We start from the raw sequence: 144,179 nt of genomic DNA on the forward strand, positions 1-144,179 counted from the left end.
TGTCCCAAAAGTCAGAGATTTTGTTCATTTTTTAAATTGTCAATTGACATGTAATAATTCATGGAGTACAACACAAAGTTGTGATCCATCTTTACGTTGTATAATGATCTAGTAGCATATCCATCACCTCAAACACTGATCATTCTTTGTGGTGAAATATCCAAAACATGTCTTCTGGTTTAAAATACACATTTTAGTCACTATACTGTGTGATAAAACTTCAGAACTACTTCTTCCTATTTAGCTGTAACTGTTTGTTTGTTCATTTATTTTACTCTTTCTCTACTTCATTTGGGATTATTTTTATTGCTTGGTCTTTAGCCTCTTTCCTTCTGCAGTGTCTAAGCTGCTGTTAATCTTATTCACCCTGTTTTTCTTTGTGGGTGTTGTATTATTCATTTCTCAATGTTTTATTCACTTCTTTAGCATGCCTGCCATTTTTCTCCATATCATATTCATGCTTTTGCTTTTATATCCTTGGAATTATTTAATAGTCATTTTAAAATCCTTGTGCCCTAATTCTTTCATCTCTGTCATTTTGGGTTCTTTTATACTGATGAACTTTCATCCTGGTTTTGTGGATAAATTTTGCTGCTTATTGGCAAGCAGAGGAATTTTTATGATTTATTGGACATCAGGAATGTTTATTGAGTGTTGAATTTTGCAATTTACTTTCATGAGCATTTGACTTTCTATGGCACTCTTAACTTGCACATCATATTGACCTCTTCGAAGTTTGCTGTTGAGGTTTATTAGAGTGAGTTCACAGTAGACTTTACCCTAGGGCTAATTTAGTAGTAAGAGAGGTGTCACCCATCTTAGAACTCTACAGCACAAGGGTTTGTTCCTGTGGCCTAGCCAGAATTGAACAATTTCCACTCTTACACAAGATCTTCGAATTGTTGGGCCCAGAGCTTTCTGGTGACTCATTCACTGGTTTATGACCCCTGAATGAACTGATGAGTTTTTAGCCAAAGATTCAAAGGGAATCATCTGTAAATCTCTGAAGCTCTTTGTCTGTGCAGTTCCCTTTCTGTCCTTTATCTCTGGTACTCTGCCCACAAACTGTGCCTTCTCATACCTCCCCAAACGACAATCTCTATCTTCTCCAGTCACCAAACAGCCAGCTCCACTTGGGTTCCCCTTCCCTGCACCACAGCCTGGAAACTGTCCCTCAGCAATACTGGGGCCCATTCTGTTGTTTTCTTCTCTCATGGATCACAGTCCAGTTTTCCAGGTTTTATAGGAAGAAAGCAACGCCCAAAGCATTTCATCTTTCATGGGTAAAAGTAGGAGTCCTGCAATGTCTATTTTTTTAAACATTTCCTTAGTAATTAATAGCGCAAATACCATCTATGTTTAAACCTACCTAAAAAACATACACTTCTAAGTATTTATTTCCAAGATATAATAATGGCCATAAATGATTTTTTCCATCTAGCAAAGCCTCTCTGTAAGAGAGATTATAAGTATCATGCATATTATTTTGTAAATGTGTTCTTGGAAAAGATTATGCCTGAATTTTTTCATGCATCCAACCACTGCCTACCTAAATAGCACTAATTTTTGTGTCTGAAACTTCAGTCAATACATTTGCTACTTGTTAGAGTTCTGAAGGAAAAAGAAGCTAATAGAAAGGAAGGTGATATTTGATACTGGTGAAATTCAAGAACCCTGTGGGTTCATATCTGTATAGTAATAGCTAACCACTGATAGGGATATGGGGATGCTGACCCATGGTCACACAGCTAAGATGCCATTTTGACTCTAATTACAAACTCCCACAAGCCATGATGCTGTCTACACAGACTACCTTGTTCATTGACTTAACGGCACTTAACAACCTGCATAGAAAAGCCAAGTATTTATTTTCACCCCTTCAGCTCCTGACTTGCTCTGTTCCTTGTAGTTACTCAAAGAGGCACCGAACTCAGGGCAGCTGACGGGCATTCCAATACCATCTTGCCACTTGTTAAACCAATGTGGACTCATGCAAGCCTTAGTTTCTTCTTCACCAGATTTTAAGTAGTGTGGTGAAATCTAAAAGTTATGTGTATGTATAAATGCAAATACCTTATCTATTTGAGTCTAGGAATTTTTAATCTCATCAAATTCTATAACAAAACCTGTGAGTATCCAATGCTTCCTCTCTCCTCCCTACCCTGTCACTTACCTCTATTACCCCTTTTGCTCCTTCAAATATCTGCTTAATTACCTGGCTACCATCATAAAATATTCAATGATGAGGTCTGACACTTGATGGAATGAATGTGCATAGTGTGCTGCGGATGGCCTGCTGCCCCCATTTAGGAAATAATTAGGAAATCTTATCTGTGATGGTCTGGGTGGTCAGGGGTTAAAGATTAGCCATTTCTGTTTCCAATGACAATACATTACTTGTCACTTCTTGAATCTGAGTCATTCATATCAGCCTGATAGTTGGCATTTTAAAGAATAGATCTTTCTCTGTGATTCTTTTCCCCCATCAGATATATTTTTGCTATTTCTGAGGAAAGTGCCACAGGAAAGCAATATGTGTGTACATCCTCTGAGTCACTGGGCTGGTTAAGGTGTTAATGGAATAGGATGTTGGCTGAGGAGACCTGTAGGGAAGGGCAGAAGGCAGGGTTAGGGTAATTGAAGGAAATAAGGAGAAAGAGACTTTGAACTCTTGGCAAAACAAAACAATATCATCAAGGCTAAAAAAAAAAAATTGAAGACAGTGTTTGCAAAAAGTTAACCCTATGATGGGAAGAATTTTCAAGTTCTAACATTGTATCATAATCTTCCCTGTAATACAAAATTTTTAAATCTATAAAAGTTTGAAGTGTTGTCATATGTAAAAGATTATGATCACTTTGTATGGAAGCAACAATCTAAATTACCATCAAGTAGGCAATAAACAAATTGTAGCCATAAGATATGATATTGCATGTATAAATATAAAAAAAAGTTGTATAAAGAAACAAGATAAATGATAATTAGATAATAATAAATGAGTAAATAAAAAAATGCATATGCATTTAAATGAACTGTAAAGTGGTACAACATTTTCAGATTTCCCTCTGAAGAATGGATTAGGGGATCCAACTGGTAATGGTAGGAAAAATAGTTCCCTTTATTAGCAAACAGGGTAAGCAAATACAATATTTTATTTTACAGTTAATTCTTGGTGGTGGGGAAATTAGGGTTTATAGCTTTTCATTATTATTGCTATTTTAACTTTCTAAAATTTTAAACTTATAAAATTTATTTAAATATGATAAATTTTTATAGATTTAAAATCTAAAACTTACTAAATGAAGATAAAATAAAAATATGCTCAAAGAAGGAGCTTAGCATCTACTTTTAGTAGTTTGGACTGGTGGTAGCCCTGGGACTTGGATCATGATCAGATTCAAGCGGAGTGAATGTGACCTCATGTGACCTATGTCTGGAGCTGGGGTCAGGAGGGATTTCAATGCATTTCATAGCCTGGAGTCTCTGGAGTGGACACTGTTATGAATCTAGATGTAGGTATAACAGAACTGACATACTGAAGTGTACCTTGTGAATCCCCAAGGAGAATCTCAGATGAGAGGATTAAAAACTATCTTGAAAGGATATTTTAGTGGCACAGTATGGAAGCACTCACAACTTACAAACTTGAACTTGACTCTTGGAAAGAAAGTCAAGGGAAAAAAAATAAGGTCCAATATTTTTTTTTTTCAGTTTACTATTCAGTATTAACCAATGAAGACTTTGGACGTAGAATCTTATACAGAGAGACAAAAAAAGTGGGAAGGAAAAAGGAAGAGGAAGCAAAGTCTTAGAAAGAGGTCAAAATAATAAGAGCAAAATAATAGGGAAAAATATTTTTGAATATTCATAATTTTTTTGAGATCTCCCTTTGAAGTTTAAGCAAATCCAACAAATCACACGACATAACTTATACATTTTCATCCAGTGATTGAAATAACTACACAAAGCTCTTTTGAATGAGGCGATATTTCTAAATGAGCTGATTTAATTGTTAATTCAGTATTATATTTTTATATTAAAAATAGTAGCATACAAGGCATATATATGACTTAGAGGCAATTTTTTAAAGTATCTCTGATAGCAGAGCCCTCTTAAGATAATTGTGTGGACTCCCACCCCCTTCCCATCAGATTATATAAACAGTATCCTAGACAGAACATTTTTTCACTTTTTATTGGTTCATATTTGTTTTACATGATAATAGGGTTCATTCTGAAGTGATTGTAAAGGCACAGAATATAATTTGCTCTAATTCAGTCCCCTACTATTACTGATCTTTCTGCTATTAACTTATATATATTTTTAATTAATGCTTGTAGATATGCATATGGTGAGATTCACTGTGGTGTATTTTACATGTACATAGGAAAGTCAGGTCAGATTCACTCCACTGTTTTTCCTTTATCCTATCCGTCCTCCACCCCCTCAAAACCCTTTCTCTATTCCACTGATCTTTATTCTATTTTGATCAAATCTCTCTCATCTCCATTTCTTTTTTCTCTCTCTCTTTTTTTATTTTGGACTAGCTTCTGCATATCAGTGAAAACATTCACCCTTTGGCTTTCTGGATCTGGCTTATTTCACTTAACACGATAGTCTCCAATTTCATCCATTTTCTGGCAAATGACATAATTTCATTCTTCTTTATGGCTGAGTAATACTCCATTGTGTATATATGCCACCTTTTCTTTATCCATTCATTTGTTTAAGGGTACCTAGGTTGGTTTCATGGCTTGGCTATTATGAATTGTGCTGCTATAAACATAAATGTGGCCATGTCACTGTATTATGCTGATTTTAAATCTTGTATATATACTGAGGAGTGGGAAAGCTGAATCTATGGTGGTTCCGAACATTCCTAGTTTTTGGAGGAATCTCCTTAATGCTTTCCAGAGTGGTTGCACTAATTTACAGTCCTCCCCAACAATGTATGAATGTACCTTCTTCTTTTAGTCCTCCCAATACTTATTATTATTTTTATTTTTGAAAATTGCCATTTTGACAGGAATGAGATAAAACTCAATGAAACTCAATTATGCTCATTTACCTAATTGCTAGAGATGTTGAACTTTTTTTTCATATATTTGTTGGCCATTTTTATTTCTTCTTTTGAGAAGTGTGTGTTCAGTACTTTTTGCCCATTTATCAATTATTTGGGGGGTTTAAGTTTTTGAGTTCTTTATATATTTTGGATATTAATACCCTATCCAAGGAGCAGATGGCAAAGATCTTCTCCCATTCTGTAGGTTCTAAAGAGACTTTGACTTTGGATGTGAGATGATTAGAAGGAAGAAGAAAAGAGTAATTACTGAAATTCGCCGCATAAGTTTAAGAACTCTTTTATAGGCCTTGAGAATGGATCACAAAAGCTTCTTTTCCACATGCCAAATGACAGAGCTGGGACTGTAATCAATATCATTGATTCCAAAGCTTACATCCTTCCCCTAAACATACTAGATTGCTTTTTGCAAACTGTATTAGGTACCCAATGCTAGAATGAGCAAAACACAATTAAAGTCAAACTCAACACAGGACCTAAGATGAAGTCTTAAACTTTCAGTAACTCACTTGATGTATTTTTGTGAAAGAAGGTTATTTTTCATCGTTCCAAGCAAGATTCTTCCTGGTAATATGAGGGTGAGTGTACAGGTATATACACACACACACACACACACACACACACACACACACAGTCATGTCTCTGTATCCAGAAGGAATTAGTTCCAGTATCCTTCTCAGATACCCAAATCTAAGGATATTCAAAATCCTATATAAAATGGTATAGTATTTGCATATAACCTATAACACTCTCCTGTACATTTTAAATAATCTTATAATACCTAATATAATGTAAATGTCATGTAAATAGTTGTTATATTGTTTAGGGAATACTGACAAGAAAAAGGTGTGTACATGTTCAATTAATATCCTCACTCTGCAGTTGTTGAATACAGAGGGCACACACACACACACACACACACACACACACACACACACATATTCTCATGGTGTCAAATTTAATGAAAAGAACGATCAGGGCATATGTGGTTCAAATATACATTTATGTAACTGAAGAAAGGAAATCAATTAACCTGGCTCTTAACCTTTTAGTGTTTCCTACCAGGAACATAAGCAGCTAAGTAAAGAAATTGGCATTCTTATTCATATTTCTCAGACACTAAAGACTGACCCAAAATCCACTCTGAGTGTTTTTTGGTTAGGGTCTTGCATTTGTATTGAAATGTAAGCACAATGGGAGCGGAAATCCATTTGGTATATTCACAACCGTATCTCCAGCACCTAATATACAGACTCACATTTATTTGTTGAATGAATGGATACTGGTGGCTATAAAGGTTCCATTTATTTCTTGTTAGTGTAACTTTCCAGTTAGTATAATTTACATGGAATAATGATCCCTTAAAGAAAACCAAGATTCATCTTAAGAAATAATAACCTCCCTAGATCATGAAAGACCTTAAACAGAATGCTCAAGTTCACATTTCTCACCTCAATCCAATGGGGCCATACCCCATCCTTCACCCATGCCCAATGATGCACACCACAGATAACATATATTTCCCTTTCACCTACACTCTCAATCATCACAACATCTTTTTAACCTAAAAAGCTATTATAATTCCAATTTTACCACTTAAAAGGTAAGTCAGATTTTTAAAAAATACTTTACAAAACATTTATTTCTAAAGCATTCTTTCCAGGACTTGAACTAGTCTAAACAAAACAAAACAACAAAAGGCAAAAGAGAAAAAAATGTTTGAACCCACATAACTAAATGTCCAAAGCTGAATCTAGGTTAGTTCAGACCCAGTGATTGGAAACTTGTTTTCAGAGCGCTCATGTGGGCTTTTTTCTCTCTAGCCCTGTGAGTTTCCCTCTCTGTGAGTTGAAATTTATTCTTATAAGTGTGTATCTGAAAATTCTGAATTAATGATATCCTTATAATTTATGATCCTGGAGAAGAGTTCACTATCTCATTTTTCTAGGAAGCTCCAGAAAATTTCCCAGATGAGCCTAATTTGAACCAAGTGTCCCACCTCAAACTAATCACTGTGGCCATTTCAGTCAAATATTTGGATTGCTCAGCCTGAGTCACATTATGGAGGAAGTAACATATTGACAGTCTTGTTAGGTAGGAGGGAAGTTGTTCCTAAAAGAAATTGGTGGGCAGACTTAATGTGGGAGATGTCCGCAATACCAAAGTTCAGAAAAACTCATTCTGTATACAAAATTTCATAAACAGAAGACTGAGTACTTGAAAGTATAGCATATGAATTGTGCTGACTCAATAAACTTGAGCCTGTGCTTTAAATCCCCCAAACCCATATCCTTCCTACGATATGCATATAGCTTCCATATTTTTTTGAGCAAAATGCTGAACTACCAAAATTCTCCAAGTGAATGGGATTAACCATTGTAGACGGACATAGAAGTCTGAAACACAAAATTGAAATTCTTGCTCTATGGTCCACTGCTTTCTCTTACTGTTGGTGGTAAGGATTTGGTAATTGATCTTGCTAATACTTTGAAAATAAAACATCTTCAGTGCACTCAGTAACCAACATCAGAGGCAGTTGAGCTCAATAATAATGATGGAATATGCTTCACAGGGACAGGACCATTATGCGGTTACTCTATCTTATCTTTCATCTATTCTGTTTCATCTCCTCTCCTTTTCTCAGGTCCTACCCTATAAGGACTCTTGATTTGAATTAGTGAGGAAATGAGTGGCTTGTGAATGTATTTTTTTTTAAATCCGTTTTATCTTTTAAAAATCAAAAGGATTTTTTACTTTCTTTTCAAAGTGAAAGACAAATCTGAAAAGTATCAAGGATAGATGGAAGCATTTCCATTTATGTTACGAGGAGGCTAAGATATTCTTCTAGTGTCAACAAATGGAGAGCTTTAGTTTAAATGTTGCCAGATTCTGCCTAGGCTGCATTATTCCATTCTGCTCCACTACAAAAAAAGGAAAGAAAGCTAGATCTTTATTTATAATCTAGGATTCCTGGGGGAAAGGTAAGGCATCCTTTCTGACTCTGAGATAAATGTGTGACTTTCATTAACATTAATAGGAGTGCTTCACACTGAAAGAACCGGACTCCATGTTTTTAAATGCTTGAGTGATGATTCACACAAAGATGGAAAAAGCTATGCCCACTGCTGCAGTTCTGGGATTACGAATCACAGTAGGCTGTGCTTTTAAGACAGTCCATCCATCTGAGTCACTTCAGAACACTTGTGCAGAAAAAGATGTCACAGAAAAGCAGTACCTTGCACCAGGCACGGTTTATCACTCCAACATGAAGGGAGGAAATTTTCCCGCAACTCTCTGGTTGGAAGCTTTCTTGTAAAAAGAAAGATCTAGCTAATTGAAAAACTACTTGAGGCTCTATCTTTTCTCAGGTAGGTTCAAAGTAAAAGAAAAAAAATAATAGTACTGCTCTTGTATTTGCAGAGACTAAAGAAAAACCACTGAAATATGTGGACACAACAAAGTAATCCTGATATCTCTTTTCCTCCTGTATTTAACATATAAAGAAACACTTTTTTCATGTTAAATTCTAAATGAGAAAAAAATATATAACTTCATAATGTTTAATGATTATGGAACAGGAAAAAAAATAGTGTTTTTAAGATCCAAGGACTCCTAAAAACTAGTCTTTCAAAGTCATGTTTGTGTGAATTACTAAAGATAAAGGGAGAATAAATGACTGAAATTAGTTCTGAAGACAAATCCCCGTCAAAAGAAGAAACAGCATTAGCTTACATTAAAAGAAAGATCACTCGTGATGCCCTGAAACAGAATGAATCAATGTTTTAAAGAAATGCAAATAGTCCAAAAAGGTGTTGCTTAAAAAATAAAAGGAAAAGAGCAATGGAAGACACTCTGAGGTGGTGGGTAATGCCGTTTGTGGACACGCATGGTCTAGCCCTGGTCTGCAAGAGTAGGTAACCCTCCATCAGAGGGTGGAGCCCTATTTCTGGGGATCCCTGCAATTAGCTGTCATCCCTGCTATGCAAGCATGGGCAGAGGAGCACCAGGCACCCACTACCTGGGCTTTGCCTTATAGAGACTCGTTTACCCGTTTAGACAATCTAAATGTCTTTAGATTTGCTTGACACTATCTGGATAAGCCTGTGCAGTCCTGAAGACAATGGAGATCTACAAGTTATAAGGGATGTTCAGGAAGAGCTGAGGAGAGCACTGGGTGTGTTCCAGTTGACCCTTGCATCCTCCTGGAGAACACTTTTAGAACCAGAAACAAGACCAGAAGCCGATAAGAAAACCACACATCCTTTAGCTTCTACCAAGAAGACACTCCCATCCTGAGTGTATGACCCAGAACAACTGTGCTATCCTCAGGCTAAAAATGGTGATGTCGTTTTAGGATAACATCGAAGGCCAAGAACCTGTTGGATAATTTCCAGATTTTAAAATATTCTTACTATGAAATGATGGATTCAGCAATGATTGTCCAGAAAAGGTGGAGGGAACACACACACATCATGTTTTACAGTTCCAGAAGATAAATACGTTTGTATTTAGTTGTTACTGGGATTTGTTTGTGTCTTGTCATAGTTCAAAATATTTTATCTCATTAGAAAATCTGCCAGACAACAAAGGTGTATGGAGAAACAAGATGCTGTGAGAACTGTCAGAGATGGAAAACTAATTCTTAGCTACCCTGAGGAGTTTAAATGTCACCTGGGAAGATCAGACATGGACACAAAGTTTTCTGAAGGATAATTTACAATCAAGATCCAGGGTGGCAGGGCTGGGGTTGTGGCTTAGCGGTAGAGCGCTTTCCTAGCACGTGTGAGGCCCTGGGTTCAATCCCCAGCACCACGTAAAAATATATAAAATAAAGGTATTGTGTCAAACTACAACTAAACAATAAATTTAAAAAAAAAATAAAAAGATCCAGAGTGGCGTAGGAGACAGAGCAAAAGAGAAAATTTCTGAAATATATTTCTTACAGCCTGAGAGATTTTTAAAAAAATATTTCTTAGTCTCAGAAACATTAACAAATTATCAGAATTATCAGAATTAACAAATAATTCTCCCTAAAAGGTAAGCTGAGAGTGAGCAGCTTCCTTACTTCTGGACTTATTTAAATGCCTGATGAGTCCTTTATGAAGAGGAGAAAAGCATGGAAGGAAGAGAAGGAGGAGCCTTGGACACTGGCTTGGGTCAGGAGGCAGAGCAGGCACCTTTTCCATTTGCTTCTTGGCCCTGATCTCTCTCTACTGCCCACACCTCTGGGAGACACAACTGCCCACCCTCAGTTTTTCTCCATTCTAGTCCACCATGAATGATGTGTGCAGCCCATCTCTGGAAAACATCTACCCCACTTTCAAACCTCTTCCAGGCCTTGTTGCTATCTCTATTTGGAGGAAGTCCTATTTATCTTCCAATATCTTCAGTGTCTGTTACTGGGTCTGCTACTTAAATGCTCATTAACTTGCAAAGTGTGTTCATTATCTCCTGTAAATAGATAAAGTTTCAATTAAAAAAAATGTAACTCTCAAAGTTACATTTCACCTGGCCATTTATTCTAACCTTTCTCCATTCTATTGCATATATTTAGATTCAGCTAACGTGGTCCATTTACTGACTCTGTACCAGGCCTCCTCACACCTCACACCTTTCCTCACACTGGTATGCACACTTTTTTTTTCTTTTCTCCACACCTGCTTTTTCAGCTACCCTCTTTAATCCTCAAGTTTTGTGTCACCTCTTCCATGAAGCCTTCCCTGATCACCTCAAGATGATTTTCTTCTTTTTCTTAAACACATAATTTATGCCACTAACATGGTTTTTAGAATATACTCTGTATTATAACCAGGTGTGTTTAGGACATGTATTGAATTTTCCAACACAGTGATTGACACACAGTAAGAAGTCAGTAAGAATTTTCTGGAAGAGAGTGAGACAGTGAGAAAACTTATCAATTGTAATACTATAATGGAGTTTTGTGGTATAAATTTATAAAGGAACATAAAATAAGGCAGTAATACAAAAGGGTGTGATAAATTAGGATTGCTGGGGAAAAGAATTAAAGGAACTATTGTTAATTCACACTTATATTCTAAATCACTCCCACAAACCAATATCCTGTCCAAGGACAGACTTGTCCATTGTGTAACTGAATGAGATTTTTAGTCCCTAAGTGACCCTTAAGTCTCCTTGTCACTTAATTCTGTACTCAATGTGCTGCTGCAATGAGCCCTGCCCATTTCCTCACTGTGAATTCAATCATTTAGTAATTGTCAATTTTTATTTTTAAGAAGTGAAAGCACTTTATCTAAAATCCGGTTGAAACAATACTATTAAAATCTTAATGTGCTGGAACTAGCTTGAATACAGTAGCCTACAGTTCATATCATTAAAAGACCATCTATCTTATTTTGCTAGAGTGTTAACAGGTGAAAACTTGGGGAAGTTGTGTTAATGTTGTATATTTGTGTGACAACTAAGAAGTAGCCAAAAAGTCTGTCTCTGTGGGGGTTTCAGAGGTTTTCTGCACACTCCAAGATGAGGCAAAGACTCCATGCACTGCATTCATTTGCCTTTGAAGCTCCATCATGAAAACGTGATCCCTAGCGCAGGTGAGCAGTAGAAGATCTTTCTGTTGTCCACTCATTTGGCCCTAGGAGATGCCTAATGAATGTGGGCAATGAAGAGACAACATAAGGTTAAACACTGACTATTGAAGCAAAAGACAGCCAGGCATGGCAGTGGACACTTGTAATCCCAGTGGCTCTGGAGGCTGAGGCAGAAGGATCGCCAAGTTTAAAGCCGGCATCAGCAACTTAGTGAGCCCCTGAGCAACTTGGCTAGACCCCGTCTCTAAATAAAACATACAAAGGAGTAGAGATGTGGCTCAGTGGTTAAGCACCCCTGGGTTCAATCCCTGGTATAATATATAAAGTTATATATATATATTACATATATTATATATAATATATATTAGAATATATATATTAGAATATATATATTAGAATATATATTTTGCTTCTGATATATATATATATATATATATATATATATATATATGTATATTAGAAGCAAAATACATGAGTGTTGATACAGGAAGTCCACAGTAGGAGTTCACTTATCTTCAAAATGATTTCATTTTTTCTTATCTAAATGTCTCTTGAAAAAAAATTATATTTCCACTTGTGAAAAGAAATCGTAGGAATTTTTATCCTAAAAAATTATATAGCATACACAAAGCTGGGAATTAATTGGTTAAAATATAATGCCCACATCACCCAGGTTCTAGGTTACTACCTAAGAAGTTTGGTGGGTTGTAAGGGAATGAGGGAGATTATTCCAATTGGATCTCAGCAGAAAATGACTCTTTCTAATCAGATAAGTGATTCACGTGCCATCTGTCATTACGCTGTGAAGAAGGTCAGCATCACAAGAGAAAAGAAGCTACCACAGAGAACACAGGTGCAGTCAACAGGACAGAGAGCAGCAGAGAGACGAGGCCTCCTGCTGCCATTTTCATTCAGAAGTCCCTGAGTCACCATCATGTCACAGAACATTATAAAGGAAACACAAAAGAGAGAAAAAAAACAATCTACTGAAATGGGGAGATGTCTATTGAAAAAGACTAAAATCTGCACTTGAGCAATTCCTCTAGCAAGAAACGAAGAATGGTCTGAGGGGAAAATTATCATGAGGAAAAACACAGAATCCCCAAACAGTTGGTATAGAAGAAAACAACATGAAAAAAAAAAGGAAGGAATCGAGAGAGAACCACATGACTGCTTGGCCACATTGCTTAAGGGCTAGTGACACTTCCTCAGTGAGGAAGGATTGGGGAATTGTAACCCAGTCCACTGTATCTTCTTTAGAGTTTGTTGTAAATAATAGGTATGACTTTCTTTACCAGATTGGGCATCAAAAACGGTGACAGGGCTCTTATTTTAATGAAGGACTTGTACCTCTGTTAGTTAGATAGAAGCAGAGGGTCAGGAGTTTAAGAAAATACTTAGGAGCAAATTAGTTCATCAACAGACCTGACTCAGTGGCCCTTCAAGGTCTAAAAAGAGCTATTTCAGGACCATTGTCTGATCTCAGCCCTATAAACTATTCCACTTATAACAGAAGAAAGATAGATAAAATTAGGGGGTGGGAACCAAAGGGCAAGGATATATGTGCTCAAAGGGGCATAATTGCTAAGAAATCTTAAGCAAGATCCTGCACAATCAACACAGACCAGAGATTCCCAGGCCAAGGGAAGTGGGATGATTAAGACTAGAACCAACCAGTCACAAATTCTGTAAAACCAATTCCAGTTAGGACCCGTCAGCCAGGCCAAGATGATCAAGATCTGCCCCTAGGTTGTTAGATAATGTAGGACGTCAATCCAGAACTGAGAGGTGACTCTTGGGTGGGACCTTCTAGTCGTCTTCCTCCTACCCCAGTAAAAGCTGGGATAAAGGAAATGAGTTGTCACTTTCCTTTGTGAGGGGTCCCACTTTCTCCTTTGAAAGTATCTTTTTTGCCTTTCTTCTTTTCCTTCTAGTAAACTTTGCTATAATTCTACCAAGTCTCACGTCTTGCTTGACATCTCTTCGTACAGGAATATAAGAGCTAAGAGCACAACACAATTTCTGGTATCACTTCAACATAAACTTATTTATAGGAAATCTAAGCACTTTGCCAGGAAGGCTATTCCAAGTCTCTCTCTCTTCCTCCCCACCACCCTGCCCAACCCTGTCTGTCTCTCTCTCTCCTCTTGACTCTCTCTCCCACTCACTCCCCCTGAAGCTGTCCAATCATCCAGAGTTTAGTTCAGAGGGAGCCAGGCCCTGAGAGTTACTCATATTCAGCATAGTTATCCATATTTGTCCCCCCTAGTTATTCAGGGGGGACAAACAGACCCTGATAAGATTCCATCCTCAGCCCCCCCAATTGCTGGATCAGTCCTAACCAACAGCTCTTAGATTTTAGCATCCATCAGGAGCCAACAGGTGTGCCAGGTCCTCCGTGGGGGTATATTGCTTTCTCAGCAGCAAACTCTTATGGCTTCCCTTTAAATTTTAAAACTTGGTTAAGACTCTTAGTTCCCTCCCTCCCAGAAGAATTATAGTCCCTTGTGCAAATAGCTTCGACCCCTCAACCAAAGCTATTTTTGCCAGAGGATAGGTAGCCTTGATCAAGACAACAAAAGTTCCTGCTGCACCCTTTTCCCAAGCAACAACAGCCTAGTTGCTTACTTTTGCATCTTTACAAGGAGTCCCTCCAAAGAAGGAGAGAAAATTGTACTTTTAAGTTAGTCCCTCTGCCTAACTGTAGAAGAATCGGGCATGGTTAACTCTTTTAATTGTCTGACTCAATAAACAATAGCATACAAAATACAGTCAATTGTATTTACTTCTCATTTCACAGTTTCCCCCATCCTGGATGAATTATTTCATCATCTTCCTTCAAGAATGTCTTTATTCAGTCACCTGTTCTAGGTTGAACCTTCATGAGGAATTCAATTGCTTTTTTAAATTTATTTTTTATTTATATATGACAGCGGAATGCATTACAATTCTTATTACACATATAGAGAACATTTTTTCATATCTCTGGTTGTATACACAGTATATTCACACCAATTCGTATTTTCATACCTGTACTTTGGATAATAATGATCATCACATTCCACCATCATTAATAACCCCATGCCCCCTCACTTCCCCTCCAACCCCTCTGCCCTATCTAGAATTCATCTATTCTTCCCATGCTCCCACTCCCTATCCCACTATGAATCAGCCTCCCTATATAGAAGAAAACATTTGGCATTTAGTTTTTTGGGATTGGCTAACTTCACTTAGCATTATCTTCTCTAACTCCATCCATTTACCTGCAAATGCCATGATTTTATTCTCTTTTATTGTTGAATAATATTCCATTGTGTATATATGCCACACCTTTCTTATCCATTCATCTATTGAAGGGCATCTAGGTTGGTTCCACAGTTTAGCTATTGTGAATTGTGCTGCTATAAACATTGATGTGGTTGTGTCCCTGTAGTATGCTTTTTTAAGTCCTTTGGGTATAGACCGAGGAGATGGATAGCTGGGTCAAATGGTGGTTCCATTCCCAATTTTCCAAGAAATCTCCATAGTGCTTTCCATATTGGCTGTGCCAATTTTCAGTCCCACCAGCAATATATGAGTATACCTTTCTCCCCACATCCTCTCCAACACTTATAATAGCTGCCATTCTGACTGAAGTGAGATGAAATCTTAGAGTGGTTTTGTCTGGGAAGGAAAAGAGGTGAGAAGCAGCTCAGGTGAGGCTGCCTTGGGGAGTGGGGTTCCTGAGAGAGGAATGAGCATATTCTAACAGAACATAAACTCCAAAGAGGTCCATGACGGTCTGTGCTGAAGTCCCTTGGTGGAATAGATTGGCCCTGGAATGTTTCTCCTGGTAAAAAGAAACAAGTGAGTGAGAAAGAAGAGAAACAAGTTATGGCTGTCCTTGGGACCTTGGGCACCTATTCCAACAGCCCAGGGCTCTGCATCACTGGTGTGCATGACAGCATTTCCCTTATCAGTGAAGATGTGGACATGCCAGCCATCACCGGGCATAGAACCACACAGCTCTATGCTTATTAGAGGATTAATACAAGCCACGCAAGGGATGCAGTCAAAGCACTGAGCAGTTCTTTAGTCTTCTTATCTTAGTCTATGGCATGAGAGTTTTCATGTTTGCTATTTCAACATACTGATATTACCAGTTAGAGAAAACCCCCATTTCTAGGAATGAAAACCTGAGGTCATCCTTGTCCATCAACTTGGATCAGAAATGAGATCTGGGAAGATAAAAAATTCAAAAAATAGGCTATTTTTGGCACTGGAGCCTGGGGTGCTGAGAAGATGACTACAGGATAATGTATACTACAGTTTGCAGAAAGAGTAGGGAGTAGGTTGGCTAGCTGAGGTTGCCCAGGCAGCCTACCCACTTAATGTCTCTCAACTCTGCAAGGGTCAGGCTTGTGCTCTTGTCTTGCATTGCTATACTATGAATACATAAATAAAAGAAAGGGATCAGCAAACTCCTATCAGGACTGGTGAACATGGGTTATGGGTCAGCAGTCATGCCCTCCTGGATCCCAAAGTCTCATGATGTGGTTAGTTCTAACCTTTAAACTTTAGCTTATTCTGGGCAACTAAAACTTGAGCTTTTTGTCCAGTAGGCATCCATTCTCACTTTACTTGAAATAAACTTTGTTCTCGTACTCAATGTGCCTCAACTTGCCTTTTAGGTTGACAATTACTAACACAGCGCCTGAAACTTTTATGTGTTCAATAGACACTTGTAGAATGAGCGAATGAGCTCTTTTGTAAGTCATTAAAACAGAACTGTGGAAAAGAGGCTTCTCTCACGTTTTGGATATTCCTATGAGTGATGGAAGAATAACGGTATATACTTAGACATGCCCATGAGTTCTAAAATTAAAACAAACATCTCAAGATTCCTGTCTTGAAGGAATCTTGAAGGTGAAGAAATTGAGACCCAATGAAATTAAGGCCATGTATCACGGGTTGGACTGTGAGCCAGACCTCAAATCGAGTCTGGCTCCAGTCTATGCCTTGAACCTCTTTATCACTTACCATACAACCCATATGGCAGGATGTAACCACGTGACCATATTACCAGGAATTTGTCACAAGCCGGTATCCCGACCGAGCACAGTGTTTTTACCAACACTACCCTGATTCTTCTAAGGCATTGAACTGTGTCTTCCACATGCCTTGCTCCACTGGGAATCTGGCTGCAGTGAAATTGTCTACTTCTTTTGTGATCTCTCCATGTCTTCCTTCACTTCTCATCTACACCAAGAGTACACTTGTGTACATCACCTTCTGCTTGGAGCAGCTCTTTGCCCTTCATAGATCATGCTAAGGCACCACTTCCACACCTCAGCTGGAGATGGATGGCTCTCTGTTACTTCTTTTCTTGCCTCACAAGGGGATGGTGGGAACTAATGGTGCTGGACAACTTCTATTTTGTTAACAGTACAACCCAGAGGAAAGATCCTAAAGTAATTCAAAATATAAACAGTTCTATGAATACATTCATACTTGGCACATTTTTCTTTCTGCTCACTTGTTACTTGTATCCCACAGCAGTGCCACTTAGTACATTTGCTCACATTTATATAAGTAAAAAAAATCATTTCCTTGTGTTCTACAAGTATGAATTCCTCTTCTTGGGGATATCAGTTTATCCACAATATGACCCCTGTTCAGGAACTGTGGACTCAGAAAATAAAAATCTGTAAAATTAGACTTTTCTTAATATCTTTTTGTTTTCTCCCAAACAACTGCCTGTTTCTGGACATGCATGAGGTTGGCCTTCATGCCTAGGAAGCATGAGAATGGAAGCAGTTTCCTTTCTTTAAAATCATCCAAAGAGATTTCACTGGACTTGACTGTGAATTTTTTAGAGGAGTTCCAAATATGTTTCTTTAATATTTGTGACTATTTCATATAAAGATAATTTCTATAATTAAGTAGGAAAAAAAAGGAAAAAGAAATCATGTACATTATAAGGCGGGGGTTATGAAGACTATTTCATTCAAATGAAATTTGTTCAAAAACATATTTGCAAGTAAATTTATTTAATGTGACTGAAATGGCAAGGGGTTGATTTTCATCCCAGTCTTGTGTTGTAATAATAGCATAAATTTTCTGTATGCCAGAAAGAAGCATCTTCCTGGTATCAAAGAAAAAAAAATTTTCCTATAATGTATAAAGAGTTCCATCTGCATTTTGAAAAAAAATCCCTTTTGACCAGATTCTAATATAAGTTCACAGAAAAATTCCTATTGAGGCTGACTGAATTCCAATATAATTTGAAAGCAATTAAACTTTATCAAAGGAATTATGCGATAGAGTTATCCTGGAAATAAATTAGGCCCAAAGGAAGTAAAACTAAGACTTTGGAGCAGCTCGAAGACTTTTGAATTCTATTGATTCACTAAAACTCCAGTAGTGGGTAACACATTATGAAGATTCATTCAGCCTTTTGAAATGGAAAAGTTTCTTCAAACTCAATTGTACATTCTTAAAGGATCTTTCTTGTATAACCTGAGGTTTAAAACCTCTGTATACTGTATTAAAACAAAATCTGATTCAGCACAAGGTTTACCATTTAAAACACTTTCTTCTGTGTTCCTTTTGTCTTTCTGAAAAACCTTGAAAGAGTCAGCTTCAACTCTCCACCTGACCATTGCTGTGAGTGTCAGGTGTACTCTCATACAAAAGCACCACCAGAAATAACTCTAGACAAAGGAAGGGAACACAGAAAAAGAGACAAAACATCATTCTTTGTGCATATCCTTAGGGCCACATTACATCATTGCTGTGAAATGCTTTATCTTTATCATAATACTCTATACTTTGACCCAAGGCAATGCACTGCATTTAACCAGCAAAGGATGCCTTTTATCATCTCAATATTTGCTTATATTAATATACTAATAGAAGGACATGAATAGCATTCTAAGGAAAGTGAGGTTTCCCGTGGATGTGTAAGCAATGTGATTCTGCAATCTGTACACGTGATAAAAATGGGAGTTCATAACCCACTTGAATAAAATGTATGAAATACGATATGTCAAGAGCATTGTAATGTTTTGAACAAACAATTAAAAAAAAGAAAGAAAGAAAGTGAGGTTTCCTGGGTGTCTCTCTATTCATGTGCCATCTTGTAGTTGGTTGTGGAGTTACGACTCAAACATCATTTACCATCATGTACTAATTAATCACTTTTAGTTAATTAGGTAAAATGGAAACAAAATGGAAAAACATAATTTCAGAGTAATTAATGCAATAAGTTAATGACTGATACGGTTATGTTGACTTCATTGTTATTTTAAGAAACATTCCCTTTTAGACTTTAAATGATGAAAAATGTGTGAACCCACCTTCAACTGTAATGATGACGTTTGACACAAATTTTTAAAATATACACTTATTCAGGTGAAAATTTCAAAAAGGAACCAGTAGTCTGACATTATAAGTAACATACCATCTTAAATGTCCCAGAATTACATCCAGGATGGCAAGATGGGCAATGTGAGGAACTCTGCAGACTGCTCCCTAGTGAATCCACCACAACTGGTAGGAATTACTAAATGTGTGTGCATGTGAGTACAAGCAAGTGCACGTGTGCATGTGTGTGTGTGTGTGTGTGTGTGTGTGTGTGTGTGTGTTGTCTGGAAAATATCCTAAGGGCATGCAACAAATGGAGAAATATTTATCCTAGAAAATCTGCTAAATCTCAGTAATAAGAGTGAAGGTGTTTGATTTGAAATTTGATCCACAAACCCACTCCTTTCTTTCCCTACCACAATTCAGTGCAATTAAACCTCTTTGCAGGGGTGAGGGGTGGGGGAGTCGGGGTGGAGTATGACCAATCTATACAGCAGGTTGAAAATAACTGGGGCCTGGAATACCCTGACCCTGACTCATATGGTGGAGATTCCACATGGGAACAGCAAGTCACAAAGTCCTGAGGCTACTATCCCCACCCCACTCCCTGTTTGCTGGGAAGAATGCCATTCCATGAAAAGCAAGCCACCATTCCCAACCACAGCTCTGGAGCTGTGGCTCAAAAGATTTTTCACTGGGCAAGAGACAGTAGATAAGAACATGGAGCACGACAGCTCTATGCAAAAGCCTGACTTTATTAGTAAAAATGTGTGATAAATTCAAGCCCAAAGATGCACTGAGAAACAATGAAGATTTCTGTGGCAATTAATTAGGTGGAAGCTGTTAGCTATACTAGAGCAACAAGGTAAGCTCTAGATCAGCTAATTTATCAAGAGAAAGCCAGGAAAAGACCATTAAGAAGAACCCTTGAATGTAACTAGAAATGCATCCTTCCTCTTGTCTGCCATCTTGTCAAACGATGAAATCAGCCTAAGTGTCCATCAATAAAAAACAGATAAAGATAATGTGGTATACATACATGATGGAGTTTTATTTAGCCATAAGAAGAATAAAATTTATGTCATTTTCAGGAAAATGGATGGAACTTGAGACCATCAGGTTAAGCAAAGTAAGTCAAACTCAGAAGGTCAAGAGTCATGTTTTCTCTCCTATGTGGAAGCTAGAGAGGATAAAGGAAAAGAAGTGGGCAGGGGATCTCATGAAAATCAAAAGGAAATCAGTAAAGGAGAGGAACCAGGAGGTGGGAAGGAGAGGGAAAGTGCTAGGGAGTGATACTGACCAAATCACATTGTGTGCATGTACAAACACGTAACAACAGATACAAACAAGACTATAATGCAGCAAAGGAAGGGAGGAAGGAAGGAAGGGCAGGGAAGGGGAGGGGAGGGAAAAAGAAGAGGAGACAGAAAAGGAGAAAGAAGGAGGAAGGAGGAAGTAGCAATGAGGAGGAGGAAGATGAGAAAAAAAGAACAACAACAGTAACAACTACCACTACCACCCTGCTCAGGTGGCTAGAACAAACCTTAAAGACAGGCCTCAAAGCTACCCCTGAAAAGGGGCTCAGATTGCATTGAATCAGATATAGAGCAAGTTATGTCTCAAGGCACTGCCAAAACAATACAGCAGCCAGCCAGCCAATGGCAGAATCTAACAGGTACTTTCGATAACCAAGGAAAAATACACATTAAAATACCATCAACTCAGAGTGACTGTGAACATGTCTAGGAATATGGTCTCTGAGGAACCACATCATAGGCTTCACATTGCAGGAGTAGTAGACTTGATAAAAAAATAGTCTATCTAAGTCACTAAGAAAATAAACAGGCAAACAACAACAGAAACAACCCCCAGGAGGTGAAGAAGGGAAGGATCAGAAAGAATGCAGAAGTTCAGAGAAATATGGGAGTCCTTTAAGTGCATTAATATTAATGTGAGTTGAAGAGAGAGAGATGTAGAAGAAAGTTATTCCAAGAAACAATGGCCCAAACTCATCAAATTTGATGAAAAATATTAGCATACACATCTAAGAAGTTCAGAAAACCCCAAATACTATAAAGAGATTCACACACCAACCTACTATAGTAAGAATGCTGGGGGAAAAGGAAAATTCTGATGGAGGCAAAAGAAAAATGATTTGTTATGTGGAAGGGAGCTCCACTGAGTTTAGAAGATGATATCTGAGCAGACACAATGGAGGCCAGAAGGCAGCGGGATGTCCTGTCAGAAACCAAAGGTTGTTAATCAAGAATCTTACATCCAGCAAAACCAAGTTCCACAAATAAAGGTAAAATGGAGCCATTCCATGTGAACAGAAACTAAGAGGGCCTCTTGCTAGCAGTCTTGTCCTTTAAGAAATACAAAAGAAAGACTTTGGCCTGAAGCCAAGTGATCCCAGACACTAATCTAAGTTCTCAATAACAACAACAACAACAAAGTAAATCTAATTAGGTAATTATAAAAGAGTGAATTCGCATTTGTTACTTCTTATTTTTTAAAAAAACAGTTGTTTAAAGCAATATGATATAATTATACCATTAGGCCTAGAACATATACAGATGTATTTAACAATAGCAGCATAAAGAAGGTAGCTGAGAGCAAAGCAGTACTGGAGCAAGAAAACAACTACAGAGGGTTACCTAAATGCCCAGGACCAAATGAAAACCAGAAGCAATAAACAAGAAGGCTAATACAAGAAGCTCTATACACATATACCTACTCTACTTTCTTTGTGTAACTTATTTAATATGCATATAATTATGTACAGTAATGATCATAAAATGCATTATTGAATTTGATATGCATACACACATACATATATATGTAAATATGTATATACAACAATATAGCACAAAAAAGGAAGAAACGATAGAACTATTTAAGAGGTAACTAAGTAGCTCACTGTAACCAAGTTTATATAAATTGGAAGTAGATTCTGATAAATTAGTACGTCTATGAAAAGCCCTAGAGCAACCACTAAGAAAATAAACTCAAAAAGTGAAAAATGTCATAAAAGTAATTGAATCCTTATGCTTGAAAAATATTCATTTAATGTAAAAAATCAGTAGAGGAGGAACAGAGGAACGATAACAAAAAAAAAGACATGTTAAAAACAAAAGGCAAAATGATAGACATAAATCCAACTATCAAAGAAATTAACATTAAATGTAAATGGGTTAAATAAACCAAAAAGCAGAGACACTGTAAGACTGAAATTTTTAAAAATGATCCAACCATAAACTGACTACATGGACACAATTTAGATTCAAAAATATAAATAAATTGAATTTTAAAAATGTATCCTGTGAACAGCAACTCTAAGAAAGGAAGTGGCTATAATATTATATTACAAAGTCTATATTAAAGTGAAAATGTTACTAGAGAAAAGATGGATAATAGGGGATAGGAAAGGTAGCAGAATACAACAATTACTAATAGGGCATTATGTAAAATTGTGGATGTGTAACCAATGTGATTCTGCAATCTGCATTTGGGGTAAAATTGGAAGTTCATAACCCACTTCAATCTAATGTATGAAATACGATATGTCAAGAGCTTTGTAATGTTGTGAACAACCAATAAAAAAAAGAAAAAAAAAGAAAAGATGGATATTTTATAATAATGATAAAAGATAATTCCATCAAAAATATGTAACAGTTGCACACACACACACACACACACACACACACACACTCCCAAAACAGAGACCCCAAACCCAAAATACATGAAGGAAAAAAAATGACAGAACTGAAGGGAGGAGGAACAGATGACTCATCAATAATAGAGACTTTAATTCCCTACATTCAATATTAAACAGAAATAGGGAGAAGATTAACAAGGAAATAGAAGGCTCAAACAACACTATCAAACAGCTAGATCTAACAGACATCTATAGAACACATGATCCCACAACAGTAGAATATACAGTTTTCATAAGTGCACACTTAGTGTTCTCTAGGACAAACCACATGCTCGGCCACAAGAGAAGCTTTAATAAATTTAACAAAATCAAGATTATATGAAGTATGTTCTCTGACCACTGAGACAGGGGCAAAGGACAGGTAGCTGGTTATCAAAGAAAAAGAAAGGGGTAGACAGCATTTCCCCACTGACCAGTTGCTAACACCTCCAGGGGAGGGGAAGGATCACACTTTCCAACACCTAGGATTGTTCCCTAGGGCAACTTTCTTTCCTGCCTGTGGTCATGTAGGCAAGATAAGAGGAGGAGGGGTCATGAGAAGAAAGGAAACCTAAAATCTATGAAGGGGCAAGATACCACCATTACCATTCCCAGGGTCACCAGCTCTGGGTCCAGGCTCCTCTCAGGAGCTTTGTTCTCTCTCTCTCCCTGTCTCCTCCCCACTCTGTCTTCTATTCTTAAATAAAATTTGCTTTCTACTCTTGAATTGGCACTTGGATGCAGACAAAGCAATGCTTAAGGAAAATGTATAACTATAAACACCTTGATTAATCAATAATCTAATCTTCCCCCTCAAGATACTGGAAAAACACATAAAATCCAAGGCAAACATTAAGTAAGAAAATGAAAAAATAAAGATTAGAGCCAAGATTAAGAAAACAGAGAATAGACATGCAATAGATTAAACCAACCAAATCAAATTTTGGTTCTTTGGAAAAGTCAACAAAATTGGTAAGCCTTTAGGTAGGCTGATCAACAACAAAAATAAGATGACTCAAATTATCTTACCTGACAAAACTTCTGAGAACAATATTACTTGACACATGCAGATGCAGGTGATATCTGAAAGCTATATGCAAAGCTTTTGCTGTTTTTGTAAACAAAACCCACCCTAAGTCAAATTTCAAGATGTGTGAAATTTGTCAATTATCCCCAGCTAATTACCTCCCCTTTTGCTCTGAGAAGTTCCCTCTCAAGTCCCATTGCATAGCTTTTAGTTTTCTTTGCCCACCTAGGATCAAAACAAAAGAGAAATCAGTATCTGCGGTTTTGTTGATAGACAAATTGCCCTTTCAAAGCCCTTCCTACAAACACTGGTGTTCTGAGTCTGAGGTATGCAATTGAGATGTAACAGGTTTTCCATATTAAACAATACTAACCGTCCACACAATCTCACCATCTGAATCAAATAGTGCATTTCAGAAATTCACAGAAAATAAATTTGATTGCTTCCCCCCGCCAAAATAAAAAAGAGAAAAAGACAGAAAGAAAGACAGAAAGAAAGACAGAAAGAAAGAAAGAAAGGAAGGAAGGAAGGAAGGAAGGAAGGAAGGAAGGAAGGAAGGAAGGAAGGAAGGAAGGAAGGAAGGAAGGAAAGAAGGAAGGAAGGAAGGAAAGAAAAACATCTTGGAGAATGAAATATGGGAAACTAGATATCACCATGGAAGTCATTTATATTAGTTTTTATTGTTATGTTTGTCTATATTGTAAATTTCAAAGAGAGATGGCAGGAGGCTGTAGAAAGCCTGAGAAGTAAAGTCCAAGCACAGACCCTGGCTGTTTAGGAACAGAAGAGACCAGTATCTCTGCACTGTTTTCTCCCAGGTCTTGAAGAAGGTCTACCAAAGGAGAAAAAGTAGCACCACATGACTAGTCATACAAGTAGGGCTTCAGATCTAGTCTTCGGAAGTTAATTACACAGGAGGCTACCTTCTGCAGCCCACGTTTGCACATATGTGGTAATAGTACTTGGCTGTAAGATGTATATAGAACAATTTTTTTTTCAAAAATGCTTGTTTAACTCCTCATTTGTGAATATCAAGAATTACAAAAAGCAAGTATCCAGGACTGGGGCTGTAGCTCAGTGCTAGAGTGCTTTTCTTGCATGTGTGAGGCACTGAGTTCAATCCTCAACACCACACAAAAATAAATAAAGTGAGATATTCTGTCCATCTACACATGCTCTCCTACTGCTGCCCTACTGTGGTCAAGGGCTACAGAGATATCCCAGCCCTTTGCAAGTTCTGCTCTCCTCATTGCTGTGGCTCTAGTCCTTTCTGCTCCTGACCAGTACTCCATGATGAATCTTTCTTGCTTCCATTCTCAGTGAAATCTGGTTTTATTTGTTCGTTTTGTACCAGGGATTGAACACTGGGCTGCTTAATCACACTGAACCAGATACCCAGCCCTTTTTTTTTTTTTTTTTTTTTTGAGACAGGGTCTCACTAGGTTGCTCAGGGCCTGGATAGGTTGCTGAGGCTGACTTTGAACTTCTGATCAGTGTACCTCAGCCTCCTGAGCCACTGGGATTACAGGCATTCACCATGGTACCCAGCTGGTATGATTTTTATTTGTATTAATGCTCCTATTAATACCACCTCTACCCAACACATCTAAAACCTCTGAACTCATAGTTATTCTATACCTTTCTAACTTAGACATTTTATATCACAAAGTGCCTTCAAGTTGGAGCTGTTATTTAAGTCATTTGTTTTACAACAATTATAACAACAACAGATATTTATTGAGTACTTGCTTTTTATCAGGCACTCTACTTCTTTACATAAATTATCTAATTCTATCACATTTAACTGCAACTAAGTATATACTTCAATTTACCAGTAGTACTTAAAATGAATTAAAATAAGAATATTGCTGCTCAAGTTTGAAAGAAATGTTTTTAACATAACAAAGAGGTGAAATCCATAGAACAAAACACTCTGAAGTTTTACAAAGTGTAAAGCACTAAATTAATACTGGATACTATTAAATTTGTATTTCTGTTTGTGGAAAATAAAGCTATCCCTAGTACACTGTACCCACCTTTTTAAAATCATGTTTCTTATACTTTTCTCAAATTATTAGAAACCACAGCTTCAGATATGTCAAATAAATATGACTGCATTCACATGTTCAATTAAATCCTTTAAGAATGTAATGTATAAGGTATGATGCTGAACTAATTCCCAAAATATTTTCCATGACAACCAGTCTGACATTGTGGTATGAGTATTGGAAAATAATATGAGACATGATTTGTACTAATTTTTTACAATGCATTTTGAAGCTCTAGGCTGTTCTTGATCAAAACTCTTATTTTATTACCAAGAATTATACTCATCTTTGGATGAGTGAATTTTCTGTTGGAGACAGGAAATGAATGACTGCTAACGCTGGTAATGTATTTTTCCTGTCTCAATATTAATACATAATATATATTCATATCAATAACAACTCTGAAAACTAGTTTCATTCCTTCTACACATTAGCAATAAACAGTATGTGCAAAAATATGAATACTAGCAGCAGTGATGTGGATATAATATGGGATTTCTTTTGAATGTACAGCCATTTCTAATATTTCATTACAGCATTGTACAGGAAACTGTCATAGATGTCCATCAAAACTGGATTAGAGGAAGACAAACAATGCAGGCTTTGAGGATAAATTGAAGCTGCAGCTCAAAAGTTTCCATTTCTCATCCAAGGACACCATAGGACCATTGTCTTCCTCCTGTAGGCAAAAAGAATGAATCAATTATGTTACGGTCATTCCTCTACAACAGACTGAAAAGTCTTTCCACAGTTCAATCACAGAGAGGAAAAGCTAGCAAATCTATAAGAAATTTAGAAAGATCTTGATGTACAAGTTCATTATCTCTGCATTTTTTTCCACAAAGTCCACCATGATTTTATTTCTATGACAGATAATGGGTACAAAATTTCACAGAAACTAATATTTTCTACCAAAATAAATAAATTAATGTTTGAACTGTTTTATAAACAAAAAAATTGCTTTTCATATTTATGAAGTAAAAATAAGGTTTTAAATCACTGCCATTAAATTCATGTATACGAATCACAGATAAATGGTAATCCAAGAGCACAAAGAACACTTCTTTGTCCACAAACTTTAAAATTCAATTAAATACATGGACAAATAATAAGTACTGCTTAACATATGAGACAACAGCACTTTTTGAGATGATGAAAAACATGCTTTCTACTTATGGAAAGGACATTGGCTAATATTTTAGTTCAACAACATTCTACTTGCAACACCAGCAAAGAGAGTGGGAACATGACACTTCTACATTTACAGATGCCTCATGTAACCTGGTCCAATCTTTTAGACAATAAGCACCTACTGAAATTCCAAACGCATATACTTTTTCACCTGGGATTATACGCCTGGCAAGTTATAATACAGATAAAATCATCCAAACATACAAAGATTTTATGTGAAGATATTCACAATAGAGAAGTGGAAAAAAATGGCTTCCTTCCTTAATAAATCACAATACAGTGAAGTACTTTAGGATGTGTATCTGTGGATTTGCTTGATCACATGTACATAAGTGTATGTGTATATGTATAATTTCTGAAATAATCTCCCAGAAAATATTTATAATCTTGGGTATATATTTCCAAACCGCATTTCAAATAGGATAGCAAATCCTGATGAAATCTTTTAAGAAATTTTAAGAATTTATTTTTAATTAAAAGGTAAAATTGTATATATTTATCATATACAACATTTTGAAATATATATGTATGAACATGTTTGTGCACATAATGGAATGGGTAAATGAACCAAATTAATGTATTACCTCACATAGTTGTCATTTTGTGGTGAGAACACTTAAAATCTATTCTCTCAGCATTTTTCAAGAATACAATATTGTCTCCTCCTAAATGAAAGTTTGCAAACTTTGACCAACCTCTTCCCAACTTTGTCTCCTGGAATCAGATCTGTAAGATTGAGCCTCAAAGAGAGGTTTTCAAAGGTAAAGGAGGACATTGTGTATATATTTTTACAAGTCCACAAATTATAAAATGATATAAAAATGATAATCAAATTGTAAAATCACTGCATTTCAGAGGTAAATGGAGCCTGAAAGTCACACTATATGAATTTTCTGCAAAAAGTAAATAGTCCTGAGCCCAGTATTTCCCAAAATGTGTTCCATATAACACAAGAAGTTGATTGAAAAAAATGAATCCATGTACCACGGAGTCACCAGGTGCAATAGCATGCACCTGTGATCCCAGCAGCTCAGGAAGCTCAGGAGGCTGAAGCAAGAAGATTGCGTGTTCAAAACCCACCTCAGCAAAAGGGAGGTGCTAAGCACTCAGTGAGACCCTGCCTCTAAATAAAATACAAAATAGGGCTAGGGATGTGGCTAGGTGGTCGAGTGCCCCTGAGTTCAATCCCTGATAACCTCCGTCCTCCCCCCCCCAAAAAAAATAAACCCTAGAGACTCTGGTAACGTAGAGTTAATTCAAAACCACTACAATCTGTAATCTGCTACTGTGCACTGTAAATATCCACAGGGAGGATATTCTATCTGGAAGTCTGCAGACACACGTGGACAGTCCCTCCTGATTTAACCCATAACCCTGGTGGGCCAGTGGAGAGCTCACCTGGGAATGACTGGTGTAGAGGTATATTTTCTAAGTTACGAAACATAATTTCATTTTAAGACTATATCCAAACTTTCAAAACTTAAGCTACCAGGGTCCAAAATATCAGTGAAGAGATGGGTGGGCAAATGTGCAGTTACTCTAACCACCAGATCATGTCTTCCCAAAGAGGCAACATTTTAACAATTAGCTCACCCCTACAGGTCAAAAGATACACATGCCCACTTATGTCCTTTTCATTTTCGAAGCTCAAGGACATGATTCAGGGGATTCCCAGGGTGTGCTGAAGGAATTCTAATTTACCTGGGTATATAATCTGCTGGTGAATTTGGTTACTTGCTCGCCTAAAATTTCTCTCACAGAGAAAACTAAAAATAATACACTATGATGTTGAGTTTTCACACTCTAATATTATTTAAACAGAGAAAATGACACTCCCCAATGCCAAGACTTTCTGAGAATGATCTTTATATTAGTTCTCCTTCCAAATGCACACTTGATGTCATTTACTTCAGGTATAGGTTATCTGGAAATACACTTCAATCGATCACATTCTAGGGTATGGATTTGGAACCAAGGAAACCCATGTTCAACTTTCAGATCCTCCACCAAATTACTGTAAAATTTTAGGCAATGCCACGACCCTTTGGATCCCCGAATAACAATAACTACTACCTAGGGAGTGTGTGAGAATATGACAATAGGTATAATATGCTGAGTATAATATGTGAAGATTCCCATGTCATTTGTCTGAAATTTACTTCCCACAGTCAGTTTCCATGTGATAGAAATATGTGTGGTCTCATCTGCGTTGTTAAGACCCAGCACAACATCTTATCCAAAGAAAACATCCCAAGAAAATGTGTGTGTGTGTGTGTGTGTGTGTAGAAAAGTGGAGAAAACAGTAGCAAGTACTCCTGCTTGAACTTTTGCTTTTTTGTGTGTCAAAATTATACATAGTTTAAAGGTTTAAATAGTTCCAACATGTTTGCTATAAAAACTATCTTTTCCCTATCCCATGTGTCAACCAATTTCATATTCCTCTACTCTTTTCTCTGATTATTTTATTGATACTCTAGAGCCAAATGGCACGGTTGTTGACTACCATTCAATTTGTTTTCATATTATATACCGACTTTCCCTGTGGAGGTTGAAGATCTGCCCTCCTTCCCTCCTGTCAGCTACCCTTACCATGTGTGCATTCACCTATACACACACTCCACTCCAGACACACATAAATCCTTCCTGTCACCCCATCCTCCAAATAGTTATGCAGTAATTTTTGTTGAGACTTGTTATGTTTATAAATAAGTCTAGTTTGCAATCTTGTTTACCTAATCCTTATCTGAGAATTATGTGACAAATGAACACATGAAATAAATATGGTTGTTTTTGTTTTGAAAGAAAATATTTAGTTTCTATTATTGTAATAATATAAATATTATTAGAACTGAATTACATGTCTTCATTCAAATTCCCTTCCACGAACGATGTTTTGTTTATGTCAGAATGAATAAGTATCTTGAGTTTTTATATCTAGTTTTCTGATTCAAACCAAAACTACTTACCAAGTGCCTGACTCTCCTCTCAAGTTAAAAGAAACCCAGCATCATATCATGGGAGAAAGCTCTTCTAGAGCCTTCTCCCTAGTTCACACCTTAATGCCCTCCATGCCGATGGATTGCTCCACCATCATCTTGGACATTCCCCCTGGCCTTTCTGCTTTGCTGGATTTCCTGTTTTCTGGATATCACATTTTTTTTCTTGGCTCATTTCTTCACTTTGGTGAGACACATCTAGTAGCTTCTTGAGAAATAAATTTTTGATGACCTTGATATCTGAAAATGACTATGCTATTTACACCCTTGATGGGGAGTTTCGGTAAGAAATTCCTTAGGTGCTTTAGACTTTTCTGCAGATTTCTGTGGGTCATGATCACTGACTTTTTCCTTTAGCTTTTCTGCTCACAAGTCAAATTCTAGTTCCTTGATATTTACCTATTTTCCCCCTAATTTCTCTCTCTGTGTTCTGAAATATCACAATGATGGTGCCTTGATGGGAGTATATTTTGATATACTGTGCTAGAAAGCCTTTGGGTCTATTTTATCTATAAATTTACGTCCCCAAGTTCTGAAAAAAAATGTTTTGATTGATTCTGTTGCTGTGTTCCTCTCCTTCATTTTGTGTTTTCTTTCTAGTTTCCCTATTAATAATAAATCACATTGATTAATCCTCTACTTCTCCTTATTCTCTACTATGTTCCATCATTTAGCCTTCCCTGTATACTAAGACATTACAAATTTTTTAAGATTCTGTAGTAAAGTGCTTAAATATGCTGCCATATTTTCAATTTCTGAAAGCTTTTTGATTCATGAATATTTTTTTAAATCATCTTGCCAGACACAGAGGTTCATGCCTGTAATCCCAGCAACTCAGAAGGATCACAAGTTTGAGGCCAGCCTCAGCAACTTAGTGAGGCCCTAAGCAACTCAGTGAGACTTCATCTCAAAGAAAAAGAAAGGTTGGGGATGTGGCTCAGTGGTTAAGCACCTCTGGGTCCAATCTCTGTTACCTCCCTCTTCCCCGCAAAAAAACATCCTATTCTTTCTATATGTTTGCTATTTCTTTCCTCACCTCTCTGAAAATAGGACATTTTGAAGTCTTTTGCTTCCTGTTAAGTATTTATTTCTTTAAACTTGCCTTTTTTTCTAATTTGGGTATTTCATAGTACAGACACTCTGCAAACAATCCTTAACTACTCATATCTTAGAGAGAAGAACAACTGCGACAATCAAGGGCACTGGGAAGGCCTGTGTGTCATGAGCTCACCACAGGATGAATCTGATGGGGCTCTTTTGGCCCTTTGATTGGTCAGATCCTGCACAGAAGATCTACCCAGTTTTCTGTATGGGGAGTAGTATTGAAGGCCAAGTGGAGGGGAAGGGAGCATGAATTCTGAGAAAATTACTAATTTACCCTTTTGTTTTTGGCAGGGGTGGTGGTGTTGAGGTCTTACGAGTTTCAGTTGTGCCTATATTCTTTCATACAGAGATTCTTTTCATTCTCCCCAGAGGAAGAGCATCTCTAGGCATCCTCCAGGCCTTGAGGATTTGAAGAAGTAACTGCTTCTGAAACAGCTCTTAACCAATACAGGGGATGTGAGCCTCCTTTCATTCCAACATCTAGAAATACCTGTTGCCAATTCCTGGGACTTGGAGCGATCCTATCAATCAGAGAAACAGTCTTGTTCCTCACATCTGCTACATCCATTACCACACAACCATCTGCTTCCAGATTCCAAAATACAAACACTTTTGTCTCCCCTCTTGCTTTCTCCATCCCTTGGGTTTGTGTACCTAAAAATCTCTTTCCTGTTATTCTAAAGCGGGTTTTAGTGGAAACAAAATTAATTGTCTATATTAAATGGATGACCATTATTTATACCAGAAGTTCCTTTTCATGCATTCTGTGTATTTTCTGAAGTTTCTCCAATAATTGAAGTACATGGAAATATAATATAATATAGAATATAAATGTATTAGGTAAAACATCTAAAGAAATGACACTTTAGGGGCTAGGGATGTAGCTCAATTGTAGGGAACCTGCCTATCACATATGAGGCCCTGGGTTTGATCCCCAGTACTGGAAAAAGAAAAGAAGAAAGAGGAGGAGGGAGGGGAGGAGGAGGAGGAGAGGAGGAAGGGGAGGAAGAGGAGGAGGAGGAGGGAAGGAAGAAAAAGAAAATGATATTTTGAAAAACAAAGGTTTACATTCATCACTTTGGAAATTCTTCCAAGTCCCCATTTATCTAAATCTAAACATGAACGCTTAAATATAAATGAAAATTTCTATTATGCAATGATCATTGTCCATAATGATGACCTTAAAGGATGGCTACATCTTAAGGAGTCTTCTAAGTCATCAGCTATTTCAGTGCAATTATAACAGATGTTATCTTTCATACGACTGTTTTGAACCTTAAATTATCTTCTATGAAGAGACCCTAGGGAATGAGTGCAAATCAAACCCCTACTGGGGAATTTCCTGAAAAGCTACTAAAAATAAAAAAGCACATGTGCACACACATCCTACCCCCAGAGGCAGCTGCAGGTCACAGGCTCATGTTGTCTGGGAAGTCCAGATCAGCTAACAAACAACCCATTCAAAGCATCCCTCTTTAAGTACAACAATTCAGGATCACATTTCCAAAATAAGAAGCTTTTAGGACAGTAATATGCCAAATGAGGGTTCTCTTTTAGAATGTACTCTTTTTCCTGAACTATGGACAATTCCTTGGGGCAGTCTGCACATGCTGCTCAGGTTTGGATTTAGCTGTGAACCTGAGCAGCTATGGACCTATTTAACTATGAATCTATAGACCCAACACTAGGCTGGAAGCTCCTTCAGGGGAAAGTCTATGTCTGCTTCTGTCTATATTTTCAGAGTCCCTAGAATACTATCACACACCCTGTAGAAGGTTAAAAGTAAATGCCCTTCTATTAAAAGCAAAGGCATGTAGCCACCTTTTTCAATGTACCTACTAATAACAGCATCCAAACATAAGAAGAAAAATAAAGAGAGAAGAAAGGGAAAGGAAGAGGTGGATAGTGCCAAATGCTTTTGAAAATACAAAGGAAAGATACGAGAAAACAAACCATTGGAACTAGAAATCAAAGCTTATCAGAAACAGGAGAAGGGTTCCAGAAAACACAGTTACTTATTCAACATTATTCTGCAAGGACTCAGTGGTGCAATGAAGTAAGTTATTCAAATTAGAAAGGAGGAGATAAAATTGTCATTATTTACAGGTGTTATCATGGTCTATCTAGAAAACTCAAAATAATCAACAGAAACCTACTGGCAAAGATTCACAAGAAAGCCAGGGACATAGATGGAAATAAATTAAAATAGGGGCTTGGGGTGCTGAGGTTGTGGCTCAGTGGTAGAACACTTGCCTAGCATGTGTGAGGCACTGGGTTTCATCCCTGGCACCACATAAAAATAAAAATAAAATAAATGTATTGTGTCCATCTACAACTAAAAATATATACTTAAAAAAATAGGGGTTTGGGATATAGCTCAGTTGGTAGAGTGTTTGCCTTGTCTGCACAGGGCTCTGGATTCAAATCTCAGCACCACAATGAAAAAGAAAATGAAAAAAATATTAACCAATGTAAAAACACAATGAAAAAGGACACTAGTCAAAGTCAATGATGAGATTAATAATAGTGATTGTTCACAGTTAATGAATGCTAACCCTCTGCTTAGCACTGTGTTGTACATTTTATCATATCTCATTTAATCCTTACAACATCCCTAGGAAGTTATTATTTTACTGTCTCAACTTCATACTTGAAAAAAATAAGGCTGAAAGACTAGTTTCCCACTGGGGGAGCAGCAAGCTGAGGTTCTGTGTTCCTTGCCAAGCCACCCCCCAGCCTGACTCCAGAGCCCAACAGGCCACCCAGAGTAAGTTCAGAGAGAAGAGAAAACTATTAAATATATAGATGATTTTAAAATCCTGTAGTAAACAAAGATCTATGCATTGTTGCTTCATTGAGTCAACATTAAAAACATACCAATTCCCTCAAATTATATGCAATGTGAATGACAATTTTTAGCAGGATTCTTTTTAATTCTTCTGTTTTACCTTCATTCTCTTTTTCTTACCCTCTCTTTTGTTCTTCTATCCTCGGATAAAATGTTCTATACTTCATCTGGGAAAATTACATATGAAAAAATTCTGCATAAAATATTGTAAGGTGTCTTTTCCTACCCAGCACTGAAAGAGACACTAATGCCACCAACCTTGTGGTTCACGATCATGAGCATACAGATTAATGGAAGAAAAGAAAGACTTCAGGAATAAGTCAGGACTTACAGTGTGAAGGACTCATAATCAGGTTGGCAATGATAGAAAGATTCAAAATACTAACACTAGTGAAATGAAGAGAAGGATTTGGTGCACTGTTAGTGGGAACATAAATTGATTCAACTTGTGAGGAGAGCAATTTGCATACATGTTACAATAAAACATGGATCTGGTAATCTTATTACTAAGAATTTTTAAAGGAAATAGTGGGTAAGTTAACTAAAGAATTGTTGATGATAGCATTACACTGGAAATGACCTAAAAATGTACAGTAATAGAGGAACAGCTCAATAAATCTTTATGCACACTTTAACATATGCTGAGTAACTACTTAAAAGCTATTTCATGACAATAATGGATATATGCTCACATCTACAGAAAGACAGCATGCACAGTATAAGCTCATAAGGAACATTATATATATGATATATACACAGCCATTTCTCCTTCCCTCTCCCCCCTCCTCCCTCCCTCTCTCTCTCTCTCTCTCTCTCTCTCTCTCTCTCTCTCTCTCTCTCTCTCACACACACACACACACACACACATATTCATCACAAAAAAATGATAAAGGTAATGTTTATTGGGTACTTACACTGCAGACCCAAATCAAATTAAGCACTTTATTTGCTTTATATTATTGTATCTTCTCTGAGATAGACACTATCATGACCTTTTCTTAAGTGATAAAGAGAGAGAGAGAGAGAGAGAGAGAGAGAGAGACTTAAAGACATTAGTAACTTTTCCAATGTCACACAGCTCTTGAATGGTGGAATGATAATTGAGAATGGAAGTGGAGATATTTACCCATCCCTGCCAGGGCTTCCATGTGCACCAGAACACTGGGTGCTGGTGAGGGCTCTCCCTGAGGGTTTCAGAGATGTGTGCTACTGATTCATTTTGTTCTGTACCATGTGTATTTTCCACCATGAACTGGTATTATATTTGAAGCCATGGGAACAAAGAACAAAGAAAAATCAAAGGAAACTTTTAGCACAGCAATTTCAATTGATGACATGAATACATTTCAGTAAGTGGAAGGGCAAGAAGAAAACGATAAAGAGGTAAAAAGTATCCTGAATGATTGACAAGTGTTGGCTCAAATACTTTTTGTAAAGTATTCAATCAATGCTGAAAACACAGATCGGCATACCTCTCATAGAGGTATCAGCAACATATTATCGGAAAGTGAAAGCATGTATGGTCTTTTGTTCCCAGAAATCTTATTTCCAGAAACTTATCTAAAGGAGATAAGGAAGTTGAGATATACAAAGAAGTGCATATTTTTTGTCCTCTGTTATTTTGAAATGTGGTATAGTGAAAAAGGTGCATGCAGCGTTTAGACTTAGACCTACCTAGGTCTGTGATCTTGATTTGCACTTTACTGACTGTGACCTTGAGCAAGTTACTTGACCTTCTAAACTGAAAATAAAAGCAGAAGCCTCACAGGACTGTTATGAGGATTAAATGAGATAAAGTACAGTACAGTGTCTCTTCCTTCTGTATGCATATCATTCACTAGCTCATGTATATAAACTGTGGCCCAATCTTTACAGCCAAATCACTTAACTTAGTAATTTGTGTATTATTCTGTGCTAACATATTATATAACACTAAACTTAGCTTTTAAAGTTATTCAGAAGTAAGCTCATGTGATACTCTGACACTTTCTCAATCTCAATTAGCACTAAACTAATTAACAAAACTGTTTTATACACTACAGCGAGTCACATTTTTCTTCCTTCTTTCCTAATCCCTGGTGTGTTGTAAGGGTGATTGAGTATCTAATTACTTCTTAATTGAATGCACATATTACACATTTTTCACTAGTTCAAGCTTAATGCTTTAGTCCAGAAATCAAAGTCAATGAAATTAAGTTGAATTGGGATTTGGGCAACTATTATAATGAGAGAAGGTTTGTATTGTGTCTAATTATAAGTAAATGTGGGTTTTAGTCTTGTTTCCTACAGAAATATTTCAGGTACAGGAATGTGCCATAAATGACTAATTTCAATGATTAATAACACTGTTATTCTTACTTACAATCTTTATTCCCCATTATAGTAATTTTATTGCTGGGACCCACTGAATATAATAATTCTTGAAAGAAAAGATACCATTAGAGAACTATTGGTTGTACTTATACTAAAATCAGAATGAACATTCATATCTGCAAAAAAATTACATGAGTTTCTCTGCTGCATAAAGGTTGGTGGAATTTCCACATACTGCTAACAGAAGGAAAAAAACTATTACTTGAAATATAACCAATTATATTCATCAAAAATAGTTATCTACAGAAAATAAGAATATTACCATCAAAATAGCTTTCCAACATTGAATAGTAAGAGTATTTCATGAGGGTTTTATTAAAATCATTTTTGTATTATACAGAAGTAAGGAAATGCTGAAATAGGTATTCTCAGAGAACAGATATTTTATTTGCTTCTCCCCCCCACCACCACCACTAGGTGTGGGGAGTAAACCTCTAGAATAATTTAGTTGAAGACCTCTTCAGGCAAAAGACTAGATTAAAGAATTTCTTGAAATCCAATTCAACACCATGCTTCTAAGATGTCTCTGAAAATACTTTCTGTAGAAAAGCCCTAAAGACCTTTCCGAGTTTCAAATAAAATTCATAAAAGAATGAACAACAGGAATTCAGAACAATAAGAAATTCAGAAATGTTGAAAGGGTTTGTTTTAAGAAGCACTATAATGGAAAACAGACCTATGCAAAACCAGAATGGTTTTAACAATCATTTTAACAAATAAAGTATTTGGAGAAGGTATTTATTAATGGTAAATTTCTTGACTGAAGAAGCCTCCATATAGTCTAACAAATATTTCAGATTCTGTCTAAAGAACTGGGCATTAGCTAAATTATTTTAGCTTTGTATATTGTCAAAACATGTTTTAACTAAATTGTTTAAATAAAATTGAAGTAGCCAAAAGAATGAAGCAGACTTATATGTAACTAATATAAAAATAATAATAATAAAACCTATAGTTTTATCATTAAAACCTATAGTTAAATAAAAAGTTTGGTATGATTTTGTTTAAACGTTTGGTATGATTTTTAGCTGGAGATGTAACTCAGTACTAGCACACTTGCCTAGCATGCACGAGGCCCTAGATTTGATTCTCAGCACTTTTCTCATCTGAGGGTCATGTCATGTGAAGTTTCTTCTTTAACTTACTGGTATGGTCTGAATGTTTATTTCCTTTATTTATTTTATATGCTGAAGTTCTAATCCCCAGGATGATAGAGTCAGGAGGTAACTGTTTTGAGAGGTGATGATATTTTTAGTAGGGCCCTCATGATTAGCATTAGCTCCCTGATAAAAGAGACCCCAGAAAACAAGCTAGCTCCTTCCTCCAGATGAAGACACAGTGACAAGGCACCGTTCTATGAACCAAGAAGTGGGCCCTTGCCAGGCACTGAATTGTGGCACCGTATCTTTAAGTTGACTTCCCAGCCTCTAAGCTGGAGAAACACATTTTTCTTGTTTAGAAGCCAGGCAGTTTATTTTGTTATAGAAACCTCAATGGAAGATACTTCACCCTTTTCCTACTTCAGGAGAGGGCTTCCATCCCTAATAAAGAGGTCTGGGTCAATTCCTTTACCCTCATGCCATTTTTTTTTCCATTCTGAAATTTCAGGTTCTCTAAGTTTTGATATATGAAAGCAATTTGCTATACATAAACATTAGGATCATAACCTATACACAAAGAAGAAGAAAAGACTGACAAGCGTAGTTGGGGAATTTGAGTCATTTTTGCCATGATTCTGTATTTCCTTGGGTAAATGCTAATGCCTGGCTACATATCATTAGATCTAATACAGGTCAATTTTCCAAAACTCATCCATACTTCATACCTAAGACATTTAAATCAGATGCCAATAAGACGACCTTACATTATTTATAGCAATAGCAATATCCATTCCCATCCATGACAGAGACTACCTTTTGGTCACATCACCCTTTCCCTGGTTCTCACATGTGGATTCAGAATCCCTTTTAACACTCTCCAGAGAGCTAATAGCAACTAATCAGAGCTGGCAGACAAATTTGAGTGCTGTATGTCATCCATGTCTTTTTTTTTAATATTTATTTTCTAGTTGTAGGTGGACACACGATACCTTTATTTCATTTTTATGTGGTGCTGAGGATCAAACCCAGTGCCTCATGCATGCTAGATGAGCACTCTATCACTGAGTCACAACCCCATGCATGTCTTTTTATAAACTGTTCTTTAATTGTCTCATATAGAATACATGCAAATCATCTGGATGAGATGATGTTAACTTTATGGGTCCTGATGGTGAAAATGGAGACCCACAGATGGCTTTGGGAGATGTCAGGAGGCAAATGTGCAGACATGAGTGATAAAGTGGAAATGCTGGAGAAGAGAGCAAGCAAGGGGTCACGCGTGACTCAGATTTCAAAGTAAACTGGAAGAGGGTCAGGTCTGTGAAAGAAGATCATAAATTCCATCTTGCATGTGTTAGGTTTGAGATGCATTTGACATACCCAAAAAGAAAGTTATACAGACAGTTGGGGAGTCCATTCTAGAACTTAACTGAGATAACTCGGCTAGGTATATAAAGGAGTAAGTCATATACATTTAGTAGTGACTGAAACTGTGAGAACAAGTTCGCCCAGAGAGACATTAGAACCCTGAGGACCACAATATTAAGTGGCCTCCTACATTCGTGTAGGGAATACAAAAATGGTACAGGTAGAAAAATAAAAAGAAAATTGGTGTTATGGACAAAGTATGACAAGAAGTCAATGTCAGAGGCTGCTGCGAGATCCAGTAAGATGAGATCTGAAAATGTCCTTGATATTTAGTGCCCTTTAGATGCTCACCAATGGGACTGCAAATTGGTGCAATCACTCTGGAAAGCAATATAGAGATTCCTCAGAAAACTTGGAATGGAACCACTATTTGACCCAAGTATCCTGCTCCTCGGCACATACCCAGAGGAATTAAAACATATATTATAGTGATACAGCCACATCAATGTATATAGCAGTTCAATTCATAATAGCTAAGTTATGGAACCAACCTAGGTGCCCTTCAACAGATGATGGATAAAGAAAATGTGGTATATATACACAATGGAATATTAGCCATAAAGAAGAATGAAATTACATCATTTTCCAATAGCTGTTGTGCTAAGTGAAATAAGCCAATCCCAAAAAACAAAATGCCAAATGTTCTGATATGCAGATGGTGACTCACAATGGGCTAGGGAGGTCCACTGGACTGGACAGGCTGGACTGGGGGAAAAGGAAAGGGGATGGGAATGGGAAAGACAGCAGAATAAATCCAGACACAACTTTCTTATGTTCATATATAAATATATGACCAGTGTAATTCCACATGCTGTACAATAAGTGGGAAGTTACCACAAAAATGGGAAGTTATATTTCATGTACATATGATATGTCAAAATACATTCTATTGTCATGTATAACTAAAAAGAACAAATAAAACAATTTTTAAAAAGATGCTCACCATTGATTAGCAAAGAAAAACATGGACACTTATTTTCTCATGTCATTAAATAATAATATCTAATATATGCAAAGGACAATATGCAGACAATCACAATGCAACTCACTATCTCCAAATGATTCAAAGTTAAATATAAAGTTCACAGAAGAAAGTAAGTATTTTCATTTAATTAACAAATATTTACTCTTTGTAAAATACTCAATTAGGTTCTAGATTGGTCAGTTAGGTTTACTTCATTATTTCCTAAGCTGAGAATTTGAAATTTCACATTGGTCTTTAATGGAAATATAATCACCTCCTTGGAAGCTGATTAGACAGATCAGGGTTCACTGATACAAGGACAACAGGTGCGTGTACTTTCAAGCACATCACTTTTCAGTGAGTATTTATATTAATTTTATTGGTTGAAGATAACTTTCTGGATCTTAGTTTCTTTATTGAAAAGATTTTTGAAAAGAAATGCCCATCCTAAAGAGTTGCTGGGAGGTGAGATGACACGTGTATGAGCCACCTTGCATGGAGCTTGGCACAGTCCCACTACTGAAAACAGATGACTATTACTACTGGAAGGTCTTCATGAAGGGTTTTAGGCTTTAACTAAAGTATAGAATAATCACAAATCTTTTAATTTACCCTTACTTTATTCTGTGTCCAAATTAGCTTAGCCAAATCTCAAGACATATTCTGTATCTGCCCTTTGTTCACTGAGGGTCTGTGAAGAAGAGGCAAGGGTACTTAGAGACTCTGGTCCCACATCTGCTCTGCCTATACCTCTCCATGTCAAATCTTCCAAAATCACAGCAGACACTGTGGATTGCCACTCATTTACTAAAACACATCCTGCATCCCTGTATAGCTCTCTAGTTTAATAAATTTGTACGGTGCTGAATACCAGACTCTCTGGGAACCTGGCATATTAAAGGATCTAAGAAGTCTTTCATGAAGAAAGCTTGATAACCATACTTATAAACTAATTTGACTCTAGCACCTAGAAATTTACAGTGTAGTGGAGTAAGTAGTACTAACACTTATTGTCAAGTACATTATTAGGAAACCGAAAAGAATTAAGAACTAAACTAATATGGTATAAATAAATAAACTCTAAGTAAAAAGAAGTAAGGTCAGTTAACCAGGAAAACACTTCATGGAAATAATATCTTCAAATCTAAACAGGATTTAAATAGTCAAAAGACAGAAAGGAGCACATTGGAATGGTAAGTTCCTAGAGTGATCTAATAAGGCAGACAGGCAAATTCTGTCAAATGCTAAGAAACCAGAGAAACAAAAAAGAATGAGAAACTGTCAACATAAAGCTGCAGGTCAGGTAACATGTTACTGAAAGTTAAAGAAAATGATAATTTCCCCCTAATAGTCCTAATTCTTATATAACTGAAACAGCAGAGATTTCTGTTTCATCTTTTATAGTCTGCTATGAACTCTTTATATCTGCCTAATAACAATCTAATTTTTAATAGTCAATTCCTTATCTTAATCTGAATTAGATTTCTAGGTACTTCTGAGTTTTTCTAACTGCAAAAAGTATTAATCTAAGTATTAATCCTACTTTGGTTTCATTTTTCCCTCTACTTTCATTTTTAAGGTTTTTGATCATAATGGAATGCTGTCATATAGGTTCTTTTTGATATCTGTTGTTCCTATAATAGCCTACATTTTAGAAGGTATAGAAATATTTTTTAAAACCAGATTCATTATCTAAAAAGGAATACCTCCGTATGCTCATATAATTATACATCATTTCCAATGATTTCGCACTCGTTTTAAGCGTTTTTTTTTTTTTTTTTTTTTTGGTAATTTCTTCAAATCGGTCTTTTAGCTTTATCTTTTCCAGCTGGAGACTAAGACAACCTTATTCATAAGAAAGCATTCATTTCATTTTCTTCCTCATTTACCTGCTGCCTATTCTATCTCGTATTTCTTTTCCATGATAAAGTGAACAGAGACAGAGAGAAGCATATTCATCACACTAGCCAGCAGTCAAAGGCACCTTGGGAGGCCCCTCAGAGCATCCTCCTGTCCACATAGGCTCCCACCTACACCATCCAGGAACTCGAAGCATTTAACGTCACAGTATTCCTTGAAAGCTGAATCTGAGATTTAATCCATCTCTCTATTTTAAAAAGTCCTCCACGTAGCCTCTAAAAGTAAATTCTTTCTTTAGCTACACCAAATCCTCTTTGCTGATACTTAAAAGCCATTTTTTTACATCAATAAATACCTCTTGAGTGTCTACATGGGTAAAAGGCATAATAGAACATTTTTAGATGACATAAACTGGCCACAGTGGTTTTCTTATTGAAAATATATATACTCTTTAGGAAGAAAATCATGAAATCTACTACATTTAAGGCATCAAGATATATTGATGCTCAACTTTACACATTGGTACATGACTGCAGAATGTCCTCCTCTTCTTTTCAAACACAATTTTGTTTGAATTTATCAGACAAGAAAAAGCCAAATCAATTTGGAATTTTCATCCATAATAAATTAAACACTTCTAAAACTAAAATGGAAAAGAGATATATTTCAAAGCAGAAATCATTTTCCTTGTTCAATAATTCTGAAAACAGCCTTTGCAGCTTTGATGTTTTTCATTCCTGGGTTAATAATAATTTTATATCACATAATCAAAGCATACTAGATCATTTGAGTATCCTTGGTGCTTTTGCATTTTACTCAAATCATTTTGTGATCACTTACGAAATCCATTCCATTTTGAGAGCATCTATATGATTCTGTAAATAAAAAAAACAGCTATATCTGTAGAACTTTTGATTCTCACCCTAATGTGGTGTGCATCATATTAGATGATTACAATGAGGAAAGCCTAAGTTGTACTGACTCAAAAGGTGGCTTTGGGCTTTTCATTTATCTCAGAAGGTTAACAGCTTTTACCAACTATTTAGAATTGACATTTTCACTTTCCCCACACAGTCCCCTTCTTTCCCATAATGCTTTCTTCTTTTCTGACCAATAGCTCTTTTAGCTAGTAAAAGAGAACATGAAATTGACACTAAGTATAGCTTTATTCAAGTTTAGGAGACAGTATTATTAATTGCAAAAGTATTTATAGGGAAGAATGCAACACAGTCAAGACCCAGACTTCAAAGACCAAGAAAGAAAAAAGAGGACAATTTTGACCAAGGGGTATTCGGAGATATTTGCACATGCCACGTTCTTTCCTTCTTTCTTTTCCTTCTTCTTCCTCTCTCTTAATTTATTTGGGGCAAATTTATTTTTTCCTCTTTTAAGGGGGGAATAGCAAACTATTTAGAGAGACTTGTAGCATTGGGGTTTTTTTAAAGTAAAAATTATAATTCAATAGAGTTCTTGGGAACATGTGCACTGTTTAATGATATCTGAGTCACAGATGAAATAGTTTTTTAAACATTGGAATTGCCTTTAAAATGGGCCAATACTTAATGAAATAAATAGGCCAATAGAACTACTTTGTCACAAGATTAGTACCAATATTTTGATACCAAGTATAACTTGTAAACCAGTCATAAAGTTTGGTGTTACTATTTGTTGGTTGTTGTTATGATTTGGTTTTTCTGCATCATATAAAAATTCATTGAATAAAGAATCATTTAATAGCAAGTGGCTCCCCAAAATACTAAACTACCACTGCTGAACTAAAGAATTTCTAGCACATTGGCCAACTACTTGCTAATTCTTTTAACAGGTACAAAACCACAGTTCATACTTCTTAAATGGTAATATTAAAAAGTCTCAGATTGTTCGTAAATCTTGGTTATCAAAGCTCTCCAGATGTCCAGACATTCATGCAAAAAATAAAATAAGCTCCATCATTTTAGGTCCAAAACCTAAGTTATTTCAGTAAAACATAGCTAAAATAAATCTGAAATATTTTAAACATTATTTTAGAGAAGAGCTAACTATCATTAATTTTTTCCCCTTTTTAGTTCCAAGAGCTTAAATGAAACATTCATGCATTAAATTCAAAGTCTGACTGTCAAATCATTTCACTTTAATAAAAATTTGAATTACCAGCCTTAGGGCATTATTAAATATCAAATAAAAGGCACATATCCATAAGTCTGATTTCCCAGTATAAATTTTATGTAGAACTATGACTAGATTTGTATTACACATTTCAAGATAAAAGGATAAAAACAATGTATTCATAAAAGGATGAAATCAGAACTGGAGCCCCATTAGAAAGAATTCCTATGCTATTCTTGCAAGTTTGAGGGCGGGGGGGAATTACCCCTTTTAATTAATCTCACGTCACTAAGATATGAACTTAAATTCATCTTTCTTTTAAAAAATGTAAACTGTAACTAATTTACATTTTTGAAAAAATTATACAGTTAGTCCCTTCTCATAGAATGAAGTATCTATAACATACATAAACTCATAAACAACATTTATGTGTGTGTGTGTGTGTGTGTTGTGAAAGAGAAATTAAATGGTGATGGTTATAAAGATATTTAGAGAGAGACAACTCTGGAGTAGGACCTGATACGGATCAAACATTGAAGGCAACAATCTTATTCCATTGAAAGAGTTATTTACAGTTACAGACATTCACAGTGAGAAATCACCTCTGGACTGGAGAATTTCACAAGTTCACTGTTCACCCAGCCTGCTCAGACCTCCCTGCCACTATCCCATTTCTCATTAAAAAATAACATCAACTCATGAACACATTCCATCAATAAACCACCACTTCCTTCCTCCCTCCTATTCCAACATAGAATGTATCTATTCCTTCAATAAAAACAAGTCTTCCCGAATGCTGAGACTCTTCCAGTGGCTTCACTGGTAGGATTAACCCCTACAAGAAATAGCCTTTCCCTATCTACATGCTCCTTCTGCACCATGATAGACAAGTTCTGGTATTTCTTTTTTTCTTCTCAAAATAAAACGAAATAAAGAGGCCTCCCCCCCCCCGCAGTCTTAGCCCCCCACCCCCTTGGCTGCAGCCTTCCACTAAATTGTCAAGTGTGGCCAGGATTTGGTGCCTCCAACACCTCCCTCCTATCACCTTCGGCCTGATGCAGCATGCATCCTTCATTGTTATGCTGCTCTGACCACTGTTTGGGGGCCCTCTTTGACCTCTGCCCATGTTCTGGTTAAGAAAACGTGTCCTGCCAAGTCAAGCCACATGGGTCAGGCTTCCAGATTTCGCTGCTCAAGAACTGTATTACTCTGGGCAATGACCTAACTTCTGCATCTTGGTTAAATTAACACCTCTGAAAAGCCTCCCGTAAGTTTTTATGAACATTTAATGAGCTGATCCCACCAGATCCATTAGAATATCATATATACACATTCATAGAGAGATAAATCATCTCTATGCTAAATACATTTATATTTCAGCCCAGACCATTTTTCTCATCTCTACTCTTGAAATTCTAACAATCACAACAAGCTCACTGTTGTGAAAGATGGGCATCTCTCTCTCAATGTGCTCCAACTCAACTCTATATTTCCAACTCCAAGAGGGACTATTTCCCCGCGTTTCCAGCTGTCACTCAATAGCATTCATAACTCACTCACTTCCTTAAGCCCCAAACCTCAGCAGTTTTCTTTCGCATTTTCATTTTCTTGCACCTTCTGTCAATACATCACCAGATACCACCTACAATTTCTATTTCCTATAAATTAACATTCCTCCAGCTCTGTTGCTTCTATTCTAGGGTCTGAGTCTCCATGTCTATCATGTTGGCTACTCAATGGACTTGTAAAATATCTTTCTACTCCTGCCCTGACCCACTGTAATCAAATTCATTCAATTTTCCAGGTAGGACCAACCTTTAAAACTATACATGGGATCAGGTCACACCCCTGAGTTCAAATAACGAAATAAAGATGCCTTAATGTGGCTGACAGGACTGTCTGGGATTTGGGCTTTGCTGGCTTCACACCTTTGATTTCTACATGCCAGACTCACAGGGCTTTCTGTCAGACACCACAATGCATCAAATTCTTACTTCTTCTCCCCTGAGCACTACCTCAGGATCTTTGACAAAAAAAAAAATTATTCCCCCATCTGGCAGTTCTTTCCCCACACTGCTTTGTTATTCTCATTCATGGAATTCATTACAGTTTACAATTTATGATCCTGGGCACCATGAGAGCAGAGACCATGTCTGTCCTTCTCAGCTTTGTAATACCCAGTCATACAGTAGGTGCTCAATAATGACTTCTGATTGACTATCCTCCATTATAAGGTTTAGCCTAAAGCACCCTTAGATTTTTCTCATTACCATATATGTATTACTGAAAATTTCTTTTCATTCTTACCAAAGCTAAATTTACCCAACCCTGACCAAGTCCAAAATTAGAAAGAGGAACTCAGAAAAGGAAAATGCAGGATGGGAAGGAAGTGAGCTTGGATACAACCTGCGGAGTCCTAAGAAACTTCTAATTCGCCTGATTCATAGTAAAATAAATACATTTCAGCCCTTACGAAGCTTGAAATAAGAGAGAAAAATAAGATTGACACAAATAGCTGCATGGAAGAAAGAATATGCAATGCGAGGTGTGATCAAAGAGAGAAGCAGAGATATCTGGTGAGAATGGTATTGGAGCGAGGCCTTGGGGTATCGAGGAAGTCAGTTGGCAAAGCTCACTCACCAAAGATAAAAGGCAGGGTGACTAGACTACTGTATAGGGATAATAGGCAAGAAAAATTATTGGGCAACACATGGACGAAATGACCCCCCCTTGAAAATTCCCATGTGCTTTGTCCAGTTCATGAAACTTTCAGCTCCTTGAGGAGAGAGATTTCTACTCATGCATGACTCCCCAAAGTTCCTCTGGACATGGTTTTGGAAGTCCACCCCTTCAACAGTTCACCACACTGTCTATCTAGGCCCAGTCCTGCCTCCCTAGGCATCATTCCAGCAGATACCTCCTCTCAGGGGAAGCAGGGGCCTGCTTCAGTGTACCCCGATGCTAAGGCAACACACAAGGAAAAGAAATAGTCCAGCATATAGTCATCTTTGTGTATTTTCCTTTCCATGTTTGTGATGTTGTTTGGTTAGCTCCTAATGGGTAAGGAATATATATACTGGCAATTCAATATATTAATGTATGTAGATTATAAAACATTTACCCTTCCAGAATATTAACACATGCTTCTTGAGCAGATAAAAAGGACTTAAATAGGACAGTATTTCAGTTCATGCTACGTCTGCCTTATATAGCGCAACAAATAAGACAGTCAGATCTGCATTTGACAAGAGGATCCATGTAGCGGCTCGCATGCTTTTCTAGTCCCTTCCTTTGTGCTCCTCCATCGTGGAGAGTATAGGGAGATGGCTACGGTTTCAGGAGGAGGCAACATAGTGAGTTACTGAAGAGCTCCTGGCATAGCCCTGTTCTCTTTCTCATGTGCTTTTCCTGTGAAAACCAATATTTAAAGTAAAATGGAATTAATGGCTGCTCTGGTGGGAAAATATGAGACTCATAGGTTTCATGCACATTGCATGAAATTAAAATAACTACCTGATTTGTTGCTAATGAGGCATGAGAATATGTCCTAAATTTTATTAAGATCAAGTGTACTTGTTTTATTACTAAATTAGCAGGTTAACCACAAGAGGGACTTCGGGATGCTGGGTTTAGGTAACTGTGCACCTCATTTTCCTTCTCAATCTGCACATACCCTGATGAAGATGGGCTTGTTCCTCCTCTCTGGTTACTGAAATGCAGCTCTTATGACTCTGTCGCTAAGTGGTTGAGTGGGTCGAAAGTTGTCTCCCAAAATCCCATCGCAGCCTTCCACAAGTTCTGCACCCTTAACATGTGTCCTCAGCCTGCGGAATTCTTCTATCTGAAAACCAAAAGCAGAACAAAACAGGCTCATCATTGATCAGACATTAACGAAACTGGGGTTTCACAAATGACTTTAAAATATGCATAAATTACGATGACATAAAAGAGAAAATTAAACTTCAAAAAGAGAAAAACAGAATTAATTCTTCCAGACCTGAAAGCAGACATTAGAAAAAAGTCCTCGTACGAGAAGACAATAGGATTAAAGATAGAGGTATTAAGACAGTATCCCTGGAAACACTGCATTCGTGAATGTGAAAAAAAGCATTTATGCCTGTCCACAACACAAAATGGTGAGCAAATGCATAAACAGTCTTAAATGCTCCCCTTAGTATATTTTAAATTAACACATTCTGATGTAACTGCATGTCAACACTGATTAGATATTAGATTTATTAAGTGAATTAGAGGATTTCTTCATCAAAATACTTTGCTGCTTATATAGATCTTTAGAGGACCCAGATCCAAAGAACACTCCAAGCTTCTAAAAGTTGAAGCCCAACTTCCTTTCTTAGCAATAGCAATCTCCAACTTCATCTCCCTTCCTCTGATTGCTTCTCGGAGGCCTGTGGTTCACCTGTGATATGTGAAGAGATTTGAAGATTCCTGAGGGAACCATCAGAGGCACTATAGTTTCTTTGACTAGCCAGGTCTGAGCCTCCTAATCACCTGCAGCCTGCCAGACAGAATTCTCTGAGAAGTATTATAGCAACAAAAATGTGATGAGCATTCCCCAGGGTCATTTCCAATCATTTGTTACCTGCAGGGCTCACCATCTGTTACTTCATTGAACTGCTTTATGTCACATAAAACAGCCATTCTTCATTCTTTACACAGAATGGAGAAACTGAGGCTATAGAGGTTAACAAGATCTCGTAATCAGCTGGTAGCAGAAGTCAGACAATTCCAAGTCCACCTGCTTTTATCCCAGCTCCACGGCCACCTCTTTAGAAATGCTACTCAAATCTGTAGAACCTGTATCCTGCACACATCCCAAGGTATCAATTTTTCTACTTGATCTTAATTTTTATTAATTTTTCTATTAGTTACACATGACCATCCCAAGGTATTGAGCAAATGTGATTTGAATAGCATCAATCCACCAAAAGTTCACCAACTAGGTATCACAAGATTGTATTCTATAAAGGTCCTTAATATGACAAAGCCCAAAGAATTCTTCCCTTCATAAAGAGAAAAGAAATGAATGAGATCAACTAATTCAGGGGATCTAAAAAGAAGTCTAGACTTCAGGGAGACCATGAAACCCCTAAATGATAAGAAAAATTGTATATGTGCATTTTCGAAAGGTGAGGCTCCATGACTCCAAAAAAGTTGAATTCCACAAGATTCTAATTCCACCTATTCACATACATGTTGGGACACAGAGATGTGGAAAAAAAATTGTTAGATCAGACACCAAGTTACAAAGCTGACTTCTGATGTTTCCTTTTGCCACGTCTCCAAATACTGATTGATTTCCCAAGGTAGGATAAATAAGTGTGACCCAACTGGGATTGTCCTGTTTAATTTTTCTATAATGCCTATGGGCTGTATTTACACAGCAGTGTCAGTCGCTATTTCATCTACATAATATGCTTTCACTAGATCTTCTTAGGGTCTTCAAGTAGGAATGCATGTGACAGCTGGGAAATTTCTAGAACTGATCTTCATGAGAATCCCCTGTAATTTTGTGCATTCACCTTAAAGTTTTCCTAAGTGTGGACTAGAAAGTAACCTCCTCAGTCAGGGAATCCTGTGTGGGTTTTATATTCACCGGCTGGTTCCTGTCCTGGTTCTGCCACTTGTGACCCAAATGACCACATGACATTACCTCCTCAAGCCTCAGTTTCCACATATGTGCAATGGTAATGAAAATTTTAAAAATTCACAAAGATAGCATAAGAAGTAAGAAAATTCATGAAAATCATTGGAATAGTTTCAAAGACACAGAAAATATTTGATAAATATTAGCCCTCTTACCACAACAACTTCTTTTGAAGTCTAACCATTAGCATTTTGAGATAAATAATTAGCTACAATTGATAATAAACCAATTCACTGAGAAAATGTAAAGTCATCTCTTCTAGCATTCACTTTATACATAATCATAAGTTACACCTGTAGCCAGAATCTATGGAGCGGACCATAGACACGATCACTGATGAACAATGTGGACTAGACACCTAACTCCCTAATGTGCTATAGGAAAGACTCCTTTTTTATTGACTTTGAAGCTTACTTTAAAGTTAGGTGAGTTTTATATTTATGAATTTTTAACAGAAGTCCCATTCTTCAAGCCCCAGGGCTCAGCCTGAGGCACACTCTGTGAAAACTACTTCAGGAAAAGCAGATCTAAATCAACAGTCAGCCTCAAATCACTACTTGCTAAGAGAACGATTCCACAAGAAAAGCTGTTCTCTGATCACAGCCATGCTTTGAAGGATTCAAACGTCAACAGGGATGGTGGCAAAAACGCATCTTTCTGAAATGGCAATTTTTCTGAAGTAACCACCCTTCAAACCCCTTTAGTCCCTTCAAATGATTTCAAGTGCATGCTGCATTAGCCCACTAAGAAAGGAGGGACTGAGCCGAATGACGAGGATCATATCTCAGGATAAGAGTCTCCAACAAACTCAACTGTATGGGCACTGCAGAAAACATCAGTATTATATCTATTTGAACATGCAATTGCATAGACTTTTAAGGTTTCTCTATTTCAATATGATATTTGTTTTTAACCAATTTGAAAGAGAAATTGGACAGCGGTCCAACACTACAGGAAGAAGTCTTCTAAAGGTATTAGACTGAACAATCACTATTGTCTGAATCAGAGAGGCACTCCAGCAGATCTAAGACATTTGTTCAACCTTCACTAACAAATCAGATTACTCACTCCTGTTCAGATTTAAAACTGCTTTCTTTATGAATGTGTTCAATGGGTTAATTCCCAGGGTTCATAGTTTGGCACAAATTAACTTATAAGCGGTATCAAGTTGTTATGACCATATTTTATGTGTCATCTTATTAAAAAGGAAATACAGAAAATCAGTATCCTCCAGGCATTCTTCTCTCTATGGGTATTTGGTTATTTCCATGTCTTGGCTGCAATAAACAGGGGAGTGCAGATACCTCTTTAAGATATGACTTCAATTCCTTTGGTTCTGGATTTTATTTCCAGAAGGAGAAATAAGCCAGACACAGGAAGACAAATACTTATGATATCACTTATATGTGGAATCTAAAACAGTCAAACTCATGAAAGCAGAAAGAAGAATGGAGGTTTTCAGAGATATAAGGAGGTAGAAATGGGGAGGAGATAGTTAAAGGTACAAAGTTTCAGGTATGCAAAATAAGCAAATTCTGGAGATATACTATATAACATAATGCCTCCAGCTAACAATACTGTATTATATACTTAAAAAGTGCTAAGGGAATAAATATTACATTAAGTGATCTTACCAAAGAAACATATCATCATCATCATCACCACCACCACCACCACCATTATACAGAATATGGAAGGAAGCTAACAGATATGTCTATGGCCTTGATGGTGGCAATGGTTTCATGGGTATATTTACTTATTTCCAAATTCACCTAATGCATATATTTGTGTACGATTTATATTTAATACGTATAGCTTTTTGTATGTCAATCATACTAATAAAATACTTTTTTAACAAAAATGTCAGTGTTCCCATTTTTCTTTATTAATAATGAAAACAAATGAACTAGAATAATATGTTTCCTTATGTTGTGCAGGAGGTAGGGCCTAATAAGAAGTGATCAGGTCATGAGAACTCTCCCCCACAAATGGATTAATGCTGTTATTATGGGAAAGAGTTAGTAATTGTGAGAATGGGTTTCTTACAAAAGTAAGCTCAGCTCTCTCTTGCTCCCACCCTCCGTTGTCTTCTGCTCTCCACAAAGACCTTCACCAGATGTGTGTGCCATACTCCTTCCTGGTCTTCACAACCTCCAGAATTACAAGTCAAACAAATTCATTAAAAATTACCCAGTCTGTGATTGCTATAGTTCAGTTCTAGAATATTCCTGAAAGACCTACATGCTAAAGGCTTGGTCTCCAGCTTGGCACTATTGGAGGGTGGAGGAAAATTTAAGAGATGAGGCTTAGTGGGAAGTTTTGGATCACTGGGAGCAGGACCTTGAAGGCTCTGGTGGTGGCTAACAAGACATTCTCTCTACACAGTGCTGGGTGCATGGCTCAGTGGTGGAGTGTGTGCTCAGCATATGCAAGGCCTGGCTTGATCCCCAGCACCAAAAATAAAATAAAATTTTAAAAAAGGAAAGAAAAAAAGAAGAGGCTTAGAGCCCAACCCACAGACCAGGAACATAAGTGTCCTAACTTGGACTCTCAAGGCCATGAAAAGACCCATGTTTCAACCTATAGAATTATGGAATGGGGAAGGGATAAAGAGAAGGCAAGACTGAAAAGAAAAAAAAACAGTTGTTTACAAAGTTCCAAGAGACATATGCCCATGTTGTGAAAAACAGTAAACACATTCATGTTCCTTCATTGCACTGGTATTACTTTAGAATGAAAGAGGAAAATCAGAAACAGACAGCTAATAGGAGAATACAGATAAGCTAAGAAATTGAAATGGATAAGTAGGAGGGAAATGCAGGAAAAGGAGAGTAAACCGTAATGATGTTCTATCAATTCTGAGATGAATATTGGTGCACATTTCAATGGCTGGGAAATCAGGATGTGTCTTACAATTTCTGTTGTCAGATTTGATGAAGTTTGGGTATTTTTATTTTAATCATGGAATCTCATTTCCAAGCAACAATCCATTTGTAAAAGAAAATGTTTGTTTATTTCTACTTTGATTTCCTCATCCTTAGACCATTATTTATCTTAAATTTATTTAATGGTTATAGATCCTAGAAAGAAGAAAATTACATTCATTCAAATCCATCAAATCACGTTTTCCCACCTGAGTACATTGAATGCAAATCAGGAATAATGAAAAATTCAACTAAGCAAGGTCTTCCAGTCCTGGATTCTAGACTCAGGGTGCTCAGGACAATGTAAACCCTTAACTCGGGGCTTAATTATCAACACTGTACTTCAGCAGAAGTCTCCTCCTCCTTGAATCCAAGCTGATGCACATTTAATAGGAAGCATCATGACCCAGAGCACCCTCTTCAGTGTCTTTAGTGCACACACTATTATGTTACAGCAGATGATGCATTTCAAGAGACTGCCTCCGTAACAACATTCAGCAGCTTAATTACACATTAACCCATGATAAAGGAGACATTTTCCTCTAATTCAATGTAAGGTTTTATTTTTTCTCAGTTTATTCAACTAGGTAGAGACTCTTATTATATATGTGTGTATATATATATATATATATATATATATATATATTATTTTATAATATTTCATATATTCTCTCTCACACACATATTCCATATATTCTCCTCCCTTTCTCTCCCTCCCTCCCTCCCTCTCTCTCTTTCTCTCACTCTCACTCTTGCTAGCTCTTTTTCTCTCTCACACACATTCCCTGTCTGCCTCCTGCCTCTCCACCCTTTAAGTACAATATTATAAGGCGTCTCAACTTTTCTTGATCTAGACTCTAAAATCACACCCTCTCCCTTTTGTTCCTCTCATTTTCATTGCCCTCTCTGGACCTCTTGAGTTTTTGCCCTGCTTTTTCTGAAATGATATGAGCAGCAGCACCAAGGGAAGCCTTTGAGTCAAGGACAGACTGATTTACACTCTCCCGAGATCACACTGTTTTTCTAAATCACTCTAAATTGCATTTTAATATACATCAACCTGTGTCTCTCTGTGTGTGCACACTGTCTATATTTAACACTCTGGCCCTCTAAAAAGATGTTGCAATGGTGCCATGTGCTAAGAGCACCTAAATCATTTTTCTTGAATGATTACAGCTAATTGGAAAGTCATCCATTTTCAAAGGCTGTAGAGATTTTTCTCTCTAATACACATTCCTTTGACTTTGGCTCCCCTTAAGGAAGATATGGTTAGACTTAGGTCATTGCCTTTATTCAAAAGCATAACAAACCAATGTTCTCTTTGAAGCCAGAGACCTGAAGGAGCAATGGTTTATTCCTGATCTCAGAATACCCCATGGGTCAACAAGGTAGTAAAATATTATATCCTGTCCACGGGACTTCGGTTAGCATTCTCAGGAGTTCAGCATGAACATCCCCAGTGCTATACCAGCAAGGAATCCTTCACAGAGGTCTAAGAGGAACAAAGAATTTCTGTGGCTCAACAAGGTTAAACCCAACCAACTTTCAATAAAATGAAACTTGTAGTTATAGAGAAAAAGTATTTATTTCTCACTAAAAGATTTGATCTAGTATTATAGAATTACCCCTCAACAAAGTAAAGCTGAACAAAATGTCACTATAGAAACTCGGCTGACCTCTATCATTTCTAGGTCTAACACTTCTCCCTGGGGCTAAGCCCAATTCACGCATTTCAGCCCTTAACTGCTGTGTGTGCAGAATCTGCTACTCATGATCTTTTTACTCCCTCCAGATGTCCCATCTGCCTCCTGACTTTCCTGCTTCTCAAGCCATTCCCTGGGACAGCTCTTACAAAGCAGACTCCTGGTACCCTGTTTTCCCAGGATCTGCAGTTCCCAGGATCACCTCTTTTCTCTTCCTGGAGGGTCTCCTCTTCCACACTTAGCGCTTCACCCACCATATATAGATGTCTACAACCATGAGCTCACAGTTCTCCATAGAACCTGTTCTTTGATTCCATGCTATGCTGAAAAGTGACACCTAATATTCACCAAGCCACATCCAGAGAATAACAGACGGATCTCTCCTCCCCACAAATCCTTCCTATGTCATCAGCCACCAAGTTTTGATTCTACTTCCTTATTATTTCTAAAGCCATTCCCTTCCCTTCATTTCACTGCCACCATGATAACTCAGATCCACACCATCATCCTGCAGCTACAGAAATGTTTCTCAAACTGACACTGGTCATGTCTCCTCCTTGCTGCATTCCAGGGATTCTGGAGTACCTTCAGGATGAAGTTCACCTCCACAATACAGCACCAGGCAGGATGACAAAAGTCAGGCCCCTGCTCTCTTCTCCAACCTCCTCTAATGAACAGGCCCCCAGGCTAACTATGGGCACTCCCCAGATGCCCTCTGCTTTCTGTTGGCTCCAAGCCTTTGCAGATGCTTTTCACCGGCTGGCAATGTCCACTAATACTCAACCCCAGCCATGGTGGCAGCAATCAGTAGCTGATTTGATCACTGAATTCATTCTTCCTGAACATGACATAAAAATGCAATTCCCAGCCTTCCCCCAGGTAGGTGTGGTCATGTGACTAGTTGCAGCCAACAGAAAGTAAGCATAAGGGGAGTTCACCATTTTTTAGGACCAGCCCTTGAAAATTCTGTCTTGAGATCTTCACACTCTTCCTGCTGGCTAAGAGCCCCTTCCAAGAGCAACTCTGAGAGGAAGGCACTGAATGCGGATGAACTTCCTCCACCCTGGATTCCTGAATGGCTGCACTGAAAAAGAACTCTGCTGTGTGAATCAGAAACACATATGTTGAAATGTTCATGTGAAATAGATATCTACAGTACGTCACTGAGATTTTGAGCTTTATCTGTTTTAACAGCTATCATCTTTGCTTTGAAATCTCAAATCTAGACATCATTAGCGCAACCCTCTATTCTTACTATTAAACTCAAATTTCTAATTTCTTCACTCTCCTTCGCCAGACTAACTTTCTAATATTTTTCAGGAATTATTTCCTAAACCTCTCAGTCTGGGTTGGGTTTCTTCCACCTTACTTACCGTAATTATGATTACCTATATGACCATTTTCCTCCCCAACTCTGTGGTAAAGTTTTTGAAAGCGAAAACTTTAATCTGCTTTAATCTCTGTATCCTCTATGCCAAGCTGGCACTCAGGAATACGTTTCATATAATAACAAATAGATGAATAAATGAATAAAGGAATCAGGATTTGTCATGTGGAAAATATAAAAACTCAGAAGTTATATGATAAAAGTCCATAAGATAATGACAAGTATGGAGGAGAACGGCTGGATGGGGAACTTTTAAAATTAATCCCTAGAAAAGAAGAAAAAATATTAAATGCTTAAAAAAGAATTTTAAAGATTTAAGGACAAATAAAAGGAGACCTGAATGAGTTGGCAGGAAACTTGAGCTTCTTAACTTCTAAAAATGAAGGGAGATATCACAAAATTTGTAAAATGTTACTAAAGAAAACTTAGTTTGTTCTGAGTATTGCCTTTTTGGGCTTGATCATAAAGTGAAAATAGCTATCTAGAATATATCCACTGGATGGATCTCTGGAGGACATGAGATATTTTGTTTTAGCCAGCTTTTTCACCGCTGTGACTTACCAGAACAATTTTAGAGGAGGAAAAGTTTATTAGAGGCTCATGGTTTCAGAGGTCTCCATCCATAAGAGGCTGGCTCCATTCCCCAGGGTTCAAGGTGAGGCAGGATATTATGGCAGAAGAGTGTGGCAGAGGGAAGGAGCTCACTTGGTGATCAGGAAGCAGAGAAAGAGTCTCCACTTGCCAGATACAAATATATATACTCCAAAGCCATGCCCTAATACCCACCTCCTCCAGCGACACCCTACCACTTCAGTTACCACTATCAGGGGGATTAATCCACTGATTGGGTTAAGACTCTAATAACCCAATCATTTCTCCTCTGAACCTTCTTGCATTGTCTCACATGCGAGCTTTGGGGGACACTTCACATCTAAACCATGACATATTTAAAGCAACTTTCTTGTAATAATATCACCATCGTTGGTTTTTGTTGTTTTGTTTTTTGGTGCTGAGGAAGGAACCCAGGCTAGGCATTGTTTTACCACTAAGCTATATTCCCAATCCCTTCAAAATCATTGTTCAAATTCCTTATAATGATGTTGCTTCATGTTCAACCAGCTAACATCCCAGTGGCAATTCACTTGTGTGTTCCCATCCGCTATGCACTGCATCTATGTATGTATTTATTTATTTAGAGATAACATCTTGCAGTGTTGTCCATGCTGGTCTTGAGCTTCTGGTTCAAAGGATCCTTCCATCTCAGCCTCCCAAATAGCAGGATTACAGGTGTGCCACACTGCACCAGTATGCATTAGCATTTAGAGCACCTTTATAGAGTTTCAAGGCCTCAGTGGATGACCCAGAGTAAAGCCATAGAACAATCTAGAACATTCCAAGACATTCTTTTGGCTTCTTGGCCTCTCCACATATAGAAGGCTCCTGTTACCGTCAGGGAAGGAGTGAAAAGGAGCTGACAGAAATAATCAGCATTCTCACTTTATTCCAGATCTTTCTCCTCTCCACATCTGAGAAAACACCATAAAGGAATAACTAGACTAATCAAAAGTTTGGCTCTTTCAGTGACTTCTGTTTACTCTGTAAAAACTAACTTTTAAAAAACTTTATTATCTATAAATGAGTGCTGGATTTTTGTTCTTCTTTGACCTTTCCACTGCTTTCACTGGCTTGAGACATTTAACTTTCATCTGAAAAGGTATGACTGATCTAAAGGGAGCTAAAACATAAAACAGACATTTTCCTTTTACAGAAACAATATCTAACCTTTAACACAGAACTTCACTCTGAGAGATTTAAGAGTGTGCTCACCTGTAGCTGGGATATAGTTAAAGGGTATCGGAATAATATCCAGGTAACACCTTCGCTGCAAGGCGGGATGGTGAGAGAGCCTTCGTACACCCAGTAGTCCCGCAGCAGAGGGTCTGTGTGACCACGTGGACGTGTCAGGAAAAGGCAGGTTAATTGACAATGATCTGGAAGACTCCAACAGCAGTGTTCAGAAATACAAATCTCCCCATGATGCTTCTCAGAAGGGCATAACAATTTTAAGTCAGAGCCTCACATACGTGTTCTTAAACTAATCATCATCAAGAAAATAACTAATGAAAAACATGATGAATGTTTATAGTGATTTCTATCAGCAAATTACTATATGTGTCTATCAGGTTTAATTAATCTAGGAAGAATACATCCATGTTTCTATTTTCATTTTAGAGGAGTTACCTCATAGACTCACATCTAATACTTTAATTTTTTTTTTGTAGTTGTAGATGGACAGAATGCCTTTATTTTATTTGTATGTGGTGCTGAGGATCGAACCCAGTGCCTCACATGTTAGGCAAGTGCTCTGCCACTGAGCTACAGCCCCAGCCCTCGTACCTAATACTAATTGAACTATATGGCAGGTACTATTCTGAGCATTGTAACATTAATTCATTTAATCTTCACATCAAATTAATACTCCAGATGCTTCTATTAGTCCAATTTCTCAGATGGGGAAACTGAACCACAGTTAGGAATTTTCCTAGGGTCACTCAGCTAATAATCAACTTGAACCCATGCAGTCTGGCTGCAGCCTGTGCTTCTAACCATGGTTCTAGCCTTGTCCATATTGTTTCTCCAACAGAAAAATATTAAAACTATAATATAGAAGGAAATATTTCATTCTCATTAAATTATTTAGCTTTGCATTAGAGGAATTCATGATTAAATATAATGGGAAAAATGTTTAGATTTGACAGAAATTGGCTGGTTGTAGAGCAATTAAATGTAGAAAGCAGGACAAAATAAATTATCTGGTTTTGTTTGAAACACTGTGAAACAGAATATAATTTAGGCAGAGAAATGTGAAGACTGAAATTTAATACAAAACCACCTTGAAATCCAAGTTTCATTGTGCATATTTTGTGCATAATTATTACCTGTGCGTAAGCACAACTAGAATAATATCTAGATAAAAGTATTACTACAATAAAATAACCTTATGAAATTAGAAACAAAGTTTATTTCACTCTAGAGATTAATAAGTACTTTACTGACCAATCTTAGAAGTATATCAGGTTCATCAAGATTCTTTTATCATGCAGGCACTTTACACAAAAGGTATCAATTTTTACAGATGACAGTCATAAAGAAGTTCTTCATGGATTAATGGAACTAGTAGCAATGTTTTTTTTTATTGTTTCAAGTCTCCTATATTTGGAGAAATCTGAAAGTAGTATTTACTACAGAGAATATCAATTGCAAATAAACTTTATTAACTAATAAGATATAATTATACATATATATAACCATATATATAACCATATATATAACTACATACACACACACACACATATATATATATTCTGAGAAAAATAGTATGGTTATATTCATAATTAAAATTCATGGCCAGGCATGGTGACAATGCCTATAATCCCAGCAACTCAGGAGGCTAACGCAGGAGGATCACAAATTCAAGGCCAACCTCAGCAATGTAGCAAGGCCCTACGCAACTTGGCGAGACCCTATGCCAAAATAAAAAGGACTGGGGATGTGGCTCAGTAGTAAGGCACTCTTTGGTTCAATGAGCAGTACCAAAAAAAAAAAAAAATCACTTACCTGGTAATAAAGTGTTAGGATTAAAGCAGGGTATTGTCTTGGACTTCCCCTGGGGGGAAAAAATTTACTCCATGTCAATGTAAAATTTCTAATTTTTTAAAAATAAAAATATTATTCAAACTAAAATTCTAGATTGAAGTCTTTTCTGAATGGCCTCATTGGGTCCCCAAGATTTATAGGTGTGTCATTCTGCTTTCTCATCAAAACAAGATTGACATGCAAACAAGACTTTTCTACTCTGTGTCTATGGCTATTTTCTTTGCTATTGCAGTTCTGATTGCCCTGTGATTCCTCATGTGGAGTTTACAATTGGTGTCCATCTGTCCCATATCAACTATTTTTTCTGCTTCTATCACACTCATACCCAAGACTTGGTATAAAACACAGAGCCCTGGCTCAGAAACTTTCCTCTTGCCTATTTGGAACACAGTTCCTAACCTCTTTGGCCTTACAATCTGGCACCCAACTTGTCATTTTGTCCCGTGTGCATTTGAAAATTCAACTCTAAGAACTATTCTGGGTGATCTTCTCATCTAGAATGGGAGAGATGAAACTCAGATATGAACACTCTAATCCAATCAACTTTTTTCAAAGCCAGATTTAAATTTTAAGGGAAATATCTGCACCCTTATTCAACAATTGACACTTATGATCCTTATTTTAAATAGTGTCATTCAAATGCTCAGGCCTCAGAGGCAGGAGGACAGTTGGGTTTCTGTCTACTAATACACAAACAACATTGTAGAAGTTTCTTCCCTCCTTCATGGGATTATTTTATACTTAAAGGAATCCAGCCCTCTTTGTCCTACCCCAGATTCTGTATTCCATAATGACTGATGTCCTGTTAGCTAAATAAATGAGGGAGATTTCCTCAGTGCATTTCTACTGGAAAATATCAGTTCAAAAAGTGTCCTCACCCTCTTTATACTTGTTTTCTTTTGACTAATGTGGACTCCATCAGTAGCTGGGTTCCTTAAGAGCCCACGCAGAGGAACTTAAGTGAAATTCTCCCTGATTCAAGAGGCCCTGGAGGTGGTCTCAGAGATCTCTTATACAACCAATCTTGCTATTTTCTTTTACATATCGCCTTACCTCATTTTGAATGTCTTGGAGGCTCTTAATCACAGCCTTCAGGATGACCGGTTCCTTCCCTATGCCGGTAGAGAACTAATCACACTTAATTCTCAGACTGATCTCAGAATTGGCATTGGGTACTTGGAACCCATGAAAGTCAAGCAAGCTCAATTCCTGCTCTGTATCTCCAGTGGCCAAACAGGAATAAATTACTACCCGGCCCAAGATCACTGACATTCAACTCAGCACAGGAATAGAAGGTCCTTTTTAAAACAGAGCTTAACTTCCCAGCAATGCTGTACCATGTCATTACAGGGTCATGTTAATCTAAATTGCCTTCTCTGGGATATTATCATATGGATTATGTGTACTTCTATTATTACTATTATATTGTTGTTGTTCTTACTTAACATACATACTTTGAAGTCTGGTTCCAAAAATTGCATTGGTTTCATTTATAATTCTTTCCTATAATAAGTAAACAGTAAGGGTTAACTCAGTAGGCTAAGGCTGCCCAAACCCTGCACATTCTGTCTTTAGTATTAGCCCTTGGTTAACTCTTAGTAGATAACCCCTAGGCCCTTAGGATATACTACCCGATGATAAGAGACCTGAGGGCCTGGGTCTTGCAGTATTTATGGTGAACTCCTAATGATGCCTGGGGCCTTGGGCCAAGCTGCACCAGTGTGAATAGGCAGGTTTGTCCTGCCCATGTAATTTGTGGATGCCTGGTTTTCCTAGGGTGTGGGGAGGAGGCCTGGAGTTTGATGAGCTGAAGTGGTTAGGTAAGCCCTTCATGCTTACCTGACCAACCCCTAATAAAAGCCCTAGATGCCAGGTGGGCTTCCCAGGTTGGCAACATAATATGCACCTGACACATGGTTGCTGGGAGAACTGGGGCATCCCCATGAGACCTCCTTGGGAGGGGACACCTGGAAGCTTCTTCAGGTTCCCCCTGAACTTCAGCCCACATGTGCCTCTGCCCTTCACTTAGATTTGCACTGTGGGTTCTAGAGAATTATCAAGAGTTGGTCCAGGGGCCTCTTAGACACGAGAGTTTCTGTTTTAAAGAACAACTTACCTTATACTGAATATCTTGGAGGATTTCAGTCACAGCCTTGAGCCCAACATGTTCCTTCCCTATCTGAAATGTATAAAGCATAAACCACAAACACAATATTTTAAAATTCTTTACTTTTATTCAAAATAGTAACCAGAAGTGAGGTTCCAATCCACCTGCATGCCCTTCCTGGGAAATTAAATGACCTTTCCTTTTACGGCCAGGTCAACATCTACTTAAGGTATTTAAAGTTGTAACAGCTAGTACAAGAAAGTATTAGCTATGAGACCCAAGAAGCTGTTCAGCTTCATCTTTCTATGCATAAGTATTACTCACTGTGCCATAATTCAAATACTAAATTAAACAAGACTATTACATAAAAGTGTCAAACATACATTTTAATTAAAAGTACTCAGTACATATCCAAACTCTTGCATTCTTGTCTCTAGTATTTATAGATCATTATTATAACTATTTCTCAAAGTTGAATTTTTTTCTGAAGAGTAGGTATGTGATGTCCTATATTAAAGTTACCAAAATCAAGACATTTCTTGATTACCACTGATCATAATCGTTATAGCCATCATTTTATTTAATCTTAAGAATATGCTTTCAATAGCTTTCTATTGTGAAATAACACATATCCTTGGTATACAAAGTACTCCAAAGAAATTTGAGATTTGAACTATTTTTTTGATATTTAGTGTCCTTGATGTTAACTTTACAAATCTGAAGTGCCAGATAATTCACACTTCCAAAGCTTTCAGTGGTCTATGACAATGGAGAAAGTAAGAGCAGAGACCACTTATCACCTCAGGTAACAATCACTGCTATCCCTCAGCTTCTTCTCTTCCACATACATTTTTGAAGAATGACCTATGAGAAGCTGGACTAACTTTCAACATGCACACATTTTCTATTTTTGTCAATATCAACCGACTGTAAAATATGCTAAGGGGAAAAAAAAAGACAAGAAAAGCCTAACATAAGATAGGTCAATCTGTTCAGTGTAATCAGATTTCCATTATTTTTGAAGTGTTTGCAATTCCTGAAATAGGTTCTAAAAACAGAAAATAAATTTCATGAAGTTAAAAAAAGAAGAAGAAGAAGAAAAAGAAAAGAAAAATGTCCCCATGAGTGTAGGAGGCTGGATCTTAGGCAAAAGCCTTCACCCCGTCTTCAGAAGAAATGGACCCCCCTCATCTAACTGGTTTAACTCGGAGGCAACATTTGGATGCCTGCACCTTTGGCTGTGGTCTATTTTCACTTCATGCAGCTCCTTCCAGAACCATGAACTCTTTGAGAAGATTCCAATCTGAGTACTATAAGGTCACATAACAGTTGTCAGAAGTGAGCTCCCTTGTGTTGGACTACCTGGGTTCTTATCATGACCCTGCCACTTTTGGGCTATGTGACTTTGGGCAAATGTGCTTAACCTCACCAGGCAGAGTGGTGCATGCCTGTAATCCCAGCAGCTGGGGAGGCTGAGACAGGAGGATCATGAGTTCAAAGCCAGCCTGAGCAATTTAGCGAGGCCCAAAGCAACTCACTGAGACCCTCTCTCTAAATAAAATACAAAAAAAATAATAATAATGGGTTGGGGATGTGGTTCAGTGGTTGGGTACCCCTGGGTTCAATCCCCAGTACCAAAACAAAAAGAAAAGACAGAAAAAAATGTATGTGTACATATACTTAACTTCTATATCCTTTGTCACCCATTAGTGGGAAGGATAAAGTGATAGGGTTGAAGATCATGTCACTCGTTACCCTGCTTAACCTGCGTGATGTTGTAGAGCATCAAACAGATTTTACATATAGTGGCACTTCATAACTATTCGTGGCTCCTTTTATTCACGAAGATTCTTCACTTTACCAGCAAAACTTTATACCCTGCAACAAACTCTACCTGTTGCTCAATCACTTTCCTTCTTTACCAAATAAATTCATATGTGAAAAAGTCATAACCTCCAAAATCCAAGTACACATGACAGTCTCCACACCCAACTGCTAAAAACCTGCAGCAGCTCCTGCACCAACACAATCCCGTGAGTCTTCCAGGACCATGAGATCTGTCACTTTCTTACCTCTCCCCTTTGCCATCTTTAACCACCACCAAAAATGCAAACCACTCTCGTGAGCCTCTTCTCCTGGAATTGAAGCCCTATTCCATGTATTTTTTTTTTCCATTTCTGCCTCACTCTTGCCTTATTTCCCACTGTGCTCCCTGGACTCAGAATGGCTGTGTCTTTGACAAGCTCTCCTACCACCTCCTGGTCTATGAGAACCCCTTGAGGGTGTCCAAGGTGCAGATCTCAGGCCTTTCCAATAAAAATTGGGCAGTCTCCTAGGATGGAGACTATGGTCAGTGCCCTTCAGTTTAGTATCTCTGACCTGCATGCACAAGGCTGTCCTTCTCTGAGTGGACTGTCCTCTTCTGATGGTATATATGCTACAAGAAAGCATATTTGAAAGGACTCGATGCTCAACTCTTTTTGGAAAATTAAATAACTAAAACCATAGCATTAATATTACTGCTGTAATCCAGTTTATACAAGAGGCAACCTGCAACCATGCAGAGTTGGCTCTCTGAGTTTTGGTGCTGATTGGCAGAATACATTGTTGTGTGACTAAATAATTATTTGACCTCTCTGTGCCTTGATGTCTCTTACGACTGGTGGTCAAGGGATGTCTAAAATTTCCATGATCTCTTTTACCTCTAAATCTTTTATCATAGACGATAAGAGAAAATTAAAAAGATTCACCTCGGTAAAAACTGGATTAAAATTTTATCTGTGTGAACATATGGTCCATTTTTGTATGTTTGGCTAAATTTATACACTTTGCCCACCACACTGCTCAAATCTAAAATTTATGTTAGCTAAATCTTCCACTGTTTGCAGTCTTATTTTATCAGTGTTTTCTATAAAGAATTTCAAATCATCTTCAAGTGAAAATTATTAATAATGAAGAGCTAAAGTAATCCACTACATGATTATATTATTGATTTTTCTTAGATTTTGCAGTAAGCTACAGCCTAAAAACATTTTCTGAAATGCTTTTTTCATAAATAAAATGAATTCTGCCTTCAGGAGACATTTTCAAAATCATTTCTCCAAAGATGCTGAATGCCACCCTGTAGAAAATTTCTAATAAATAAATGAACTCTTTTCTATCAAGGAATATGGCTGAACTCTCATGAACTCCAAAGATCAAGTTTTCTCTTTTTACATTATTGGTGTTCTCTGTAAAGGTGTTTAATTTCACCTCGAAGTAATAAAACTGGGAGAGAATGGAAAACCATCTTGCAAAATGACTTAGAAAGCAGCAGCTCTGAACAGCACAATAACCACTGCAGACCATTTACCTGAACGAACAAGGCGATTATTGCGATTCCGTGCGGCTTCCCCACAGCCTCATCGATGCTGCCAAACAGAGTGGAGTTCCAGTGGATCAGATGGAGCTGGAGGCAACAATGCACAGGTCACTTCTAATGTCCTTCTCTTCAGAAAAACAAAACCACATCACCGACTGCACTACATCTACAAGGTCTCCTATGCAACAAGGAGGTCACCAATGTACACAGGCTACTGCCTCCACAGGAGGTCTCTGGAGGAATTCCCTCCTTTGCCTCTCTGAACAGAAGCAACAGGTCACCACCTCTTGAGTTCTCAGTTTCAGTACTGACTTAGGAGAAGCTCAGTGAGGGAGACTCACCGATTTCACATAGAGTTAGTGTCTTTCCTTAAATGACATTCCCTCTGGAGCTCAAAGAAACAAAACTCCAGGTCTGGACACAAACACTACTCACTCAAAGGATTGGTACCCACATAATCAAACACATCATCACCAACCCACAGTATTTCCATCAGGAAATGTGCAAAGCCACTCTCAAGTTCTAGTAAATTATTTCAACTATCCAGAGATAACATATGTGTGAAAAAAATTTAAGTACTGTCTTTTGTTCAAATATTCCATAGTAAAATAATACTGATGTAAATCTTCAACAGAAGTTCATTTCCTACAGTTGGGATAGAATTTTATCTATGAAGAAAGGACAATCAATGCTCAGGGTCCCTTCCTCCTAACCTCATACAGCTTTGCAGCTTTCAAGCTGATCTAGAATATGCACTTGTTCCTTCAGCATCGATAAACACTTGCAAGAAGCCACATCTAGTTCCCACACTAAAAAAATCAAATGGCCACAGAAATTCTTGGTATGACAGCAGCTCGCTAAAACCTTGTGCCTAGAATACCATCTTCAGTAGTATACCTTTTCATCAAACTAATTCCTTACCACCTTAAAACTTTGTACCATATTTAAAAACTAGTTCTTAATTTTAAAAGACATATATGAAACTCAATATTTATGTATTTAAAATCTATTTTTTTAAATTATCACACAAACTGTCAAAACTTTGATTTTTTTTTTCACTGTTGAATTTGTCCAAATTGAATCTGAGATTATAAAACTGACCACTAGAGGGAGGTAAGAAAGTCCAGCATAGAAACAGCAACCCAGGAAAAGAACACACCAAGACCAGTCTGCCTGGAAAGCTCACAGGATCTGGAAGCAGCCAGTAAATGCTAACTGTCAAGGCACCGCCTTCAAGATAACAATGTCCTATGACTTCTCAATTAATAATAAAAGACTAACTTTATTATTTCCTTCTCTGGCAGCAACAATAGCACAGAAGTCCTTATGGTACAGATAAGAACTGACTGCTTTCATTAAATCAACAAAGAAGGTCTAGGCCCAAGGTTGAGTTGTTGTGTTTTGTTTTTTTTTTTTCCCAACAGATGACAAAATTCAAACTGACATTTTCCTTCCTTCTCATAGCAATATTGAGTTATTTTTTTTTCCTTTTTTGAAACAACACAATAACAAACCAACAAAATAAATAAATAAATAGAGCAAGCTTGTTTTTCCCCCCCACCACTCCTCAAATCTCAAAACCTTGGATTATCCAAATCTACTTCTGTTCTCCTGTTGCCCCTTCCTTGTTCCTATAATCTTATCCCATTTTGCCTTTTGTTAGTATTGGTTCTGTTCCATAAAGTAGAGCCACTGAGGTAGGAAAATCACAAGGGCATACAAAGAACTCTGAGCACATGCCTCAGTCTGTCCCTGACAAGAGATGACGCTTCAAAAGTAGAAAGGTCAGAGTACTCAAAGCTTTAATTCTGTCATCATTCGATTCTGGAAAATACTAAAGCAATATACGATTGCAGTGAGTATTATTACTTATGCTGCTTAGTATTAGTCAAGCTTCGCCATGATAACCTCCTTCCTTTCAAAGTTTCTTTTTGGAGAATGGGGGATGGATGAGAGGTCAGAATATAAGCTAGGCAGCTGCCAGAGAGTATCAGTTGAAAACTAAGATAGGGATATGGGATAATAAATGTTATGTGTCAACTTGGCTAGGCTATAGAATACCAGTCTAGATGCTGCTACAAAGTTCGTTTTTAGATATGATTAGCATGGAAGTCAACAGACTGAGTAAAGTTGACTGCAATCCATTTTATGGGTAAACCTCATCCAATCAGTTGAAGGCCTTAGCAGCAAAGATTGAGGTCTCTCAAAGAAGAGAGAATTCTGTCTCCAGAATACAAGATCAAAACTCCCCCAGACTTTCCAGCCTTCAAACTGCAACAACAACTTTTGCATGGATTTCCAGCCTCAGCCATAAAATCAAAGGGACCAGCTCCTTAATTTAAATCCCAGTCTTATTCCTCCCCCAACCCTCCTGTTTCACTGAAGCACCCTGACTAATACAGTTTGTGTAAATAAAAATGTAGGAAGACCCATGTGAAGTAGGATAAAAGAAAATAAATATAGGTAGAAAGAAGGAAAAAGGAAGGAGGAGGAGACTATAACTTTAATCTGAAAGCCTTGTGCTGAAGTTCTTCATATCTTCACTGCCAAACCTAGTTTTTCCCCAGACCTGTCACTTCCAAATTGCTGGGAAATCCACAAATCTTCATTCACAATCTTAAAGTTACTAGAAATTGACCCACTTACAAAACCTTGGATTATCCAAATCTACTTCTGTTCTCCTGTTGCCCCTTCCTTGTTCCTATAATCTTATCCCATTTTGCTTTTGTTAGTATTGGTTCTGTTCCATAAAGTAGAGCCACTGAGGTAGGAAAATCACAAGGGCATACAAAGAACTTTGAGCACATGTCTAAGTCTGTCCCTGACAAGAGAGAGCCCCCCCCACCTCCAGCCACCAATATTGTCGATTTCCTATGCACTGTAATAAGCCCATGAATACATGTGTTTTTAGGATAGACTGAATGAATAGAAACCCAGGGTTCTTACCCAATGTATCTATTGATCAGATAATGGAGAGGATGGCAACCTAAGGATCCTGAGAATTGCCAGGTCACTATAAACCATCTATGATCACCAGACTGATGTCATTCTTATCTCAGGATGGCAGGTCTTTGATGCAGCTCATCCTGGATACTTCCCATGCATACCCCTCCCCAAGCTTCCTTTCAAAGAAGAGCCCAAGACCCCACAGCACTGCTCTCTTGAGATGGCCCATGTTCTCCTGTGGATGCATCCTCCTTTCTTTCATAATAAATCTGTTTGTGCCTCCACCTGAAATTATCTTCTATAATCTATGTCAAGGGCCTGGCCATCCTGAGCAGAGGTCCCCCTCTTTGGGGCCGCTTCAGACCCTGCATTTGGTGGCAAATGCAGGTCCAGTCCTGAAGAAGGCTAATAATAAAGGAAGAGAGACAAAGGCCCCTAACAATTAAAGTGAACATTTGGTCATTATTTCCCTAAGACTAGACTGAAGAATTAGGGGACAAAAAGCCCTCAAATGATCAGAAGGAACATGTCAGACCTTCTACTTTATTTTTACGAGATGCCTTCTGTTTCAATTTTCCTTTGCTTCACAAAACACATAATATGTATAAGAGTGGCCCCCCACCTCCCGCCACCAATATTGTCACTTTCCTCAGTCAGATACCTGCAGTCAAAATATCCAATGGACAAGTCAAAGGAAAAAAACTCATGAGTTTTAAATAAATAGTATATTATTATAGTTGTTCTTTTATTAGCTTTTATTAATCTCTAACTCTGCCTAATTCATAAACTAAACTTTATCACAGGTATGCATGTATAGAAAAAAACATAATACAGACAGGGTTTGGTACTATCTATAGCTTCAGACATTTACCGGAAGTCATGAAAAATATTCCCTTTTGAAATAGGGGATTGCTCTATACATATTAATGCAGGGACATATTATTTTGAAATATACTCATAACTGCTCCAAAGTTTATTCCAATGGAAATGGTTAAACAAGGACACATGGAGACAAATACATGGAAACGGAAAAGCATATGATACTAAGGATATGGTTCAGAAAACAATGAAGCAAAGTCCAAGGGAGGAAAGCAGTCTTCCCAGCCGTCTCCAAGCAGATGGCTATTACCAGCCAAGGGGCCTCAGAGGACAGGCTTCAAAGCCCAACAGTGCAGACTGGCTCTGGGGCGTGGCTGAGCTAGGGCACAGCTGAGTGCAGAGGCGGCCACACTGCACACCTCTGGAGATCCACTGATGATTCTCAGAGGCACTGCGTGCTCACAGAAGACCTCCAAGCTAGGAGTCACGGGTCCCTGATTCTCATTTCACTTCCACAACTCTTTAGCTCTGTGAACTTCAGAGTCACTACCTCCTTTGAACATCCATCTCTGTAGCACAAGGAGAGCAGCATCTCATAACCTCAGACTGTTCACGCCCTGCTTGTCTTCCTCCGGTACTGTCTTTATCCCTATATTCCTATCACATTTTGCTCACAATAGCATTAGCTGTCTGTAGCCAGCCAAGAAATGCAAGCAGGGGGATGCAACGTGAGGAGGGAGAGGGGCTAGCCAAGCATGCCCATGCTGCTTGCTGTTGCTAAGGAGTCCAAGGATTGGATGGTGTTATCACTGTCTCTACCTGGACATATCCCACTGTACAGGACTACCTAACTGCCACAGAACCAAAAATACCCCCAGACAGGACTCCGCTTCACCACGGCCATCAGGAGCCTGGACCTTCTTTGCCCTGTGAATACAGAGTATAGCAGGTACCGAAGGGCTGCTGACTCCTGCAATAGCAGTGGTTGAGAAATGGGGAGGGGTGAGATTTCTCCAACTGAACCATCAGCAGGGCCCATACTCCCCAGTGACTTTCTCTCAAAAGGCAGACATTTTGGCTTCCTTCCAAAATGGGCCTGTCAAAGAAAAAGGGGTTTTCTCTAAATCAGCCACATCTTTCCTCACTCCTTACCACCTCTCTCTCCACCCTCCTCATCTAACCCCAGCTTCACCATGAGGAACATGTTACAAAGAAGCAATGATGTTGCTAACATTGGGATAACCAGTCACAGTGCCTTTCTATTAAAAATCAGACCAGACAGGCACGATGTGCACTCCTGTTATCCCAGGGACTTGGGAGACTGAGGCAGGAGGATCAAAAGTTCCAGCCTCAGAAACTTAGTAAGATGTGTCTCAAAATAAAAAAGGCTGGGAATATAGTTCCGTGGTAGAGCACTTGCTTAGCATGTAAGCCCCTGGGTTCAATCCATAGTAGTAGTAGTAGTAGTAGTAGTAGTAGTAGTAGTAGTAGTAGAATAATAATAATAATAATAATAATACCACCACCACCACCACCACCATAGAATAAGTACTGCAAAGTGCCTCTTGACAGTTTCCAAGAAAGTCTTTGGCTGAGCTTTTGCTGTGAGGCTCACAAATTCAAATTTCCTGCCATTGATTATGTGGCTTTACCATTAGTACCTGGGAAACGTTAATCTTAATATACTTAACTCACAGCAATAGATAAATTTGTCCAAAGTTATGAAACTGTGACAATCCATAGCCTTATAATCATTTATTTGTCACTGAGAAAAATAAGTTTGAAGATTCTGTGGCAGCTTAACAGAAAGCTATCTTCAAGATAAATGAGGTTTATTATTAACATAAATAACATGACAGCATTAAAGTACAAAAGAATGAATCATGAGGAATGGAAAAAGTAGTAAAAACTGAAAAGGCAATTATGACTCACGAATTTCTTTCCCCAGCACTACGCACTCATACAAGTTTGGTGAAATCTCCTATCTGCAAATGCTTAATGACATTTCCTTTCAGATGTCTTCTTGTCACCTCAAGCTAAATACTTCTAGAACTGACATCAATTCCCTTCAAAGGTGCCCTCTCCCTGACTCTTAGAAGACCTCCCAGGCTTGAGACTTGACCCACCCTTTATCTCCCACTCACCAAGGCCTTCCCAGGCCCTCTGGTCATTTGCATTATAAAGCCCAACTAATCTCTCTTGAACCCAGCTTTCACCACATTTCCTCTGTTCAAAAATCTACTTCCCTTTATTTCCTACCATAACAGGCTTGACTGTCTCTAACCTCATCCTTCCCTTCCTAAGTTGGTCCCAAAGGCTCACCACAACTTCCCCCATTCGGTTGGGAATACCATTCCCCACCCTGTCCTAACACCTGTGCAAATGCCCCCCTAGGCCTTCACAGGGGACAGAAAAGTTGCAAAGTGGACATTAGCTATGAGGAGTGGGGGATGGAGGGTGATGGGAGATACAGAATAGATATCCATGAAGGAAACAGCAGAGGAAAAATGGGATAACTTGAATGTCTATCAAAATCACATCAAAAGAAAGGCGAGTTCAGTTTTAGATAAGAGTTTAAACCTGCAGCCCCCCTGTTATGGTTTAGATGTGTTGTACCCCAAAAATCTCATATGTGAGACAAAGGAAGAAGGTTTGGAGGAGAAATGATTGAGTGAATTAATACCTGATGGGATTAACTGGGTGGTAACTAGAGGCAGGTGGGGTGTGGCTAGAGGAAGTGGTTCAGTGGGGGCATTGCTGTGAGGGTTTTGTATCTGAGGAGTGTCTGTCTGTCTGTCTCTCTCTCTCCCTTCTGATCATCATAGGAGCTGGCTTCCTCACCCACACTCTTCCACCATGATGTCCTGCCTCACCTCAAACCCTGGGAAATGGAGCCTTCTGTCTATGGACTGAGACTTCTGAACTGTGAGCCCCCAAATAAACTTTTCCTCCTCTGCAGTTGTTCTGACCAGGTCCTTTAGTCACAGCAGCAAAAAGGCTGACTAAAACACTCACTCAAGAGAGGGACAGAACTAGAGCTGCTTGAGAAGGAGAGGCTAAAGGTGCAGGTTGCAGATGTCCCTAGAGAGATGTGGCTTATAGCATCAGTCCACCTGTGGGCCACTTTGTGAGACGTGCCATGAGCCATGAACGTCTGAACATGGAACACGGTGAGATGAAGGAAAGGGAAATAACAAATGCACATTGGAAACTCAAATTCCAGAGTGCTAACGGGACAACCGAGAAGAGACTTTCTAGAATAAAGCTACAATAGCTGCAAAGCAGCAGAGGAAAACAAGGACAGAAAAAGACTTTGCAAGTATTATTTTTAAAACTACTGAGAAGACAGTTTCAATACAGTGGAAAGCACAGAGGCAGAACGCAAGGGCATCAGGATAAAAGTGGGGTAAGGCAACTCATCCTAGAAGGTGGGCTAGATTATCAGAAACCAGAAATCAGAAGGCTGTTGAAGTGAGTGCTAATTGACTTTTTCAAAATTGAGAAAAATCAGAATGCCTAAGCTTAAGCCAAGTGCACTTTTGACTTTTACTATTGTTTTTCATCTATTCTTTAAATGGACCAAAATTAAACCCTGAATCACATGCTGCTGTAAATTTAGATAAATCATAAGCATTCGAGGCAACCTATGAACTCTGAAATAATTAAACCGGAAATGCCACTTTTACTCACAATCTGCAGTCATTAAAAACTTTCCTCTGAGCTAGGCCACTATGCAGAAGAAATTCAAAGAGGAAAAGGAGCCATCAAAGCTAGGTTATGATTTCTGTGTCCTGATTTGCCTGTCTTCCTCAGAGCCAAAGGAATTCAATATGGAGAATGGTAGCTGGTGTCCCAACAGATTGTGAGTTTCAGAAGCCAAGTCATCTCACTCATCCTCGCTCTCCCACATCCAAAACATGCAATCTCAATGCACTCGGGAAGATCTGTACAATTAGTTTGAGGGGGTGGAGGGGATCAAACCCAGGGCTGCACACCTGCTAGGCATGGAGAGCTATAGAACCTTTTTTTACAAAGAAAAAAAAATATTACATCTCATCCCTCTGATACTGGAGAGAGAAAGAAAGAAGATATTAAGCATTGAAATAAAAAGGAAATTGGAAGTGAAATGTTTGAATAACAAATTGTAGCATTAAATAACTGGAAAACAGTTAATAAAGAAAGTGACATTTCTTTCCAATTCACTCTTAATTATGTGAAGCAGCCCATTCATCTGGAGATAAATCGAGATTTAGTGCATATTATCTCCAGGTGCTGCTGCACTTTAAGATGTCATTGTCAATATATTATGCAGCTATTATTCAGAGAAGGACATTCAAGGTGTAGACAGATAGAACAGTGACAAAGTGCTCTAAAGCATGGAATGGAAAATGAATTATTTGAAATTCTATCTCTAGCTGTCACCTACTTGTTATGTTTGCCTAAACTTAATTATGTATCATCTTACCTAGGCAAAAGAGAAATGGGAGAATGTGTTAAGAGTGTTTCAGAACAACTTCATCCATTAATATATTAGTTTAAAAAAGGGTATCTGTAGTATTCCTAGGGTGTAGACTTTTCAATTAAATAGGCACTAGTTCTAGGTAATGAAAGATTTTCTTTCAAAGCAGAATCATGTCCTCTCTATATGCTGATTAATTTCCTTTTGTTTACTTTAATATTGTGCCTTCTGAGGGCATCATTAACTAGAAGGCTCTTCTCCCGAAAATGAGCCTTCCTTTAGGAAATTCACTATGAAAGATTCAGAAAGCCTTGTTGAAGGGGTGGTATGAGTCAAATAAAGGTAAAACTGCATCATTTTCAAATATTTTATATTTAATATAAGATCAGTGTTACGGTTTAGCTATAAGGTATCCCCCTAAAGCTCCTGTATTAATGTGGGAATGTTCAAAGGTGAAATGATTTGATCGTGAGAGCTGTAACCTGATCCATTTACCCTTGCTTGAATGGATGGTAACTTTAGGGTCTTGGGGTTGTAGATAGTAAGCCATTTATAGGATTGGACCTGCTTGTTTTGTGTAGTGAATCAGTGAATAATGGCTGCGATTCCTCTCTTCCCATCCCAAAGGAGAATCACATTTGACAAGAGTTCTGAAATAACGGCAGCATTCCTCTATGCATTTATTGAGCACCAACGGTATCTAGGATTTTAATGATTATTCCTTTCAACATCAGAAATACAGAGACCTCAAATAATTTTTGTAAAAGGATCCAGGGTATGTGTAACTAAAAATAAGTATTATAGCACAGTGGAAGAAAAAGATGAGTAAAAGGGTGAGTATGCAGTAAAAATGAGGGAGGATGCTGTGGGTACTGATTTAATGAGCACTGGTACTGCATTCTCTGCCAGGCACCGTTCTTTACAAGTTTGACTTCATTCAATCCTCATTAACATCTCTCTAATGGTAGCATCTATGAGTATCACTCTCATGGTTTGTCTGCTCCGAAATGCATTTTGAAATCTGATTGCTACAGTGGTGGTGGTTAGGAGGTGGGGCCTATAAAAGATGACCAGGTCTACAAGAGGGATTAATGACTTGCTCGTGGATTGGGTTAACTTTTTCAGTAGTGAGCTCTCCTTCTGCTAAGACTGGATGAGCTACTGCAAGAGCAGGTTGTTACAAAGCCAGGGCACACCTTGTACTTTGCCTCTTCACAAATATCCACTTGGCCTTTTGACTCCTGTTATGTTGTAACCTGCCACAAAGGACTTACAAGAAGCTGAGCAGATGCCAATGCCATGTTCTTAGACTTCCCAGCATTCAGAAATGTGAGCTACATAAACTCTTTTCTTTGTAAATTACCCAGTCTCAGGCATTCTGTTACAGCAACAGAAAATAACCTAAGACAGTCATTTCTTTAACAAGACAGAAGGTAATAAAGGCACAAAAGATAAAATAACCTTCTCAGGATCTAAAAGCTATCAAGTGACAAGAGTTGGGATTTGAACACCTTGTCTATGCAACTTCATCCCCAACAATGAGAATCAAGGAAAAGTGAGCAGAGTGGAATTCACAGAATGAATGTTTACTCAAAGCATAGCTGAATGACAAAGTTCTCTGTAGAGACAAGAAAAACTAGGAGAAGGACTGGAGATTGTGCAACAAGAGGAAGACCAGAAATCCAGAAAGACTGTGTCAGACGCCAAGGGCATACCCACGGTGAACAGACACTCTGGCTACCAGTTCCTAGGAAATCTACGTGGGATCTCTTTGAGACTCAGCCACAAAAGACAGACCAGAGTATGTATCATGTAAGACATTGCAAGGGCAAAGAATATTCTCTGGAAATACAGAGGTTATACTGGGTTATACAGAATGTGTTCTGGACAGAATTTAATTGGAGTGGAGAAAGCAGGAAATGACAGCAGAAAGGTTAGTGTGTTAATCCGTTTTTCGCCACAGTGACTAAAATACCTGGCAAGAACAACTAAGGGGAGGTAAAGTTTATTTTGGCTCAGGGTTTCAGAGGTTCAGTCAGCTGACTTCATTGCTCTGCGCCAAGATGTGGCAGAATATCATGGCAGAAGGAGTGACATAGGAAAGCTGCTTAGCTCATGGCAGCCAGGAAGGAGGGGTGGGGAGGGAAAAAGAAGAAGAAGGAGGAGAAGAAGGAGGAGGAGGAGGAGGAGGAGGAACCAAGGACAGATATAGTTCAAGAGCACACCCTCCAGCCATACCCACCTGTCTACAGGTAGCATACAGTGGTTTGTGCAAATTATTAGTTCATCAAATGGATTAATCCACTGATGTGGTAACAGCTATTCATTAAATCTTTTCACCTCTGAACATTGCTACATGGGGGACCATGCTTCCAATACATAAGGTGTTAGGGAATTCCAGATTCAAACCACAACGGGCAGGCAGGGTCGTATCATCCTGAGCTTGGTCCTTGAAGACAGAGGTGCACTCACTTATCTTCCTCAGGTATTTTCTCATGAGGCTGTGTCAACCAACTTACTTTCTTAAAACGTGGAGATAACTAATGATGCTTGCCACCTTCCTCAGAATCAAAACTTCAAATGCCTCCAGGAAGCGGTGATAGGGAGAGCTTTAAAAACTGCAAGGATGGAGCCCTGCCCTCAGGTGTGGATTTCCAACAATCATAAAACCCAGTGCCAGCTGAAGCCATCCTGAAACCTAGCACCCCCAAACCTACCACCAGGTAGGCTCATGCTCATCACTAATACTCCAATACCAAGGCCATTTAAAGCTCAGAGAAAACTAAGCCACCAGAATGATCCATCTCTGCTTCCCACCAGAACCTCCTGCCATCCTTTCCTCCCAACACCTGCCTCTGCTCTCTGCTCCATTCTGCTGCTGCCCACTTAAGGGTCTTTGGTCCATCAGTTCTTTTCTCTTCTGAGTCTTTGGCCTGATGTCGCTCTCTCTGAAAGTGTCTTCGGATCACCATTTAAACATGAATAGATGTTTCTTACCCTAATACTGCCTTGACCTCATATACCCTCCTACTAACTTCTCTGCACAGAAGACATCAAGAACTTCTTGTATTCCCCATCACCACCTCCTCCATGTCCATTTCCTCCTGGAAATTGGACAGACTGGATCCACTGCAATTGCTCTCTCATTGCCACTCACCACGTTCACCAGGGCCTTCTGCCTGCAAAGTCACACTCACCACGTTCACCAGGGCCTTCTGCCAGTCCTGCACACTTGCCTCCTCTGTAGTATCTACACTCCATGGTGTCCATCTCACACCTCTGGGCTCCAGGGTGTCCACTCCCTGGTTTCCCTCTCCTGTCTTGGACTCCTCCATGGCTCCCTTCCCCCACCCCTCAGTTGGGCTTCTGTCAGGGTTCCATCTTCTACCTCTTCTCTTCCCTTCTCACTGAGCATATTCTTGCCGTGTGATCTTCTCTCTTTGCATGTCTTCAATTGTCACCAAGATGCCCATAATTCCAAAATCAACACCTTTTACCAAAATCCCTGCTTCAATATAACTCCCTTAATTAAAGTGTTTAATAAAATATCTCCAAAGGACCAGGCATGGTGGCGCACACCTATAATCCCAGCAACTGGGGAGGCTGAGACAGGAGGATCACAGGTTCAAAGCCAGCCTCAGCAAAAGCGAGGAGCTAAGCAACTCAGTGAGACCCTGTATCTAAATAAAATACAAAATAGGGCTAGGGATGTGGCTAAGTGGTTGAGTGCCCCTGAGTTCAATCCCTGGTATTCCACCCAAATATATCTAGATAGATACATAGACAGACAGACGGACAGATAGATAGATAGATAGATAGATAGATAGATAGATAGATAGATCGATCGATCTAGAGAGATATTTTATAGTTGACATTCCACAGCTGAATTCCCTCTATTACCCCTCCCAGCCTGTCTCCTCCTCTGCTTCCCAGTTTCAGTGACGGAACCCAAATCAGAAATCTCTTTCATCATCCTCCCTTACAATCAATCAAGAGCTATGTCTACCTCCATAAAATCTCCCAAATTCACCCACTTGGCTTAGTCCCAATCCTCTAGCTTAGATATCCACAATCTATCACTAGACTTGCTGCCTAAGTCTCTTAGCTAGTCTCCTTCCTCCAAAGCTGTTTCTTATATTCATTCTCTACCTTGCAGTTACACAGTGCAAATCTGCTCCTCAGACTCCTGCCTGCATGGTACAGTCTAATCCCTCAACATGCTATACACCAAACAATGTCTCTCTGTGGTCTTTAGGTGGGTCAAATATAGTTTATTTTATACTGTTTCATAACTGTTTCAGATATGTGGACCAGTAATGAGCTCTTTTTAGTAATATGAATACATATAAAGCAATTTTCATTGGATTTTAAAATCCAACAATACTCCATTTCTTTATGAAATACCATCATCAGTTTTTACACTCCAAAAAGTAAAGTTTTAGACCTCATACAATTCCTAATAACCTGATTTTCAGGTATTTTTAAATACTGAAACAGTATTTTCAAAACCAAATTGCAATAGTCAAAATATTACAACTTTAACAATAAAGTGCACTTATCTTAAAAATGCTGAAAAAAAGAAAACATTTCATTTTAATTTAGTTCTCACTGTACCTGGAAAGGTATTTGTCCATTAACATAGCATACTCAGGGGCTTTCACTTTTTGAACTGCAATTATCTAAAGCAAAGCTCAGAACCATTTTATCAGAAATATAAGAAGAGTGTAGAGGAAAGAGAATAATACTTGTCCAGGTCTCAGCCATTACCTAAGTAACCTTGGGCAACTTATTTAATGCCTCTTGACCTGATTATCCAGCTGAAAAACAGACATTAAAATATCTACCAAGAAGAGATTAAATAAGATGTGGCATGTGCCTGGCACATAAGCATTAATGCTGTTCCCACAGTTCCCTTGGGAATTCATCTTGCACTAACCCCATGGCCATGAGAAAATACAAGGAATATGAAACTTTCCAATAATATAAACCCTTGTATCTTAAAAAATATTGTAAGAGTGAACTCTGACCGGCTGAACAAGTAAAGGTGTATAAAGCAACATATGTAGTAGAATTTTACCCCCCCCCAAAAAAAATTCCCCTGGAATAGAGATTTTTTTTTTCTCTCTCCCTACAACTACATGAAACTGAGGAGGGCTACCCTGATCTGAAAGACAAAAAGCTCTGTACAAATCTATACCTATGCGTTTCCCACAAAGTACTTCCTTATTTATGTAAGTTTGGTAACTACTTTAAAATCACAACAAACTAATCCAACTTACTTGTTGCTCAAGAGTTGCACAAAGAATCATTCTTCAAGTAAACTCACCATTAACCACACTTATGGGTACTCCCAGTGTTAATTAAAGGGGACTGTGCTTCCCTGAGATTTGCTAAGACACTCCTGCTCCTACAGTGCTTTAGGCAACCCAAAACTAATCGAGTTATTTTAATGGACATTCTAAGAAACTGTACTTTAACATACTACTGAGCGAAAACACAGTCCAGTTCCTGTTCAATGTGATGACTAGCCAAAGCAGCACTTTCCTTGATTGAGCAGGAACCTGTACCCAAACAGCTCGGGTAAAATCGAGGTCAACTAGGAACAGGAAAGGCATCAATGGGCGTGAACCAGAAAAGGCACAATTCAGATAGGAAATTTTACCTACGTTTTTGTGGTGGTACCTTTCAATTTTGTACAGTTCATACTGATGTGGAGGGCTGGACAGGAACACTTCTAAAACAAGATGACTGCATCTTGTACATAATTCAAAATGAATCGTCATCATCATCAACACAAGTGCTTTAAATGTTCAGAGGGCAGATATGGGAACAGGGGTCAGGAAGCGTTCTGCACGCACACCCGATTCTGCCTGCCCCAGGCCTGCTTCCTCCGGTTGGGCTGGGTCTCCACTGCATTTCTCCATTGCACTGATCTTTGCAATCCTGGCTGCCTACCTAGTACATATGCTGCCCTAGTGGATCCCTTTATTATCTTAGCCATCCAAACCATTCTCATAAACCCTACATAAATTTAAATAACAAAATTACTGTTGTGCACCCCAGAATGACATTTTCATCAACAATGGACAGCATGTGTGACTGCAGCGCTGAAAGTTCCTATTGTTTAGCGATGTCATGGCCCTCATAATATTACAGCACGATGCACTGCTCACACCTTTGTGGAGGTGCTGGTGTAAACAAACCCACCAGCCAGACATAAAGGTGTGGCACATACAGTTGTGTGCAGCCCATAATACTTGATGATGACAATAAACAACTGTTACGAATGCATGCATTTTCTATGCTATAGTTCTCATTATGTTGCCATGCACTCCACCTACTTATATTTTAAAAAGTTCACCGTAAAACTGTATGCTGTGTTACACCAGCAGCAACCTCACACATCCCATGTCTGCTGTGTCTCCTAACTGCAGGGAGAGGCCAAGTCTAGTGACTGGCCTAGACCTTCCACCTAGGTACATACAAACACATGCTATCAAGCTCACATAATAACAAAATGGCCCGCATGCCCATGTATTTCTCAGAATGTGTTCCCATCATTAAGCATTGCATGAATGTATTGTTTTCCAAAAGTTTTTATTATAGATTGCACATTGGCTTTAGACAAATGAAATATATCAATGAGCAATGCAATATCTTGACATATATAGTCATAGAGATGAGTCCTTAGAAAAGCAAAGACCATCCTTGCTTTACAGTAACATAACTCAGAAGATAATTCTGAGTGACTTTATCTTTGCTTTTATGTAATGTAGTATTAGAAATTTTTAACTAATATGTGGTTAAGATTTTTCTCACTTTTTATTATTTATTATTTTGTAAATACATGACGATAGTGGAATGCACAATTTTTCATAACTCTGTATATAAATATGTGGTTAAGATTTTTAAAATAATGAAAGTCTTTTATTTATTTATTTATTTATTTATTTATTTATTTATTTTTAGGTGTAGTTGAACACAATGCCTTTATTTTATTTACTTATTTTTATATGGTGCTGAGGATCAAACCCAGGGCCTCACACATGCTAGGCGAGCGCTCTACCACTGAGCCACAACCTCAGCTCCAAGAATGAAAGTCTTTTAAAAAGCATTATTTCTAGAGGAAAATGATAACCACTGTATGTCGACCACTACATGGTACATTTTCATAAGTTAAGAAGATAAAAATGAGGAATACTCTACTGTACATAGGCATGTATCCAACTTATAATGGCAGGCTTAAAAAGAAATAGAAGATTAGAAAAATTAAAATAAGAAAAATGTAGCCAGGCATGGTGGTGCACACCTGTAATCTCAGTGGCTCTGGAGGCTGAAGCTGGAGGATCACAAGTTCAAAGTCAGCCTCAGCAACTTAATGAAGCCCTAAGCATCTTAGTGAGACCCTGTCTCAAAATAAAAAATAAAAAGGGCTGGGGAAGTGGTTCAGTGGTTAACCACCCCGGTTTCAATTTTTAATACCAAAAAATAAATAAATAAATAGAAGTAATTATTATAGAAAATATTGATTGAGCACTTACTCTTGTTTACTAACCTGAAACCAAAAGGTCAGGTAGTTTTCAAAATAATTCCAGAAGCTCTATCTGGTAAAGTCACTTTTGCAGAAATGCATCTAATTTGCAGATAAATATCTAATCTGGATATTCCTTCTTTCAGCACACACTTCTACTCACTGTCTCCTCCTCTCCTCTGACCTTCATGCTACCAGAACCCCAACTGCACTTGATATAACCAGCAGCAAAGTGTGTACAGAATGTTAGACCCCTTCTCAGCCCTGCAGGGTGGGTCCTGATGAAGCCACACTATTACAGGCTCGTCATTTTCCTTGAAATGATTGTGTAAAGAATCTGCAAGTACAGAAATTCTGGCTAATGACATATAAGGGAAATTCTGTGGGAAATGGAATAAGAAGGATTTGGGGGAAATGATTCTTAATTCTTAAGAAGATTCATAACACTATTAGTAATGTGTTTCAGTGCAAACTCTTGGGTTAACTATTTGCACTGAAATATTTCATAACCTAGGCTCCAGTTTGAGATATATATTCATTAAAAGACCTGAATATTCAGAGAAACTCTATTCTAGTAGATAAGACCTGAAGGCAGTCTAAATGTTATCAGCTGCAGAAAAAATATACTGTGGAAAATTCACATACTAAAAATAATTACACGTGAAAATTAACAAATGAAAAGCACATATCACAACATAAATGAATCTATACACACAATACTAAATGACAAAAGGCCAGATACAAAATAATGTGTACTGTGTGATTCAATTCACATAAAACCTCCAAAGAGGCAAAACTTATCAATGATGCTAGAACTCAAGATTGTAATTGACCTTGAAGGAGCTGGGAGGGAATGGCTGGGATATAGACTGTGTTCAGGCTGAATAGTGGTTTCAGAAGTATATTTACTTTGTAAAAATTCAAGGAATTGCATATTTATAATTTAGGGAATTTCCTGTGCCCAAATTTATTTATATACAAAAATTTAACTCAAATTGAAAATTTATAAAAATTTAACTTTAAAAAATAAAGATGGGGCTGTGGTTGTGGCTGAGTGGTAGAACGTTTGCCTAGCATGTGCGAGGCACTGGTTTGGATCCTTAGCACCACATAAAAATAAATAAAATAAAAGTATAAAAAAATGTTGTGTCTATTTAAAAAAATTTAAATAAAGATGGTTCCAAAATTGAGTAATTTGGAAGTTATCAAAATAAAAACTTTCACATTTTAAGTTAATACCATCAAGAAAGTGAAAAGGTAGTGGACAGAATAAGAGAAAATGTTTGCACACTGTATGTCTGATAAAAGACTTGTATCCAGAATAAAGAATTCTTATAACTCAATCATAAGACAAATAACTCAATTTTTTATTTCTATTTATTTATGTATGGGGTGCTGGAGATTGAATCCAGGGCCTCATTTATGCTAGGTAAGCACTCTTCCACAGAGCTACATTAGCATCCCAATTGTTTTTTAAAAATAAGCAAAGTTTTTGAATAGAAATATATATATAAATTGCCAATAAACACATGAAAATATGCTCAACATAGTTACTTATTAGAGAAATGCAAGTCAAAACCAACATGAGATATCACTGCAGAGCTACTAGAATGGCTACAACCAAAAAGACAAGCAATGTGTCGGCTAGGATTTGGAAAAACTGGAGCCTTTATACACTGCTGCTGGGATTGGAAACTGGCACAGTCACCATGGAAAACAGATTAACAATTTCTAAAATATTAAACATACATTATCATATGACCCAGAAATTCCATTTCTGGGAGTGCACATCTAGGAGAAATGAAAGCATCCATCCACCCAAAAATGTGTGCACAATGTTCACAGCTACATTATTCATCAAAATCAAAAGGCAGAAATAAATCAAATATCCAAAAATTGATGGATGAATCAGTAAAACATGATGTACTCATGTGACACAATGCTCTCCAAGAATACAAAAGAACTGAGTGCTAATACAGGTCCCAACATAGAGGAATGAACCTTGAAAGCTTTACACTAAGTGAAAGGATGCGGTCATAAAAGACCATATAACACACGATTCCTTTTATAGGAAGTGTCTAGAACAGGCAAATCCAGAGAGACAGAAAGCAGGTTAGTAATTACCTCCGGCTGAAGGAGAGGGAATGGAAATGGGCTATTTCTTTGGGGGGTAAAGAAAGTATGGTAATGGAAGCAAAATGCTGGAAATACACTAAAACCACAGCGTATAAATGATATCTCAACAAAGCTACCTACTATAAAAATGCAAGAGAAGAAAGGCCTTCCTCTCATAATCGTTAATCACTAATTTGTCAGTATTTGATGCTTACAGGTGATGGAGCCATCTTGCAACCACAAGTAAACAAATCAAATGGGAAAAGCCAAAGCCCTGAAGTGGCTTAGCAGAAAAAAAAAAAACTGGGCTTTTGGAAATATAGCTGAGCAACTTGAATTAACCAACCTTGAACTGCCCTTTAGGAGTTCTAATGTGGAGAGAATTAGTCCTAATTATTTTCCAGTTAGTTCTTACTTACCTGAGAACAACATACTCCTGCAAGAGACATAAAATGATGAGCAAAAGCACTCCATGTCTAAATTACTTATACCAAATCTTATATGCATACATAGCATTAATAACTTCATAAATAAAAGAAAAAATTTCATTACAATCTAAACAAGGTCTTCTCATAGACAAAAGGTAGCATCTATTGAAAACAAAGTGGTATCTAAGAATAGACAAGGAGATCCAGCTCCTTTTGCTCTGATTCAGAGCTTTTCTCAAAGATATTCTACAAGGCAGTTTCTACCTTTACTACCATTTTCTACCCTTACTTCAAAATATTTAAAGAAAAGACATCAGGAATGTTAAGTCAATTATTGAAAACCATAAAATATATCATCAACTAAGGAGATTTTAAGGGTGTAAATCTAATACAAACCTCTTTCACTTGTATCAACATTTCCTAATAATCAAGCAGTAAATTTTATTAGCAGTAGTTTATTATCGGGAGTAGCTTCATAAGTTTCAAAAATGGATTGATTATTGATGTGGATAAGGACAACATATGCTACTATTACAGCCACAATCATAATATGGAAACCATTATGCAGGATCAGGAATATAATTTCCCTTTGATAAAGTATTGACATATGATTAACTTAACATGGGAACAGTACATATTCCTTTGAGACTGATAAGCACTGATGATATGACACCAAATTAAAGTTTCAACTGTTACCTCATGACACTGGATGAAGGAAAGATGTTGTGTATTACCTAGAGCTAGATTTAAATAGATAAATGAGTAAATATTAGTTGCTACAATAAATCCCAGTCTCTGGCCTCTCTTCTGAGTTACAAATCTACAATTCTAGTCTGTTCCTGGGCATTTCCATGGGATGAATGGCAACCGTCAAATTCAAAACATTTCAAATCATATGCTACAATCATTTCCCATCAAAATAGACCCCCTTCTGGCATTCTCTAAGAGCACCACGATTCTTCCATCTCCCAAGGATCTCATCTTAGAAGAGCTCCTCTTTACCTGATCTCTGAACTACCAAGACCCTCTGAAAGCTACAGAGTTTCTCTCTGCACATTGCTTCTCATGCTCCCTTCTCTTCCTTGTCAAAGCTACCATCCCAACTGAGGCCATCTGAACCATCACACCTGGTCTTTAGTAATGATTTCCTAAAGGGCTCCACCTCTTCTGATCATAGAAATTCACTGCAATTTACAAAAGAAAGTGATACAAGAGAAGCGATTTTTACCTCTTTCTTTATTGATGTGTTCCCAGTTCCTAAATTCCCTAGAATATAGGGACTCAATAAATATTTAATGAATGAGAAAGTCTATCCTGTGAAATGCTGAGTAGCAATATCCCACAGCTCTTGGTCAAACCCTACCTACATAACCTACATCTGACCACAGCACAGCTTCTCAATGAAAACCTGACATTCAAAAGCTTCCACTATTTGTCCTCAACCTGCTATTCTTCCATTTTATCTCCAGCTACTTAGTTTCCAGATGCCCTAAACTCCAGTTACAATAAACTACTATAAAATAGCTGCTAGGTTTATAACATGTAGCATACATATAAGCAACTATGTAACTGTATATACTTACATGTGGTTATATCTCTATTTATGTACCATTAAATTACTATAAAAGGTTATGGAGAGAAATAAAACAGAGAGAGGGGATACAGACTCCAAGAAGGTTTAGGAAAATTAAGGTTTGCCTCACTGATTATGCAACTTTTGAACAGAGAACTAATAATGCTGAAGGAGCAAACCCTGTGACTACTGACTGGGGAGAAAAACATTCCAGATACAGAAGATAGCAAGCACAAAGTCCTTTAGTTGGGAGAAGGACACTTCTGTCTTCTTTGCATCCTCAGCACCCGGCACTATGTCCAAAGTGTTCTCATCCTTTCTTTTACCCACTTGCTTGTATTTCATTGGAGCTCACGGCATGCCAGGAACTAAAATTCTAATAGAAGTCAAAGCAAACTCCTGAATTTAAAAATCACTAGAATTTACATCTAAGGTTAATTACATAAAATCGCTATCAATCTCAACTTCAGCATGACTGTGTTTAACTAACTTTCCTCCAATTCCCTCTGCCTCCTGAAATATCCATGTCATTCAACAACACACAACGCTCCCAAGCTTCACACTCGAAAATCTCAACTACTGCCTAACACTACACACATGCTCACTAAAAACCATTCTGAAAACAGCATAGAGTATTTGGTCATCCCAATTTTACACCCATTATCTTCTCCCAGATCCTCCAAGAAAAGAAAGTTGGGAGAGAATTCATCTGAAATTCTCTCAAATCTTTGCCTCACAGAAGACAATGTTCATTCAATAACAGACACGATCTAGATGCTTCAGAAACTAGACTCCACAAGTATAATTCTTCCTGTAAGGAGAACTCAAATTTAACTGAAATCAAGAAGCAAAAGTTTAGTACTCCAAAAGCTTTCAGCTCACCCCACATCAATAATGCCAGTAAAACAAATTCTAATAATCTTTTCTTAATATTTATTTTTTAGCTGTAGTTGGACACAATACCTTTATTTATTTATTTTTACACAGGTCTGAGGATCAAATCCAGAGTCTCACACATGCGAAGTGAGCGCTCAACCACTGAGCCACAACCCTAGCCCAAATTCTAATAATCTTAAAAAAAAAAATCTGTGTAATCTGTGTTATTTGAAACAAAACAGGTTTTCACATCAAATTCAAAATTAAATCTTTATAAAAATTTAGATATATGTAAATGCAGATTATCCATGTAATCGGATACATCTTCATTTGTTGCTTTCACAGCCAATAAACTTGAGACCTATTTTCTACCATTTTTTTATTTATAAAAATACAGAAAGCTATGAAAGCACCGGTCATACTGACAGGATAGGAACATATAAAAAATATGTTGAAAAATATCATAGGCAACGGGAAGTGGACGACAAAAAAAAGAGATTGTAGGAACAGCAACTGACAATGGCAAGCTGAGGCAATTTCAGGGAGCGTGGATCTCAACACAAAGGTCTTCAGAAAACACCACCAGATAAGAGAGTTTCTGCTGCATGTTGCCTAGGAAACCTGAACAGAAATACATATTACCCTGTGAAAATCAGTAAAATTAAGACCACTGGACTAAAATGGGAATGGTAATTCCAAAGCTGAAATTTTTCCCCTAAGAATTCAAATCAACTCCAATTAACAATAAATAAAAGCTGAAATCTAGTAATCATTAGTTTAATTCACTCTTCTGTGGGATGGAGAGAGATTAGCACTGTTCTGATTAAGACTCAAATTATTTAAGGCTCAGTATAGCTTCACACATTCTTATCTCTCCACCTGACTTTCAGCTGAGGGCAGCTTTACAAATTTACCCAACTATAATTGTTCTTTATGTAATATGAAAGTGTGGGGAAGCAAAATGTGGACTGTAACAGGGTGAGATGACACCCCTGTCCACCCTGTGGACATCATGGCACCTATATGCATTCTGATTCCTTTTCGTTTTTTTCCTACTATGAGTTGAATATCCCTAATTCAAAACTGTGAAATCAAAATATACTCCAAAATCCAAAACTTTGTGAGCAACAGCATGACTCAAGTGGAAATTTCCACACCATGAGCCTTTGTTTCATGCACATTATTTAAATTACTATACAAAACACCTCCGGGTTATATGCATAAGGTGTTTATGAAACATAAATGAATCTCGTGTTTAAACTTGGGTACCATCTCCAACATATCACTCTATGCATATACAAATATTATTGTGTTTTTTAAAAAACCTGAAATACTTCTGATCCCAAGCACTCTGGATAAGGGATACTCAGCTTGTAATTCTATCATTATTCTAAAAATTCCATTCTGGTGATATTCTATTATACAAGTTCCACTTCTCCCTTATCCAGCACTATGCATCTACCCTCTACCATGTCTCTCATATCCACCTCCTCTTTTTTGTATGCTTTTTTCCCCCCCATTCCAATTCTACCACACTGGATTTTAGCCTTGACAATCTACTTGCTTAAAAGTGCTAGCAGCTGGAGAGTGGCTCAGTGGTTAAGCACCCTGGGTACAATTACCAGTACTTTAAAAAAAAAAAAATGCTAGCACTTCCTGGTGTCGCCTCCAGAAGATAAAGTCTAACCCTCAGGCAGGAGTAAGGTCTCTCCAGCCAAGCTCCACAAGACTCCAATGCCCCTTCCCACACACTGTGAGGAGCCCAGAATTTCTGCCCAGGCTCATGCTTCTCAGTATGGATTGGCCTCTCCTGCCTTACTTATCCAGCAAACTCCTGCTCCATTATCCATGCTCAGCCCCCAAGTCCATTGCTTTCTGAGCCTGACAGCAATCTACCATTCCATAATCCCTGTTCCCCTTGATAATCCTATCCCCTGAGGCCTTTTTCAGGTCTGTTCATAGGTCTGTCCCCCTGTAGGGAGTATGAACTTCTCATTCCATGTCACACCCACCCTCACCATGAGACATGATGGCAAATACACAGTAGCTGTCTGCTAAACAGGCATTGAACTGATTCACACTTTCATTTAACCACTCAGTCCCAATTTTTCCAAATGTCTTACTTCCATCTCTCCAAACAGACTTTGGAGTCATCAAAAACAAACGTTGTTTTCTTACACTTCATGTTTCTCCTAAGGTGTGGCTTTAAACAAAGAAACCTAAACATTTGTAACTGAATGGTGTATTCCCCTCCACCATCTGCCTTCTCTAATAGACTCAAAATTCAGCAATATTTTTCTTCTCACTTGATCGTGGGGCAAATAGTCTCTGGAAAGAAAGAGCTATGAAGGAAGCAGCCGGATAGAGCTCAGCTGAGGAAGGCAAGGCACTATTGTCAGTGGTGTGGCCCTTACTCCACTATGCCCCATGCTGTCGATATTCACAAGACCCTTTAACGCAGAGAGCCCTAGATTAGTGAGAAAAAAAGCAGAGGCAGGAACACCATTAAACAAAGCACGTCAGGGCTGATGAAGTTAATTAGGAACAATGACCACTGATTAAAATCTGTAATATTTGTTCTCCATAACAAGGTGCACAAACTGATATTTGTTTTATAAAATCATTGCTGAATATTTCCAGTGCTGTGCAACTCAAATTTAGAAGAGGATTAGTGATTTAAGTGCTAAAGTAGGGTTATAGCAGTTGAAAAGTAAATTGTCTATAAACTACTCTTAGGTATTTCCCTGGTTCAAACAGTGATTGGCCCCGGCTGAGGTGACAAATTGAGCAAAAATCCCACTTAAGAAATGAGAAATAAAGGATCTAAACACTTTTGTAATTCAAAACCCCTGCTCGATCTTCCCACCTCCAAATCTTTTTGGAAAGTGGAAAAACTGTGTGACTCTTAGGTACAAGAGTGTAAGTAAGAAGGGATGTGTATGGTCTCAGATAATTGAGATGAGACCCCAGCTGCAATAAAAAAAAAAAAAAAAATGGCATTTCATTTCCTGATTCATTGTCCTCTTGCTAGTGTCTTGTGCACAGTGGTGCATGCCTGTGAGCCCCGAAACTCAGGAGGCTGAGACAGGAGGATCAATAGTTCTAACTGGCCTCAGCAACTGAGTGAGGCCCTAAGCAATTTAGAGAGACCCTGTCTCAAAAATAAAAAATAAAAAGGGCTGGGGATGTGGCTCAGTGGGAAAGCACTCCTGGGTTCAATCCCTAGTACCCAAAACAAAAGGGTAAGGGGGAAATTTTTAAAGAGTGTCATTAAAAGGAAATGTCTCTTCCCTATTCCAGGTTTCTATAAAGAGGGATTTCCCCTAAACAAAGCAGGCCTTCCTCTCCCCTCCTTCAAACAACCCCTCCCTCTTTTCCTTTTATTTCTAACCCTTGTGAAATCCAAGCTGCTCTTAGGGAGAAGACTCATAAATCCTCCTTGGGATACCACCCACCCCATGGACTATGACTATGGGCGCAACCATGGTGTGCTGGGGAGACCCTGTCCTCTCTCGCACAGAGCTGTCTCCCACACAGTCCTACCCACAATAAAGGTGGTGTTCTGCTCTCCATCTGAGGACTCTAGTTATGGCTTACTTCCTAATTTGTTCAGAATGCGGGCTAAGGAGAAGGGGTTTCTTTATTGAGTCTCCTCAGAGAACTCACCAACGTACAGTTCCCAAGGAATATCCACGGGCAATACATTATGCCGGAGCCAAATAAATCAGTTCCACTGAATAAGTTCATTCATCCAGAGGGCAAGTGATTCGTTAAGCTGGGTTCAGAGAATTTATTTGCCTTTGGGTCCTCAAGTACAGGCATTAATGGATAAAAGAGGCCTGCCCTTCGTTTGTCAAGTCTTAGAATAAATGTCTTCCTTCTATGCTTAATAATGTCTTTATATTTAACAATTTAAAAATCCCAATTTCTTTTTTTCTACTTCTTTCAAGGCTTCTTAAAAAAATAAAATAAAATAACCCTATTACCCTGCTATACATTTTATACCCAATATACCTAAATATGCCCATAAAATGCTTTTAGAAAGCACTGTTTAGTGCATACTGGATTTTGTTTAAAAACAACATTTTCCACCACCATATGAGAAATGTGGTATATGGTATTCCCAATGTTACATTATTAATTTTATAGCCTCTCCCTAGGTTTCATAAGGGTAGGAACAATTTTATTATCCTTATGTATCAATGAAGAAATTGAAGTTAAGCCACTAAGATCTGAAGATAAGTCAGATGGCAAATATCATAGACAAGGGGAATCAGGAGGCAGATCTAACAATTTATCTCACCAGCACAGGCTGCCACCTATGGAACTTCGCCCCAGCAAAGTCCAGCATCTCCCCTGAGAATGTATGGTATGTTGCTCTAGAATTCTACAATGCACTTTTGATGTGTGGAGCCCTACAAAGCTCAAAGAAAAGGTGCATGCGAGCACATCAAAGCATTAACAAGAAGGAACACCAACATCCCTGAACCAACCGCCATCCCACAGTGCTAAGGTCAAACCCAGGGCCTGGTGCAGGCTGGGCAGGCACTCTACCACTGCGTCACCCTGCCATAAGTCACAGGTGTAAGATGTCCTTCTTAAACAAAAAAAACAAAACTCACATGGCTGTTATAGCGGCTAAGGTCTTACAGAGTTAAAAATATCCTAACATCATTTGATTCCATTAGAAGTTTTATACAGTTATTCAATTATCTTTCTCAAAGCAGCATATACTTTACTTTCACTATGTAATAAGCTGATAATAAAACTTCTATTGCATATGCATACATAATAATTATAATGAAAAGATATCAGGAAAAATAATCAGGCAATACCATATATTAGTTTTTAAAAGATAATATATTTAACTAAAGGGGAAGGAAAAGAAAAAAAACTTCACACTGTTTTCTCCATTCAGATTCTCCATATTTCTTATTTGTAGCAAAAAAGTTTTTGTATACCCCTTCAGAACATCTTCCCATGTTTTTTTTTTTATCATCCCAACCATAATCTCCCCCTTTGATGTTCCCCATCTCTTCCTCTTCATAAGAAATAGAAGGGTTGACTCCACCCACCTTAGCTAAATTCTAGCCCTTTTTTTAGGAAGGCATGTAGAAATCAGAGAGAGTTACTAGATTGCCCAAGACTGCAGAGCCTGGATCAAATCCAGGTTTTCTAACTCGCTACCATGCTGTTCTCACTGAGATATTTACACTGATCCGGCATTCACTGGGGGCATTCCAGAACCGCATCTTTCTTAATACTTCCCTGTTATCATGCTGTTCCTATCCTCTGTCTCACTGGTTCTGACCATTAGGTTACTTGAAGTTAATCTAGCCAACAAGGACCCATGAATGGGTTACACCTTGCACAGCGCCTTTGACATCCCAGCTGACAAATATTTCATGTGGTTGACAATCATTTGCATCTCTAATGACACATTTATGTTCTAATAAATCTCTTCAAATCTCCCTGTTATTAACTTCTGGTGACCACAATTTGCATATTCTATAGACAGGTTAGAACACAGAATCAGTCAAATACATCTTCTCAAGACACCCATTTAGGAAAAAGGGGAAGAGGGGACAAATCACATCACTGTCTCCCTGTCGCGACCCCTTGCCCGCAAGGAAGACGCAACTCGGGAATCTTCTCTCAGCAGTTTATTCAGGTCCTTGATACTTTTTCTTCTCTCCCCCGGATGCCCCTCCCAGCCTTAATAAATCACCTCAAGCCCCAATGCGAAGCTGCCACGTGGACTTTTCTCACAGGGTGCCAAGTCACAGCGTGCCAACTCATTCTGATAAGGAGTTGTTTGTCACAGACTACAGGGGAAACCAGCGCCATCTTGTAATGGCGGCCACAGTTCACAGAAACGGCTCACCACATCTCCCTAGTCAAGGGCCTGAACAGTGGGCTGTAATGACACACTGTCTACTGGATGAATGGAGGGAGAGAAGGAAGGAAGGAGGGATGAACAGATGGATAGACAGACAAAAGGATGAACAGATGGGTGTGAGTTCGGAGACAGCCACAAGGTACAGACTATATATTCCAATCAGTGTATGCTTATGACCTGAAAGTATATTGGGAGATTAGATATTTTATGGTAGAATTTAGATCTGTTAGAACCCAAGTATATAATTACCCATGCATTAATTAATATCATATTCACTTGTAGTACCTAATTTTTAATTTTAGTACAACTTTGCTTTATGTCATAAAACCAACTGTAATAAACGCTTCTTTCAAATTTAGTTTGTCAAAACAACCTTTTGTACATCTTCAAGTGATGACAAAGAATGATCTACCCAGGAAATACTAACAAATGCAAAACTCAAAGATGAGGGACTGGGACTGAAGCTCAGGGACAGAGCACTTGCCTAGCATGCATGAGGCACTGGGTCCGATCCTCAGCACCACATAAAAATAAACAAATAAAATAAAGGCATTCTGTCCATCTACAACTACAAAAAAATTATTTTTAAAAATCAAAGGTGACTGCAAAGTGACTGTGCAAAGGTCAAACAGGCCTCATCCCCAGGTCTCTCTGAATAGGGATGGCAGACTGCCCTGTCACGTGGTATAGCTAAAAGAACATTTTTGTTTGCTTAACATCATAATTTATTTTCTATTCAGTAAACTGTTAGGTTTCTGTACAAAACTCATTTTAATAAATTAAAAAGTAAACATGCTGAATCAAAGCAGGAACCATGATTTTTATGTAGTAAAAATGCAAGTGTTCATTAGAATTCAGGAAACATAAAATTTGTTTTTTGTTCTTCATTTTCTTTTTCCTGCCAAGAGGAGAGAGTTTCCGCAACTATGGCCACTGGAGAGGTCACAGCACAAGGTTCTAATTCCTTCCTCTGCTTAGCCTGAGGTTCAATCCCACAGCCTGGTGGGATATTCTGGGGTACCAACAAAAATAATCATAATTATCATTATATTTAAAAACTGATATTCCTCTTTTGGGTGAAAATAATAAAACTACCCAGAGAAGTTAAATGTTCAAATTGCAAATTGTTTCCTTTAGCATCAATCTTATTTCCTCTGAATGGCAATCACTTTTTGCTTCTAAAGTAACTTCATTCCAAAATAATAACTACAGGTGCAAATAAAAACTCAAACTAGAGTCGAGTTTCCCAGTAACAACTGGCACTAGAAAATTAAAAAAGAAAATGTTCTTGGAACAGAAGTCAGTCCATGGACCTCTATTTCTTGGGTAAGCCCTTGGGTAAAGCAGGCGAGACTAGACAACCAGTTCCCAGGGAGCAGCAGGGCGCCCACCTTAGTGACATCATACCCTGGGGTTCCTCCACAAAGTCTGTGTCACTATTGCCCTTCTGTGCAAGGTTAAGCCGCCTCTGCATCTGGGGTACCTGCAGACATAATAGCCCCTCCCTGGGGCAGTGGGCTGGGGATGGAGCCTGTTGTGTTGTCTGTGTCCATCTGACCCATTAGCAAAAAACGAGCACTAGTAGAGATACTTCTTCCTTAAATGGAATACATAATTAACCATCCTGCACTCCTCTTCAATCAGACCATACATCCTGGTTTCCTACAAGTTGTTCTATGAGGCCTGAACTTTTTATCCTCAGATTTCTCCTGTGCTAAATAGGCTACTTGGACAAGGCCATCTGGAAAGTTCCTTTTAAATCTAAAATGCATATATCATGTTATCTTATATGTCTCATTCTCATCATATTCTGTCCCATAACGTTCTCCTATGACATTTCCTTGGAAAGTCAATGGAAGGATCTCTTTTAGAAATGATTCATAAACCAGAAGTTCTACTTGAGACGTTACTAGAAGTAGAATAACTTTGAAAAGGTTCGAATTTTAGTATTAACCAGGTAAACTATTTCTGGAATCTCCTCAGGGCAGTAAAATAAATAAAAAAGAAAAAAAAATGTGTCTCTTTCTGGTGAATATGCAAATGACCTGGGAGGCAGCAACCCTAAAGACCAGGTCATTTGTACCAAAAGAACACTTTTAAGGTAGACACTCCCACTTGCCTGAGAAGAAGAAAAGAAATGTAGAACATGTGGGAAGCTGGCACACTTAGGGGAGAGTGCAGAGTGGGGACAGGCAATGGAATGTTCATGATGAACTCTCGTATGAAATATGGTCTTCATCATTTTTTTTTACCTAATTTGCAACCAAGGCTTGGACTCTTCACAATCAAAAGACCCTGCTCTGCACAAGGAGACCTTCTTCTTTCTTTCTTTCTTTTTTTTTTTTTATTTACCTAATGCACTCAATCTCCCACAAACAGCTGGTATGTGGCTTGTTTATCTCTGAGGGCTTTCAGAGGACAAAGAGCAATAGCAACTCTCTCAATACAATATAAATAAAGATAAGCCAGTATCCTGCAACAGAGCTGAATCTCTTGCTGGGTGAGTCACTCTTAAACCCAGACTTTTGGGCCCATAGAGCAAGAAAGTCACTTCCCACACATGATCTAGGGTGGTTAGGAGTACTTTTCTGTCCCTAACAAACCATTATGCATCTGTAGTGAAAGGAGCAAAACAGAAATGTCATGACTTATCCAATATCCAGTTGATGATTTATTTATTCTGGGACCATGTCCTTCCTACATTTGGCTATTAAAGATCCTCCTTTTATCAAATAATGGGAACAGCAGAGGATGAGCAATATTCTTACTGAGAAAAACTAAAATCTAGCCATACCACTGGTCTTCCTCCAACTTAAAAAAATAATTATTGACCTATTATAAAATCAAAATATGTAGAATGCACTCTCCCCTAAAGTTACGAGAGTCACTCTTTAAGTATACAGAATGGTTATCATGATTGGCAAACTACATTGCCTCTACCAAATCAGTTTTGCAGCCTGATTTTTTTTTTTGAATAGAGGTGGTTTTTATTTTTTTGGTTTGTTTATTAAACATGAACTTTATTTTCCCACATGCAATATAGGAAATAAACATGTGAAGGGAAATAATGTTAATGCAAACTAAATGCAATATGTTTCTATATTAAATAGTTTTATTGAAAAAAAAAGACTGGTCATCATTTATGAAGAATTATGCAAACCACAGAGCTGGGCTACTTTGAAGCAGCAAAGAAATGACAGTGTCCACAAAGTACAGAAATACAGTCTGAATGCAGGATGTGAATACCCTGAATGTCCAGATATAGAATAAAAATTCATGTGAATGGAATAAATAACCCAGTGGAAAAGTAGATGCACAGAGCACATCAGTGAGGGGGAAATGGCCAAGTTCATAGTACTGAAGTTGAACCTCACAAGCTAAGATATCTAATAATGTCCAAAGAAAATAATTATCCACGGCCAGCAAAACAGAAAAGAATCAGTTTTAGTTGATTTCAAACTTGTCTTAAATCAACAAGCAAAAGGCAAAATACACACACATTAAGAAAAAAAATTCCAGCTGGTAAATACAACCCAGACATTTGTAAGACAATATTTAATATGTGTAGGTCCACCATGTTTTCAGGTACCGGGATAGAAAATGTGACATGGTTTTTTTTCTCTTGATAAGGGACTGTCATTTAGGCATAAGTCTAAGGAATTCATAACAGAAATCAGGCTTAAGATGAGAGCCTGATGAGAAGTGTCAGAGGGCTGTGGAAGCATGTGTGTTGCTGAAAACCATAAATCTCAAGAAAGTGAAGCTCACACGTGGGCTTTATCCATCCTGTTCTTGAAAGAGCTGCACTGAAAGGGTCAGAAGTCACAAACTGCGCTAACTTTTGAAGCAGTGTTGATGCTGACTCCCGGTAGCGGAAAATGCATTCAGATTTGTTATTATACATTCAGTAAGTAATTTTAAAAAGTCAAGGGGAAAGAGGTTGATGGATTTATGTTAAAAGCTGTTCTATATGCTACAAGTCACAGGCATGATAAATATTTGTTTATACTATTTGTTTAACAAAACAGCCATTCAATTATAAGTGAAATCAACAAAAAGGGAAATAAGCAAATGGGTACGTGGTTCTGGCATTAAAGTTGGTCTTAAAATGTAAACAAAATATGGACACTCTACTAAAAAAAAAAAAAAAAAAAAAACCTAGGCTGGGGTTATGGCTCAGTGGTAGAGCATTTGCCTAAGCATGCTAGCATGTGTGAGACACTGGGTTGGATTCTCAGCACTATATACAAATAAATAAAATAAAATTCCATTGACAACAAAAAGTATTTAAAAAAAAAACTGAAAAATCTCATGAGCTCAAAAAGATACCTAGTCGGAATCTCACTCTTCACCATTCTGTTGACCGCATTCTTGTGTTTAAGGTGATCCTGGGTGGCTGTTCAGGACGAGGTGACCAGCAGTCAGCTATCTAAACAACCCTGTATTTGCTAATTCATTATCACTCCTGGAATGTTGTTGCACCTGTAGTCCTATTTCTGTCATTACAACACGAAAGCTCTATACTCCTTAAAACCCAGCTCCATATTCACAGCCTCAAAAAAAAAAAAAAAAATCTGGTTTTACAGGAATCTCCCTCTAATTCTGCACCCTCACAACATAGTTACAGCCCTAAAACAAATGTCAGATGACTGATAAAAGTATCTGGGATTATATCAAGGAATATCTGGGATAACAAAGAATATAAATATTACTCATTACCTATTTGGGAAAAATTACATTCAGAATATCATTATCATAAATATAAATATTTCTACACAAAGCCTCACTACCAGAATTTAATCTTCACTCAAAACAATCCATTACCTGTGCTTAATGGTCTGGAGCAGTTAAAATGCCACCCAGTAGCCAGACCAGACTGAACATTTGGTCCGGAAATTCTCTCTCACCACACAGCCAAGAGCACAGGTCACTGACTCCCCTAATCTAATGAAACTTTCTCAAGGCTGGAAACTGTGTCACAAGCAAAGGCACCGAATCCTCTTCCAGAAGTCCTATCCTACCCCATTATGCCCATCTCTCCCTAAAACTCATGGATTATTTGAGGACTGACTGGGATGAAATCATGAAATGTCCTTTGAAACCCAAAGAAGAGGACAGGGCTTGTCTGGCCAGCCCCCTGGCCCTCCACCACCCTTTCCTCAGATGTACTCTGGTGTAAGCATTTCCGTCTGAGGTTGGCTGAGGACAGCGCAGTAGGAAGAGGTGACACAAGAGTTGTTTTAAGACAGCAGAAATGAGAGAACATTTCTTGGCAACCAAGAGGGCCGTTCCCTACAAGACCATCAACACCTTCAGCACTTATGCCCCCCAGGAGCTGTCCCCTCTCAGGGTCCTCACTCTGCCTTCATCTTCAACAGACCCCAATGCAGTTTTCTTCCCCTCCATCCTTAAAACATCTCACATTTCACTTTTAAGACTTGGACCTCTTTAATAAAATGGATATCCTGAGCTTCAAAAGGATTTGTAAAAATTATCATTACACTAATGCTCAGAAACACTCCAATCTAATCCTTTAATATACACATATCATTTATACAAAATTGTACATTAGTGATTTCCGGTCACGGAGGTAATACTGCACCTGCAAAATATGGTTGTGTGCAATTCCATATTTAATATTAAGCATATGTACAGATGGGAATAACAGAAGACTGGTATTCCTGCAGCCCCCACAATATACTCTGTTTTATTATTATTAAGGGTTATATCGTTTTTAATCTGTCATCTCTACTAGGCATCCAAGTCAGAAAACCCACTAGATGGTTGTCTATAGGACTCCGGATCAAGATAAAATCTGGAGCTGATATAGTTGAGAATCAAAGTCTTAGAAATAGAATAGGGAAGAGCAAAAGAGGAGGGGAAAAAGGGAGGGAGGAGGAAAGAGAGGAGTAAGGAAGGTAAGGAAGGCAGGTAGGTACGAAGAAAAGAAAACACACTTGTGCATACCACCGAGGGGCAATTTCCTGGGAGAAACTGAGGTTCCTTATAAGAAGAAACATCAATAAGGCCTGGACCAACAGGTACATCCTCTCAACCTCACCAACACGGACTGCTTATCTATGATATGCCTACAGTGGCCTAAATGACAGAGTCAGCAGGGGAATGAGAGGAAAACGATCCTCCTCAGAAGTCCTCAGTCAACAAGAAAGACACAGTGGACATGACACGTGCCAGTCCACGGGATCATCGCATGGCACTGACCTACCATGATCTATCTAGTACACAAAGAGTGGGAGATAAATTCTGCCTAGGGAAGAAGGAACATGATACTGGGTACTAAGACAGCACAGGAGTCAATTAGGAAGGTTAAGTGGGGGAGGGAAGACTAGACAAAAGGATCACTCTCTATACATCTCCCTGTCCCCAAAAGCTTGGGGAGCAATTTTAAATAAGCTCAACTAGAGTTTTAATTATTCTTGAGTTTTTTTCCAACAGTTATGTGTTTCTAGCTCATTACCTTCCCAGAGCTACAAAAGTGACCAAATGAATTTGCCAAGACCACAGAATGTCTACAACAGTAAGAATTCTAGCATGGATCACTGTTATGGCCAGCTGCTCACTTGCACACTCCAAGCCCAGTAAAGCAGGTAAGGATCTTCAATTGTTGCCCCAAGCTTATATCTTGTTAAGTGGGTTTTTTTTCTTAATATAAACTGACAAAATTCAAGAGCTATGCATCTACATTTATACTTAACCATTCTCAGCCGATCACTGAATACTTTTCTGAACAACAAGACTTTTACACAATGATCATCGTTCTTACCTCCATGGGAAAAGCCTTGAAATTAACCGTGTGCTCGGAACCACGCTGGTTTTCTCTCCCCCAGTGAAATCTAACTTCATACAGTTCAAATTCATGCCCTTGAGGCAAAGGTCCTCCTGAGAGAACTGAAAAATAAATTTTATTGAATTACACCACAAATTTTTTTAGCACAGCATTATAATCACTAGAGGTTTTTCAGGTTTTGTTGTTAGTATTTGTTTGGCCAAAAAGCTCTTATGAGCTCTACAGATTAAATTTACAAAGCAAAAATGAGAAATACATCACAACTCTGAAGCAAATTTACCATATTTGGGTTGGTCCAAAATTCTCGCAATGCTCATTCAAATACAGTAGAAATACAAAATCATTTAAAAAAACTTGGTAATAATATGTAATATTTTAACTTCTCATGTATTTTCAGTCCGGGAGCAGAGAAGGAAAGCCAAACTTCCTGAGACTTAAGCTTAGCTCTGGTCAGGAGACAAGAAGATGATCTGAGTCTCCAGTAATTTGCTATAGACCTATCAATAAATCAAACCACACTTGCACATCACTGATCAGCACTGGCAGGCATTTATTTAGAGAATAGGTATAGGTTAACAAAATGATTCACGAAGAGAATAAGCATTAAGTCAATTGATAATGAAATCATAAAACAGATGACCATTCATTATCATATAGACTACAAATGCAAATTAAATCTTGATAAACCATAAAAAATATTCAAAATATTAACAACAGTTCTACGGGGCCCTGTCCCTATTCCTCATTTCTGGATATGATCCAGAATTTTATTCCCAAAAGGGCACATCAAATGATAATGAAAAGCACATTTGCAATGACAACATGTTTTGAAGACATATTTTAGCTAAACACTCCCTAATATCATATGTAAAATCTTGAAATAAAGTTTATTACAAACACATAGGCCAATTTCAACACAAATAAAGGTGGTTTAATTCCAGGCAAGATTCCTCTAGCTAGTCCCAATTCTAAACAGTAGTAGCTAAGAATTTTAGGTTATTTTTGGTCAAAGAGCTGACAAAACTTCACCACCACCACCCTAGAAGTAGGATCTTTGAAACAGATTATTATTCACACTTGAGTTGCCTCTGAGAAGGAAAAAAAAGAGCCTTGACCTTGAGGAACAGCTGTTCATCCCCAAATTCAATGGATGAGAAAGCACTGATGAAGAGGTATTTATTTGTTTGTTTGGTTCTTAGTTTATGACTTATTATAAATAGGATTTAAGGCTGATTATATCCACACACTTAAAACAGAGCCAGAAAGTGTACGTTATGTAGAAAAAACAGAGGGAAACAATGAGGCAAATTGAGAATAGATGGAGAAATCTATCATAGAAAATGAAGAACATGCCAGGCATGCTGCATGCACCTGTAATCCCAGTGGCTCAGGAGGTGGACACAGGAAGATGGCAGGTTCAAAGCCAGCCTCAGCAAAAGTGAAGTGCTAAGCAACTCAGTGAGACCCTGTCTCTGAATAAAATACAAAATAGGGCTAGAGATGTGGCTCAGTGGTCAAGTGCCCTTGATTCAACGCCTGGTACCCCCACCACCACAAAAAAAGAAAAAGAAAGAAGGAAAATGAAAGACATGAACTCCTTATTAACAAGACCCTTTCTGGTTCTTAGCTTTCTATCAGCTCAAACAAGAAACAAAAACAGTATCCATAAGAAAAATTGATTTTGATTTTTCAAGTAGACAAAGACAAGGTGGATGGCCATTAGCATCAGATCACCTCACAGGATTTCAATATTCTTGCTCATATTTTACCTTCTTTAGGTCACATGACAAGCCCTAGGGGTCAGTGTTATCATCCCCATGGACAAAAGAGAAAGATTGGCTAAGAGGGGCAAAGTGTGACCTGTCATATTCATCTAGCTAACAAGCCCAGGACCAAGGCCCAAGCTGGAATCCCCTGGCCTGCGTCCTAGGGTGACATAGAGACAGTATCTGTAAGTGTGAACTATAAATGAATCCTGGAAGCCTAGATTTCTGAACTGCAGCTCCTACTTTGAGAACTACATTTCATCTTATTTTCCAAGACAACGCAAAAAAATATCTAAATACATGGATCAAAAAGGTTTACACATTCATAGCTACAGTGCAGGCTCACTCCATCTTCCTCTTCAATAAACATCACATGATGGGGACTTAAAAAATATGTGAAATGTTTTTACTTCAAATAAATGTCACAGTTTCTGAACAATTTTCTCACTTCCTCCTTTGCCATAGCTGTCCAAACTTGGTCTTAAGAAAAATCAGGAAGGAGACCATAAGTCTACCCTCCACACATTACAACCCAACCCAGAAAGAAAAAAAACAAAGAGGGAGAGGATTTTCCTGCCTCACAAGGCATCCCAGCCCACATCAGCAAAAGGAGAAAGTATACCCTTCATCACAGACAGCAATGACCTGACCTGGGGCTTCAGCCAGTGAGTTCTGTAACCCTCTACTTTTAAAAGGCAGCAATAAAACTCTCTTAGAGGAGGTCCAGCTCCATGTTGCATAGAAAGAAAAAAGTGTCATCAAATGAAGCACACATGTAATGGGAAAGAGGATTAAAAAGAATCTTCACCCCATGTACTCAAGCACATGCTCTCTCTCTAGCTCTCAATCTCTCTCTGAAACTGTTAGAGAGTGTTATCCCAGTACTTTCTTATGGAAATGGAAGTTATAGCTAATCCTAACAGTGATTTCAGGGAACCCAAAAGAGATCCACCTTACAAAAATATATTTCCCATCTGACATCCCAATGCCCAATAATTCTTTAAAAGCCATAAGGTGTTTAAAGCAGGGAGATAAGGCTTTTATTTGAAAAAATCTGGAAATTCAGGCTACACAGATCCATGTTTTGATAGGGAAAAGTTCAAAGCCCCAAGTGGGGTCACTTATAAATGTTTTCTGATCAACTACTATACTGTGCCAAGCACTGCATGAATCACACACTGATACATGATATAATGATACACATACAAAATCCCTGACCTCATGGTTCTTACATTCTATTGAAATGTAAACTCAACAATTTATGAAGATCAAATTTTCCTGCATATTATTCAGTCTCTACATGACAAGTTTATTAGTTGCAAAGTTATTTTGTTCAATAAAATTTCAATGAAACAACAAGATCCTTATGGATCTTACATTCTATGAGGCTGAAGAGAAGGGAAACTCTTTGCCCAGACCTGGTCCTCCAGAGAGAGGGGATAATTCCTTTCAGCCAGGAATCAGGCTCTGGGTATCTTTCATTTGTTACAGATGAATAATCCAAATTTAAACCACACTAAAATCATGTGGCTGTACAAAGCCATTAAAAAAAGGACAAATATGGAATTCAGAGTTTTATGAGGTGCCAGGTAAAAGCACTACCTGTTCATCCCCCAAGAGTGATTGTTTATAGACTAAAAGTAAATTGCAGCTCACTTTTATCCATTTGGCAACATCCTCTTAAAGTATTATTCTCTCTCTGTATAGCTTACATCTTTTTTATAAAGAAACCAGTATTACCAAAAGAGGTGCTCTTTTCCTACATGAATGAATATCAAATTTTGCTGAATGATATTTGGTTATTATATGGCTACTTATTAGTTACGTTAACATTAGACTCAATAAAAGTACAATGAAACAACATGCTAAATATCCTTAAAATAACAAATTTGTGAAAAGAATTATATAATGAATCGATGTCTTTGCTACTACCTCATTTTCTTAAATGCTCTTTAATAGCATGGCTATTAAGCTTATGACTTAAAAAGAGAAGTTTCCCAGAAGAATCTCCTGAAAATTTGAGAATCACAAAAAGACTTGATATATGTACATTTACCTAAATCTAAGCTTCTATGTTCCTTTGTGAGAAACAAATTTACCAGATAATTTGAAGGCTGATGCTCATTTCACTTGAGTTTGACTTTAAGATCAACTCCAGGCCTGGTCCTGTGCTGACCACTGAATATACAAAGTAAAGGGATCCAGTCTTAGTACTGGCCAAGCATTCAAACTGCTGAAGAAATCACACTTAGTAGTCCAAGTAGGAGGCATCAGGGACAGGAAAGGAACGTGGACAGGTAGTAAGAGGGCGCCCAGCCAAGTCAAAACAAATGGGGATCAGGAAGTTGGGGAGACTTTCTGAAGACGGCAATAGCTATGCTAAGTGGAAAAGTGCAACTGAAGCAAAGAGAAGAGGCTTAAAAAGGCTTAGTGTTGTGAAACAGCATAACTTTGTTCCAAGAATAAATAAAAAGAGAGGTAACCAACAGTCAGAGGCAGGTTCATAACATGGGCCCCAGAAGGAGATTTGCAGCCTAGGAGCTAGAATTTATCCTGCAGGGAACCATCGAGGGCTTCTGTGCAGGGAACTAACATGACTGTCTTTGCATGGTGAAATATGACTCCAGGGTCTGCACACACATCAGAATACCAAAGGGCAAGCCTCACCGGTGAGAAAGCTGCTGCTGTGGCCCAGGTAAAGACGGCAGGGCCAGGAGACGAAGTCTGCTAGAGCCAGACTCCAACCAGAGGAGAAACACCAGCGAGTCCCTGACACATCCCCTGAAGGACCCAAGGCTCAAACACTTTATTCTTAATAGGTCTAAAGATTTTATAACCTCAGGTAAAATATATGTATGTGTATCCACACACAGGCATACACATATATGTATACACACATATATTCAAGCTCTTAAAAATTCCAAAAGAAATATTTGCTTTTAGCATTTTAAGTCTTTAAAGCAAAGATCTAATATTTTTTACTCTTCTCATTTTTTAGTATATAGTTCTATTTCATATAAAGAATAAATATCTTCAGTTCTCAGAGAAAGGCCTGAGTCTTGTGTAAGGATCTCCCAGGATTCTTCGGGGTCAGAGGAGTCCAGACACCATGGATCACCCACACAGGCTTGAAACATGCTTTAGATTGTTTTTCTGTAAACCCTGCAACTACCCTAAAAACTGAATGTGTTGTGGAACAGACCTATTGCCAAATGATGGCAGAACTGACATAGAACTGTGCTTCATAGTTTTGTGGGCAACACCTTTCAACTTGGTGGCTGTACTATTTAACATGGCTTTACGAGCCCATGACAATTGAATATGCTGGTGGTGCTGTAATGTGCTCCAGACCATCAACGGGGCCTACAATTCAAAATCCAAAAACTGTCCTGCAGAAAATCTTAGCCAACATTGTTATGGTATCCAAAGAGATGCTACTGTGATTGCAAAAAGCCCAAGTGACCCCAAATCAAACATTGGTAAAAGAATGATCTGTTTGAAAGAAGACAAAATCCTCACTACTAGTCCATCAGATTTCTTTAAAAGCCATAATTATGCACCAACAGGCAATATTTAATTAGAAGGTGATAATCTACAGAATTCTACAAAATCCAGGTTCTATAAACCTACTCTACCTGGATGAACAAGAGAAGGAAATTTCTTTAAGATTTGAACTCTGAGCGATTCTGAATTTCCATGAGACAGCCTAAGTGGCCACAGATTTTCTGATGACTGGTAAGCATTTATTCTTATGACTTAATTACTGTCTCCTATTCAAGTGAATTGATGACAGCTATTGAAAACGTGTACTTACCAACAAACTACTTGCTGTTCAATATATGTATGTGTATGCACACATATACACATACATGTATATGTATACATATACATATATTCAAGCTCTTAAAGGCAGAGATCAGGGCTAAAGGTGTGGCTCAGTGTTAAGAGTATTTTCCTTGCATTCATAAGGTCGCATTCATGAGACCTTCCATTTGTTCCCCAGCATTAAAAAAAAAAAAATAGAAATCATAGCAATAGCATGGATAGTAGGTCAGTTGGTCACACTGGGAAAAGTGAAGCAGATTAAAGCAACTGTCCAGGTAATTCAAGTTCTCCAAATAAATAAGATAGTCATAAAGAAATTTAACCCTGACCTCTCATATAAATAAAAAATTTAGAACCTCTTCAGCAAAAACAATGTCAAAATATCTTTGACAACTTCATCTTTGCATCAGCAAGGTTGCTAAGAAACGCCATAAAAAGGTGTCACGTTTTGGGGGAAGGGTGTGATTAATAATCATCTAGCCTAAAATTAGTATTGAGAATTGTAAAAGACCCAGAAGTAAAATTTCCTAATTAAAGTTTCTATAATAAGTTTCCACAAAGGGAACAAATGACCTATCCTGAACAGCAAATTCTCCCATACTGATGGCCCATTAAAAATGTCATTACTTTAACATACTCCTGATAGTCAGATGGAATCACATGCTACTGCACAGGCCTGGGCAGTCCCCCATCTTCTCACTACCGAAGTATCTAATCACTCAGGTTAGAAATATATACACCAGTAACCCTCATCTGCTGCTTCATTTTCTGTAGTATCAGTTACCCATGGTCAAACACAACTTGAAAATACTGAACGGAAAATTCTAGAAAGAGAGATACATTCACATACCTATTATTACAGTATATTTTTGTAATAGTTCTATTTTATTATAATTTAAAGCTGTTAATCTCTTACTATACCTAATTTATCAATTAAACTTTATCATAGGTATATAAGATAGAAATAAATAATATATGTAGAATTTGGTATAATCCATTTCAGGCGTCTACTGAGGGTCTTGGAACATATCACTCATCAATAAGTAAGAATTACTATAATTTTTATATTTTTAAAACTATATTTTTGTATTTATGCTACTGTTCATACCATAAATATGTTCAATTTTAATTTGTCTATGAACCTTAAGTGTTAAGATTCATGCATACAATGATTCACCTGTCCTACTGAGAAATAAAATGACACATAGGGCAGCCTTAATAAACTTTAATAAACTTAATAAACCTTAATAAAATTCCAGGAGATAACAGGACCAATGGTGTGGTCAGGTCACCCCCGAAACACTGCCTGGTTCAACTCCACATTGAGAGGAACTCAGCTGCCTTAAAATATGCCCAGTGTGGAGGTAAAGGCAAGGTGGCAAGACCCAACAGGCAGACACCTCTAACGATTCTTTCCTCTCCCTTTTCCACATGGTTAATTCCTGGAGTTCCATGAACTGCACCTCAGAAATCTCTGTCACCTCTCCTTTTCCACTGATCCTATGATGGCTTCGGTCTTGGGTAATTCAGTCTCTTGCACTGAACTTCAAACTAGCTCCCAGATCTCTCTCAGATACCATTTCATTCCATACTGTCACATTCATTTTCCTAAAACAACATGTTAATTGTGAGTTTATTCTACAGGAAAAAAATATATATTGTACTCTTTAGAGTCTGTTCAGGGCCCCTCATAAATGTGCTTCAACACACCCTCTCTATTACATTTCCCATCACCTTTACCATTTCCTTTTACCATGAATCTTCCCTCCTAGCTGTACTAAAGGATCTTCCTTTCCTTACACAGTCCAGATCTGGACCCTTCCCACGTTCATGTCTCTTCTGCATGCTGTCTCTTCCTCCCACCATGTCCATATGCTCTTCACCCATTTGGGATCATTTCAAATATTACCTTCTCCACAAACCATTCCCTGATCCTTCCCACTCAAAATCATCTTTCCCTGTATACCTATCTTCCATGACCTTCCAGTGTAACCTCCCAGAGGATAGGTATGGGCTATGATTTAGGTTTACCTTACCCAAAGTAATATAACTCCTTGCATATGGTGAAATAAAGATTGCAAGCTCCAACCTTCAGGCCATAGGAAAACAAGAAACATGCAAGACAGGTACACATCTCCAGCTTCTCCTGGCAATCAAACACCTGGAAAACCAGGCATGCTCTCCGCAGCTTGCCCGTTTCCCACAGTCTCCTCCTGGCCATGCTGACTCCCAACATCACAGATGAAGCAGAAAGTCAGTAGCTATTTTCAATCTTCTCCTGCCTGGCTGCTGACATTTATAGTGTCTGTCTAGCTCTTAGAGACAAGTCCGTTTTTAACTATTATTAATAATTTTTGAGGGATGAAGGACCATCATATCAGTTGAATGATCAAAATACATGTCTGCAAGAGAAAAAAGTGGCAACTGTGTGGTACCATGACAATGGTCAGTACTTTAATGAATTTTGTGTGGAAGTACAATTATATTTATTCTATGTAGGTCCAGAGTCCTAAAATAGAAAGCAACAGGAAAGATGACAGAATTTTCTGAGTTTTGGAATTGCTCAAATGCAAAATGAATTTCCGTCCCTGAGCTGTTCAAGCTGATGCTCCCAAACCTTGCCAGACGGTTTGAGAAGGGAGACTGATTGACTGCCCTCCTGGGACCTGTTTCACATGGAGAATCTGTGACTGCAGACCCTTTCCTAAATGCATTGGCTGTCTGAGTAAAGTAGCACACACTCTGTATGGGAGTGCTGCTTATGGAGTGCATGCAACATAAGAAGAGAGGAAGGTCAAGGAGCAAATCCTGAGGAACCCTATTATTTAAGGATCATAGAGGATGAAGACCTGGCAGAAAAAAGTGGCAATCAAAACTAAGAAAGGTCAGAACAGTGTGTTTCACAGCTACCAACATGAGAGGAGTTCCAAAAATTTCAAAGGCAGCAGAGGTAATGAACGCACTGCAAGAATATTGAGGTGCCCATTGGATTTAGGGGACAATAAGGTCACCGGTGACCTTAGTGTGAGAAGTTCCAGCAGAAGCATGGGTAGTTGGATGCAGCAGCAAGCACGTGCTCATGAAATGCCTAAAATTTAAAGTAAGACCCATATCTCCAAACCAAGCTTTACTTTGGCAAGTATACGCATTTAAAATATGCTACAATTGTTGTAACCCTTTTGGGTAATTCTCTATGATTTTTTTCAGATGAACACAAAGACCAAAGGAGGAGGGAAGGAGAAAGAGGGAAGGAGGAAAGGAGGAAAAGAGCTAAGGTGAGAGGGAGGAAGGAAAAGGAAAATCTAAGGATCCCAGGCCACTGACAGTCTCAGGTTTCAGCACAGTGGGGTATACAAATTTGGTCTTAATTTAAAAAAAAACTGTGCATATAAAATGCATTTTTTTGGTTTAAAAAGACAGTGCACTGCATTTGAAGGGGGGAATCTCCAGTTAGACAAGGAGGATTGTACTCCAAACATTTATCTTCCCTCCCTTCTCCATCCTCACTTAACTAAAAGAGTAAAAATTTGCAGTAGTAAAATGAACAAGAGTAGAGAGAACAGCACACAAATGCAGAAAACAAAAACTAAACAAACAAACAAACAAATTCCAGGGAGCTGTTAAATGTCCTAAAAGATAAATGATTGAGCAAAACAAAAGCTATAAGAAGGGGAAACCCACAAGAAGTGGACAAGTCTATCACAAAATCTGGTTGCTATGGTTAGATGTGTGTGCCCTCTCCCGAACACAACAGCATTAAAGCAAGAAGTGATCAGGAGGTAATCAGGTCATGAGGGTTCTGTGCTCATGAATGGAATTAGTGCCTGGGGGGGGGGGGGGTTCCAGGGAGCCATTCATCCCTTTTTGTCTATCTGCCGCATGAAGACACAGCCAGGAAGTGTCATCTATGGAGCAAAGAGTGGGCCCTGTCCAGACACTGAATTCACCTGCACCTTGATCTTGAACTTCCCAGACAAGTCTGAGGTCTTTTGTTATAGCAGCCAAGGGGAGTAAGACACCAGGAAAGAATTAAGAAGTACAGGCATTAGAGATTTCAGGATGTGGAGGTACAGAAAGGGAAAGAAAAAAACAGAAGGTAGATTTAAATTATTTAAAAAGAACAGTCAGGCCTCCGGATCTCATTCCCCAGGGCCAGGCAGCTACCATTCACCTTCCCTGACAAAGGATGAAACAAATGTGAACATGCCAAACAGTGCCACTCTCCTGTCTGGGCCAACAGTCAGAATGTGGGCAGTCAGGTATGAGTCATCCCCCAACCCAAAACACAACCAAAAGGCAGATAAATTCCTAGAAAGTGTCAGAACCTACAAAACCTTCTCCACATGGGCAGGTCCTTGCCTGATCGCATTACCAAGAAGTCAACGCACACCTCAATCCCTGTTTATATGCAGAGTTTACAGACCACTTTTTTTAATATTTATTTTTTAGTTGTAGTTGGACACAATACCTTTATTTTGTGTATTTATTTTTATGTGGTGCTGAGGATCAAACTCAGGGCCCCGCACATGCGAAGTGAGCGCTCTACCACTGAGCCACAACCCCAGCCCTTACAGATCACTTTTTAAACTCATTCTTAAATAGAAACAAAGAACCGAAATCACTTGATGTTTGATAAGCACCTCCAAAATAAAAGAGAGGGACAAAAACAAAGAGAAGAAGGAACCCACAATGAACAGACACCCTTGGGACACAGGAAAGGAGCAATACAGAAAAGGATGAAGAAAGAACTCACATTCATGAAATACTGGATACTGGATTTTAAAAAATCGAAATATTTTTTCCCTAAAATCAGCACCTATTTTTAGAAATTAAAAATGAGAACCAAAAAATAAAATAAAAGTTAACAAAAAAACTGAAAGGTATAAATTGGGGAAATCTAGCAGAAAGCAGACAGAAAAGGTAAAGAGAAAGGCAGGGATAAACAAATGGAAAAAGAAAAAAATTAAAATGTATCCATGAAATGATACAAGAAATATAAGAAAAATTCTAAGAAATAAAAGACACAATTATTCTAGTTGAAAGGACTCAAAAGGAACCCAGCACAGAGTTGGGAGGAGGGGACCAAAAAAACCACACCACACTAAACACTAAAAAAAAAAAAAAAAAAAAAAACCACCATATGACTGAAGTCAAAAAGCAGATGGCACTAGATCTTTCCACTGCAAGACTGGAAGCTAAGAAGGCAATGGAGCGATGATGTCCAATATCAAATGACACCAAAAAACATTTTCCAAACCAGCACCATCCCAGGTAAATGCAATGGAGTGTGAGGTATAATAATGACACCTTTGCAAATACACAAAGCATCCAATCATTTGCCCTTGATGTGCCCTTTTTCTAAGGAAGTTCCCGGAAGATGAACATAGGAGGGAACAGACCAAGAAACCCCCTGAAATGACAGAGCAATCCCAAAAGAGGATGACAGATGACACAGCCTTCAGGAAACATGGGATCCAACAAAGGAAAGAAAGGGACTTCGAAGGTACAAGGTCCTAGTAGTGCAAGTGATGACCTTAAAGTAGGCTGAGAAGCCAGCAGTTCAAAGAGGAAGAACAACAAGGAGCAGAAGAAAGGACAAGGTGGATGGAGGACAGACTTGTAAGCTTCTGTAAATACTGAGAGAAGATCTATGATCTGTCAGTTTGAAAATGAATTTATGATAAATAAATAAATAAAGGAACAAAAACCACATTAACTCCATGAAAAAAAAATATACATTGTTTGATAAAGGAAACAGAATATAGTCTAAGCTGTAAATAATAATAAAACCACTGAGCACTGATTTAAATAAAAATACAATTGAAGTATATGAGGATAATAGGGGTAGTGAAATTATAAGAGGAAAGAGTAATAAGAGAACTGACTTCATCTTCCATGGCAGGGCATTCAAAAATATCCTAAGCACTAGAGCACAACAGGATAACCACATTATTAGGAAATACAAAGGTAACTACACGAGAAACAACTAAAAAGGTTCAAAGCAGTTGTCACTAGAGAAAAGAAGTTGCAGTGGGGAGGGTTGGGGCACTAGCAGAGCCAGAACTATAATAATATTTGGCTATTTAAATATGTATATTCCATTTTGATTAAAAAAAATTAAATAAATGAATGACAGGTAAAGAGAAAGGGCTTACAGACATTTTCTTTAAAAAGTATAAATACTCTAGCAAAAAAAATAATCTATTGGTCAAGAAATATATTTTTAGTTAATTTTTTTTTGAGTTTGCAGAAATACTGAAAGGGAAGAAACCATGAGGAAGAAATCATTAAGGTGACAGAGCATCGAAAGGAGGAAGGTCTCCAAGGAGGAAGAGAATAAGTGCATCCACATCAGCCTAGACAGAAATACAGAGTTCTTCCTCGGTGGACAGAGTGGAGGACTGGGGAAGGAGGAAGGGAAAATAGAGGTAGGTGAGGAAGAAACATCTCATGGCTAGATGGCGGAGACATAGTCTGACGTGGGAATGAAGTAAGGGAGTAAGATCATGAAGGCACCTTAAGAAAATGGCAAGTACAGGCTGGGGCTCAGTGGTAGAGCACTCAGTGGCAGAGCGCCTGCCTAGCACATGGGAGGCCCTGGGTTTGATCCTCAGCACCACATAAAAATAAATAAAATAAAGGTATTGCATTCAACTACAACTAAAATATAAATATTTTTTGGGAAAAAAAAAAGAAAGAAAATGGCAAGTCCTGCCAGGAGTAGGGGTGCACATCTATGATCTCAGCAACTCAAGAAGCTAAGAGAAACCCAAGTTTGAGGCCAGCCTCAGCAACTTATCAAAGCCCTGTCCCCTGTCTCAAAATAAACCATAAAAAGGGGTAGAGAAGGGCTGGGGTTGTGGCTCAGCAGTAGAGCACTCGCCTAACAAGTGCAAGGGAGGCCCTGGGTTCGATCCTCACTACCACATAGAAAAATAAATAAATAAAATAAAGGTATTGTGTCCAACTACAACTAAAAAATAAATATTTTTTTAAAAGCAGGTGGGAATATAGCTCAGTGGTGAAGCACCTCTGTGTTCAATCCCCAATTACCAAAAAAAAAAAAGAAAGGTAAGTCCAATTTGATGAGTAAATTTGATTTTTGATTTTCACACTCATTCAATGTGGTATTTGTACATAATCATTTTCTATGCTTCAATACTTTATAAAAGATTCATATCATGTTTACACTAGAACTGTTAACAATGTGTTTTCACCATGACTCCTCAAGAACGCTCTTACATATTTGTATACAACCAAACTCATCATGGTGCCTAACATGAAATGACTTTTTGTTGTATGAATTTATAAACATTTATTTCCAGAAGTACAAATGGATATCCCATTCAGACTGTAGGCAATCAATACATCATATCATACACATGTACTACCTTAAAGTGTTTTTATATGCCAGAACAGTCAGCATTCAATAACTTTACCATATACTTAAAAATAATATCTACTGTCCCATCATAGATAAACCTTCCCCAAAAAAATTCTGACTTAAGTTTTCTATGTCTCATGATGAAATATATACAAAACAAAGGATCTCATAGGGTGATGCCCCCATCTTGACTATCAAAACAACAGGGAAGACTACATGGATCTACAACTCTCTCATGGGTTCTAACTTAAACTTCAGTGACATTCATAATCAATAAAAAATCCATAGTTGGAAATCAATACCTGCCATACCTAATAATAGACCTAAACATTTTATGGCTTAAAGTACAAATTTGTTGATTTGATACTAATTTAAACACAATTTCTGTTTATCAAGCATGTCCTAATATTTCAAAATACTCTAATTTTACATTCTTTCCAAGATAGAAAGATAGTAATTTTTTTCACTATAAAAAACATGATATTAATGCTAATTTTTAAACAAATCTGTTTATACTCAAAACTGATTTCCTTGAAAATTACTCTTTTTCCACAAAATATTTCAGATCCATCTCAAAGAGGTTCAGGTATGGAGGGAATTTAAAAAATAAATAAAAGCAAGAGCTTCATTTGCCATTTAAATGTTTTTAGTTTTTTGAGGATTTTTAGTGCTATTAATTAATATTAGTTTAATAAAGACAATTAATTTGCAAAATCTATCTCCAGTGCCAGATTTTGTCAATGAGTTCTAACTTCAGTTTCACAAAGTAGCAAAACAGAATTATAATTTTCTAAATGATTTCAGCTAATTAACAATTTAGAACATTATTATATTTTAATTGGTATTAAGTTATATTTTAATTGGTACACTTTCCCTTATATTTCACAAAGTTCACAAAACTAAATTCCAGTTATATTACATGAAAAACAATACTAACAAGTGAAATCTTCATAATTTCACCCTTTTAGCCTTTCAGAATTGTTTCAGAATACCCCCCCCAAAAAATGTGTTTTATAGTATAAAAAGATCTCCTGAAAATAGAGCTTTGTTGGCTGTACCTTTAACATACAGTTAAATCAGAGTCTACAGCTTCCTTAATGACTTCTAGTTTCAAGAGGGCATGAACATGTTTTCTAAAATACCTGATTTGGACTTCAGAATAACCTGAATAGTATGTCCATCATTGGTGACTTCACAGTCCCGGCAGACCACATAATTTGGAGAGAGGCGGACATCCAGCAGGGAGGGGTCATACCTAGCTTCTCTTGAATTTAGGTTAATAGGAGACTGGTATTCCCCGTTAGCATCAGGAAACACCAAGCCCCACTCAACACCTAAGGACACAATGAAAAGAAAAAAAAAAATCAGGAACAGGTTAAGAAAAAAAAGTAAATTAAAGTAAAATTTAACATGTGAAAACTAGTTTAAAGTCTTATAACCTTTGATGTTATGAAGAGGGTTTTGACTACTACAGCTCTACAAATGAAATATGGTGTATGTGAATTTTTGCACTCATTATATAAATGAGCTGATATTATCAAATACACATACAAAATCCTTAACTAATGAATTTGTTAAGACAATCTGTATTTTGTCTACATAGATATAATAATTAATGGCTCTAGAAAATTAAAGTCATATCTAAGTGACTATACAAAAAAATACCACAAAAATAATTCCTGGATTCTTTAGTTCAATTATGTTCAGGACTTAGGAAATAACCTGAAACTTTCAACATGCTTAGTGAGAGCCAAGAACTATCACTGTCTCATCAGAAATGCAAACTCGGTGAAGTGTGCATAAGGATAACTAGATATACATAAATGTACTCCTTCCAAATATTTTACAATTAAAACTGTACATTCTATATTTCAGTATATGGAGAAACATCAGCACTAAAGGTGAGCTATTGAGAACCCTACGTCTTCGGGGATAAATTTGGGAAACTAAATTTCTCTTTGATAAAAAGTCAACCCCTTCTCCCAAGCCCACAGATCCAGTTTGAAACTTAGGACTAAGTTTTCTAAAGACTTGAGCGTTGTTACTATCCGTCATGAAAAGACTACAAAGCAATAAATAGTTTCACTGCCATCTCAAAATATTAATATGTACCGCGACTCTTCTTGGCTACTCTTTTAATTCCCCGCTGCCTGGCAGCAGCAGGTGCGAACCATCAAGGGGCAAGAAGACCAAACACCTACACCCTCCCAGGTCACGAACCTGGGCGGGCGGCGGGAGAACGCAGGCGTCGGGCACGCCTCCCTGAAGCGCCTCTAGCCCTGAAAGACGGCAGTGACCCGGTGAGACAGAGTGGACGCGCGCGACAACCGCAGGGCGCAAAGCCACGCGCTCCGCGGGACACTAACGCGCCGACCCGTGCCCGACACCCAGACGCGTAATGGGTTACCTTCCTCATAGCCCCACTCCACGCCCTCCTCCTCTTCCTCTTCATCCTCCTCCTTCTCTGGGAAGGCGACGGTATCTTCGATGAAGCTCAGGTCAGCCATAAGAAAGTCCCTGGTGTCTCAGCGCTCTCTCCACAGGTGACTGCGCCTGGGCAGGGCCAGCGCTCCAAGGTGCGCGTGGGAGTGTGTGTGCGCGCGCGGGGGTGCAGCGTGGTGTGAGTGTGTGCGCGCCGCCGTGGGCGTGGGAGCGCGTGCGAGAGAGTGTCCGCGGGTGCGGAGCGGGCGGTCGTACAGCCGGCCCGGAGCTGTGCAGCAACCAGCCGCGCAGCGCGCCTGGACTCTGGGTGCAGACGGGGAACCGCGGCAGGACTGGGAGCAAGCGATCGGTGATTTATAAACCTGGGGCGTGTCTGCAAGCGAGGATCCGCCCCCTTCGCTCAACGGCCTGGGGACCCACAGAGTGAACTGCAGGAAACAGGGCTTCAGGACTACGGACAAAAGCACAGAAGCAATATGGGCACCCCACGCCCTCTCCTCGAGGTGGTTCCCACCACCCCCGTGTCTTCTTTTCAAAGCCCCCCGCGAATCTCCTAAAGTCAGCCCTCGGGACCCCACACCCCGGCCTGGAACACACGCTCTCTTCATTTATTTATTTCATCTTTACTCCAGGAAATACCAAAAGAGATTTGGAGAGGAGAAAGATGGAGGGAAGAAATGACAACTGAAAGACCCCTTAACAAAATTTTTAAAAAGGATTTCTCCCCCAGAATCTTTTTATTACTCAGCATTTACTTTTGAATTCATCCTTAGAACATAGTGAAAACGAGCGTGGAAATTTTTCTGAGATAGTTGGGATTCCTAAAAACATTTCAGGAAAAAAAAAAAAAGATAGTTTTGATGTCGAAACGAAGATATTCTTGGAGGGAAATTGTGCATGTAAAAGTATTATTTCAAAGGTAAAACTAGTGAAGTGTTTGTAGCTTTGGAGTCTCGGCTGCTACAGGCTCACCTTGCTGTGTACACAGCTCCCAATCACTTAGTGAAATCATGTAAATAATGAAATGCACACATTGCGTAACAGGAACTTTCCTGATCCAAAGCGGTCACATTGTTACCTTTTCAACATGCTTAATGATTTCAGCCCCCTTTTCCAGTGCCCTATTCGGTGGTAAACCCTAAACTGGTTGACTCCACATTTTTAGATTTATATGCCTAATAAGCTCAGATTCTAGCCTTAAGTACAATTTGTTTTTCATATGCCCCCATGCACACGCCAAAATGTCTATTAGTAATTTGAATAGTCTTTGTTTTGAATCATGCTATCCTTATGAATGCTTGATTTTTCAAAAGGATAGAGATGATTGATTTGGGGAATGTTTGGATTCTGTGCTCCTGTCCTTCAATGCCTGCTCAGCACCTTCACTAAAACAAACAAACAAACAAAAAAAAGTCTAAATATTTTTTTTTTAAGCTGGGGGGCTGGGAATATATATGGCTCATGGGTTGAGTGTCCCTGGGTTTAATCCTAAGTGTCAAACAAAACAACACATCACAAGCCTATTTCAAACCTCTCCAGAAAGTGGGTTGGGTCTGAAAGTGAGAAGAACTCAAATCAATCAATTCTACCACTTTCTGGAAAGTTCAGTAAAGTAAGTGAAAACTGCTTGCCAACTTCAGCTTTTAAGATTTCAAACATTTGTGTAATTTCTCTTTCCCCTTACTGCAAACACTAAGGCTATTCTCATTCACAGGATCAAACCAGTCTGAGACTAAATCCAATCTTCATTCACTGTCTTCTGAGGCTTCTTCATTGGACAGTCTCTCTCTTTTTTGCAAGTCAGTAAACCTGAGATTAGCCAAAGTCTACCCCAAAGACATAGCTGTTAAAACTAGTGAGGACTACCAAAACTATTAACCACTTTCATGGAAGTTCTTCTAAAAGATTTCACTTATTTTTCTTTACTTGGAAACATTTTTTGCAATGTTGAACTTGTTTCAAGTTTCTTTTTAGAAATATGTTCACCCATTAATCAAACCCTACAGCTAATGAACCCCATATAAAGGAGGACTCCACAAATAAAATCACTTTACCAATCTGAGCTCATACAGCAATAATAATTCCCTTTTTTCCTCAAGTGTGCATAGATGTGATATTGTAACCATTATGTAACCACCAATTACATTTAAAGAAAGTATTGCATAAACATAAAGATGCTTACCAAACCAGGAGACAGAAAAATCACCTAATCAAACAACTGAGTTTTCCTCAAGTAAAGGGTGTGTGTGCATATTTACAAAGAATAGGCTGAAAGATTGAATTGTTAATATTGAATTTTGCAGCTAATAGACAATTTTGCATATAGCTGGCAATGCATTTCCATTCAAAACTGCAGTTGCCTACTGGACAAATATTTGTTGGCACATATTTGTTCTTTCTGGACTTTTTAGCATCGTTTGTGTAATGTTGCTCCTACAAGCAAGCACAAGATACCCTGTCCAGCCACATGAGTCACTCCACTCTGCATCCAAATATTCAATTAACATTCTTAATTGCTTTGAGACTGTGTGCTTCAGATTTCTGCTAATTAACAGCACCTTAAGACCTTCCCTCCTTAGGTCCCTGTACTATATTACCACCAAAGATGGAATTTCTATTTCTAGTTATTATAAAATGTCTGTCACCATAAAAACCTAAACACACAGATCAAAGATATAGGCCAATTCTTGGATTTACAAAATAGAACAAGCACATCTAAATCCAATATCAGAGAATCTAAAAATATTCATGCTCTATATTATGAATGTAAGTATTCTACATATCCCCTTGTATGATATTTAATCCCTTACAATGTAATATCATAATTGATCCTTTAAATTATTCTCATATTACTCACTTTTGATGTTTATATAACTAAGGTCAAACTGCATCAGTGGAACAATTTCTTAGAACTAAGTCCTATATAACTAATTAGCATTATACTAAGAGAATATAAATAGAAATATCTAAAAGGACACACTAATCTAGATGTCAGAGGAACAGAGGTACTAAGAGTGATTCACAGCACCTGATAACCTACACGGCCCTCTTCTCCCAATCTTTTCCCACCATATCCTACCTTACCAAGGCTTTCTTCTCCTAGTGGTAAGTTTGGCCCTCGAATAATCATAAACAAAAGATTACCTTCCTCTCTCTGTCTGCACCTTATGTTCTGGGAACACCTAGAGGGCAGAGCTAATCTGTGCATGTCAAATGCGTTCTGTCCAGATTGTAATTCACAAACTTCAACCATAAATGGATGGCTGTATTCCTTCCTGTGCACTGCTCTGCACTAGACACTGCAGAGACCCCAAACTGAATAAAATACTGTTTCTACCCTTGAAGAATTCAGTTCTCTGGATGAGTGGGAAGTGGGTGTAAATAATTAACTACAACATAAGAAATGTGAAATGTGTTAAATAGAGATGCAAGTACGACTAAATCTAAGAAAGATGGGAAAGATCCAGAAGAGTTTCCTAGAAAAGATGACATTTAGGCAAATGTAAAAAGATGAATAGAATTTGAGTTGGCAATAAATGAGTACAGAACACTCCAGGCATGAACAATGATGCTAGATCATGAAAGTGCTCAATGTGAATCCATGTTCTCCATTAAATGACTTCTGTGATCTGCCAAAACCAATTCAAACACAGTAAAAATGTGTCCCTCTATAGGTGTACACCCGATGCAAAACACTCCCCTCATTGTTCATTTATCTGGTTTTCTTCTTGTTGTTGTTGTTGGTTTGGTTTGGTTTTGTAAGGAAAGACATCAAAATTTTCCTTGCTATACTTTCCATTTCTGAAGATTTCAAACTTTGTTCATAAGAAAAGAAGTGTTGATTCTGATAATTTCTTTAGTCGGTTATAAACCTTTTGTTTGACGACTTCTTAATCTTTCTTTGTCTTCAGAAACATCAGCTTATAATCTTAGGGCTGTACTGCTATGGTGTTATTCCTCACATTTGCTGCCCCTTTGCTGCTTGGTCATGTGACCTTCTTTGACCAACTAAATATGAGTAGAAGTAGCATATGTCATTTTCTTTAGCAGAAAGCTTTAGGAATTATTGTGTTTTCAGTATTTTGTGTACTCCCTTAAAATACCCAGTCCAAGAAAAGCACTATTCTTTCATCTAAATCCCTGGAATGAACATGATCATAGATAAAAGCCATAGCCAACTAGAAGTTGATGTGTACTGTCAGTGAGATATAAACCTTTTTTGTAAACCACTGAGACTTGGGGGCCATTTGTTACAGCAGCAAAACCTAATAAAAGCTGACTATTACAGTAGCCCATCAGGTAAAGATGAGTTGGAAGGTAATTTATATTTGCTCAAATTTTTTGTGTGTCTATCTTTTTTAAAACTAAACAGTCTAAAACAATGCCCTTATGTTCACCTTGAAAATTTCTTACAAATCCTTATCCTGACTAGGATTATCATAGCTTCCTAAAAGAATGAAAAAGCCCTCATCCATAAAAACATCCCTGTCACCTCTAAGGGAAAATTGGTCACAGTTCTCACTACTTCTCTGAGAAGTAAAAGTTATGCCTGAAGCCTATACTCACCCCCTTCAGTGCCAAAATGACTGGTACTGAAGTTGGAATGTTTGAGATCAAAACACCAGTGACTGATAAATATATGATTATTGCAAACAAAACTTTCTCTGGGAGACTTTTGCTAACCAAAACCCCCACCCTGCTGGTTAAAGTGCCTCTTCCTAATGCTTGCATAATACATAGATCTGTAGCCCTGAAATTAAGATTATATTTTAAAAACAAATTTCCTGATTACCATCTTCTCTAATATACAATGAACTCCCCAAGAGCAAGGGGTTCATCTTCTTTTCTCTTTGTATCTTTCATGCAACACAGGTAGGCACTTAGGAATTAGTTTGCTTATGTCACCAGCCTTTCAGTGACCTGATTAGCCTTTAAAAATATATGAGTGCAATGAAAGTTATGGTTACTAGGGGGAAGCTTTCAGGGTGCAGTGGGGCCTCAGAAAGGGAGTGGTCAAGTTTACCTGGTGGGCTGGGGTGTCAATAGGATCTTCATAAAGGAAGTGACACGTGAGCGTCTTAAAAGATAAGCAAGTACTCCTTTGCCCACAGAGGGGGAAGGAAGGAAGGTAAGGAAGTGGACCTTCCACTCCCAAGGAAAAGCAAACAACAAAAACTTGGATACAGCAGCCAGTGTAGGTTCACTTTTGAAATAAAATTTCTTTTCTTTTTCCCTATGGTGTTAATAAAAGGGGGAAATGACAAAAGTAGTATCTGTAGTTTGTTTTAGTAATATTTTTTTAAACCATCTCTAAATAATCTCAGGACATGAAATAAATCACAAAGTAGATGATCTGCATAAATGAATATACATTATTGGCAAAACAGCAATACTCTAAATATGCAGAGGTTTTTTTGACTTTAAGAGAAGATGCCATGGCCAAGTTAGAATGGCCCTTTAGCCACACCCATTCTTCAGTTCCCACAGGAACTGGAACTCTTCACTCTGTCCTTTTGTGCAAAATGATAAACCAAATCCCCAGGAAATAGTAACTTGAGCACTGTGATCACTTCCAAAGATGGCTGCCATAATTCTTCAAATAGGCATGTGCTGTTCTTCTTGAATCAGGGCTGATTTTATGACATGTTTTGTCCAATAGACTATATATATATAGAAGAGTGCCATATGCCAGTTTCAGACTGAGCCTTTGAGAGGGCTGGTCACTTCTTTTCCCTCAGAAACCAGTCATCATGTAATAAATCCTTCCACCCCAAGACCACCATGCTGTGAGAAAGCCCAGGCCAGCCACAGGGAGAGAGAAGGCGCATGGAGAGGCATGGAGACACAGCCATGTAAGATCTTCCAGCAGTTTAACCACCAGCTGAATGCAGCCAAGTGAGTGAGCCCAGCTACCATTCTGTGAGAGAGAAAAAAGATACCCATCTGGGTCATCCCTGAATTCCTAGTCCACAAAATCATGAGAAATAACAAATCAGTGTTTTAAGCCAATTTGTTTTGTTATGCAGCACAGATAACTAAAGCAATTATTTACTATGTACCAGATACCATGACAAATACTTCCCACAGATGATTTCCTTTAATTCTCACAAGAGGCTCAGTAATAGCATCCCATATTCAGAGAAGAAAATGAAGGCTCAGACTTATCTACTGCCTTAGAGAAAAGCAGTGGGTGATCTGAAGTTGGTCTGACTCCGTAGTCTATGCTCTGAGCCACCAAACCCTGAGCTCTGAGCTCAAGTGGGTGAAATGAGCCAATGCGCTGGACTCTATCACCAGGAGAGGGTGGCTTATGGAAACACTGCGGGGAACCAACCACCAATCCAAAAGCACACTCCAGCCCTATTGCACCCTTCCTCCAAGCAAGCCCAGGGATAGATTGCACCAGTTTTTTAATTCTAATTTGTTATATATGACAGAAAAATGTATTACACTTACATTACACATATACAGCACAATTTTTCATATCTCTGGTTGCATACAAAGTATATTCACACCATTCGTGGCTTCATACATGTACTTAAGGTAATGGTGTCCATCTCATTCCACCCTCTTTGGACCAGTTTTGACAGCTGCAGTCAGAGAGGTCTAAAAAGAAAGAATAAAGAAGGCTAAGTTGGGGGAAAAAAACACAACCAAAACTTAAAAAAAAGATAGATTTTCTCTTTTTTCTATTTTTAAAGCAATTTGTTGTTATAGAAAAAATTAAGCAGGAAGCATTGAGAGCTCTCCTATACCTTCTCTCCTCATTCCAGTTTTCCCAGTTATTAATATTAATGTGATTCATTTGTTACAATTAATGAGCCAATATTGGTACATTATTGTTAACTAAAGTCCATAGCTTACATTAGGGGTCACTGTCTGCAATGGACATTCTTTGTATAACTTTAAGTCTCTGCTTAGGAATAGAAGCCCCTTTTGAAGAGATTTTCTCCCAAACCAACCCTCCTCTACAAGCATGCCCTAGTCCCTCCCTGCATGCTATGGCCTGACCTCTCCCCCTCAGTCCTTCAGACCCTGCTTATTTGAGCATCACAAGGTTACTTGTCCACACCTTATCTACAGTCTCAGGCTTGTCCTGCTCAGACCAGCAACCCAGGATTTGATCTCTTATTAGATATTTTAGTCAGTTATTTTGCTGGTGTGACTAAAGGACCTGACCAGAACAACTTTAAAGGAGGAAAAGTTTATTTGAGGATTCACGGTTTCAGTGGTCTAGAGAAGGCCAACTCCATTCCTCAGGGCTCAAAGTGAGGCAGAACATCATGGCAGAAAAGTGTGGCAGAGGGAAGCAGCTGGAAGGGTTATCCAGAAGTAGAAAGAGAGATTCCACTAGCCAGATACTAATATATACCCCAAAGCCATGCCCCCCAATTCCCACCTCCTCCAGCCACACCCTAACACTTCAGTTACCATTCAGTTAAACCTTATCAGGAAATTAATTTACTAATTGGGTTAAGACTCTCACAACACAGTCATTTCTCCCCCTGAACCCTTTTGTATTGTCTCACTCGTGAGCTTTTGGTGAACACGTCACATCCAAACAATAACAATAGGCTGAGGTGTTTTTACATTGGCAAGTAATTTATTAAATCACTATTATGTATTATGTGCATAGCGTAATTTAGCTCATTAATTCATAAAACATGAGTAAAGGTAAATTTTTATGTCTAAAGAAATTGAAACTTAGAGAATTAATGGACCAAGGTCACACACCTAATAAAGGGAGGAGGTAAGACCTGAGTGTATCTCTGACCAGCTCCAAAGTCAGATTTCATTCCATGGCCCCCCGAAAATCTTGCCCCTGAGAGGCAGGTGTTAGTCTCCATTGTACCAAAAAGCCCATTCAAGGTGTCAGTGGTTATTCATTCATTCCTCACATTTGTTACCAAATCTCCGTGGGACGTGAAATGCAAAGTACCTATTTAGCAACCTAAAGGTTTCTCCTCAAAAAACGAAAAGCATTCAAGATGTTTTAGGTTAGATATTTCTATTCCATAAAGAGTTTGTGTCATGAGAAGGAACCAGAAACACTAATGGAATACACAAAGCAATAAACATTTTAAATGCTACTGGAGCACAGCATGTTTACAGAATGATTGGAAACCCCTGATTAGACTTTGCTGGTCATTATTTTTAGCATCATTATCTGTGATGGAAGAGAAGGGTGAGCTTGATGCTAAATATATTAAGCACTAAGCAAGACTAACTATGCTTATTTTCAACTGGACCTCTATTTAAGAAGCAGTAAGAAACAATACAATCACTTTATATTCCCCACCTTGCTAAAGAAGATGTCAGAAAAATAAACTGTAACTACAACATGAAAACTTTAAATAAAATACAATGATTATCGCATATTAAGAATTATTTAAAGTGGAACTTTCCAAAATATATCCAACTTTAAAATCTGGTGGAAAAATTTATTAAATGTATTATCATCATTAGCATAATATAATACATTAGAAAGAGTATAATAGCTTTGTTTCGTAGTACTGATCTTTATCAAAAGTTTTTTTCCTCAATTTTCTCATTAATAAAATGAGGACAGTAATTGCACCAAATCAAAAAGACTATTGGGAGGATTGAAAAAATTAATAGATAAAGCACCTGGAATAGTACAGTCAGATTCATTAGAATGCTTGTTTTGAAAATGCAAATTAGTTCCCATGAAATTAACATATTAGAGAACAATTTGAGCACATTAGGGCTTCTGTGTTTATTTATGCCACTTTCACATGTAAAAATACAAAGGAAACAAATAGAAAACCACATTCAATTGAACTGAGCTCAGTTCAAATAGCCACAACTACCTCAGTTCAATTACTGCAAGTCACCTCTGTCCTCACCTGGTGTTACACTTCCCATCAGGTTGCAGGCAACCCTCCTGCCATCCCTTCACAACACCTACACTGTGGACCTCTCCACTTTCACAAGCAAGCACAAGTTAAAATGCCATACTTATCTGATCATTTATGATTCTTTTAACCATTGAATGCGTGTATTAAAACTGATGGCATTTTTTATAATACAAAGAATAGCAAATTTTAATAATTTTACTACTGTTATTAATAATAACATTTTTAAATGTTGGTATAGGGATTAAACACAGCAGTATTCTACCACTGAGTTACATCCCCACCCCTTTTTATTTTTTAAATTTGTTTTAATTAGTTATACATGACAGTAGAACACATTTATGCACTTTGATATATCATACATAGATGGGATATAATTTCTCTTTTTTCTGAGAACATGTTGCAGAGTCATATTGGTCATGCAGTCACATGTATACATACTGTAATAATGTCTGTTTCGTTCTACTATCTTTCCTATCCCCATTTCCCCTCTACTCCTCTCCCATCACTTCCCTCTACCTAATCTAAGGTAACGCAATTCTTCCCTAGTGCCCCTGCCTTATTGTGAATTAGCATCCGCATATTAGAGAAAACATTCAGCCTTTGGTTTTGTGGGATTGGCTTATTTCTCTTAGCATGATATTCTCCAACTCCAACCATTTACTGGGAAATGCCATAATTTTACTCTTCTTTAAAGCTTAGTATTATTCCACTGAGTATATATACCACATTTTCTTTATCCTTTTATCTATTGAGTCTAGCTATTGTGTCTAGCTATTGTGAATTGAGCCACTATAAACATTAATGTGGCTGCATCACTATAGTACACTGATTTTAAATCCTCTGGGTATAAACCAAGGAGTGGGATAGCTGGATCAAATGGTTGTTCCATTCCCAATTTTCTGAGGAATCTCCATACTGCTTTCCATAGTGGTTACACCAATTTGCAGTTCCACTAGCAATGTATGAGTGTACCTTTTTTATCACATCCTTGCCAATATTGTTGCCTGTATTCTTGATGAGTGCCATTCTGACAGGAGTGAGATGAAATCTTAGAGTAGTTTTGATTTGCATTTCTCTAATTGCTAGAGATGTTGAACACTTTTTCATATATTTGTTGATCAATTGTACTTCTTCTGTGAAGTGTCTGTTCAGTTCCTTAGCCCATTTATTGATTGGGTTATTTGATTTTTTTGGAGTTAAGTTTTTTGAGTTCTTTATGCATCTTAGAGATTAATGCTTTGTCGGAGGTGAATGTGGTAAAGATTTTCCCCCAATCTGTAGGCTCTCTCCTCACTTTATTGTTTCCTTTGCTGAGAAGGAGCTTTTTAATTTGAATCCATTCCATTTATTAATTCTTGATTTACTTCTTGTGCTTTAGAAGTCTAGTTAAGGAAGTCAGATCCTAGGCTGACGTGGTGAAGATTTGGGCCTATTTTTTCTTCTATTAGGCACAGGGTCTCTGTTCTAGTGCTAAGTCTTTGGTCCACTTTGAGTTGATTTTTGTATAGGGTGAGAGAAAGAGATTTGAATTTCCGGTTTTACCAGCACCACTTGTTGAATAGGCTATCTTTTCTCCAGTGAATATTTTTGTCACTTTTGTCTAATATAACACAACCATATTTATGTGGGTTTGTCTCTGTGTCCTCTATTCTATACCATACAAATGGAATTTTATTAGATTCCTCTGTATGTTTGGGTGGGTGGGTGGGGGGGTGTGTTACTGATAAAATTTTGAGTTACTGAACCACTAAATCTATTTTCCCCATAAACCCTATAGTAGTTACTGCCAATTTTGCATAGCATAATGGTTTTTAGAAGTATATATGTAATGTTATAGCAAAACTGACTCTATCTGGCATTTAATAAACATGCATATAATGTAATTCTTATGGGAAACTAATTGTACATATGGCCTGTCTAGTTTCTCAAATGATTATGTTTGAATTAACTTTATTATTATTAGTTTGAATACTTCCTGTGTTGTTATTATTACTGTCCCATATTCAGGAATGTCTTCATTATTTGTGCATTTGTGAGATTTCTCAAAGTGTACAAAACAAGAATTGTCCACCACTTAAGAATTTCAGATGTACTGAGTGGAAAAAACACACATCGTACCCAGGCAGGGGTTATGGACCAAGCAGTGATGAATACATTTCAGGCACTGTTGGGTTAATTTACTCAATCCTCACAACTCGATGATGTATTATCTCCATTTTAAAAGATGAGAAAAATGAAGCTCGGAGAGTGTGTGTGAGTTACCCAACATGACAGACACAAGTTTGCTAGCTTAGAAGATCACAGGACTTCCTTTATTCCAGTGATAGAGTTCTGTGACTCCAGAGCATGATGGACAATCCATAAAGAGCTGCATGGCAGGGGTATTTATTGTTCAGTGATAGAGCACATGCCTAGCACATATAAGGTCATTGGTTTGATCTCTAGCCCTGAAAAGAGAGAGAGAGAGAGAGAGAGAGAGAGAGAGAGAAGGAGGAGGAAGAGAAAGGAAACTTGAAAAATAAATTGCTGCTGATCAATGATTAACAAACTAAAATCTGTTTTTCAAAAAGAAATTTGACATTCAAAATGTATTAAGTTCCTCTTGATACACAGAGAGAATCAGGATGCTAGAAATTAGAATTCATCATTTCTTGCTCTGACTGCTATGATCACCTACTAACTTATATCCCTTCCTTCAGTTCTCTCCATTTTGAAAATCCCATACTCTCAAAATTCCCATGTTCCGCACACACGATTGATCTCAATTGGCTTGAACCTGCCTCCTCTATAACTGCAAAACCAAATGCTTGTTGGTCCCATACCATATTATTTCCAACTATGTGTATTGCACACAGTGTTCCTTGAGCCCATGGACAGAACTCTTGTCACTCTAATCCTCCTCTTCCCCTCCACAGCCTACCTTGGCCACTCAGGGCCTACAAAACAATTCAAATTATTTCTCCTTGCAAAGCCTTCCCAAACTCCCACAGTCTGCAGGTGGCTTGCTATACTTGAAGAAGTTCCATCATAATCATTGCTTACATGACTTTCTGTAGCACTTGAGTATAAATTCCCTAAAGAAAATGATTACATTTTATTCATCCTTAAATCCCCATTGTTGACATTCAATAAATGTTTTTTGTTTTGTTTTGTTTTGTTTTGTTTTGTTTTTGGCGATGCTGGGAACTGAACTCAGGGCTTTGCATGTGTGAAGCAAGCACTCTACCACTGAGCTATGTCCCCAACCCCCCAATAAATGTTTATCAACTAATTTGCATAACCAGATCTTAATCTTAAAAAAAATAACCCTGTAACAAATCTTTTGGAAACTATAATCTGACTCTCTAGAATGAAAATTCTGGGTTTCCTAAGAATTGTTTAGATAGCATTTGAACAAAAATAACTGAAATACATTGTTTTGCATGCAATATATTTTAGAATACACAGTCCCATTCTTACATGGCATTTCTAGCTCACGATGGATATGAATTCATCCTTTTTTTTTAATGGAAAGTATAATCATAAGAAATTTTTAATTAACATTTTGAAACTTTCTATATTTTCTATTTTTAAACCATTAACTCTTGTCCTACTTGGGAATTTCTCCAACTTGAATCACCTTTCTCCCTGTAGCAGAAGCCTGATGAGGACCTTGTGCTCCTGGCCACTTGTGAATCCAAGCCCATCCATATTTGGAGTTGATGGAAACCTTGTGCCTTTGATAACTGTGGGAAATGGCCCCTGCTGTGTTCCAGAACGTGCTGCAAAGAAGAAACTTTTGTTTCTTGGTTACATGAAAATAAAGATCTGTCTTTCTTTGCATCAACTGAAAAGAACCTTTTGTCCTCTTGGCTATGAAGAATATACAGGCCTGTCTCCTTTTCCCGTAGACTGAAATGCACTTCCACCCACCCCACCCCCATCTTTCTCTCCAACTGTCTCTCCTCCCTCCCCCTCCCTTCCTTTCCTCCCTCCCCCCTCCCCCATTTCTCTCCTTCTTTCCCTCTCTTCCTTCCCTCCCCCACCCATTCCCTCTCTTTCTATCTCTTTATATATCTACATATATACATATATATCCCCATAATTGCTTTAGTACTAACAGATGATTTTTATGGAACTAAACCAAAATAATTGTGCAAAGAAAGTAGGTTTTGGTAGTGTATCCAATGGATAAACACCAACATGCAAAACCCTAACTAAAATTTCCAAGGTGAACTAATCAGTGTTAGTTAGCTTTCTGTTGCTTCAACAAAATCCCTGAGATAATCAACCTTATAAGGAGAAAAGAACTTATTTTGGCTCATAGTTTCAGAGGTTCATTGTCTCTTGGTCACATTGCTTTGGATCTCTAGTGAGGCAGAACATCATGGTGGGGAATGTGTGGTGAAGCAAAGCTGTCCACTTTATGGTGGCCAGAAAGCACGAAGAAAGAGTGAGGGAGGGGCCAGGGTTCTAATATCCCCTTCAGGGGTACACCCTCAGTGACCTCACTTCCTCTCCTTAGATTCCACTTCCTCACATTTCCACCACTTCCCAATAGTGCCACAGGCTGAGGACCGAGCCTTTAACATGTGCAACTTTGGGGAACACTCCAGATCCAAACAATAACATTCTGCCACTGTCCCCCAAAGGCTCACATCCATCTCACAGTGCAAATGCATTCAGTCCATCTCTGAGAGTCCCCAAAGGCTTAATTGTCCCAGCATTGCTGAACAATTTTGTCCCAAGCCTGAAGTCTCCTCTGAGATGCAAGACAGATTTTTAGCTGTAAGCCACTTTAAAAATCAGTCGATATGTTATATACTTCCAAGAAGAATTCAGGGTGAGTATCCCAGTGCCAAAAGGGAGGAATTGAAAAATAGCAAGGAGGAATCAGATCCAGGCAAGATCAAAACCCAGCAGAGCAAACATGACACTGTAACTTCATGTCTGGTATACAGGATACAAGCTGCTGGTATTTTGGCCTCAAAGGGATTGGGCAGCCCCACTCCTACGGCCTTGCCAGCTGCAGACATGTGTCAGCTTTCTACTGGCATAATAAATACCTGAGCTCAATCAATTTAAAAGGAGAAAAGGTTGATTTGTCTCACAATTTCAGAAGTTTCAATTCATGGTCAGTTGGCACAGTTGCTTTAGAACCAGGGTGGCACCATATATCAACACAGGAACTGTGTCAAAGGAAAACTATTCATCTCAGGGCAATCAAGAAGCAAAACAGAGAGCAGATAGGGCTGAGGTCCCAGTATCCTCTTCAAGGGCACACCTCCAATGACCTAACCGACTTTCATTAGAAACCTCTCAATAGTGCCACAGTGCCAAGGTTTTTAATACAGAGGTGTTTGTGGGGCACTTAAGGTCGTAATATAATACAAGGAGAAATGTGTTCACATTTCTATTTGGAAAATAATGTGGTGTCAGTACACTGGATATTAATCAGGCTTGCCAAGTCCTGAAATAACAAATTTATGAAAGCTCCTCTTGGAGATATAAAGGTATAGTTTTAAGAAAAATGAAAAGTATTTTATGCAATTAGTAAACTTTAAAGAGATTATGACACAGGTTGACAAATTTATAAGGAACAGGATAAATAAATTCATGAGTTCAGTAGCTGACGGAAATGTTACAAAAGGAAAACATGGGACTATTTATACCTCTGTGTTTAACACAGGAGAAAGTGTGTGTGCCACCACCAAATGCTCTTTATAAGAACGCAAGATCTTAAATACCTCCTTTGATTTATTCTTACATTAATTTTCATATATGCTCAGTGAAACATATAGGCCTGCCTCTGTTGAAAGTCAAATGCAAATAAAATATTGGGAGATCAGGGATAAGATCATGATATGGAGGAAACATTCATTAAAGACTGAGAAGGGCAGGATCCTTTGGAGTCAACCCCAGAAGTCTCAATTCACTGTGTGAGGACCATTATCTCACAAACTGAGTGACAAGCTGGGCTCGGTGGCATACGCCTTCAATCCCAGTGGCTGGAGAGGCTGAGGCAGAGGATTGCGAGTTCATAGCCAGCCTCAGCAACAGTGAAGCACTAAACAAGTCAGTGAGACTCTGACTCTAAATAAAAATACAAAAAATAGGGCTGGGGATGTGGCTTAGTGCCCATGAGTTCAATCCCTGGTTTAAAAAAAAAAAAAGCAAAACAACTGAGTGACAAAAGCCAAAAATATACATTTATTTTACAAAGAAGCAGTTCTTTCCTTATGGGTAAGTACCTTAGGTTTGTCTAAACCAATGGTTTTTAAATTATGGTGCCTGGAACAGCAGAGTCAATATAAGCTAAAAAAAATTATTAGAAATGCAAATTCTTGGGTACCATCCCAGACTCAGGAAATCAGCTTCTGAATCCAGCAATTTAGCAATCTCAATTTGAGAACAAGGGATCTAGACCTGTGCTGTCCAGTACTGAGCCACCAGTGGCCACATGTCATTACGAGGCATTCGCAATGTGGCCAGTCCAAATTGAGACATGCTGGCAAGTATAAGATAACAGTGGATCTCAGAAACTTAGTATTGTCAAAGACAAAATTACAACAAATTTATTTAAAGATCTCCATTGGTTTGATTTGATTCTAGAATCGTTCAACCCTTGACTCATAAGAGAGAGTAAGTGCTACAATAGAGTGAGCAGAAAAAGTTGGTATTATAGACAGAAAAGAACTAAAGAAGAAAGAAACAATGAACACAAAGCAGATTGATTGTTTCCATTTAAGGTGGGGTCAGAGAAACAAAAGAATAGCAAAATAATTGGTTTATTACTTCAGGTTTGTTTTTTTTGTTGTTTGTTTTTTGGTTTTGTTTTGTTGTTGTTGCTGTTGTTTTGGTTTTTGTTTTGTAAGCATTAAAGCAGAGGGAATTTTGTTATTATGCCAGTTAAAACTGGCTCCTTTGGGAAATTTGACTATTTTCTGCTCTCTCTCTCCCCCTACCCCCACCTCATCTCTCTTTCTCTTTCCTTCCCTCCCTAGATTCTAAGGAGGTCAGATGAAAAATTAGTGACAGTTTGACAATGCAGAATTTTAGAACTTTAGCATGGTTAACTCCATTTTGATTTTTAGTCTGGTCTGTTTGGTTCCTACACAGGAGCTTAGTCCAAAAGAACAGTGTCCTGTAATTTTTGTTTAGCAGTATAAACAAAAAGAATATAGAAAATTTCATTGTTTTTGTATTGATTACACGTTGAAATGGTGATTTGGATAAATGAGGCTAAACAAGGTATATTATTAAAATCAACTTAATTGGTTTTTTTTTACTTTATTAATCTGTCTACAAGAACATTTAAAGTTATAACTGTAAAGTTACACATGTTATGATCAGCTTATAAAGTTGTAAGTTACATTATATTTCTATAGGACAATGTTTCCCTACTCCCAACTTCATAAAAATATAAAAATCACCTCCACAACATTTCTACAGAAAATTTCATAATTTTTTCTCGGATTTTTTTGTGTGTGTGACAGGGGACCCACAAATCAGCACTTTCATTTCTGAACAAGACTTTCACTTGTTAAAATCTGCTTTGGTTAACTTTCACCCCCCACTCCCACCGGACCCCACCCTACCTACCTTTAACCTGGTTCTAACATTGAGAAATACACAGAATAAGGAGAGCTCTTCGCTTCATGATAATTCTTTGATATTTTATAACTTGAACCAATGTCATCAATGTGTTTTGTCTTTGCCAGACTGAAAATAACCCCACCAGTCCTATAATGTGCCCATATAACACATGATTTCTAGAGCTTCTGCTGACCTAGTTACCCTCTGCTGAACCTTGTCTTCTTCAGTAACATCCTTCCTAAAGGAAAATTGGTCTAACATTTGGAAGTGGGCCAAAGTAATTCCTGTTTCCCTTTCAGGGAATTTCAGGACATTGTTAGTAGCCCCTCTGGGGGTTATCTAATTCTATAGGGTACGACTTTGTAGATTGCTTTTGACAGACTAGGCAATGTTAAAACTATAGGAATAGGGTTTAAGTTAAAGAAAATGGAAAAGAGTGCTAATGTTTTCTGCCTGTAGCTATGCAAAAGGATTTCTATTGGTGACAATTCAAATGAATTTTATGTGGCAGAGAATAAAACCTCAGTAAGTCAAAAGTCTCATTTTAAGTGGATTTAAAATAGTGAGTCAAATCAAATATTGGACACAAGTCCAACTTATTTTTGTAATTTTACTTTTTTGAAAATCATGCTCTACCACTAACAAAACAGTGTTCCCAGAAAACAGTTTCATGCACAAGATATAGTTTAAGCCCTGTAGACCCTCCATGCTGCCCATTGACTGCACACACACTAACTCTACAGCTTTTGAATAACCACATGAGCACTACTAATATTTTGAGTCTGTGGTGAAACCAAAGACTTAGCTCCTTTCTTCATAGGTGATACCGTAGCCCAGTTTCCTCTGTGAACTGAGGTTCTCTGAAGAAGCCACATCTATATTAAAGATTCCGCAGACTGAACTTGGACAATCAGACCTTGGTGATTGTGGAGAGATGGAATGTTGAAGATCAAGAACCAAAATTATCTTGAGCTGTCTTAGTTCCTTGAATAATCATTTACTTTCAACCTCTGTATCGGCCTTAGCATCTCCATGACTATTAACGTAAAACTTGTGGAAAGTATCACTAACCTTAGCAGACTTCTAGCCTCTACCAACCCTAAGCCTAAGAATCCTATTATATCTGAACATTATGGAAAATGTTTCCACCCTTTGCTGTAACCCACTTACCTAATGTCCCCACCATTTGTATTTTGATTTATGACTTCCTTTTTTTCCCCTATGCCTATAAAATTACATATAACTTCTTCCATGGTGGAATGAGTCATTCATAATTCATATTTGGCTCAGAGTAAACTATTTTCTTTTAAAGCAGAGTTGTTGTTTTGTGTCAACACCTCCATCATGTACCTTTTTTATTAAAAGGACAAATAATAGCTTTATATCTATCTGCCTTTAAAATTTAGTGTTGAGAATTTGAGCTCATTATGTCAGCCTGAAGAAGCCCTAATCATGTCATTTAATGTAATATGTCATATTAATCGATTTTCTGATACAAACCAATCTTTTCCTACAGGTAGTTTATTAATAGTTTGTTGATAATTTAAAGACAAGATTGTATGCCTTAATTAGGTCCAAATACCCAGGACCTAACACAGGCTGTAATATGTCCAAAGGGGCAACAGCTGAGGGAATTCACATTTATGTCTTTATCAAAGTGCAAACAAGATGCCAAAACCACTCAGGCCTCAAGGAGATGTTTAGTAAACTGCATCTGACTCCACAGTTGAGATGGGAGGGACTGGATCACAAGTGGGAGGCAGGTGGAGAGAAGGCAATGTACATACTGTGCAGTTTGAAACAATTAGGGAGGTGGAGAAAGAATAATGCAAAATTATCGACTTTTAAAAATGTAATGTTATACTTCAATAAAATTACTCTCCTCAAAAAAAAAGAATATAAAATTAATAACATAAAATTACCAGAGCCCCTTCAAATTTCTTGCAAAGGACACATTGAAAATGATGGGCCCTGAGCCCGAGTTTCTTTAGCTTCCTCCTAAGTCTGCCCTGAAGGACAGAGAAGATCCTCAGTACCTACTAGTGCTGATTTCATGCACATCTCAAAACTTGATGTAATTCATTTCTGTGACTCCCTAAATTTTTACAAAAGATATGTACAAGGCTCCATGTCCTTTTTATAAGCACCTATTATTGTTGTTGTGACACAGTCTGTGACTTACTATATCATTTTAGAAGTCATTTGGAGAATTTAACAATCACGATTCTAACAAAAATAAAGTTTACGAAAACTGTTGACTCAAATAAAAATGTACTTCCCATGCACCTAATTTTTTTTTTAGAATCACTTTAAAATTATTCTGAGCTTATTCTATTTTCCCTTTGAAATGTCTCATAGATAGTGATGAAGATTCTTTTTTTGACCAGGCTTCTAAAACTTCTCCTAGGCTATCTATGTATTTCCTTATAAAATTCAGTTTTAGTGAAAAACCTGATAAGATGATTCAGCAAGAATTCTCTACCCTCAATATTGGATTGGTTTCCTCACCCTCCCCTGACCACCAGATGATCACCCTGGCCTGCGTTCAACAAGAATCCTGTAAGGACAGTTTAGTCAAAATCCCCCTTTGTCACTTATGTTTCCTTTTAGTAATTGTTAATCTACTGATTCCCCTTCCTGCTTAGGATATGTGTGTTGATGATGACTTGATAGAGTATTGTTATCGTTGCTGCAAGGTGAGTGAACAGGTGTGCAACCTCCCCAAGCCTGAGTCCATTTTTCAGCTCAGCCTACTTCTAGAACATTTTATGACTCAGGTAAGCGTTCTCTTACAAGTTCAACTCCCCCACCCAATGCCAAGGGAAGCAACCCTATAAAAGTTCACAGAGTATAATGTCATAAACACTTAATAATATGAACATGTGTTCAATAGCAGTAATTTGGAAAGTCTCTCCCCTTTGCTCCCACTGTAGCTTGTAGTCAGATGATATTTAAGACCAAATCCCATCTTTAGCACTTGCTAGCTATGTAACCTTGGTGATTACTTAAGCTTTCTAAGCACACATTTTCTCATCGATAAGGATGGGAACAATGTTACGTTACCTTATGTGTGATTATGGAAATAACATATTTAAAGAGTTTAGTACACTACCCAGCATACCCTCAGTGCTCAGAGGAAGGTTAGCTACCCTTTATAACATGTCATTTTTTAAAAATTGCAATGCCTTTTTAATAGTAACATTGAAGTATAATTTATTTAACACAAAATTTTACATGTTTGAATGTGTACAATTCAATGATTTTCTATATTTACAGAGTTTCGCAATCATCACTATAATTTAATTTTGAATTTTTGTTTTTTGTACTGGGGATTGAACCTAGGGGTGCTTTACTACTGAGCTACATCTCCAGCCCTTTTTATTTTTTATTTTGATACAGGGTCTTACAAAGTTGTTTAGGGCCTCACTAAGTTGCTGAGGCTGGCCTTGAACTCGGAAATCCTCCTGCCTCAGCCTCCCCAGTTGCTGGGGTTATGGGCTTGTGCCACTGTGCCCTGCTAATTTTAGAACATTTTTCTCGGTCTTTTAACATTCAATGTGATCTTGGCTGATGCTTTTTCATAGATCCTCTTTATCAATTTGAAGAAGTTCCCTTCTATTCCTAGTGTTTTTAGTGTGTTTTTTTAATCATGAAAGGGTAGTAGATTTTATTTTAAAAATTTCTGTATCTATTAGATGAACATATAGTTTTTCTTTTTAATGTAATATGTTATATCATATTAATTGATTTTCTGATATTAAACCAATCTTTTCCTACAGCTAGTTTATTAATAGTTTGTTGATAATTTAAAGACAAGATTGTATGCCTTAATTAGGTCCAAATACCCAGGATCTAACACAGGCTGTAACACATGTCCAAATGGGGCTACAGCTGAGGGAATTCACATCTTGCTCTCAAGTGAAGCATGCAGAAGCCAAACTAACTTATAGCAAAGAGTCCTCTCTGGACTTATTATCTTGTAGAAATCTGCTGTGTTTTTATTCTCAAGACTACTAAGTACTACTTTCAAACATAATATAAATAATATAAAGACATATTTGGTAAACCAAGAAATATATACAGAAACATATGTGGGTGCTTCATAAATATTGATCGATGACAATGAAATGATATCATATGGGAAGAAAAGTTTTCCCTCTGCCCTCCTAAGTTTGAGACCTAGATCTATGAGACAGACTGGCAATGGGCAGGTTTAATGGGAGAAAAGGCACACCCACTTAATTTTTGACATTACATGTATGGGACATTCCAGGTGGAAAAAAAAGTGAATACCCCCCAAAAAATGAAATTTGAGAGTTTACGTGCTATATTAATAGAGGAAAGGAGAGGGTATGTAACTCACTTAGGAGAAGCATATGATTTTTAGGAAAGAATGAGTGGACCTTTTGAAGATAGGAGATAGAATAGTTTATGACTTTTTTTAGTGAGGTGTTGACCTCTGGTGTCCTCTCCTGGGAACGGAGTTGATCCCTGGTTCACAAAACTCCCCAGGGTGGATTATAGACAATTGATTTTATTTGGGACAGTGTCTTTAAGTAGATAAGAGTTCAGAGAAAGCTTCTTGGTACATTTGCTATTTCTTAAGTGTCTTACCAAGGGCTATGGTTTGGGGTGGTGTGTCTTAAATGCCTTCACAGTCATATGACAGATTCTGGTCTCTAACAATATAAAGTGAAGAATGCATAAGAAAAACAAAGAAATGTCTGGGCCTTAAGAAAGATGAGGAAACAATGATAAACCAAATGTCTGCCCTTTTTTTTTCTGATACTGGGGATCAAACCTAGGGTACTTAACCACTGAGCCACATCTCCAGCCCCTTTTTAAATATTTTATCTAGAGACAGGGTCTCTCTAAGTTGCCTAGGGCCTCACTAAGTTGCTGAGACTTACTTTGAACTTGAGATCCTCCTGCCTCAGTCTTCTGAGGTGCTGGGTTTATAGGTGCACACCACCATGCCAGGTCTGCTCATTATTATTTTATTGGAGGGGGCAGGGGTGTTTCCAGGGATTATAAGCATTTGTTGATCATCTTCTTGTGGCCAGATTGGAGGGGGGCCAAAATACTAAGCTTTCATCCTCATCCTTGAAGGTCAAGGTCTAGTGTAGAAGGCAGAGCAATAAACAAATAATCACATTACATGGTCAACAAGCACAAAGTGAAGAAATATGCAAGGCTCAGAGGCAGGCCAGAGTGGGTGTAGGAAAGTGGTGAGTGAGAATGTGGAGAAATTGGTCAAATGAACCATAGAAATGTTTTCCACAAATTTACTCCATAAAAAAAAATCTAAAACTTTTTGATTATGTTATGCTAAGTTTTATAAACATTTATTTAACCAACACTTATATGACACTTTACTGCTGCATATCAGCCACTGTTCTCAGCATCCTATAATTATTATTTTGATTAGCAAGGGCTGGGGATATAGTTCAGTGGTAGAGTATTTGCCTAGTAAGCATGAGGCCCTAGGTTTTGCATTGCAGAGCTGAAAACTGCATTTATTCAATTAACAGTCTATTGGAATAGTATTGCTTCCATTCCCATTTTACAGACAAGAAAACTGAGTCTCTAAGAGGTTAGGTTAAGAAAGAATAGCTCAGATGATGGGTAGGTGGTAGAGACAGGAGGCAAACTTAGGTGTTCTAGCTTTCACTTCTGTCTAACGCTGTCATAAGCACTGGAGTTTTAATCAAACATGGTTCTAGAGAAATAATTTTAGAACATTAATGTGCACACAGATTCAGTTTCAGTAGTTTGATTTTAGATCTGCGATTCTGCATTTCTAACAAACTCCCATGTGATACCAGTGCTGGTGGTTCAAGGACAGTACTCTGAGTTTCAGGAGTCTAGGATCAACTACATATTTTCACTTTTTTAAAAATATAATATGCTTATTCATAGATTTTATTTCTCCATATCTTCTGCTCCCTTGTGGGAAAGTGGATGCAGATGACATACTCTCATGACCACCATGGGTACTTGTGGCTCCAACCAAAAACCTCTAATGCCTGCAAATCTGTGTGTCAGCCATGTCAGTGGAACAAGGGGGTTGACTGGCTTTGGTTAGGGTCAGCAAATGCACCAAGCAAATAGTCAAAGGAATGGAGACAGAACCAGGGAGCAGGAAGAAAAAAAATTTCGGAGCAGATACACCCAAGGAAAGTCACGTGTGTGTGTGTGTGTGTGTGTGTGTGTGTGTGTGTGTGTTGCATTTTTATTCCAAAACAGATATTAATTTCCAGTCTTTATAAATAAAACATTACATAGATACACATTTTTTAGTCTACTGAAAACTATTGTTATTAATAACATTTATGAGGAGGATGTGAATATCTATGCATCATCACTGGGCATATATTCATCTCCCTTTTGTGAAATAATGAAACTTAAATTGCATCCTTCTTTGACTAACAGAATGGCTTTTCCACAATGCCTCATTTACTTTACAAATTGCAGTTCTTTGCAAGTTGGATAAACGATTGTACAGTGTCCTCATCTCACCTAGGCAGTTTCTCTTCTCCTGGAGTAATGCAAGACTTACCTCCACTCAACGAATTCAACAGAGTCCTAAAGGTTTTGCAGAGAAAAGTCTTATTTTTTTGGAGGAATCTGAGTGTTTGGATCTAAGAATCCATTCTATGCTGGTAAATTGTTTCTCAATTCATGGCAAATCCCCCAATTTTAAATAAGTACATAGTCACAGCTCAAGAAATTGCTTGTACCAAACAATTATTGTGGTAATAGTAGCTAAGATTTAGAGTCTGTCACTTTGCATCTATTAACTTCCTTGTGCCCAAGTACCTATAGGAATGTGATCCACAGACCCTGATTGTTGGGCATTCTAAAATAGTTGTTCAGCTTCTAGTCCTTCTAAATAAAAATATACGTTTCTTGATTCAACTACAACTATTATCATCCAAGTTAGATGTGTAAATGGAGCCACAGAGAGCTGGAGCGAATTGTCCAGGGTCACACAGCTGGTAAACTTGAGAGCAAGAGCCTGAGGCAGGAAGTAGGGATGCAGAACCAATCTCTTGACTAGACTACCAGGCTTTATTGCCTTTCAAAAGTGAATTATGGGGTTGGGGTTGTGGCTCAGTGTTAGCACACTTGCCTAGCACAAGGAAGACACTGGGTTCGATCCTCAGCATCACATTAAAAAAAATAAAATAAAATAAAGGTATAAATTTTCTTTTTAAAAAAGTGAGCTAAAAAGTGCCATGAAACTAAAAGTGCCTTTATCAAAAAGAAATGATGGACTCATTAAGAGGTAAGCAATGCTTTAAAACCAACAAAAGTACAATGGTTAATGAGTCAGCCAAAAGTTTTACTGGTCTGCTGCAGAAAATGCAGTCACTGTTTTGTTTTGTTTTGTTTTGTTTTCAACAAATGCAGCACATCCCTGTCCTTAGCCTATGTCCTGATGGAAGAGAACTAGGAGGAGGGCTGGGTTCTCAGGCGGAAAACTGGTTAAGGTGTCTTTGGAACAGTTCCATGAGAAATGGAAGTGGATACTTTTGATGGTCTAATAGAGTTTCAGTTTTTAAGACTGTAAGTTGGAGAGCATGTTAATCATTTTCCATTGCTGTGACAGTTTTATAAGAAGGAAAGATTTATTTTGGCTTATGATTCCAGAGACTTTAGTCCATGGTTGATTGGCTCCATTATTTTTTGGTGAGGCAGAACATCATGGCAGGAAGCGTATGCTAGAGCAAAACTGCTTACCTCATCTCATGGCAGCAAAGAAACAGAGAGATAGAGAGAGAGGAGCCAGGAGCTGATGTTCCAGTAAGGTACCTGCCAGTGATCTAACTTCCTTCCACTAGGTCCCACCTCTTTAAGCTTACACCTTTTTCCAATAGGGCCACCCTGGAGATCAAACCTCCAATGCATGGGACTTTGGAGAATATACCAGAACCAAACTACGGTAGAGAGTTTAGTCAGTGAATAAGGCAAGCTCTGCCCTGGGTAAATTTGACAAGATTAAGCCTCCTCTGCATATAAATCCTCACTTTCAATATTTCCTTTTCCCTTATAAACTCTTTTGAAATCACGCCATGCTGGTAAACAGCAAACATGCAATGAATTGTTCAGAGACAGCTATTAGTAATATTTTTGCTTTACCCAAGTTTGGTCAGTGGGAGGTAGGGAGACCAGTATATGAGCACAAGAAGACAAAAAAAAAAGATTCTTATCTTCACTATCTAATTCTGCATAATAAATTACTCTGAAATGTAGGAGTATCAAAATATCAATCATCTCACAGGTTTTCTAGATAAGAAGTCTGGGCATGGCTGGGATGCACATCTCTGTCTCATGGTCTCTTCAGAGGTGGCATATAAGGTCTGGGCTGGGGCTCCATCATCTCTAGGCTTGACTAGGAGGGGATCTGCTTTCAAGTTTGTTCATCTGGCTATTGGGAGCCTCAGTCCTTAGTGACTTTGGCCAGAGACATCGGCTTCTTTGCATATGGGTCTCCCCATAAGGCATCTCACAAAATGGCACTAGCTTCTCTAGGGAAAGGGAAGGGATTGTGAGCATCAAGATGTATCCTGAGTCTTCCCATGACTTAATCTTGGAAGAGGTATCCCCTCATCTCTACTGCATTCCATGGGCCAGGAGGAAGTCACAAAAGCCAGCCTAGATTCAGGGAAGGGATGACACAGGATGTGGATACTGTTGGGGCATCTCAGAGGAAAGGAAAGATGGGAAGTGGAAGAAATCCAATAAGGAAAAAATCTCATCCAACCTTAAGATTATGATTCTGGATATAAAATCCCTTCTCTAGATAGATCTAAGTCCTAAGAAAAAAGTCAAATTATACAAATACACAAGAGAATGCTGTCACATTTTCTTCCTACAGATACCACTTCTTGCCTAAGTGTTCTACAAATCCTTGTCATTTTCCTTCCTGGTTGTATAATTCCAACCCTTCAAAATCCCCAAACTGATGTCCTGTCATTGAGTCCTTTTCAGACATTGTGGATAGAGGGTGACCATTATCATTATTGGGATGCTTTTAGAGTAAATGGGGTACATTTTCAATTATGCCCAGACAATAAGCAAACTGTGATGTAAAGTCATCTTCCTCCTAGGATGAGTCCATCTTCAAGGATGCCCCTCCTCCCCGCCCTCCATCTTTCTCTCCCCTCCACCCTCCGCCCCACTTCTGTGCTCTTCTTCCTTCGTTTGCTCTCCCCTCTCTCTCCACACCACCCTTTTCAGAAGTAAGCCAAAGACACAGCAGCCTGACGACAATGCTTCTCTGGTTTGTGCCCTGTACTGCTCTCCTCCTGTTTACAGGGCGCTTCTGCCACTGTGTCCTCCTCCCCACATCACCCATTCAATGAGTCTGTGTGTGTGCAAGTGTGCAATGTGTGCACCTGTGTGTGTGCCTCTTGTATGGTGTTTCTATGTGCACACCTGTGTATATGTCTTTGTGCTCTGTGTGTGTATGTGTAATTGGTATGTGCCTGTGTCTATGTGTGACTTGTATATGTGTATATACACACCTCTGTGTATTTCTGAATGTGCTATGTATGTGTGTGTTTGTATATCTGTGTGCATGTGTGTAATGTGTGCATTCCTGTCTGTGGTATATGCATGTGTGTGTATATCTGATGACGTGTGTATATGACTGTGTGCACATGTGCGTATGCATCTCTGCATGGTATGCGTGTCTATGTCTGTGTATCTGTGTCTTATGGAATAATCCCAGTCCCAGGGTATGGAGAACTGGAAAGCATTCAGAGTCGTAGTGTCAGAATTGAGGGGCTAGTTTTTGTTTTTAGAAAGCAATTCTTTTTTTTTTAAAGAGAGAGAGAGAATTTTTTAATATTTATTTATTTTTTAGTTTTTGGTGGACACAACATCTTTGTTTGTATGTGGTGCTGAGGATCAAACCTGGGCCGCACGCATGCCAGGCGAGCGCGCTACCGTAGAAAGCAATTCTTAAGCATCTCTTGTATACACAATATGTTCTGTTTGATGGCCATCATATTGTGATATTTTATAAATTGTGAATTTAGAAATTTAAAGCACATCACAAAAAATGTTATATTCTCTGGTTCTTTCCCCCAACTTAGGAGTAAAACCTTTGTTTTAAATTGAATATCAAGATGAGAAACAATTGACATCACTTACCCAGGATATCCAAGTCTAATCTGTCTCCGGAGAAACTGATTTTTATAATCTCTCTCAACTACCATAGACAAACATTATCCATACTGCTTTCAGATCGGTGTAATGAAGGAAACTACATCTATCAACTGACTTATTCCCTAAAATAATGCTGCTCCCTTATTATAATAACACTGCTTTCCATTTACTGTTATTCTCCCATCTTTTTTAGTAACTATCCTTTAGCTCATCCCCAGAAAGCGTTGTCTATGAACAGAAGCATATTTCCCTAAAACTGAAAAGGAAAGTTCTCGTTATCTTAACAGCAATCATTTCTGATCCTAAACACGGGAGCCATCCACATGGAAAGCAGTAGCTAGAGTTTTCTAATGATCTGAAGGAACCATATGTCTTTTTAACTGTTTAGTCATTTGGGACAGATGAGCACAGAAGTGAATTTTCTCCTTTTTCTCAACTCATCCAAATTGAATTGGCAACAAATATGAAATCCATTTTTCAGCGCTATTACAGAGTACATGTACAGTATTATCAAATACAGTCTAGACTGCTATTAGTTTTGCAGCAAAGAAATGTTTCTATCATATGGTTCTTATCAAGAAAATTAAATAGAAGGATTGATAACCAGTGGCTAATACTCCCTTACGAGCCAGCTTTTAAATGGGTCACATTGTTCTCCATTTCGTGGGAAACTGAAAATAGATGCTATATCAGCTATGTTTGTGAAAAATAGCACATTATCTAGAACTGCCTGGGGAGGGGGATATATTTCTTTATAAATTAAGCCTCTAGGAAAGCCATAAAGTTTTTAAAATCTGACAGGAGCTATAAAGCCTCATTTATTCCAAGCCCCTTGTTTTTGATGTGAGGAAGCAGACATCCAGAAATATTAAGGGACCAAAATAAAACAATTATTTAGTATCAGAGATATGAGTTCACTTAAAATTTCCTGCTTCAACTTATACATTTCATATCATTTTTTTTTTTTGCTGAATAAAGCTAGGGTGTAGAAGAAAGAGTATTTACCCCCCAAATTTCTTTTCTGTAATTAATATCCTTTAAGATTTTATAGACTTTACCCCATGGTGAGTCTTAAAGAAAATAAAAGTCAATGATTTGAAAGAGAAAATCTTTGCCCCAAGACAAAAGCTGCCCTTTTCTGCAAACAGGGCCTGTACACTGCAGTGACCTAGGACCATGCCTCGTCCCAGGATGAATGTCAGGGCATCCTGTATTTCCCAGAGAGAGAACCTCAACCAGCAGGCTGCACTGTAATCATCTCCCTCTGTGAACTCAATGGGAAACCAACCTCAGCTACAGCCACTTCTACCTGCTCAAAGTAAAGAGATGAGAAAGGAATGTGGAAAAGCTGTCACCTCCCTGTTCCAAAGGGGCCTATGTCCATCTTACACTGCCTCCCCAGCACTGAGGGGACCATTAAGCCCATCCAGTCAAAAGCCAGCCCACAAAACCAGCTTCTGAACAAGATCAGAATCTTCCCCTAATGCCACGCTGTCTTGGACCACCCAGGCCCCTCACCACTTACTAAACACCTTGCAGGCTGCATTTCATGTATCACTGGCTTGAAGAGGACAGAAAGTGAAAGTTGAATATCCAGAACATGTTAAATCAAGCTCCAGTTTAGAACCACCTTGTTCCTGTCTCCTGCTTGTGGCTAAGAGCCATTTTGAAAAACAAGAAAATGAACAGCTGGAACGCAATTAGTATTTTTTTCCCCCTCTTTGTACTTGATCTTATACATCTCAGCTCAAGGACATACAGGGAGACTCAGAGCTCGGCTAAATTAGTAGCTAGTGGAAGTCCCTTGATAAATTAAAAAGAAATGAATTGATATCAGTGCGCTGTGAGGTGAGGCCTGAAGCACCTCTGTGGCAGAGTTAACTTAGGATGACCCAGTTATGATTATAATGAAGAGCTGAATAGTGATGTTCCCCACAGAATTCTTAAAATCAGAAGACTGTGTAGTAATGGTAACCCACATATAAACAATAGCTAACATTTGTTGAACGCTAGCTGTCTGGCAAACACTGTGCTAAGCTATGTACAAACATGATCTCCTGCACCCTCAATTATTATCTCCATGTTAGAAATGGTGAGATGGAAGTTTGGAGAGGTGAAGTAATTCACCACAGGTCACACAGCTGATAAACAGTAGAATCGGGTTTTGACACTCTGCAGTCTGAGCCCAGAACCTGCACTTTTAACTGCTATTTTGTACTAAGATTAAAAAGACACTTATGAAGCATGATATGCTTCAGGGCTTATCATAGGCACAAGACCATTAAAGACCCAGCAGTTCTAATGGCTTCAGAGTTGCAAAGATGTCTGTCTCCATTTTTTTTTGGCCTGAGATATGAAAGCAGAATAGCCTTCACAAAAAAGAATGATATTGTCAGAGAGTTTAGAAGAGAAACAAACAAGTACAATACTCTGTGTTCTGTCATTATCAGAGGTGGCCTAGAGTGAAATTTATCCTTCCCCATATGGTCCTAATTCCAGGCAAATCAGTCATCCTAAATAAATCCATATAACCAGCTTTCTATGCTCTTCATCATCCTCATTTCTCTGGTCTTGGAAAATTCAAGATGTAATTAAGAAGAAATTGGAAAAGAGAAGTCCGTGGGGCTCTCCTTCCAGAATTCAAAATATGCACTTGGGCATGGAAAATCCTCAATGTGGGTTTCTGTCTTCTCACTAGAGTGAAGGAGTGCTGATAGTTTCTAAGAAAGTTCTGAAGACATGGGGTAGCTAGGAAAATGGTGAACAAATATTAGGAACAAGTATCAGCTTTAAATTAGAATGAATCAAATATTAACTTAGAAAACACATCAGCCATTTTATTTAAGTAGAAAGGCCTGTTTTAGAAAAGGATAAGAGTCTTTCCCACCATCTGTCATTTGTGAGGTTGTTTAATCGTGGGTTTGCACATCTGAGAAGTTCTAAGATTTATTGTCATTTCATGCAAGCAGTTTCTAAACTTGGGTAACAGGGGCTCACTGTACCAAGGAAGGCAGAACTCGCCACATGTTTGAAACATTCTGGAGTCCCAGTTTTCTCTGCAGAACAGCTATTTAGTTTGTGCAGCAGTGTTTGGACTAAAACATTTTGCCAGCACTTATACCAAAACTTGACAGTTTTAACAAATTAGAAAATTAGAAAACCACAGGTGTAGACTTGACACATTTCAAATTCATTTAGTTTAGCATTCAATCATTTTCAGTTTGCAACAGTCCCTTATTGTTACATGTTGACAAGTAGAAATATGTGTTGGGTTACAAGGTACTTTGCAGGGATCCCTTTTAAGGGGAAGTTACAATACTGCAAATGTATCCTGTGTATCTTCCTTTAATCACGTTTTTGGCCTTGCCTAATGAAGAAAGGCCACTTGTCTACAAAGTTAAATCTCTGCTACCTAAGCCATCGAGTAATCTTCCAGAACATTTCTTAAAATAACAGTAACTGGACTATGCTTTAGGGGAACCAAACAGGGCATAGATGACAATATTATATTATTTCTAAGAGCACTTGACAGATTGAAAATACTCATTAATATATATAGTTTGACCTTAATGGAAAATATACTTTTTATGTTAGCATACAAACTATAGAATAATTAAAAAGCAGCAAATACATTTTGTTAGATTCATTCTGTGTATAAGACACACTTTGAATTATTTGTTTACTTGACATAATGGCTTTCAAGATATTCCTAGAACAACCACCTCTCCCAGTTTATAGTGCAGCTGACCAAGGTGAGGAGAAGGACAACTAAGCCCTCCGTGGTTAAGCTCTGTGTTAAGTATTGTCACTCTGGAATCTGAAGGACTTTATGCTAACTACAATAAGCCAGCCACAGAAACACAAATACTGCATGATTTCACTTACTTGTGGAATTCATGGAAGCAGAGAGTAGAATGGTGTTTACCAGAGATCGAGGGTAAGAAAATGGAAAGCTATTGGTCAAAGGGTACAAAGTTTCAGTTATAAGATTGGATTAGTCAGCTTTTTGTCACTGTGACAAAATAACTGAGATAAATCAACTGTTAAGGAGTAAGGCTTTCTTTTGACCCACAGTTTTAGAAGTTTTACTTTGTGCTCACTTTTCCCTGTTGCTTTAGGCCTTGTGGAGATGC

The 144,179-nt window shown here is 38.0% G+C and overlaps 1 protein-coding gene across 1 annotated transcript; it reads right to left on the reverse strand.

Annotated features, from left to right (window-relative positions):
• Positions 1-24,678: 24,678 nt before the first annotated feature.
• Ca8 (carbonic anhydrase 8) lies at positions 24,679-113,730 on the reverse strand. The gene is made up of 9 exons (XM_026390799.2): positions 113,382-113,730; positions 112,117-112,308; positions 97,976-98,100; positions 64,537-64,632; positions 61,194-61,256; positions 59,039-59,087; positions 57,248-57,360; positions 47,412-47,579; positions 24,679-26,447 (listed from the first exon to the last, which is right to left on the reverse strand). The coding sequence occupies exons 1-8, from the start codon at positions 113,479-113,481 to the stop codon at positions 47,445-47,447; spliced, it is 873 nt and encodes a 290-aa protein (XP_026246584.1). The 5' UTR covers positions 113,482-113,730; the 3' UTR covers positions 24,679-26,447; positions 47,412-47,444.
• Positions 113,731-144,179: the final 30,449 nt, after the last annotated feature.

Source organism: Urocitellus parryii, chromosome 7 (genome assembly GCF_045843805.1).
Source record: "Urocitellus parryii isolate mUroPar1 chromosome 7, mUroPar1.hap1, whole genome shotgun sequence".
Classification (NCBI taxonomy): Eukaryota; Metazoa; Chordata; class Mammalia; order Rodentia; family Sciuridae; genus Urocitellus; species Urocitellus parryii.

What these genes read in the sequence shown, in the direction of transcription:
- Ca8 (XM_026390799.2), bottom strand. Translation starts at nt 113,481, where the DNA reads ATGGCTGACCTGAGCTTCATCGAAGATACCGTCGCCTTCCCAGAGAAG. An exon ending in GGAGTGGGGCTATGAGGAAG is followed by an intron (nt 112,309 to 113,381) that starts GTAACCCATTAC and finishes TTGTGTCCTTAG; the next exon opens with GTGTTGAGTGGGGCTTGGTG. An exon ending in TAACTATATCCCAGCTACAG is followed by an intron (nt 47,580 to 57,247) that starts GTGAGCACACTC and finishes TTTGGTTTTCAG; the next exon opens with ATAGAAGAATTCCGCAGGCT.